The 114,786-nt window shown below is 44.2% G+C and overlaps 5 protein-coding genes and 1 long non-coding RNA gene across 9 annotated transcripts; 1 reads left to right on the top strand and 5 right to left on the bottom strand.

The window, feature by feature from the left end:
* Window positions 1-1,622: 1,622 nt before the first annotated feature.
* On the bottom strand, window positions 1,623-10,862 carry ergic2 (ERGIC and golgi 2). Its single transcript, XM_030366592.1, has 14 exons — window positions 10,718-10,862; window positions 10,410-10,522; window positions 10,216-10,324; window positions 10,059-10,105; window positions 9,902-9,969; window positions 9,553-9,593; window positions 9,223-9,324; window positions 6,708-6,803; window positions 6,508-6,563; window positions 6,190-6,288; window positions 5,207-5,304; window positions 4,952-5,114; window positions 2,091-2,170; window positions 1,623-1,957 (listed from the first exon to the last, which is right to left on the bottom strand). The coding sequence occupies exons 2-14, from the start codon at window positions 10,513-10,515 to the stop codon at window positions 1,838-1,840; spliced, it is 1,185 nt and encodes a 394-aa protein (XP_030222452.1). The 5' UTR covers window positions 10,516-10,522; window positions 10,718-10,862; the 3' UTR covers window positions 1,623-1,837.
* A 2,744-nt stretch (window positions 10,863-13,606) lies between these two features.
* kxd1 (KxDL motif containing 1) lies at window positions 13,607-16,861 on the bottom strand. Its single transcript, XM_030366676.1, has 5 exons — window positions 16,536-16,861; window positions 16,305-16,406; window positions 14,419-14,571; window positions 14,288-14,334; window positions 13,607-14,197 (listed from the first exon to the last, which is right to left on the bottom strand). Exons 2-5 carry the CDS (start codon window positions 16,400-16,402, stop codon window positions 13,929-13,931), a joined length of 567 nt encoding a protein of 188 aa, XP_030222536.1. The 5' UTR covers window positions 16,403-16,406; window positions 16,536-16,861; the 3' UTR covers window positions 13,607-13,928.
* A 5,125-nt stretch (window positions 16,862-21,986) lies between these two features.
* Window positions 21,987-26,347, bottom strand: LOC115550845 (SIN3-HDAC complex-associated factor-like). The gene is given in 9 exon segments (XM_030366180.1): window positions 21,987-23,407; window positions 23,409-23,502; window positions 25,378-25,514; window positions 25,516-25,529; window positions 25,713-25,734; window positions 25,736-25,837; window positions 25,994-26,093; window positions 26,189-26,250; window positions 26,252-26,347. Coding segments are annotated over 9 exon segments (891 nt in total). The 3' UTR covers window positions 21,987-23,143.
* A 260-nt stretch (window positions 26,348-26,607) lies between these two features.
* Window positions 26,608-27,842, top strand: LOC115550627 (uncharacterized). The gene is made up of 2 exons (XR_003977927.1): window positions 26,608-27,147; window positions 27,608-27,842. It is a non-coding gene; the product is annotated as an uncharacterized LOC115550627 (long non-coding RNA).
* A 1,389-nt stretch (window positions 27,843-29,231) lies between these two features.
* LOC115550626 (DENN domain-containing protein 5B) lies at window positions 29,232-75,173 on the bottom strand. Of its 3 annotated transcripts, none has more exons than XM_030365836.1 (21): window positions 74,596-75,173; window positions 71,802-71,911; window positions 70,913-71,630; window positions 69,371-69,558; window positions 60,289-60,768; window positions 59,787-60,003; window positions 56,220-56,367; window positions 50,533-50,623; window positions 49,978-50,097; window positions 45,448-45,597; window positions 44,904-44,982; window positions 44,570-44,648; window positions 44,030-44,158; window positions 42,265-42,386; window positions 41,033-41,178; window positions 40,192-40,310; window positions 38,333-38,520; window positions 37,954-38,036; window positions 36,770-36,896; window positions 31,351-31,522; window positions 29,232-30,267 (listed from the first exon to the last, which is right to left on the bottom strand). In XM_030365836.1, the coding sequence occupies exons 1-21, from the start codon at window positions 74,669-74,671 to the stop codon at window positions 30,084-30,086; spliced, it is 3,726 nt and encodes a 1,241-aa protein (XP_030221696.1). In that variant the 5' UTR covers window positions 74,672-75,173; the 3' UTR covers window positions 29,232-30,083. The 3 variants fall into 3 exon arrangements, 2 of the variants coding, with proteins under 2 accessions (XP_030221696.1, XP_030221697.1); XM_030365837.1 differs by having other exon boundaries at window positions 49,978-50,094; XR_003977926.1 differs by lacking the exon at window positions 29,232-30,267 and adding an exon at window positions 36,502-36,578 and having other exon boundaries at window positions 31,385-31,522.
* Window positions 75,174-95,956: 20,783 nt separating this feature from the next.
* On the bottom strand, window positions 95,957-110,602 carry armc10 (armadillo repeat containing 10). Of its 2 annotated transcripts, none has more exons than XM_030366309.1 (6): window positions 109,982-110,583; window positions 109,764-109,909; window positions 109,499-109,633; window positions 109,208-109,384; window positions 99,322-99,393; window positions 95,957-97,314 (listed from the first exon to the last, which is right to left on the bottom strand). In XM_030366309.1, the coding sequence occupies exons 1-6, from the start codon at window positions 110,247-110,249 to the stop codon at window positions 97,063-97,065; spliced, it is 1,050 nt and encodes a 349-aa protein (XP_030222169.1). In that variant the 5' UTR covers window positions 110,250-110,583; the 3' UTR covers window positions 95,957-97,062. The 2 variants fall into 2 exon arrangements, with proteins under 2 accessions (XP_030222169.1, XP_030222171.1); XM_030366311.1 differs by having other exon boundaries at window positions 97,038-97,314; window positions 109,764-109,906; window positions 109,982-110,602.
* Between the last annotated feature and the right edge of the window lie 4,184 nt (window positions 110,603-114,786).

Genomic DNA, 114,786 nt, shown 5'->3' with positions numbered 1-114,786 from the left:
AACAATGGAAAAGTTGAACGCGACACACCAAGAGCTACCATGGAAGTCGTCCAGCAACAGTTCCTGGCCTTTATGCTTTTCATATGGCAGTTAATACCTCGAGGCTACTGTTTATTTGTTTTTATCCCCACGTCGCCCAGAAGTGACGATTCTGTCGGCCAATAAACGGAGGAGGTGTGTAGCCCGAATTTTCCGGCACCCTTTCAGGCGTCTCAGTACCCCTACGGAGGAGTACTGAAGACGAGGGCAGAACGAGTACGGCTCAGTCCGGGTCACGCCCACTTTTGGCAGTGGAAACGCAATCCGTACCGCACCTTTGCGAACCGAACCGTACCGCACCCTGCAGTGGAAACGCGGCATATGGGATGGGACGTCCGAGCGGAGACGCTGGAGCGTCCCATAAATAGCAACCACAAGTCGAAATGATCTTTCCCCCTCCGATTACCTTTGATGCGTTTCAGGAATATCTCCGTAAAGGCGGGATCATTGCGGAAACGCAACGAGCTGTACAAACGCTGTAGTACCTACATATTCAAGGCGCTGGTTCTCCACAAAAAAAAGTGGAGCGCATCAAGCCTGCGCGCATCCAGCCTGCGCGCTGTATAAAAACATTCAAGCCGAGGAGATAGTAGTTGTTTAACCTTTTAGATCGAGTAGAAATACTTTTTTATGTAGTTAGTAATTAAATTGATTAAGGGGCTGTATTTAAAGCTACAAAAATACAAAAAAAAAACGGACTTTCAACGCAATTCTAACGTCGCTTTAGGCGTCCACACGAATCCTAACACAAAACCGCATAGGTCTGGTTTTATTTGAAACCAGTGGGACCATTAACCTATTAAAGAACATGGTTTATTATCTGCCTAATAACATGGTTATTAAAGACATGGTTTCACAAAAAAATCGTTTCCGGGTGGACGGGACCTGAAAGACATGTTAGATGCACTTTGCACCACATTTTCTTCAATAAATGAAGCTTTCGTTCTAGTCCAGAAATATCTCGCTGGGTTTGTTTATTATCCCCGTCGCATGGAAGTGACGGTCTGTCGACCAATCAACGGACGGCGCGTGTTGCTCGAACTTGTTGGCAGTGGCACCCTTTCAGACGTCTCAGGTCGTACCCTACGAGTACTGCGAGACTGCTCATCACAGCTAAGACTGGACCCCGCCCACTATTGTTGGTGAAAACGCGAACCGTGCCGCACCTTTGCATACCGAACCGCCGGTGCCATTAATGGCATTATTTGATTCTGAAAACCTCTCACCTACTAACTGGTAGTGGCTCAATTCATACACATACAAAAATAAATAATTAAAGTAATGTAAGGAATTTAAACAGATAAAAAAGCTCTAAAGCTCTCTCTTTCTTTCTCTCTCTCTCTCTTACTTAGATGCGACTGTGTCTCAGTGTGACAGTAGTGCAGAGATCGAGTTTAGCAACGAAAAAGTGAAATGCTACATAAAATGGACATTTGGTTGGTTCATCAGCAGTAGACATACATAGCTTATTGTCAAGCTATTTAAGCATTAAAAGGAAGCAATATAATGAGGCGACACTGTGCCAGAGATGTCCACATTCTAAATGCATTATTAGTTCCCAAAAGAATTGATGACAAAATGGAGATGGTCTAAAAATGAAACGATTGTAATTAATTTCTTTAAACATGACATCTGCTGCCGCTGCCCAGTGGTGAGCCAGGTGAGGTAACTGATGGTCTTTCCACACACTTTCAGGAATGGACATTTGTTGTGCTATCCAAATGTTTGTTTTAACCAAATAAAAAAGTATAAATATAAAAAAAGTGTAAACGATCACTGAATCAATCCATCCTTCATCTTAGGATACGCTTTCCTCCAGAACGAGAGGGCTGGAGGGAGCGTGTGTGTTAGGGAGGGGGGAGGGGCCAACTGCGGGAATCACATTGTCCTTTCCAGCATGCTGGTCCAGAAGTGGGTCCTGATGACAAAACAAAATGAAGAAAGTTATAGCTTCTGTGAAAACCTTTTCAGTTCGAAGGAAATTTACAACAAACAGCAAACCTGAAACAAACATCAGGCTTGTTCAACCTTTACTTTCATAAGATATTTACCTCCTTAAGTCTGTAAAGTCCTAGTTGAAAGTGACAACACAATACATCCAGCAGGAAGCCCATCATTCCATGAAGCATGCCTGAAAAACAGTCGGGGGGGGGGGGGGGGGGGGGGGGGGGCATGATGATTTTGTAGGTGAAATTAGTCTCATTACTGAAATAATTATGCAACTCTCCAATACATCCAGCAGGAAGCCCATCATTCCATGAAGCATGCCTGAAAAACAGTCGGGGGGGGGGGGGGGGGGGGGGCATGATGATTTTGTAGGTGAAATTAGTCTCATTACTGAAATAATTATGCAACTCTCCAGAGATCCATCTGGTCCTCTCCAGGTTTAGGGGCCGTCATAATGAGCCCGCCTACATGACGGCCTCTTCCTCCTCTCCTAGTGAGTCATAAAGAGCCCGCCTACATGACGGCCTATATTCCTCCTCTCCTAGTGAGTCATAAAGAGCCCGCCTACATGACGGCCTATATTCCTCCTCTCCAGGTGTCGTCATAAAGAGCCTGCCTAATGACGGCCTATATTCCTCCTCTCCGGGTGTAAGGGGCCGTCATAAAGAGCCCGCCTACATGATCACAGTTGACTTCAAATCAATTTGGTATTTTGTACGTCCTGGCACTTAGTGATGGCGGCGGGCCTAGACACGCGGCTTGGAGCTCCAGACCGCTGGCTCACCACGGCCAGTCATACCATGTGTCCATCCTTCTGATTCCGTGGTACACCCCCCCCATCAGGAAATGTGCTCCCATCACTACTAGGACAGTCAAAACCTGGCCAGCAGACTCCACGCCACTGCAGATCAGTCTCCAGACACCGGATTTGCGGAATACAAGCATGAGGACCTGGAAGGGTTCACATCAACGGTCCTCCAACACGTCAGGAACTGTGCAGACTCAGTCACCGTGGACAAGCGTGTCCGGGTTTACCCCGACGCAAAGCCATGGATGAACAGAAAGGTGCTGCAGCTGCTCAGGGAGAGAGACTCCGCCCTCAGGTCAAAGGACAAGGCCTTCTACAACATCGCCAGGGCCAGCCTGGACCGAGGCATCAAAGAGGCCAAGGCGGACTACAAGCCAACACGAGCCAACAGGCTCTCCGCCGACGGGGATAACCCACAGCTGGCGGAAGAGCTGAACTCCTACACACGGTTCGAGATGGGGCCGAGGGGGGAAGCCACATCACAACCCCCACACCCACCAGCCCCCAGCAGCCTCACCCTCACAGAACACGAGGTGAGACGCACGGTGAAGGCGAGGAAGCAGCGGGACCGAATGGGGTCCCGGGAAGGGTGCTGAGGGACTGTGCTGACCAGTTGACCGGGGTCCTCCCCCAGATCTTTAATCGGTCCCTGTCCCGGGCCATCGTCCCACCCTGCCTGAAAACCTCCACAACATCCAGGTCCCAAAGGAAAGCACGGTGAGCTGCCTCAACGACTACCGCCCGGTGGCACCCACACCCATCACCATGAAGTGCTTTGAGAGGCTAGTCCGTAGCCACATCATCTCATCCATGGCGCCCAGACCAGACCCACAGAGTCCTCAGGATCTACCACCTTAGGGAGGAGCTGCTCGTGACCTTCTACCGCTGTTCAGTTGAGAGCATAATCCCATACTGTATCTGCGTGTGGTTCTCCAGTTGCACAGCTGCTGAGAGGAAGGCACTACAGCGGGGATTTAGCTCGGCCCAGAAGATCACCGGCTGCCCTCTCCCCTCTCTGGAGGAACTGTACAACGACCGCTGCCTCAAGAAGGCTACCAAGATCTCCAAGGATCCATCCCACCCAGGTAACCAAGACTTTGTGCTGCTGCGCTCAGGGAAGCGTTTCAGGACTATGGCTGCACGGACAAACAGACTAAAACGTAGCTTCTAAACGTTGCCAACTCCTGACCCCTCGTACTACACGCACATAACATGTGGCAGCTACTAGGGAACTGTGCAATTCCCTACAGTGAACCATCTTTTTATCTATTCATCTACCTGCCTCACTCACTTTCTGAGGACTTATGCAATATTGGGTTATCATGTTCCCTTTAACTCAGTTTTAGTTATATTTATATTAGGTGTGTATTTATGTTTGCATTTTATCACACTGTATATATTTTTTATGTATGTTCCTTGTCCTCTCTTTTTTAAGCACCAGGGGGGCTCTCCCAAATTTCACTGTACCCGTACCTGTACTTTGAAAAATACAGATCATCCATTCATTCAATTTCCACAATCGAGCTGAGTTTGACCGTAATAATAATAATAATAGATTGAATTTATATGGTGCTTTTCTAGACACTCAAAGAGGCTTTGCAGTGAGGAGGGGGACTCACTCACCACCACCAGATAATAACAACCCTAACAGGAGGGTTAGGGCAGAGCTCCATGTGAGGAGTTCACGCACAGCGCTGCCAGTCCAGAGACACGTCACAAGACCAGACGTCTGGTTCTGGGTTAAAGATGACGTACAGAGTTGGTTTAAGCCAAGCTGGGCTGTACACTGGTGGAAGCCCTCTCACATGGAGATCACAGTGCAAAGTTGAAACTGATAAAAACTTATCCGGACGAGGGATGACGAGAAAAGGAAAATGAGCAATGCCTTATTCCCAGCCTGTTATTTTTTTGCAGATATTTTTGGTGAGGAAGATCCGCTGCACCAGCAGTAGAAAAAGAAAAACACCACCTATGCAATTAAATATTTGACAATTCATTTCAGGTGACCTCCTCTTTTCAGATGCCTGTGTACAGATGATAGTAGTGACGAATGACAGGCCGATACTAGGACCGATCTAGGAAGGCAGGGGTGCGACCGAAGGGGCCGCTTAATGGGGGGCCAGTGGCCCCAGTGGTCGGTCTGGAGCTCGTCTGTACCTGTGGTGGAGAAGATTCCTCCGACGATGCCACAAAGGCGCACCAGGAACTTCCAGAAGGGCATGTGCTGCTCTGTGACGCGGACCATCAGAGAGCTGATGTCATACTTCATGAAGATCCCAGACACACCGTGACTGCCTGCAGCGTGGTTGATCGGCCGCTCCTATGGCACAAGGGTGGGGCCCAACATCAACAGAAGGACGAATGGGAGGCAGACAGACAGACAGACAGGCAGACAGACAGACGGACACATACGCGCTCAGTGACGGAGTACTGGTGTGTATCAGCGGCGATCTGGTAGGTGTTGAGTTTGGTGGGGACTATGGTGATGAAGTACTGGAACATGTGGTTATCTGGACAGAGAAAGGCATCCATTAGTTAGTTAGGCAACATGAAACCAGCACAGGTGATACAAGGAGGAAAGAAATTCTTCTAATAATGAATATTGTTATGTATGCAATGGATAAGGGCATTGTTGTTACTTATGCCTTAGGGGGCGCTCTACGGCCCCTGTTAAGTGCAACCTGTAACATTCTTCCTCCCCGCGTAAATGATGAATTGATTGGTTAATTGGATAGCCATGTCTCGACCTGCTTTCTGTGACACTCCATTACTATAAGTTATCCTTATATTATCCTGAGAACATAGTACATATGGTGCCTCATGAGGGAAAAATATTGAAAAGTAAGGCTTGGTCCCAGGGCGGGACCCGGGGGGGGGGGGGACCTGGGGGGGGCAGGACCTAGGGAGCGGGACCTAGGGGGGGGCGGGACCTAAGGGGAGTCGGGACCTAGGGGGGGGGCGGGACCTAAGGGGAGGCGGGGACCTAGGGGGGGGGGCGGGACCTAAGGGGAGGCGGGACCTAGGGGGGGGCGGGACATAGGGAGCGGGCGGGACGTGGGGGGGCGGGACCTAGGGGAGGGCAGGACCTAGGGGGGGGCCGGGGGGGGCGGGACCAAGGGGGGGCGGGGACCGATGGGGGGGGGGGAGGGACCTAGGGGAGGGCAGGACCTAGGGGGGGGCCTGGGGGGGCGGGACCTAGGGGGGGCGGGACCGATGGGGGGGGGGGAGGGACCTAGGGGAGGGCAGGACCTAGGGGGCGGACCTGGGGGGGCGGGACCTAGGGGGCGGACGGGACCTGGGGGGGCGGGACCTAGGGAGGGCGGGACCGAGGGGGGACTGGACCGAGGGGGGGGGGGACCGAGGGGGGGACTGGACCGAGGGGGGGGGGGACCTACGGTCAGGGGAGATCTTCTCCGTCCCATCCAGGGGGTTGATGGTTCCATGCAGTTTTTCTCCAAAAGAAAGATGGTCGATACGGTGGGAAAAATTGTAGGCTGGAAAAAAAAAAAGTCAGATAGTATCTGTCTACATACAAGTATAGTTAGCAGACGTCTCAATCTGTTGCATAATTCCCAAAAAGAGGCAGAACATACTTGTACATGCTTGAATAACTAGATATATTCTCCATTTCAGCACCAGTCAAAATTACAACTTAAATATACATCATAAATAAGTAATGTCTGCTGTATGTAGAGCTCCATTAATGCACTTACAGTCGTGGCTAACGAGGGCCGCCAGGTGAGCATGTCCTCTGGGATGTGGGATAGCCCTGTGGGGTCAAAGGTCAGAGTCGTCAAAATGAAAACTATCACAGTATCCTCAGAGTGTGAACATTCACGCTGATGCAGCAGATGTATCCAGATACTGAGTTGGATTTGGATACATGTAGGTATATTTATAGGCATGTACGTACTTTCCCACAGTGATGTGGAAGTTTCCGGCCACCTTGTTGACGTACAGGTGCCCGTGTATCCTGCAGGCAGCTTGGGGCGCGCTAGGGTGGTCCTCCCTGGACCAAAGTCGACAAAACATCTTACAGAGCCATTACACAACCCAAGTAGAGAGACTACCACAACGTTCACCACCCCTCCCCCCAATCACAGGTGATTTAATCCCTGCTGCTGATGAGAGATTCAATCAACACTGTAAAGGCCGATTTAGGGTCGTTTTAGACGCAGAGACGTAAGCACGTAATTTACACAAGGGACTTGTTTTAGACAAGTTTTGATTTACGGTTCCTTTAAGGTTCCTTAAGGATTGCGCGTGTTGCAAGGGGATTCTCCGCCAGAACAGTAGGGGGAGCAACGAACGAATCTGTGGGCGTGGAAGTGGAAATCGCTGGCTTGTTTATATTTATAATCATAGCCGCGGGAACGTATTCTCAGCAGGGGGTGCTGGAAAAAAAAACTCCTAGACTAGACTCGCAACATTGATAAAAAAGATATATAGCAGCGCAGCTCAATTACACCAGTGCATGCGCGCACAGTCGAAAATCGATCGTTGTGTTCACACCATGGTTCACATCCAGCTGCTCACAGAACAAGTTTAGCGCGCCACCGCTCCCCTCCCACTTTTTCATATAACCTTTTTTCAGCACTAGGACATATGAGCATTAAATAAATGCTGCGTCTCAAAATGCCTTGGACAGCAGCGACGATGACCCGCTTTGCCACGGGCCGAAACAGTGCGGAGCGACCACAGCCAGAGCGAACACAGTGGGCAGAGGAGTGTCAGGAATAGTCTTTTGTGTACACATCAGTACGGCCTATTTGCACTACTGTTTAGTGGCAATGCAGTGTTTTATTCTATGCCTTTTAATTTTCGTATATTATTTCAATGAATACAATTTATTTATTTATAAAAACAAGATCTGGTCTTCAAATCTTTTTTCCAAACATAGGTCGGGTTTGTGTTTACATTCGGACCAATACGGTACAGCGGGCGCTCACATGACGTTAAGCATTTCCTGGTGCATAATGTGACGCTTCAGAACCTAAAATCCCGTTTCTCCCCGTTGACACGACAACACATAACCGGCGTTTTCAGAAATCTCCACTTTGGCCGGAGTTTTTAGAAATAATCGTTTTCTGTGATAAGACAGGGCCTCAGACAGGGGGTGCGGCAGCACCCCCAGCACCCCTACTTCCCGCGGTACTGTTTATAATTATCATAATTCGTTCTTGTGTTTTCTTCTTCTCCTTCTTCAAAATTCTTCATTCGCTTCTGTCACGGCCTTTTAAAAATGGCGCTATTATGCTGCAAAACCGGAAATGTGAGACTCCTGAAAGGATGTGGTTAGCTGGCCAATCACAGTCTTTGCGAGCTGCGTAGGGCCGTAGTGTTTTAGTCGCATAGTCAGGAATTTTGGCCGACGCACTTAAGCACGTAAGGGGGGATATTTTACCGCGCAAGGGTATGGCGAGTGGGGGTTATGTATCTTACGTGCTTACGCGTTACGTCTAAAACAGAGCATATATCGGCCTTAACCCATACCTACCTATTCCCCTCATCGTTGTGCGGCCAGCAGGGAATTTGCCGGGTAAGCTAATTTAACTTAGTTAAGTTAAGTTAGTTGCTTTAAGTTATCCGCTTAAAGCAACTAACCTAGAGATTAAATATCGAGCGTGCGTAAACGTCTCTGTGAGCAAACTACGTACTCGTTCTTCCGACCTGCGGCTAGTGTGCCAGCGTCAGAGTCCTGCACGGGTCTTATTTTGCAAACCCGCACCCGCGATACTTAAAAGCGCATCTGACCCGTGTTCCGATAGTAGCGCGAATGACATTCTGCACCCGACCCACTCCTCCAATCCTGAATAACATATCCAGCACCGGAGAAGTCTCTCTCACAATTGCAAAACCTGCGTCCGACCCGCGCTGTTCAGGCGTCCGACTCGACCCACACCCGTGTCCGACACAGTACATTATTTTTCACCCATTTCATCCAAATAGTGAGGGTCACCCATCGGGTCCCCGAACCCGGTCTGGACTTCATGTACCATAAAGTGCTTTTCCCACGGGAGGCGTTTGTCGTGCCTGCTGCGTTCTCAATGGAGCAGCGAGCGGGCAGAGAGGGGGCGCAGCGTCCTGTGAAGCGGCACGACAAGCCGGCGCACTCCCGTGAAACCCTTGCTTCCGTGCTCGACGAACGCATGCTCGCACACGTGGAAACGGTTGTTATAGATGAGAATCACAATAAAATGTGACACTGAATTTTAAACCGCACATTGTAATTTCTGCACCTATTATCAAAATAGGTATTAGTAATACAGTGGGAAAAAAAGGAGAAAACCACATTGGCATGTTGATTTACGGTATGGGCTCCTAAAATTTCTGGTTGTACCCCTAAAATGTTCAGTTAGGGGCCACAGTGCTCCTAGTGATAAAAGTGAGCCTGGAGCCCTGGCAGGTTAGGGGGATAGCTGGTGTACCTGGGGGGTAGAGAGCTGGGAGAGTCCTTCATCAGAGACTTGAAGAGAACGTGCTGGAGAGAATGCTCCTCTCGTAGCCTCTCCTGGATGTGCTGCAGCGTCCTACCCAGCACAAACAAACACACAAACCCTCAGTGTGGCCGCCCATATAAGGAGCATCCTGCCACCTGCTCATTACAACAGGCCTATGAAGAGGTGCACTTGATGCGTCTTCCACAAATAATGGATAAAGAATTGAAACAGGGAACAAATCAACAGGTGGGCTCTTGAGTGAGAACCAGCTGAAGAGGTGGTGTGAGGGTCTGACATGGGGTGTAAGGCGCGTCGTACATGTGCCAGAACCTCTGCTGAGGCGATAGTTCAAAGTTGACCTAAGCATAACGAAAACAAATCATACAAAAAAATTAATGTCACAAAGAAATATAATAAATAATAATAATAATCAAGTCATTATTGTGTTTGTCTACCGTATGACTTTCATACAAGTAAACAAGCAGCTTACAATGAGGGAAATTAGATTAAAATACATCTAGTAGAGAAAAAGGTAAAATGTGAATGCAACAAGCTCTAGAAATAGTTACTTATTGTGCTACCTAGTTTGTATGTAGAATAAGGTACAGTGAATAGTAGCTTGTTTGTATAGTTGATTCTGGTAAAGCCTGTATAACAGCCTACTCACCGGTTCATAATTTAAACCATCTGAGGCAACCATGGTCTCAGCCAAATCCAACACGTCTGCTCCTATATCTGTAAATATAATACAGAAAGAGTTAATGACACGCATGGAGTGGGGATTAATTGAGTAAAGTAAAGACTAAAGATAGATCTATACTTACATTGACATTTCATTGCCACTGTTATATCAACATTAAGTCTCAGTTTGCTGTAATGCAGAGGAAAATAAACCACAAAGCCATTAATTGAATGTGGCAAATTGTTTATGGATCAATTGTCAGACGTTAGATATTAAGAAAGTACGGCTCTACTTGCTACCTCTTAAAGTCTTTATCAACTTCATATTCATAATGCATCCAGGTTTCTCTGTAGACAAAGAACTCCAGGAAGGCGAGTATGAGCATAAAGGTGAAGGCCATCAGAGACACTGGACGGACATCGGGAGGATCAGACAGGCTAGGATAATAAAACCATGAGAGCGTAAAGGCATCACCAGATTGCATTGGTTTTACCTGTTCCACCGCTGGCTGTGGTTTCGACATAGCTATCTGGTACTTTGGGGAAAGCATCCAAACCCTTCACCAAATGCAAAGCCTTCTTCTTAGTGAGTCTCCTCATGTTCGACCTGTAGAGCAACGCAGAGCTTCAAACCACATCGTCTAGCAAGTTATGTTGTACTATAATAACTCAATGTTTTACTAAAATGACTCTATGTTGTACTATATTAACTCAATGTTGGACTACAATGACTAAATGTTGTACGGTAACAACTAAATGCTGCGGCTATGGATAAGCAATGGAGCAAGGTATAAACGTCTACCTTAATGATCCACCAACGTAATTCAGTTTTGTTCAGAAGCAACAACTAAATAGTGATAAAGCTCTCAGCTATCGTGTAGTCTTCTTTGAGTGTAGTGAGAGCGGACACCGAGCCGCTGTGTTCCGGATCAACTAGAGGCACGGAATTCACTTAGCGCCCTCTTTTGGTGACAATGAAGATTGTTTTATTTTATTACACGGCTCTCCTCAGGCCCCGTCCACACGGAGACGATTTTTTGGTGAAACCGCATAAGTGTGCGTTTCGGCCGACTGTCCAGACGGAGCCGGCGGATCCGGTGCCCGAAACCGCATATTTCTGAAACCATGTCCCAGGGTGGTTTCAAATATATCCGGACCTATGCGGTTTCGTGTTAGGATTCGTGAGGACGCCTGAAACGCAAACGATGACGTCATTGCCCCCCACCAGCTGTGCGATGTCAGAGATGCGTTGACATTTTTATAAAATTTTTTATTTGTATACTTTTTGTAGCTTTAAATACAGCCCCATTGATAAATTGAATTGCTAACTGTACATTCAAAATCATTTCTGCTCAATTTATAAGGTTGAATCTCCCCGTGACTCAGGAGCGTCGCTAGCAATTGAAGACATTCGGGGCTGTAGCCCAGAAGTTAGTCATTTTAAAATGGGGTTCAGGGGTTTCTCCCCCGAGAAATTTTGAAAAACGGGCTGATAAAATATGCAATTGTAACGTAGTTTGAGAAGGAAAGGAAAGACCAATCGTCATGTCTGACTCACGTCGGGGCAGGCCTACTGAGTAGGTTAATGTTTACGTTAAGGATAGGAAAGTGCACCACATACACCAGCAGACAAAATGAGGCATTAGAAAAGCCGGGGCCAAAATAAACACTGTCATGCGCCTACCCAATGAATTAAACCGGGTCGAATTCACTGCGGGTCTCCTGAATCTGTGCAAGCAGCACTGAACAGCAATATCGACCTGATGCGCTGCATACAATTTGCAACATTTTGCAACAAATGATTCTAAATCTGCCCATAAATGTACGCGTCAGAATTTTGCGGTTTTCACTGGCTTTCACTGTAGCCAGTGAAAACCGCAAAATCGGCCAGTTGTCAAATTTGCTGAACAAAATGTTAAACTTCAATAATTGTTAGTCAATAGTCAACTTATATAGTCCATTTATTGAAGCTCTCAACAGCATAACCATATGGGAAAACACGGCACACGCAAAGTACATCCATGTAATCAGCCGTTCAAAGCATGAATGTATGACAACTGGATGGCAGGGGTTGCGAACAAGGATTACACCGCAGGGGGCACATGAGAGTCCCAGCTCGCCGCATACTTATAGTTGCAGTGAGCTCTCCTAGAACCACAGGGCCATGGCGCTGACATACTGCCTGTGAGTGGACAGGGTGTGCTCGTCTGTCAGGTTGGCCACCAACGCCATGTCATCAGCGTATTTAAATAGTTTTAGCCCATTGATCTTGCAGGTAGGATCATAGGAAAGAGAATTGGTGACAAGACACATCCCTGTGGGACTCCTGTATTTAAAATGGTGTTGGTAGATGTCCCACCATGCACTCTCACATGCTGGGGTCTGTTCATTAAGAACTCCTTAATCGAAAGCATCAGTGTTGGGTTGACTTGTAGCTGCTGAAGGCGATGTAGAAGTGTGTTGATATTTACTGTGTTGAAGGCTGACGAAAGATCCATGAATAGAATCCTGACAAAGGAGTGTTGGGAGTCAAGGTGCCTTGTCACATTGTCCAGGAGAGCTAGACTGGCATCCTCCACACCCCGTCTTGGTTTATAGGGGTGATATATAGAGGTGAGTGCCACAGGTCGGGAATCGTTCAGGGCTTTGGCATTAGGCTTTTTAGGAACAGGAATGATGGTAGTCTCCTTCCATGCCTTGGGAACAAAGCTGGCATCCAGAAATAGATGAAAGAGTTGTGTCATCACACCACCTAGCTGGGTTCCACACTCCTTTAATATCCGTCCCCTCAGCCCGTCTGGTCCGGGTGCTTTTGTAGACTGGAGGAGGTTAAGATTGAAACAACCCTCTTCTCCTCTACACAGATGGATTCAGAGGGGTAGTTGTATGTGACCCCATCCTCCACAGAATCAGTGCTGTTAAATCTGGCATCGAAGGTGTTGCAAACTTGAAACGGATCCTAAGTTCTTTTTAGTTATGACTGGTTTTTATCGGATAAAAAAAACCGGGAACACGCATAAGCGTGAGCGTCATCACTGGTGAGCCGTCTCGTTATCAACAGGAGAGTGAACGTGCCCATATGCCCTGTCATGGGCCCCATTTGTAAGTAATTTCGTTGTTGTCATAGGCCCTGTGTAAGTAATTCCTTATAAACGAAATAAATGTGGAATTAAATCAATAAATGTGACATCATGAAACAAATGTAATTATTTCAGAATATCGACAATTTATGTATAATGCCTTATTTATTTCGTACCCATATATCTACAAAATTGTTATTCATTTAATTTAGACTCAAATGGCAATCAATACTCTTTGATGTAACAACCAAGGACTGGACGTGTATTGTGGGCAGAGAGGCTTCTAGAACAGAATAGAGGACATCTAGATAAGGCCATGGCGGGTCTGGTTGAGCGGATGTGTGGAGCTCCCTAGACAGCCGTCGATGTTGAATGCTAGCGTTCGAGAGAGGGTTTGGCTTCTCGAATACTTTAAGGGTTAAACGCCCGAGTGTCTGATGTGTCCCTCATTATAATGCTCAGACACAACGACGGTACTAGAGAAGTAACAGAATGACGCTGTGCAACCCAAAGGTTGCACAGCGAGCACTGGAGCGAGCACTGGAGAATTGGGACATATGTAGTTGAAATTCCAGGTGAAACAGTTGGTTCTCTTACACTTTGACCAGGTGTTAATATTATTAATATTATTTTTATTCATTAACAGTTCAACAATCGTACAGCTATCACCAAACATGACTCATCGGTATTGTTGTGTCCATTCCCAAAGGTCTTTTATCATTCAAGGGCAGGATGTTTTTCAGTCATCACTCTTACAATGTGTTCTGGTTAACTGAGCAATTTCCCACAAGGAGGTAAATGTTTAGAATTTGTTTCATATTTACAAAATATCTCCATTTCAAAGTTTTGGCAAGCAGCAAAAATTGGAGTAAACTTAGGAGGGTGAACTACCATGACCGATTGTTCAATAAACGGACCCGGGCCAGGGCGGGGTCACTCCACTGGGGCCGAGTCGGGCCCCTCATCCCTCAGGCCTGCGGTCTCCTGGATGTCAGAGGTGGGCGTGTCCACGGGCCCCTGGGAGAGGTCCTCAGAGCACCTGCTGGCGGCGGGCGACAGGACGTCGGGGCTTGTGTCACATGACTCTGAGCTGTGCTCAGAGGGTGCTGTCGACGTGGTGTTTATCGTCATGGCTACGCTGGGGTCCAGCATAGGATCAAACTCGTCATCGTCGTTGTCTAAAACAGGTGGCTCATGGATATCTGGGGAAGTACAAATATTTAAATGCATATTGAGATAAAATAGTCATCATCCATCTGGTGAAGATAAGCGTCATACAAATGCAAACTCACTGCTGAAAGCGTCAGGGTGCTGTTTACCAATCTTGCCCTTCAGCATCCTGGAAGGACAGAGAATCAACTCCATAAGAAATACACAGGGGAGTGAATCAGTGACATTATGTGTGTTTGGGTGAGCGTGTCACCTAATTCTCCTGAAGATGCTGTCCAGATCTTTCTTCATCTCCACCAGGGTGCGAGTATGCACCAAGAAATGCTCATTCATCTGCTGCAGCCGGACGTTGGACAGGCCGTTGAAATTGATCAGCATCTCATTGGTCTTCTCAAACCGGTCAAGCCTGTTTTGAAGAAGAACAAATGTTGGCACTAAACACCAAGTGTCCTATACACCAACACTTCTGCAAAGTCATATTTACTGTTATACTTATCACCTTTGTACTTTAAATAATTATCTTTTATTGATTATCCTTTCAAACCAATTAATGCAAATAAAGCCTGTTGAAGGGCGGTTTTGTTTGAGGTGTTCTATATTAATTATCTGAAAGGCACATTAAAAGGTAGGATAATCAATTTATTATAGAAGCGTCAAATTCTGCCTAAATAAATTGAGTGGATAAAAATGACTACCATTAGAATTGAGTAGCAAGAAGTGGTGAGGCTGCAGATTACAGCAAACAGCCACCCCACTCTTTTCAACAACTACGGTGGCCAGTACTGGCCTGTTTTTTGTACGATGCTTGTAGGTATTTCCGTTTTGAGAAAATGTTAACATTAATTTTGGAGGGCATGAGTTAGTTTAACCAATCACAATTGGCTATCTTAGTCATCATTGGTCACTGTACGTGTTGTAGGACAGGACAGAAGTAGGCGTCTTTGAGTGTCTAGAAAAGCGCTAAATAAATTCAATTAATTATTATTATTATTAGAAGTAAGCATATTTATTTTTCTCAACCACGGTCCTCTTTTTGCATCCGTAGTGGTAACCTACAATCATAGACCTGCTATAATTATCGCTATTGGTTATATGTATTGATAAATAATCTCGATAGCAGTCGGCGTTACGAGCCAGTGTTTACTTGCACTGCTGTTCATGAATATAGATTTCTCTTCATGTGCACTGCTTTCTCCCAGAGAGGGGTACCCTACTTTGAGTTGTCCAACAGCGAAACTACCTCAAAAACGATAATTTCCAAAACATGGATTTATTAAAGAATGCAACAATTAATCATCGTCATCGTCTTCTTGGCAGTGGTTGACTGCGGCGCCCGATAGAGGGTTAAGCTTGAACACTTGGTATGGTATAACGCCACAGTGTGTATGGATATGCGGAGGAAAACACAAAAATATACAAATAATATTATATATATAAATATAATGTGACCATGGGCATGGACGCTGGTTCTAAGTGCTGAAAAGGATCCTGGGAGGGGTCAAACTATTATTAGTTAAACCTTCTAGCGCCCTCCTGGGTCCTTTGCGGCAGTGACATTAGTGAGGGGCAATGGTTGTAGTAGGTATGGTTGGGTAGTTGGAAGAATCTGCCACCACCATCGAGACGTTTAGGTTGGTTGGTTAAAATGCATTTCTGTCTTCAGCCTGTGGGGTTAACAAAAAGTCAGTTCTCCTAGTCGAGCGGTGTATGGTTAACGGTTGAAGACCTGACTCCCATGCGGTTCCTTCTCCCGTGTGTGTGTGTGTGTGTGTGTGTGTGTGATTTGCAGATGTTTTAAAATTTTTTAGGATAAGTTTCAAAAGACTAGGTGTTTTTTTTGTTGTTATTTCCATTTATATCACACACACACACACACACACACACACACACACACACACACACACACACACACACACACACACACACACACACACACACACACACACACACACACACACACACACACACATATATATTAGCGTTCGAGCTGAAACAGGGGGTTTAAGTTACTCACACTTGAAGTGAGGGATGGAATTTCTTTGTTTGACTTTCGAAATCTAGATTGCTCCTGGTTTTTCCCAACTGCCAACCCTACCTTTACACCTTTTATTCAAACATGGACCAGAAGATGATACTAACATGTGTCTTTGAGCCTGGATGATGGCATTAACATCCTCGGAGTTGACCATGCTCAGCATCCTGTCGCAGAACACCCCGGAGGCCGTGGGCTCCGTCATGATCCTGACAACGACAATGTGGGGTCATCTTAATCCATGTGTGCTAAACATGTAGAACGTTAAGCGGATGACGCATAAATGCATTTATAAACAGGGAATAAAATCGCACCAATTTAAGCAAGATAATCCATACCTTTGAGTTGCATACGATGATAACTTAGTACAGGTTGGTTACGATTATCTTCAATATGATGTTTTAAAGAGACTTCTAACAGTCCAAGAGGTCTGTTGGCTAGCTCGTCATGCTACAGGGACGTGTTCTTTAGGTCAGTGCAGCTTACTGTACAAACAAGCACTGGCCATCTAAAATTGGTCTGTAGTATAAAATAAGAGTAATAATTGGGTTAACTTAATAAAACGCAAAAATACTTCCGTGTTTGCTGAATAATAAAAGGTCACATGATAACTTCCGGTAGGATGGATCTCAGCCAGCGTTAACGTCACCCACGTGACCCAACGTCGCCCACGTGACCCAACGTCAACCACATGACCCAACGTCAAGGCTGCGTTACAGGCGCGTTATTAGTTGATAACCATGGACCTATTAAAGAAAGGACAGCGGACTAAAAAATGGCCGCCCAATTATTCCTATAGATATATATAGAACACTCGTCCTCTATCTAAGGCTTAAAGGGCTTTACTCGATGTCTCGTCCGCGCTGCTGGTCAATGGGGTCGAACGTCTGCACTGGCGGCCATCTTGCCACAGTCAGCTGCTCACCCATAACATTGTGTTGGTTGTGGACGACGCTGAAGTTGGCATCCGATTCGCAGCATCCGATTCGGCTTGAAAACCACTTAGAATCTTCAAATCGGTCCTGATTGAAAACCACTACACCTAGACTCTTCAAATTTGGACTACATTATCACAGTGAGGCTATACATTATGTAAAACATAGTTTCAGATTTGTGAAACCTTTACCCTATTTGTGAAAATGCAATACAGGCTTATTTGAATGCTTTTTAGGGGTCCAGACCGCATTGCATTTTCACAAATGGGTTAAAGGTTTCACAAATCTGAAACTATGTTTTACATAATGTATAGCCTCACTGTGATAATTTAGTCCAGATTTGAAGAGTCTAGGTGTAGTGGTTTTTAATCAGGATCAGTTCTAATGCGGTCTGGACCCCTAAAAAGCATTAAAATGTGCCTTTATTGCATTTTCACAAATAGGGTAAAGGTTTCACAAATCTGAAACTATGTTTAACATAATGTATAGCCTCACTGTGATAATTTAGTCTAGATTCGAAGAGTCTAGGTGTAGTGGTTTTCAATCAGGACCCGTTCTAATGCAGTCTGGACCCCTAAAAAAGCATTAAAATGAGCCTGTATTGCATTTTCACAAATAGAAAAAAGGTTTCACAAATCTGTTACTATGTTTATTATAATGTATAGCCTCACTGTGATAATTTAGTCCAGATTTGAAGAGTCTAGTTGTAGTGGTTTTCAATCAGGACCGATTTAAAGTGGACCAGCTGCTGAATCGGACGCTGCGAATCGGATGCCAACTTCAGCGTCGTTGGTTACGGTACATCTACCTTTTAAATAACCATAACTTGCTCAATTTTCCACCGATTTTCAAACGGTTTGGTTTGACATGAACGTCAGAGATGTAGTTATGACACTGCTTATGAAGAATTATGTTAGGTTCTAAAAAAAATGATTAATGTTCTAAAATACACGGTTATAAACACGTCAATAACGTTTGTAAGAAACCAAACCGTTTGTAAATCCGTCAAGATTTCAGCGAGATAAGAGTATTAAGGTATGGCCACACCAAACGCATTACACGCGTGACATACGCAGCTAAATGAGCCCCCCCAAAACTTATTTTCCCCCGCTATTTTTCTTTTGCTCAACAAACATGGCTGAGATTCCCACAATTGCTGCACTGTATTTTTTGTGGGAGTCCGAGGAAAGTAGGTAGCCCAAACGCTGCCGTGTTTGGGTGCATGACATCCTCCGTAGGCAATCATAGCTGGGTGAGTTTCACCACCTCCTCCAGGAACTCCGCCTGGATGACGGCCGGTTCCAGCGGTATTTTAGGTTGACTGGGGCCATGTTCGATTACCTGTTCTTTCTGCTTCTGTGCGTCCTCCATTTCTCTGCCGGTGACGTCGGGTCAAGCTCAACGCTGATTGGCTATCCTGGCTAAGCGTCACTCGTAGGAGCGTAAGAAGTTAAACTTCGCGCGTAGGTGCGTTAGGTGCATAAAAACGCGGCTAACGCGCCTAGATCTAGGAGGACACGCCCACTAATGATGTCATATGGGGCAGATTTTCGAAACAGCTTGTAAGGCTAATCACACCTGGTGGTATAATGTCCCCTTTAAAAATGCTTGTTCGGCCTTCGGTTCGGTCTACGAAGGCCACACCTTCATAGACCGCGTTCTTCAAGGGATGCGTTCTTCGACACAGCCAATGAGACGGCTCGCCAGTGATGACGCTCACGCTTACGGGTGTTCCCGACAGCAACCGTTCATGTGCATTTGAGAGTCAGGACACAGTCGGTCGGGAACCTAAAAGTTCACAGCAGGGTTTTTTCTATCCAATAAATACCAGTCAGAACTAAACAGAACTTAGTAGGATCAGCTTCAAGTTTGCATGCCTTTATTTCCTTGATGCCTATCACCTACTATCCTTTTGCTTTTATTTAAGCACATACAGTATTGCACTGTATGGAAGGCAACTCGCCCGAGCTGGTTTACCAGTATACAACGTTTAAAACTGAGCAAAGTCGATGCCATCAGACGTTAACAACGTCAATCAATAGTAAAGTATGTGATGTGGTTGATTCTTTTATATTGACTAAAAACGTTTATGTCCGCAAATTCAATAGTAAACCATACGTCACCAACGGCAACTCTGGGGTCATGGTACCTTCAAAACAGTCTGAGATTCCGGGAATTTTGGAGGTTGGGACCTTAAGATCGGAGGAAATCGCCTTAAACACTGTTAAGTCTGAGATTTCCCTCAAAACTTTATGCGGAAGTAGAGAAACCTGAGCCGCCGAGTTGATGTCACAATAATGGCTGCCCATTTAATTGATAGACTAAAGTGAACTTGCAAGTGAGCAAGCACTAAGAGGCGAACTTAACACCCATTTTAATATTTGCATTACGATACATTATAGCTTACAATTAAAAACATCAACTGATAAATTCTCCCTCATGTTCAACCATCGCAAGCAGTCCTAATAAGTGATTCATGTGATTCAGCAAAGCAGCGCAAATAGGTCCCTGCGGGTATCCATACTTGTTGTTATGAAGTCTAGTCTCACTAACGATCTGTTTTTCCGGTTAAATGTCATAGCCTACGAACGTTTCCTGAACACTCTTATTTCGGAAGAAGGGAAGGTTTACGTGAAGACACGTAAGAGCTTCGGAACCTCCGAGCTGCTTTGAAAGCGGCCTCTATCCAGATGAGCCATTGTCAGCTAAACCAGTCTATAACGCATTACGCGTATTTCTTTCGCATGCAAACACTGACACATGTCCACAGATAGAAGTTGGACTGGGTGTACAACTGATTTAATGAGACAAAAATAAGAATGGATTGTTCAGAAACGGTATTAGCACCAGCATTCACCACTGTTGATGTGCGAGTCAGCCATCTTGGATGCTGAGGTCGGGGTTGTACAGACTTCAGGACATCAGGGAACGGACAGACCGACTTCCGAATTGTTTGAACCTGACCGGGGTTCTCACACTCGTCCAGAGCTATGTAGGGATATAATTATTACAAATATTATTACAAATATAATATTCTAACATTATCGAAAGGATCCCTACAGAGAAATAAAACAGAATTCTTCTATCTTTTGCTCTATTACGGTCTGTTTGATATTGTGCACAACCAAATATCGTTCAATGAGAAGTCTCGTGAGAGATTTTGCAAGAACAAGATGGAGTGAACGTGAGTGACAGCTGGAGAGGAGAGGTGTTTCAGACTACAGAAAACTGAGCTTAGTGTCAAATATTTTGGTGAAGGAGGGTCGAGATTGTTTGACAATGGAGAAATATTGTGCAACAACGCTACAAGAATTTACAGCGAGACTTGGTTTGAAAAAATATGAATCGACAATTCCCCTTTAGAGGACGTTAATCGACCAATCCCCTTTATAGGACACTAATTGACCAATCTCCTTTTCGAGGACCATAATTGGCCTGAAGGATTACATTGCACCGCTCTCCCTCAATATTGGACCAATATCAGGTGTTATATTCACGTGTAGTATATGCTACACGTGAACCTAAGATGGTGCAATTTGATTGGTTCGCTATCTCGGGCTTTGGGCAATATCCCATGATTGAGATCTCAAACTCGGGATATTGTTTTCATCGCAAAATGTCCCGCTTTGTTTGCTATTTAAAACAAATAAATCCTCGCAAAAAAGTGTTATCTTGTTTATTTTTGGAGTGTTCAGGTGTAGTATATACTAAAAAAATTATTCACCTCCTCAATGAATAACTTCGGCGAATAATTGTTAATTATTGTCCACATTGGTCCGTTAGACCCCAAAATGATAGACAAATAGGGTTCAGTTGGAAAAATCCAGACGTTTTCCTTCGATGGGATATCATACTTTCATCATACCTTTGCTTCTATCCAATTCATTGCTCCAGTCTTCCCTTTAGGAGCCTACAGTCATGCATTCCTTTTTTTCACTATTATGACTGACCCTTTTTATATTTAGCATTTATGATTTCATGCAATAAATCTGCTTTAAACTTGTTATTTCATACTGTAGGTCTATGTGGTTTATGGAGTCTAGTGTGGACATATAAATGCATTGATATATAGCCTATGATGTGTATGGCTAGTGGCTTATTTGAGTATTTTAGCATTTCTAATTAAATTCAGACCGTATTTTTTTCCAAATTCCAAATTCCTTTATTAAGGAATAAAGTAAAAAATTACATGATGTATAAAAAATACAAAAATGCTTTTTCTAACTAAGGTTTAGTAAATGCATAGCTGCAGTACATGCAAGTAGCGTGAATATCTCAGAATACAACTATTCTACCATTTATATCATTCAATAAAGTTATGACTAGGCTGAAAGAGTAGAGTAAAGCTGGTTGGAATCTGACTGTATCGACATCATACAGTAACAGGAAAGATCACAGAATAAGTTAGGTTGCACAAAACTCAACCGTCAAGATAATAAATACATGACCAACATTTCATACGTATTGAGAACTTGAGTAATTCAAGGTAGCAATGAAATACTACAGTACAATACTGAGTATTGTATAATGAGAATTACACGCAATCATTGGGAGATGCATAAAAACAAGGTATTGATAAAGAATGAGTTTATGAATCACCCTTCTACCTGGGGATGATGTCATATGAATAAATATAAATAAATAAATAACAGAAAATAAACAAACCGTACACCCCCCCCCCCCCCCCTCCTATGTACACAATGTGACCCTCTATTCCCAACCAAACACGGGTGGAATTCCACAGTAGTGTTAAAATACCATTATAGACAGAAAACCACCAGGATAAGCACAAAGTGTCCAAAACATCCTGTATTGATTTAACATTGAGTGAATTGAAATGTGCTTTGGCTTTAATTTGGGATATATATATATAAAAATATATATATCATCCCAACATTTGTGGTGTATTAGGCAATAGCATAGCATATGAATTGTATAAAGTCTTCTCTCCATGAATGTTCTATGATTGATGTAAACTGATATTGGTATTGCTGAATAAGAAAGGATTGGTTATTGGTATTCTCTGTCATTTTGAAGAATTGGGTTGTAAGTTAGGGTACAAAGAAGTTTTTTGGGCTTTAAAAAAAAAAATACATATAAAAATAATTTCGAACCTTAAATGATCCCACATACTTATTTTTTAAGTAATACAAAAATGTACTTCCTCTAAGGCCATGCACTTGAAACAGAATCCTCCTGCATTGGTTCAGCGGGTTTCGACAAGAAGAGGGCATCCACTGCTCATGCTGAATGCCCTGTGGGTTGCAGAGGCCACCAGCCCCTGGGCTGGTAATGGTCTCACCAACTCAGGGTCTGTGATGCGACATCAAGGCTTGTGTATTTGCGGCGGCACTGTGAACAGCCCTAATTCCAATGACATCAACATACAAAAATACTCTATTCTACAAACAAACAGGAAGAAAACTTGTGTGAATGGTGTTAGATACTAACTAAAAGGCTTTTTAAGGCATGCCATCTGAAAACATGCCTATTGAACAATAGGTATTAAACACAAGGAATAGGGACATCTGATATAAAATATGACGGACGCACCATACATCTGCCACAGAACCATTTAGATCTGTTTTTTTTTTTTTAAATCGCTTTTGCCCACCCTCTTCTTTCCTAAAGCATGGATTAATAGCATTTTTAACATTTCCATTGTACCAGCAAAGTAAAGTTTCAGCATTTGGTCGGAGGTAGCACCAGGATGACGATGCTCGACCAGGACGGGAAGAATAGTTCATATAAAGAATCAATGGTTGAGATAAGGAAAAATTCAATAACTTACACATCAACAATATAGATCAACAAACAAATGGTGAAAACATGACTAAGAAATAACGTTTTCAGCTGCCCAGCGACTAAAGGCCAACTGTGGTGACTTCTCTGTAAGTGCTGAACCAAAGAAGCATCCCAAGATGTCCTCAACAAAATGTGCACTAAGGGCTCCTAAATCAACCAACTCCTGCTCCTCCCTGCTCCTCCTCCGGTTGACTGAAGGGGGGAGGTTAAACGGCAGCAAGGAGCAGCTGCATGGTGCCGGTGTTCAGCTCATCCTCCTTCACCACCACCTCCTCCTTCACCACCACCACCTCCTCCTCCAACGCCCCATTCAACACCTCCTCCAAACCATTCTTGGGCGTGGATCTTTCTGCAGTAACCTCGCTCACTGACGCCTCCTCCACGTCCACCTCCTCCTCCTCCTCCTCCTCCTCCTCCTCGTCCTCCAGGTACCCTGCCCCCGCCCCCTGCGGTGCGGGGGGGCGTCGGCCGCTGCTGCTTACGGCAGCAGGGTTTGAAGAGGTGGGGGTCGATCAGCACCTCCCCAAAACGACCCTTGTAGATGATTCCGCAGCACACCTTTTGTCTAAAAGAGCCACAGCAGATTTTTGTTTTCACCTGCAGAAAGTCCCTTAAGAGTAGACGCCTAGCGAATTAAACAGCCTAGAATAAATGGGGACGAAATTGACGATGTAACTGCACAAAAGAGAAAACCTATATTAAAGTAACGCATGGCAAGTAAACATTGACATAACAGATAGGAATAATTATAGGTCTTTGAATGTATGATACTTAACCCCTATTGAGGCAATCATGGTGTACTATGACAAAGATTGTCCCTGCGTTCCGTCCCAATACTACCATACTATTTAGCATGTCTCAAATGCATAGTATGGAACATGCAGTATGCCAAATATACCAGGATGTTTTACTACATCTGGTCGCATTTTGGCAGGATGCAAGCCAGCATGCTTTGGGCTCTTCTGCCCCAAAATGCTCTGCAGCAGAAGATATGTGGGTGGCACTACAGGTGTGCTAATCAGTGACATCATCTGTAATTTGTCCCAAATGTATGCATATGCAACAACACATACTTTTGTCAGGGTAGCTGCAGTACGTACTACAAGTAGGAAGAAAAAGTATGCGATCTTGAACGTAGCCAGTGCCAGTCTGACTGTTAAGTTGTCATTCTTCCACCTGTCCACAAGATGTCTTTAGACGTTCCCCTTGCTTCACAGATCCTACCACTCCCATCTGCAATCCACTTCATTGCCCTCCACTGAGCATCCCTGTCCCATCTCCCCCCCCCAGCTCATTCCCTTGAACCCTCTCTCCCCAGATACAAAAGTTAACTTCCTTGAGTGTGCTTTATTAAATCTTTTTGCTATATTCCCCAAGTTCTCGTCTGCATTTTGGTCCTATCCCTGTCCCTATCCCTCCTGTCTCTCAGAGTCCTGTCTCTCAGAGTCCTGTCCCTCAGAGTCCTGTCCCTCAGAGTCCTGTCTCTCAGGGTCCTGTCTCTCAGGGTCCTGTCTCTCAGGGTCCTGTCTCTTTGGGTCCTGTCTCTCAGAGTCCTGTCTCTTTGGGTCCTGTCTCTTTGGGTCCTGTCTCTCAGAGTCCTGTCTCTCAGAGTCCTGTCTCTTTGGGTCCTATCCCTCAGAGTCCTGTCTCTCAGGGTCCTGTCTCTTAGAGTCCTGTCTCTTTGGGTCCTGTCTCTTTGGGTCCTGTCTCTCAGAGTCCTGTCTCTCAGAGTCCTGTCTCTTTGGGTCCTATCCCTCAGAGTCCTGTCTCTTTGGGTCCTATCCCTCAGAGTCCTGTCTCTTTGGGTCCTGTCTCTTAGAGTCCTGTCTCTTAGAGTCCTGTCCTCTTGGTCCTGTCTCTTTGGGTCCTGTCTCTTTGGGTCCGTGTCTTTCAGGGTCCTGTCTCTTTGGGTCCTGTCTCTCAGAGTCCTGTCTCTTTGGGTCCTGTCTCTCAGAGTCCTGTCTCTTTGGGTCCTATCCCTCAGAGTCCTGTCTCTCAGGGTCCTGTCTCTTTGGGTCCTGTCTCTTTTCTTGGGTCCTGTCTCTTTGGGTCCTGTCTCTTTGGGTCCTGTCTCTCAGAGTCCTGTCTCTCAGAGTCCTGTCTCTCAGAGTCCTGTCTCTCAGAGTCCTGTCTCTTTGGGTCCTGTCTCTCAGAGTCCTGTCTCTTTGGGTCCTGTCTCTCAGAGTCCTGTCTCTCAGAGTCCTGTCTCTTTGGTTCCTGTCCCTCAGAGTCCTGTCTCTTTGGTTCCTGTCTCTTTGGGTCCTGTCTCTTTGGGTCCTGTCCCCCTACTAGCACCAGTCGTGACAGATAGCTGATGCCACAAGAAAGCTGGGAGATTTCCCACTTTGCAACTCGTGCGGGTGGTGTACGAGGCATCTGGAACACACCATAAGCCAACATCTGGCCCCCAGTGAACCAAACATGGAGGCATGACACCCACCTCTTCCAGTAGGTCAGGTCCAGGAAGGAGAAGACCGGGGGCTGGCTGGACCCGGGGCCGATGTCCGTGTCTGAGCCCTCGTCAGACAGGTTGCTGTAGCTGGGGGACTGGGCGGGGGAGGTGCTGGAGGTGGTGCTTGTGGGCGTCCGAGTCTGGATAAAAATCGGTAGAGAGCAATGAGTAAGGACTGAGATTGATTATAATAACTGTTTTCCCATTAAAACAAGAAAAGGTCGTCCTAACTTTGCACTAACTGTTATATCATAAGTAAATATTAATTCACTTATGAATCATAATAATAATAATTCCTACAGTAATAGCGTGAGGGTGCTTACTGTTTCTCTTCAGCTCCTTCTGCGAGCCTGCTGATCTGTCTGGGCCGGTCCCTTCTTCAACAGGGACGTGGCTTCTTGGCCTGGAGGAGATCTTGAGGCTGGGCCTCCTCTTGGCGTCGGACCACCTGACCAGCACGGTTCACAGGAATTATTAGTTTTAATAAAAACAAATATAAAGGCAATATTATTAGACAGAAAATACAGACTACGTAATAGCACCCAAACTGATATTACCGATATCGTGTTGAGGAATGTTTTTTTGTTGTTAAAATAAGGCTTACATGGTTCCAGTTCTTCTTCGAACCAACAGGCAGCTTCTTCCACCGTTTCACCAGCAGCACGCAGGCGTTACAGATATCTCCCGTCCTACTCTCACTCAGCCTGCAGAGGGTGAGGGTGCATTCATGTAGTAAAGATGATCCTTGAGTTCTGTAGCGATATTCCCACGTCACATTTTTACGTCACATGCTTCTTACCCGAAGCAGCTCGTGAAGTCCTTCTCGTAGCGCCTGCTGTCAGTGAAGCGCGAGCTGGACGATCTTGGCGCGGCAGATGCAACATCCGTCCAGACTTCTGTACATCTTCGGCTTATGGAAAGCCCGAACATTCTGCCCACAAACAGACCACGAAGGCATTATCCAAATAAGTTATATTCAGCTTTCAGAATGAGTACGATTGTGGGATACATAAAAGTAGCCTCGCTGAAGTAAACATGAGAGGCTAACGATGGATTACTAAACCTGATATGAGCACTAAACTGAGGTAAGTATATGAGGTAAGTAGGTCAGCAGTCAGATAGGCCGACTCTAATACCTAAAACACAAGCATGAAACCCTGATAAAACGTTCATGTTTTAATGGTACATAAGAGGAGCATTGAGGCCGTGTTCAGAGAGCTGCAGGTCGGGAGCTGAGTGGTCGGACCGTCTCGATGTGTTGCTAGGCAAACTAACTCTTCTGAAGCACATGTGTTCCCGAACTGCGGCAAACGGCGAGCCGCGCCCCCCCGACGCCTCACCAAGGGGGGGGGCCCGGTCCCGACAAGCAAGGCGGCGGTATACAGTACGTGACGTCACTCAACATTGGCAACACACGGAGGTGTGGACAGTGATGCGATGTGTTTAAGATCCCAATTATTCAAAGTTACCCATGCAATTAATCGAAAAACCAAACCAAAAGTAGGGCGTGTTATCTATTCAAGACAATGAACACTGTAGTTTAAGAAATACCAGCTTTATGTCGAACGAAGTGTGAATATAACGCCCACCTCGCGAGGCAGCGTGTGCCCGCGAAGATGCTGCTGCGCGCCCATTTACGACCTGCCTCCACGAGCCTCCGAGAAGAGCCCTAATGAAACGGCATTACAATCACAAATGAACCACGAGCCTCCTTTACATTCAGATATAACATTACACAACGACTCATCTGATGTGGAGGTAAAACCTAAACCTATCGTCGTGTAACTTGATATTCACTCTTTGTTATTCCATACCGCGTCAACAGTGACAGACGACAACTAAGTGCGCACCAAGTTTTACTAAAATATTGTCCAGATGTTGACCGCGTAATATAGTTACTTGCATGCTCGGGATAACTAGTTTGAATTAATTCGGTCAAAAATGGTCTATCTTAATAATGAGTTGTGGGAAGCGCCTATCCCGCACTGGTGGCGTGAGAGACAACTTACTAACCCTAACCCAGCCTGTCTGGGGAGGGTTTAGTGATCTACAGCCCAGTTGAGCTTCCATGAAGGGTTCCACGATAATATAGGCTACTTTGGACCACAAAAGCCTGATATTGTTAGGTTGTTTAGAGGAAAGATAATTCAATACATGAACACATTACCTTTGCCCTTTGATCAGCGCCCAATAACAACAGTCCTGTTTACTACTTCAGACCCTCTGATGGATGCCCATCAGCCCGTCGCACCGACGAAACACGGAAAGTCTTCAAAATGTTGCACCTTGTGGATGTTGTGGTTCATAACTGGTTCACTTATCTCTAAATGGGCGATGGTTCCCAGCACCCTCGAATCTGCTTTTGAATAACAACCTAAATGTAAACAGTATACTCCAAAATCCCGCCATGGTTTAAACATTTAATTGCAAAATAAACCTTCTAACATTACTCACCTTGTTGCAAACGCCTGAAGTTATTCCGAATGTTTATTTTGTTAAGTCGTCGTTACAATGTCACTATTATGAAAACCAAGCCGCCTCACAAACCCGCTTCTTGTTGATGTCTCGTTTGTGTAGAGTTGTGGACATATTGCGCATGCGTCCCGTCCACGCCTCCATTTCAGATCGGGAGGTCGCGTTTCTTCAATCAAACCTATTTACATAAAGGGATGACGTTTCAGTGCGTCTTGACTCTACTGCCCATATAAGGATGGAAACATTGCGCGGGAACAGGGGGCTCGGCTCTGGTTGCCATGGCGCGTTGAAGAATGTAAGCAAGAGGGGCGGCCGCTTGTGTTTTACTATGGCGTCAGATGCTCCGTCGGTTTCATCTCGTTTACTACGTGGAGAGAGTGTCTAAGACCAGGGACCTTTAAAGAACCCACACTGGTCCACTCAGTTTCTTGTGCTGACTCTAGAAAAAACGGATTGTAGGCAACATGTTAGCTCAGCACAGCGTAAAAAGTACTAAATGTATCTTTCTCTCTCTAACTCTATATCTACACTACCGTTTCAAAAGTTTGGGGTCAACCAGACAATTTCAGGTCTTCCTCACAGGTTTTTTAGCTGTGCTAACATAATTGCATAAGGGTTTTCTAATCATCAATTAGCCTTTCACACAGATTAGCTTAAACTTACATTGTACCATTAGAACGCAGATGGTTGCAGGAAATGGGCCTCTGTACACCTATGTAGATATTCTATAAAAAATCTGCCGTTTCCAGCTAGAATAGTCATTGACCACATTAACAATGTCTAGACTGTATTCTGATTAATTTATTGAATGGAAAAAAACTGCCAATCTTTAAAAAAATAATGACATTTCTAGTTGATAAGTGCCATTGTAATAAAGAGACAGCATTCTTTCCCAGTCATTTTGTCCTCTGATTCTAACGGCCCACACATAATAGTATATTATTTACCAGTTTGTGCCAAATTGTATAAGTAGGCCTACATTTGGATAATGCTTCAAGCTATAGTTTCAATTTCACTAGTTGGTGAGTTTTTGTCTGTCTCTCTAGTCTTTGTCTGTAGAGATGTGACATATGTTGGGGCGATCTTAATTCCCCAGAAATGTAGATAGTTATTCAACCAGAGTAAACTTTATAGGGAAATCTGCCCATTAGAACATGAGTGATATTTCTCACTGGGATTAAGTATGTCCTATTATTTTAGGATCTGTGCCTCTCTAGATTAATTTTACGGCTCTGTAAGGGAGGACAGCTGGAAAAGATTACATTTTAGTCTCAAAAAAATATATATTTATTGCCTGCCCTTTAGCCATGTGACGGACTAGTCAACCAAAAACTGAGTCATAGAGTAAACAGCAAAGAACACCAGTATTACCAGTAGCCATATGTCACATCAATTTATTCGTGCATCTCAACAATGCCTTTCATTAATATAGAAATAACTTATTGCTTACACTCATCTATAATTTAACAATAATAGGTGATCATTGAGAGTTAATGGTTACAGGAGCAAGTGCAATGACTTCCCTCAATAGTTAAAACATTAAATAGTTCCCAAACAAGTAAATGCAACTGCAACATGGTATTTCTAGTTCTTGTTGGAACCTGTATGCAAAGTCTCTATCTCTTACAGACATAAACAATTAACACAAACACAAGCATTATTCATGTAACACATGTTGCTAAGAGCTATACACCCTCACTATAACATAAACCATACCCGATACATAAAGCCACAACTCCTTTAGAGGTGAAGCAGAGAAGATGGTTCACAGTGAGGTTATTTTTCGTACGTACCAGCTTAGTTCCCTAACTTAGTCGGGAATACATTTGAGCAGTTCAGTAACCCAGTATATAAACACCTAAACCGGTGCCACCCCTGAATGTGTCCAGTGCATTGCTTCAAGCCAGAGAAGATATAAAACAAAATAAAAACGTGGTATTGTTAGCGAACATGTCAAAGTAAAAAATAAATCAAAGCCCCAGAGATACCAATTTAGCCATGCAGGTACAAAAGTTGTGCAAACATTACAGTTATCTGAGGAGGAGAGCAGGGATGCTGCACTAGGCGCTGTGAAGCCAGAATCACCATCTCCTCCCATTATCTTCTCTCTAATGTGGAATGGTGTTTAATAATACAGTTGAATCAGTTAATCTGCAGTCTTGGTGCGTTGGTCGTGGAGTACTCTCCGCTCCATGAGGCTCTTCTGGAAGGAGGAGGGGTCAGAGGGTGACCCCCCTGACCAGGGAGGCCTCCAGCGTGACGGTGAACCCGTGCAGCGTGTGCACGACGCCGCGAGACGGAGTCCACAGCACTGCGGTCCCTGAGCAGGCGCTCTCTTCGAACGTCCGCGGCGTCAGGGGACTCTCTGCCAGCAGGGGGAGCCACCGAGAGATCAGCCCGTCCCTGTGGAGCAAGCCAGCTGCTATTGGGGGTGGCGTAGGGGCGACCTCCCTGACCTCTAGCACTAAGTCCAAGACCTTCAACTACCATTACCAAAACCTACACCTAAACTACCATCTCTAACCTAACACCTAAACTAACCATCTCTAACCTAACACCTAAACTAACCATCTCTAACCTAACACCTAAACTAACCATCTCTAACCTAACACCCCTAAACTAACCATCTCTAACCTAACACCTAAACTAACCATCTCTAACCTAATACCTAAACTAACCATCTCTAACCTAATACCTAAACTAACCATCTCTAACCTAACACCTAAACTAACCATCTCTAACATAACACCTAAACTAACCATCTCTAACATAAACCTAAACTAACCATGTCTAACATAATACCTAATCTAACCATCTCTAACCTAACACCTAAACTAACCATCTCTAACACAGTACCCTAAACTAACCATGTCTAACATAATACCTTAACTAACCATCTCTAACCTAACATCTAAACTAACCATCTCTAACCTAATACCTAAACTAACCATCTCTAACCTAACACCTAAACTAACCATCTCTAACCTAACACCTTAACTAACTATCTCTAACACAGTACCTAAACTAACCATGTCTAACATAATACCTAAACTAACCATCTCTAACCTAACACCTAAACTAACCATGTCTAACATAATACCTAAACTAACCATCTCTAACCTAACACCTAAACTAACCATGTCTAACATAATACCTAAACTAACCATCTCTAACCTAACACCTAAACAAACCATGTCTAACATAATACCTAAACTTCACCAAAACATATTTTGAGTCATTATTTAAAGTTGTTTCACTGGATTGTCTCGTTAGATAGCAGGCAGGCATAACATGGAAATGTCCAAATATAAGTTAACTAATTACCAACTGTTATTGATAAGGGGAATCCATACAGCTTTGTTAAATAAAGAAAACTTGACTTTGCATAATAATATGTAAAGTAAGAGCAAGTAAGAGCAGATTATTATACTGCGAAAATGATAACCTATATTGGGTTTATAGTTTTAGGGTTGTGTGGCCATGTACCTGACTCCCAGGCACAGGAACAGCTGGAACTTCCCTTCCTTGCCCATGTTTCTGGGGGAGTCATTAATGGCATGCACGTAGTGGCATAGTGAGTCAGCAGGCATCCGCTGAGACTCAGAGCCTGGCAGGTCATCAGTTTGATCCACCGTATCCATGGAAACCACTGCCTTCTCTGTAGGGGGACAGCGTGGGCATGGTACTTATGTACTATGACACTGATGAGGACCCATGATACATTTATAAATGGTATTTTTGGTAATGGTAAATGGTATTATAAGTTTTTGCATTGCCAACTGTTCAGCAGTTTGTCCATTCTGGGCTGCTGTAGAAAGATGGCAGCAAAACATGGAAGAGAATCTACTCCCTAAGTAGACACAATGGGCGTATGCTAACTCCCAATGCTACATCAAAGAAACAAAGAGCTGCTAAGATTGACACAACTGACAACGGCAGCACCATTGTAGAACAGACCTGAGCTCTGTATGGACTCGCGGCAACGCAGCCCACAAGATTCATGAATAACCCTGCACTGTGTGTCAAATAGATAAGAGGCGAGAGCTATAACATAAGCATGATCACAAAAACTATAATATTCGAAACATATCCATTGATAGTGCAAAAATCTGAATTATTATGAGAATGGTGTCGATTACCTCGGCACCATTCTCGATGGTCGATTAAGACGCAAACAAATTTAAAACAGTTAAGTATCAAGAGGGGAGATTTTCAAGTTAAATTGGTTGGCGCCTCTATTATATTGTTTATGGTAGCAGGTAATCGACTTGTGTGGACTTCCTGGAAACATAAAACTACCTGTAAGGCACAGACTTAGAAAACAGTCTTTCGTAATAAACTCTGGCACGCTAACTAAGTTGTTGATGCTTCGTTTTATGTGTAGGGACCCTATTCATGCTACTGCAGAGGTTTGGTGCAATTTTGAGCAGTATTAGTGGTTAAAAATGCAGATTGGAAGCGTTCGGGAGGGCTTATTTGATTGGTACACACCCAATGTGTATTTAATATTGGCCGGAATTACACTTTAAATACTGAGATCTGATACGCTTCTTTGAATGGATCAACTTAAATACAAACACAACCTATATGAACCATTTCTCCCCTAGATAAAGACATATACAGATGGAATAGTGCCCAGCATTGAATAAGCCTCCAGGTTCCCTCTCCTGTTGTGACCTCAGTGGTGGATGAGGCCCTCGGGCTGAGCTAACTACATGCCCGGTTCCAGAACAGAATGCCTTGGGGTGCATCTGAGATTACAGGGGGTGCACCAGTACTATAGGCCTACTAAAACCAGCTACCCAGCTTCAGTTCAGACTTCGCTTTTTTACACACGGGCCTTTCCTACCATAGACAAGTAGGGCCTACTTCTGCGTAGTTCTACTGACATGTTGGAACATTTCAGCTGCAACATTAGCTTATTTATATCTTAGATAACTTTGAATATGAGATAGGTTTTTGATATGTGTGATGTGTGAGGTGTAAAAAAGAACAGAATTCGACACTAAAAAAAAAAACATGTGACTGCAATTCAAAAATAACATTTATTTTTTATAAATTGTGGCAGGATATTTGACGTAACAAATAATTGTACATTGCCACTTAAAAATAAAACAGATTTTAGCTGAACAAGGAAAGAACACTTTCAGACTTTGAACTTTGAACAAAAGTAATCAGTATAATACTCTTAAAGTTAACACGATTGTAAATAAATACAATAAAAATAAATATGGGTTCTTATGAACATAATACATTTAATACATGTATTGGATATCCAACAGATATATAACTGTTGCTGCCGAAGAAGGTCAACGTCACTACCGTGCGCACCATAGATATACTATATGGGTGCGTGCATTTTGCACACAACGCCGGCATGACACACGATGCCAGACGGCGGCCAATCACAGCAGCGCTGATATAGAGCGACAAACCGACAACATTGCGACCTCGAGTGTGATATTGCTTTATACAACGGTTATACTAGTAAAATGTACTGTTAATAATAATAATTGACAATAGATTGTGATTTGTTTGTCTTTTTAATCATATAAACGAATGAAATTGCTTCCGGCAACAAAAATAGATCACCACTGAGCGGTCAGAGTGATGTTGGATGCTCATATCTCAACGGTATTTAATGGAAATTGTCAAAAGTTTCATTACAATTTGTTTTGTGAGCAAGTATTTTATTATTTTTATCATATTTATATAAAAAACCCTAACCCTTTTTTTTTTTATTGAGGGTGCAAACATTTTTTTGGGGGGTGCAATGCATGCTTATGCACCCCCGTAGAACCGGGCCTGACTACATGGCACACTCCCGCTCCGAAGTGAGCTCCACTTCTAACGAATATTGAGAAATTAAAGGTGACAACACTTTTTCTGGGATTTCTCTCTCTCCATCTCTGTTGCTGCCACATGCATACAAACCTTGAAATAAGTCTGTACATGCTTTTTTGAGTTAGATATGCATTTCTCAAGTACCCTGCCTACAGTTTCCAGATGAGCGAGTCCGTTTCGGCGCCTGCTCTGACGAAGGAATAGGGCCCATTTGAATATGCCCACCCACTTCCCCATCCCCCTCCCATCAGAGCATAAATACGACTTTGTGGACCAGCGGACGCGCGCTGGGCGTAGATGTTCGCGCATTTCAGAATTCAGAGATTCTGTACAAAAATAAATGTCTAATTTTGTCAGTTTGCCATGTGTCTGCCACCGGAGCTCCCGCCGGGCTCCCTGCTCTGCCACCGGAGCTCCCGCCGGGCTCCCTGCTCTGCCACCGGAGCTCCCGCCGGGCTCCCTGCTCTGCCACCGGAGCTCCCGCCGGGCTCCCTGCTCTGCCACCGGAGCTCCCGCCGGGCTCCCTGCTCTGCCACCGGAGCTCCCGCCGGGCTCCCTGCTCTGCCACCGGAGCTCCCGCCGGACTCCCTGCTCTGCCACCGGAGCTCCCGCCGGACTCCCTGCTCTGACACCGGAGCTCCCGCCGGACTCCCTGCTCTGCCACCGGAGCTCCCGCCGGGCTCCCTGCTCTGCCACCGGAGCTCCCGCCGGGCTCCCTGCTCTCCCGCCGGGCTCCCTGCTCTGCCACCGGAGCTCCCGCCGGGCTCCCTGCTCTGCCACCGGAGCTCCCGCCGGGCTCCCTGCTCTGCCACCGAGCTCCCGCCGGGCTCCCTGCTCTGCCACCGGAGCTCCCGCCGGGCTCCCTGCTCTGCCACCGGAGCTCCCGCCGGACTCCCTGCTCTGCCACCGGAGCTCCCGCCGGCATCCCTGCTCTGCCACCGGAGCTCCGGCCGGACCCCCGGAGCAGGGCGGCCAGACTCCCGCCGGACCCCCAGAGCGGAGCGGCCAGACTCCCGCCGGACTCTCGGAGCTGACCTGCCGGCAGCTCCGCTCCGGTGGTCCGGCGGGAGCTTCGGCAGTTCAGCTCCAGGAGTACTATCCCTTTTCCTTCATGTCACGGTTCAATCATGGCCGAGATAACGCCAACTACGAGTCTTTACTTGTTGTGGAAGTACCAGAGACGTCAGACACAGTCTTTCTGATTCATAATACCATCATACTATGTTTACTTGTTGGAAAAACATCATAATATGTCACCTTTAATAATAAAAATATATAGCCACCGGCGGGGATATAGACCTTTGGCGCAGCTCGTCAAGCTTCCATGCATAAATCATAAGGTCATCGTGCTTCACGCTGCTCAGCCAATCAAAGAAATGGTTTACAGAGTGGGGAAAGGAGCAGGTCATTGTGGAAAGGCTTGCTAGAGAGGGGGAGGATCAGAGAGGAGCGAAACAGGAGAGATGACAACATGTCGTGCTCCAAGATAAGAAAAGATGACTCCAAAAATCAAGCTTTCAGGGTGAATGGACCCGCTGCGAGGGGTGACCAAGCCCGTCTCATTTGCTCAGGGACCACGGTGACCTGAAGTGAAGCGCCACTATGACACAAAGCACGGGTATTTTGAGCAAACATACACAATGTAGTCAGAGGTGAGGAAACGAAAAGTAACCGACCTCAGACCCCAGTATGATCGGCCCGCCAGAATACGCTTCCATTCATTACGAGCAACGTGCAAACCATGTTCACTAAAGGTAGCATGGCTTTTGGGTCAACCGAAAAAGCCATTTACTGACGGGGTCGCTGTCAAGGAGTGAATGAATGCTGCGCTGAAACATTGCTTTACTGTGTGAGAAAATCAAGCAAGTCCCAATGTCTGCTCAAACAACGTCAAGAAAGCTGAAGGATGTCCTGCGCAGGGAAAAGATACAGTAAGTACCGGCAACATAGCGATGAGCAGCTACCTGAGGACAGCTTTACTCCCTTCCAGGAAGGGTTCAAGTAACTGGCAGGGCAAGCAAAGCCCATTTGTCTCACTCAAATATGTTAAGGGGGAGTGAGTGGGAAAGATTGTCTTTAGACCAGTGTTATAAGTTTTGTATTTGATTAAAATAATAAAAGCACTTTGTTTAAAGAACAACAAAAAAAAACCTTTAAATGTTATTTCTTTAGTAAACATTTGTAATACAGTACTGTTATTCATGATTAGGCTGCTTATTTATTTTACTTCATGCTTATTGCTTCATGTCTTCATTTGTAATGAAAATGTGCAATAAATATTGTTGAAATGCTATTGAAATGTTCTACCTTTTTATTGCATGCATACATAACTACATATACCCCTGAATCATAGCGAGAGTAACTACATATCCCCCTGAGTCATAGCGAGAGTAACTACACATCCCCTGAGTCATAGCAGAGTAACTACATATCCCCTGAGTCATAGCAGAGTGAGTCATAGCAGAGTAACTACATATCCCCTGAGTCATAGCAGAGTAACTATATATCCCCTGAGTCATAGCAGAGTTAGACATTGGAATGGTCACACCTTTGCTCGGCGAACATTGGATTGGCTGGACCTCTTTGAACGCTAATTGGGAAACCTGCTCTAGTGTTATACAATTATTACAATTATGCACTTGTTTTTTTATGATTAGTAATGATCACTTAGAATTTGACAGGAAACATGAGGTTCCCATTGTTGTTAACATGGGATTAGTATGACTTCACCTGTTCCAGGTCCTTGCTATTGTTATAGCTAGTTTAAAAAAGTATCAATTAAAATCCACCAACCAATGGCATCCCAGACACACTGTGGGAGTCCAGAGCAGCTTGGACCTTTGGTGTCATTTATAGTGTTGTATCGATATCTATGTAAATACAAAAAATGATTTTTATTTGAGTTACTTCAGTATTTATTATTTTGTGACTTGATCCATAATTTTCCATACTATATTATATCTTTTGTGTTGTTTTCTTTACTGAATTAAAATAACCTCAAATTGTCCGTAATTCTGTAAACCCATGCAAGAATAAATAAGAAACACATTCACACCCTTACCCACAAAGTCCCAAACGAACACATTCCTCTGGAAGAGGCGGTTGGAGCGGAGGCCATGGAGGAAGAACTTGTGCAACGCCTGCACCAGCCCCCCCTCCCCACACAGCAGCACCGTCAGGTTCTCCCTCTGGAAGAAGAACACACACTCTAGGGGACACATGCAGATGGCGGCGCAACAGGTTTTGATTCATTCAAAGGGTGTTTGATTGATGGCTTGTTTTGATGGCTGCACACCAGTGGTGCATTGAGAAATCCATATGCACAGGTTAGACTAGCCATCGCCACACACACAGTCAGGGCCAGAGTCCAGCCTCAAATACCCTGTGTCCGTGTTCTAACATCCCAGTGTGAGCAACGCACTGGCCAGTGTATCAATGTCCCACAATGGCCAGTGTATCAATGACACGCACTGGCCAGTGTATCAATGTCACGCACTGGCCAGTGCATCAATGTCACGCACTGGCCAGTGTATCAATGTCACGCACTGGCCAGTGTATCAATGTCAAGCAATAGCCAGTGCATCAATGTCACGCAATGGCCTTTTTGTGTCAGTTGCTACATAAATAAAGTTCTGCCAACCTTCAACACTACCACCAAAAATAAATGAATTAATGTTCAGCAATCGGTGTGATTTAATGTATAGTAACGTTTAATTTAATTACAAATTAACAGAATTTCTCTCTTAAGATAAGTCTAGTTTCATTCTTTCAATTGTTCTTTTCAAACTGCTTGTACATTAATCAGTAATGTAGGATTATGAACTGGTCTGCAGAAGGTCTGCCTGGGGGCTACTAAAGCCCACACTACAAGGAGAACATCAGGAGGAACGGCTTCAGCCCAAACCAGGGTCCAGCCGATCCACGGGGACACAGGAGGTCCAAGGCCCTCCGCTCCTCAAGCATCAGGAACTCATTCTTCCCTCACTACACTCTTCTTCTTATGTAGTATAACTGAGGTCCACATCTGCATTGCCACTGATCAAATAAAGGTTCAGATGGTGTTAAAGGGATCTGATTGACTGAGGGTTTTATTCCCATTGGAGGCCCCAATGGCCGGAGGAATGCAACATTCTCCCTCGGTCCTAAAAGGCGCTTCGGATAAAAGTTTCCACAGTAGGTCCTAACATATATCATACTTTACATGCTGACGTCTTAAGTGGACTCTGAATGTTCCTGCTTTAATACCTCCTGCTCCGGCTTGTGGAAGTGCTTCACCAGGTTGTTGGCCGCCTCTCTCATCTCCTCCTGGACCTCAGTGGACAGGATCTCTGTTCACCAATGGGAAGAGGGATGGAACAAAGGAGACACAGAGGGGAGTTAGATGGTATAAGTAGCGTCACATATCACGACAGTAAGATAACAAGAACTGGCTAAGATGCGCCACTTTCTGCAGAGGACCTGTAGGCATCCTGGAGTCAGAAGGATACCTGCTTATTGTTGAAACTCCTCTTTACAATTCATTGTAAGTCGCTGTGGGTTAAAGCTGCTGCTACAGAGCTAACAGCTAGCGGAGGTACTGCTAGCCAGTGTTCTCCAACGCGTGCTCTGCTCTCAGGGTACGTACTGCTGCGTCCTCCGAGGGATCCTAAGACCGCCTGCACAGCCTGAGGCGGAGAACCCAATTCAGCTGGAGTTGTCCCGGACAATTTCCCAGAATCCTCCTCTGCTCCCGGGGACACCAGCTGACCAATCAGAACCCTCTCCAAGCTTCCGTCCCCCACGCCCTTGCCCAGCCATCGGCCACAGGGGAACCTGGAGCGAAAATAAATACATTGATTTATCGTCTACCACTAAGCATTTAGCCTATAGTTTGTTGAGACCCGTGATACATTTTTGACATTGTCAACGTCGAGTTGTAAAACAGACATGATTTTGGTTTTAGGGTTAGGCCCCGGCCGCTCTATCCAATACAGCCCACAAAGGAACACATCCACAGAGGAAAATAGTGTCCGCGCTTTAGGCAGTGTAATAATTCCTAATTCTGAGTGTAGCGCAACAGTTCAATGAATTGAGAGGGTAAGTGCAGGAGAGGGTAGAGGTGTAGGACAGGGTAGGTGTAGGAGAGGGTAAGAGTAGTAGAGGGTAAGTGCAGGAGAGGGTAGGTGTAGGAGAGGGTAAGTGTAGGAGAGGGTAAGTGTAGGAGAGGGTAAGTGTAGGAGAGGGTAAGTGTAGGAGAGGGTGATCCAGCCGAAAGCAGCGTAAGCCTCAAGTCACTGGGATGCTCCAAGCTCACTGACCCTATTGTTCTGAGAGCCCTGTAATAACGTGGAGCTGTGCTGAACACGCCTGCACAGCAGGAGGGGGAGATGAACATATCGTGGATTCATATCTCGGAATAGACAATGTCAACAGGTCACCCGGGGTCTGAACAAACCAGCAAAATTATTTCAGAACATTTCCCAAGATCAAAAGATCAAAGCCAAGGGCAGGAGGAGCAGAAGGCTCTGAAATAGAATGGCAGAAATATCTTTAACAGATATAATATGAACGGTATTAAGAAAACAATGATCTTTTATTTGACATTGTCCGCTTGAAGCTTTAATTGCCAAGAAACACGCTGTACTGTAGAATTGATGAATGACTTCAAATGGAGAAACGACCAGAAGTAAAGTGAGTATCAGATCAGTGGGGATGAGGAGGAGTGGAGGAGGAACAAGATAATAAAGTGACAAATACTAGAACTTTGTGTGTGAATGCACCATTATCTTATTTCCCACAGATCAACAAGCTAAAATGAATATGGGCTTTATAAAAACACAGTTTGTACCGGAAAATTAGCCCATCAGGAAGCTTTATGTAGAATCAGTCAATGTTTGGTAACAACATTTGAACCAGATTCTAACAAAACTACATAACCTCCTTAAAAGACACAAGTTGAAGTATGCCTCTGTTTCTAGACCACTAGCACATAAAAAATGTTTAGGTTTACATAAAACATGTGCCCTAAATTACACAACTATTAGTTGGGCATCAATAGGCATTTTTACACTGCCAAGCTGGTTCGGTTTAATTGCATTTACATCAAAATGAAACCCCCAATATGTGTTGGGTCCGAGAGGGTAAATTGGGGTGTGAAATCCAGCCGGTTTATTACCTCGGCCAGTGTAAATGCGCGGACCATGCTGGGAAAAAGCTGGGCATAAGACGGGCCTATTTGTAAAACGTTTGATGATGAGGAGTTAAGAAGTAGGCCTACGGATTATGGAACTGTATGGACATCAAACATAAAAGGATGGGAAGCCCTGTAGTCCACCCAGTGGTCCGCCGTCCCAACTCCCCTCTGACTAACCCTTTACAGCTTGAACCGTTCCAACACGCGCACACACGCTCCCAACACAGCTCCCAACCGAGCCTGAATACCCAGGATGTGCTGCCTGATCAGCTAAACGGCCAGGGAAACAACATGAGCAGAGGACTACTTACTTGTAAGTGTGTCCAGTGACCTCGTTGTAGACGACCACACACTCGATGAAGCACTTGGCCAGCAGGCCGCCGCTGTCCTGCCCCAGCTGCAGGGTGCTGAGGCGGCCCAGATTCTGACACTGAGAGAGAGGCTGCTTTAGACCACTTTACTACTGCTACTACTGTCATTATCAGGTCATACCTGAAGCCTGGAGCTGAGCACCTTGATGGAACCACTTCATTAATATAGCATGAACATATTTATATTGATTCATTTGACACAAAATATCAAAAATAGGGATGTCCCGATACCACTGTTTCACTTCTGATACCGATACCGCAGCTTTGGCTAGCTGTCGATACCGATATCAGTCCGATACTTTGTTTTACTCCTGAACGAATAATAATAATAAAAAAATACATGGAAGCACTTTGCTCATGACTGCCAATAATCCAAAATACATTAAAACATCTCACTAAAGAAAAGTTGAATGGCTTAAATCAAATGAAAAGGTTTGAACAGAGTTCAAATGTAAGTAAACAAGGTAAACCTCACTGGGCTGCGCGGATCGGATCATATTTATTTCTCCCCTCCGATAACCGATCCAACGTAATGGGCCAATATCGGACCGATGCCGTGGATCGGATCGGGACATCCCTAATCAAAAATAAAGAAAGCCATAAGCAAAAAAATCATAGATAAATCCTAAAACAACCAGATCATAATAATGAATGTTTTGGGAAGTGAAAGTCTGAATTAATTATCAGCGTTAAAAGAGACCATCTGCATTGTTTACCAAGAAAGGCCCATGAGCATCGGGATGACGTGAGAGCCTCTGCATTGGAATGCTGATGTACTGACCTGGAAGAAGATCTCCTGGGTGTTTTTGGGGATCTGTCGGACCCCCGAGTTCCCGAGCTCTCCGGACACACACACCCAGGGGTTGACTGTTGTCATGGCGATGCTGAGCTTCTTCATGGGGATGATGACAACGCGATACGGAATACCTTGAAGAGAAGAAAATAGTCCAGCACTTAATGTCTGATAACATCTGATCATGTATACATATTTCTATAAATATGTTAGGGCTGTCAAACGATTACCTTTTTTAATTGCATAATATTGGTGAGTTAACTCACGATTAATCATATTTTTTAAATTATATTTTAAATCCACTCCAATTGTAGTTAAATTACATTATCAAATGGAATTACACATTACCGAATATGTTGAATATTAAACACCCCAGATTTGGGAATTGCAAACAGTTTCTTAGTATAATTGTAAACCAACAGTTACTACTAGTTAAATTCAAATAAGTAGCACCACAGATTTGGGAATCGTAAACAGGATGTCACTTACTCCAATTGTAATGAGGAAGTGAATTACGTGTTATTTTATGTAAAGTAAGTTGAACTAAAATCAAAAATGAATTCTGATGTGAATGTTGACATGCTGTTAGCAAAACCTTTCAAATCAGTAAAAAGAAGAAAAATATATATTTTTAAATAAGATTGCGTTAACAAACAATGCGTGTTTTAATCACGGTAATTTTAACAGCCCTAAAATAAATATAACGCCAGGAGATCACACACATAGCTAAAATAAACTCTGTAACCTGCTGTATGGGAAAGTACTCTTTCCTATACTTGGCAGCTGTCTTGTGGAAAAGCTCACCTTCCAACCTTAAATTGTTGAGCTCCTCCAACTTTAATTTGAAATCTTCAATAAGCAAACTTAGCAAACTCATAAACAAAATCAAAAGATCCTTGAAGTACTAGGTATATGGTACTTTCTGTTTTTGTGCTTGTCTATCCTTGATTTATTTATTTATTTCCCCTTTGTCCTCAATGTTTTATGTCCATGTGTTGCTTCTCCCCTTCCATCTTAAGAACCACAATGGAAACAAGCCTTTGGGCTTTATTTTGTTTTTATCCTTTTCAACGCATTTTTTTTATATCGGCCCACAGCAACAATATATATATTTTATCCAAACTAAACAAAACTAATAATATAGGCTGTTCTGTTCTGTTATTTTAGGGCTACTGACTGATGATGAGGCTCTAAGGAGACTAAAGAGCAGGGCTACTGACTGATGGCAGTGAAGACGCGCGTGAAGCAGAGGTAGTCCACCGCGTTCAGAGACAGGAGGTGGAACAGGAACTGCTCTCGCTCCTCCCCACACAGCAGGAAGGCATGGGGCCTGTACAGCTGCCTGCAGCAGAGAACAACCAGGAGGAGAACATATGAATAGTAGTACTGATGGCTGGTTTAGGCTGCCTCAACTGGCAGGTTACAGCAGCCATCCCCACCCACACTGATGACATCTCCTTCATGGCAGCATGGGGCAGCCTCATGTTCCAGGTCCTACAGGTCTGCCATCACCCCCCCCCCCCCCCCGGTCCTGGACGGGAGGAGTCCTAAAGGCCACTAGGTAGAGAGAAGCAGCCCTACAGGGGGCGCTGTAACACTAGTGGAATAACACCGTTAATTCTATTTATATTGCACTTCTAAAGTAAGAAGGTCTAGGAGATAGTTACTGATATTAAAGCGGCGGAATATTCAAAGTAAGAACGGGGTCAATGCAGAGCAGGAGCAAGGAGGTAAAAAAGTAATGACCTAAAATAAATAAGTAAGGGCCGTTCCCCATTTCTTTTAACCAACTTTCCTGTTCATCAAACATTGATATATATATATACAACATCAGTGGCGGCTGGTGATCAAAAATGTTGGTGGGGCACAGTAATAGACAGGGGGTCTGAGGCCCCCCCCCCCTACTAGTATTCTGGTGCAGTTTGGGGATGGCCACTTTTACCTACTATTCATTCAGATTCATAGCCTACATCCTGACTTGCAGGGCCTGGACAAGCTTACACTGCATATACAGACCTACTTCATGGCCATTCCACCAGCCATTGCTATTTGACCCATTGTTGTTTGTTATTCTGATATTGAGACAAATCATGATCACTGTCCTATAGCGTCCTTTTTTGTGAGCCTCAATGTCTACTTCAAATGCAGTTAGAAATATGGGACAGTTGCTTCATTTTGTTTATATGCTGCAGGCTGAAAGACTGAATTAATATGTAACTTACTTGCTCCTTTTACGCATAACATTGATTGGGGAGTCCAATTCCTCCACTAAAAAGGTTGGAAAGTGCTTACAACTCTCTGCTAGTTAGCGATCTATCTCTTCTCTACATGTTGTTGTGTTGCGTGAATGCTGCTGAGGGAGGTAGCCTATTTGATTGATTCGCTGAATTGTCCAATCATGTGGTGATAACAAAAAAGAAAAGCGATACCATTGGCCTGGGGCGCACACTGATGCGACCCGAGGACGAATTTTCTTGCGCCCATAAAAAGCTGTCTCTGCTTGATAGACAGCAAAAAGTTAGCGAGCTTACATTGACTTCAACGTGGCCGGCGCCCCTGACTTGGAGGAGGGCTTTATTTTGAATGACCAATGACTAGCCTAGACCAAATCATTGACGTTCAGACGCATTTAAATGGTTGCTGGCAGTGACAAGTATATCACACAATTAAACGAGGATAAACGCTATGTATTTTTGTTGATTTATTTCGTAATCATAATAGTTTATTAATAGTTGGCAGATATATTCCAGTGAATATTTCATGGAGGGGCGGCGCCCTAGCGCCCTCTATTGACCCACCGCCACTGATATACATATAAATAGATGTCTATTATGCAACATTTGTCTTGGTTCCACTCTTACAGCTCTATGCCCGGTGGTGGGGGGCTTCTACTGGATCTGTTTCTGCGTATTGTCATGTCGTTGTCATAGTGATACATGGTGTTTGAGATAGGGGTTAAGGGTTCAGAGGTTGGACGGCTCTTGCCTGAGCAGCTCCTGGTCGGAGAGCAGCTCCTTGAGATGTTTGGAGAGGAGCTTCTTCTCCAGCGCCAGGTGGATCCAGGCCCGGACCAGAGCCACCTCAGACAGACCTTCACTCATCCTCTGGACAAACCTGGAGGGGCAGGAGGCCGTCAGCAGCACCATGGGAGGTGCAGGGCATCAATCTGGCCCTAGAACACGGTTATACTCTCAAGAACACACAGGTGTTTAAAATGTGCTGAGAACATTTTGAGTTGACTGCGCCTGTCTCACTTTTAGACAATTTCGATTTTAGACTGCTGCCGGCTCAGTTCTGACCAATCACACTCTCTCCTGTAATTGGTTCAGGAATCTATGTTGCCAGTTCCACCTGCTGGGATGCAACACTGGATTCCACAGATACTCTGGGAATACCTCAAGGTCGAAATAAACCAACCGTGAACTGCAGAGCAGGCTGCTGTGGTTCCTAGCAGGAAGGGTCAGATCCCCCCCCTTCACTCACGGTGTCTCTAACGCCTCCACGTATGGGCCTGAGGAACCATACCTCATGTCCTGCAGCAGAGTCCCCTTCAGAGGGGCCAGCGAGTCCTCCTCAGACCTTCTAGGATCCTGCCCAGAGACCCCTAGACCACAACCACAACCACAACCAGACCTTACACAACAACATAACCTGTAGAAAAGTCCCCCTCTCCTTTGTAGCTCCTCTTATTAAAGACTTGAGTTATGAAATATACTGTGTCAAAGTGTCAAGAGTGACAGTACTAATATCAAAGCTGACATCTTATTTGGAGCAATCTCACCCACAAACATCCACACACATGCATATCCCCAGGATATTCAACACACTAGTACGGTGATCACATGACCTCCACACACACCTGAAGGCCGGGCCGGCGAGTCGCTCTTCCCCCGGACTGCCTGGTAGTGGAGCAGGTGGGACCACAGCGTGGAAGGGCCCTGAGAGGCGAGCAGAGGTCAGCCCTCACACTGTAAAGGCCTCTTCACGTTTACATTTTGTTCTTCACAGGTAGCCAAAGATTACAGTGCAGAAGCATCTGTGTTGGTAGACAAACTGCATTGTTGTGTTGTTATGGAAATCCTTTTGAATAAGGGACTATTCAGAGCTCAACAAAATACTTTGGAAAGTAATTGAAAGTGTATTTCCCTCACACTAAGCGGCGATAGGCTATTGTAGCTCGCCAAGTCATTGGTAGCGGTTAACGGAAAGCAGACACTAACCCAGAGACGGCCGCTTCTTTACGCACAGCGCTGGATTTAGAATTAAACTACACAATTAATAAAGAGAAACTTTGAGGCCCAGAGGATTCAGCAGTGCACCTCCTGAACTAGAGGAGAGTAGTGAGAGAGAGAGAGAGAGAGAGAGAGAGAGAGAGAGAGAGAGAGAGAGAGAGAGACCGAGACCTGTTTGAGTGTCAGTCCGTGGCCCCAGGTCCTCTCCAGCAGGTCACACAGACCCTGGATCAGCGTCCCCTCCTGCAGGCCGGAGAGGTCCCCCGGGCCCCCCGCCTCCAGGCTCTCCTTCCCTATCCTCTCCACCAGCAGGCGCTTGGTCTACACACACACACACACACACACACACACACACACACACACACACACACACACACACACACATAAGAGAGTGTATTTTTTTGCTTTATTTCACATATAACAAACACTGGGACAAATGTAGTTGATTTCTGTATATTTAACGGATGTTCAGCTAACTGTGGTCAATAATAATAATAATAAAAAAACATTTTCTAAATGCGCATTAAACTGTCAACTCATGTATTGTAATTGATTGTATGACGTGTACTTTTAGGGTTATGAAAGGACCTATCTTTCAGCGAACAAAAGAAAACAGGCTGATTATCATTTAGGGGGCCACTCAATGACATGCAGAAGCATCACTTAAGTGGTATGAGAAATACAGACTTTCTACTCCTCAATCACATATAAGGTAACTTACATTTCCTATGGAGAAAAGGGAGGGGTGTGAGGGCAAGATTGCGGGTTGTACATTGGCTACTTGACCTGAGAGTTTAAGATGAATTCTTTTTTTTTTTTTAACCAGAAGAATACCTTGATACCATATATACGGAATATGGAGTCGCGATGACTGTTATTTCCGGTCTTAACTGTATATAAGAACTTAACGATAAAATCACGCTATCTTTTACTGCTGGAAACGCCAGAAGCGGTCCAGTCTTGACTTAAATTAGTTTGAGTGAGTTCTAATCAGCTACAATTCTTTGGCTGAAGAACACATCATTGAGATTGAACATATCTTCAAGTCACCTGGCCAAGACAGGCAGCAGTAGCCTACTGTCACACATAGCCTACACACAAAACACTAGAAAATAAATAAATAAAACAACTAAAGAGTAAACTTATCGCAAGACATTTCAGGAGGCTCGAGGAGGAGAGTAATATTAAGTTTGAGCAACAAGCTCAAAATGTAAAGACATTTCCTGAAATGTAAAGACACTTCGGGAGGCTCAAGGAGGAGAGTGAAGGGGAGGGGCTGAAGGGGAGGGGCTGAGGGGGAGGGGCTGGAGGGGAGGGGTTGAAGGGGAGGGGCTGAAGGGGAGGGGCTGAAGGGGAGGGGCTGGAGGGGAGGGGCTGAGGGGGAGGGGCTGGAGGGGAGGGGCTGGAGGGGAGGGGTCCAACAGTCTGGAATAACACAGGTTCCTCCTCCTGAAAGAGCACTTCTGTAAAGCAGAGACGTGATCGGTAACGGGCATGGAGTCATACATAAGACTCACTCTGAACATCATGGAGTCATACATAAGACTCACTCTGAACATCATGGAGTCATACATAAGACTCACTCTGAACATCATGGAGTCATACATAAGACTCACTCTGAACATCATGGAGTCATACATAAGACTCAGTCTGAACATCATGGAGTCATACATAAGACTCACTCTGAACATCATGGAGTCATACATAAGACTCACTCTGAACATCATGGAGTCATACATAAGACTCACTCTGAACATCATGGAGTCATACATAAGACTCAGTCTGAACATCATGGAGTCATACATAAGACTCACTCTGAACATCATGGAGTCATACATAAGACTCACTCTGAACATCATGGAGTCATACATAAGACTCACTCTGAACATCATGGAGTCATACATAAGACTCAGTCTACACATCATGGAGTCATACATAAGACTCAGTCTGAACATCATGGAGTCATACATAAGACTCAGTCTGAACTTCATGGAGTCATACATAAGACTCAGTCTGAACATCATGGAGTCATACATAAGACTCAGTCTGAACATCATGGAGTCATACATAAGACTCACTCTGAACTCCATGGAGTCATACATAAGACTCAGTCTGAACATCATGGAGTCATACATAAGACTCACTCTGAACATCATGGAGTCATACATAAGACTCAGTCTGAACATCATGGAGTCATACATAAGACTCACTCTGAACATCATGGAGTCATACATAAGACTCACTCTGAACATCATGGAGTCATACATAAGACTCAGTCTGAACATCATGGAGTCATACATAAGACTCAGTCTGAACATCATGGAGTCATACATAAGACTCAGTCTGAACATCATGGAGTCATACATAAGACTCACTCTGAACATCATGGAGTCATACATAAGACTCAGTCTGAACATCATGGAGTCATACATAAGACTCACTCTGAACATCATGGAGTCATACATAAGACTCACTCTGAACATCATGGAGTCATACATAAGACTCACTCTGAACATCATGGAGTCATACATAAGACTCAGTCTGAACATCATGGAGTCATACATAAGACTCAGTCTGAACTTCATGGAGTCATACATAAGACTCAGTCTGAACATCATGGAGTCATACATAAGACTCAGTCTGAACTTCATGGAGTCATACATAAGACTCACTCTGAACTTCATGGAGTCATACATAAGACTCACTCTGAACATCATGGAGTCATACATAAGACTCACTCTGAACATCATGGAGTCATACATAAGACTCACTCTGAACATCATGGAGTCATACATAAGACTCAGTCTGAACATCATGGAGTCATACATAAGACTCACTCTGAACATCATGGAGTCATACATAAGACTCACTCTGAACATCATGGAGTCATACATAAGACTCAGTCTGAACATCATGGAGTCATACATAAGACTCAGTCTGAACATCATGGAGTCATACATAAGACTCACTCTGAACATCATGGAGTCATACATAAGACTCACTCTGAACTTCATGGAGTCATACATAAGACTCAGTCTGAACATCATGGAGTCATACATAAGACTCAGTCTGAACATCATGGAGTCATACATAAGACTCAGTCTGAACATCATGGAGTCATACATAAGACTCAGTCTGAACATCATGGAGTCATACATAAGACTCAGTCTGAACATCATGGAGTCATACATAAGACTCAGTCTGAACATCATGGAGTCATGCATAAGACTCAGTCTGAACATCATGGAGTCATACATAAGACTCAGTCTGAACATCATGGAGTCAAACATAAGACTCACTCTGAACATCATGGAGTCATACATAAGACTCAGTCTGAACATCATGGAGTCATACATAAGAATCGGAGCAGCGGGGGCGGTATTGCGTTCGCTTTACCGCACCGTTGTTACGAAAAGAGAGCTGAGCCGCAAGGCAAAGCTCTCGATCTACCGGTCGATCTTCGTTCCTATCCTCACCTATGGTCATGAGGGCTGGGTGATGACCGAAAGGACGAGATCGCGGGTACAAGCGGCCGAGATGAGTTTTCTCAGAAGGGTGGCTGGCGTCTCCCTTAGGGATAGGGTGAGAAGCTCAGCCATCCGTGAGGAACTCGGATTAGAGCCGCTGCTCCTTTACTTAGAAAGGAGTCAGCTGAGGTGGTTCGGGCATCTGGTAACGATGCCCACTGGGCGCCTTCCTTGGGAGGTGTTTGAGGCACGTCCAGTGGGGAGGAGACCTCGGGGAAGACCCAGGACTAGGTGGAGAGATTATATCTCAACACTGGCCTGGGAACGCCTCGGGATCCCCCCGTCAGAGCTGGTCAATGTGGCCCGGGAAAGGGAAGTCTGGGGCCCCCTGCTTGAGCTGCTCCCCCCGCGACCCGACCCCGGATAAGCGGATGAAGATGAGATGATGATGAGAGTGTTTAGTTTGCGTGTGTTTAAACAGAGCACACACGCACGCCCGCATTCATTCATTCTTTTTAACACTCACTCGCGGTAAAACAATGTTTTTCACGATCCAATAGGCCTACCCATCAATCCTAAAAGTTATGGGCATGTAGGCCTACACGATGTCTGTGTCAAGAAAATATGTGTTTGCTGTACGGTGTTTGCAGATGCATTGATTTAAAAGTACAACTTATTACCGCTGCATCAGCTGTACTTTCCCAAATAATTTACCAAGAATGTGCGGCTAGGTAGATGAGAGAAACAAAGTGTATGCGCGAGGTGCACAAGCAATCCATGCATCGCATGCGCATGTATACATGCGCCCTTAAAATAGCATCTGAACAACGCGCCACTGACTTTAAACCAGGTATTTCCTGGTCAGTAGCGCAATGATATTCAGAGACGGCAAAATTCCGTTTGCGCCAGAACACGCCTCCTCCTTCCCCCGAACCGCGCCTTGGGGCGCATGATCAATCCCTAATTTACCGGCGAGTGGCGCTGGTGGGAAAAGAACGCTCTGCGCCAGTTGTAAACTAGCAACGACACATGCGCCAGTGACTAAGTCACTTGCGCCGGATGCAAGATAGGGCCCTCAGTCTGAACATCATCAGGTGATGGGACCCTGATACATGAACTGACCTTCAGGGACCCTGATACATGAACCGACCTTCAGGGACCCTGATACATGAACTGACCTTCAGGGACCCTGATACATGAACTGACCTACAGGGACTCTGATACATGAACTGACCTTCAGGCGACACTCGTTCAGAAGCCCGTAGACAAACTCCCTGTGGGTTTGAGTGACAGCTGAAGGGGAGGGGTCCAACAGTCTGGAATAACACAGGTTCCTCCTCCTGAACGAGCACTTCTGTAAAGCAGAGACGTGATCGGTAACGGGCATGGAGTCATACATAAGACTCACTCTGAACATCATGGAGTCATACATAAGACTCACTCTGAACATCATGGAGTCATACATAAGACCCACTCTGAACATCGTGGAGTTATACATAAGACTCACTCTGAACATCATGGAGTAATACATAAGACTCACTCTGAACATCGTGGAGTCATACATAAGACTCAGTCTGAACATCGTGGAGTTATACATAAGACTCACTCTTAACGTCATGGAGTCATACATAAGACTGACTCTGAACTTCATGGAGTCATACATAAGACTCAGTCTGAACTTCATGGAGTCATACACAAGACTCACATTCTTAAATGTTATAGGTCTAAACCCCCAATAAACCTTATCCACATGCAATGTGAGTGTGTGCATGTGTGTGTGTGATATTACGTGATTCTGGTCATTGTCGGTTCCTGAGGGTTCCCTGTTTGTGGTTCTCTTGGGTTCGGTCCATCGTGACCCCGTGACCCGACCCGACCTCCTGTAGATCCAGGACAACAGCCAATCAGATTCATTTACTCATTCATTCATCTGTTCGTCCATTTCCTTTTTTACAAGATTTTGTTCCATTATTTAAACTACAGTTTCCGCGTGCGTGTTGCGCACGCTCAACCTCTAGTTCTAATTAAACCCATAGTTATAATGTGGAAACCCCAGTCGATAATGTAACACATTTCTGAGTGCATAATATAATAACATTTTGCCTATAATGTTACAACGTATAACATTTTGGTTCACCTATTACGTAATGAAGCAATCATAATAATTTTCTCCTTACGTTATGATGCAAGCATAATAATTTTCTCATATAAGCCGTTGTCCTCCGCATTTTGCCGCAATTGTATATCAGGAGATTCAACCCTGAGGGTGATTCACACCTGATGGTGATTCATGCTTTATATGCGGACATCGATGTCGTTTAGACATCAGTAGACTCCGTTACTGGAGAAAGAGAGCGTATTTTTTTAGCTTAATTTCACATATAACAAACACTGGGACAAATGTAGTTGATTTCTGTATTTAAAGGATGTTCAGCTATCTGTTGTCAATAATAATAATAAAATATAACCGCAAGCGGTGATTAACGGGGTCCGAGCAAAATGAAAAGTCAAGAACACACTAATGGAAGATATATAAAGATGTCATATAATTATGAAGGAAAGATGTTGATGTTCCCCTTAATGCCATACTGTGCCTTGGCTTTCAGGTGACTGGGCTGCAGAGCAATGGCCGAATATCATGTTCAGCATAGTAATGCGTGATATAAACGATATACGATATAAACGATAAAAATTGGCCTACGATGGAGGTTTTAATTCTATCGCTCTATCGCGATAATGCATGTTGATGACGCAAAATACAAAGTTTCATTTTTGGTTTGGTGGGGTTCCATTTTACATTGCAATTTTCGCAACAGTCCCAGAATTTGTCAACAAACTCACATGTGTGCAAAGAACGTTAAATCATTGGACAAAAGTGTCTGAGGCGGGGGAAAGCGTTAAAGGTAAAACAAAAGGGGAAGTAAGAGCCAGTGAAATTAAACAATCATGGGTAGGCCGGTCCAACTCCGGCGGACCTGTCCAACTCCTTCTCTCTCATCCTGACTCAGAATGTGTTAAATGCATCGTTCAATCATTGGACAAGACGGTCGGGGGCCGGGTAACGCATAAAAAAAAAAAGTAAACAAACTATGGAGATTATAGAGATTCAGCATGCTGCCCACTTTGTGCTTATACTGATTGGTTTCATAGTAACAAACATTTGCAGTACTTTTGGGGCATCAGAGGCGTTTGGCACAACGTCGATTTTATGATGTTATGCTATCCGCGGACCGCTCGAACGCCTTCTCACCCATCCTTGTATTCAATGCACCGGAATTTTTATAAGTGTTTTCCAACATACTTTATATGTTGGCGTCTGCCCAAATATCCAAAACATATTTAGTCTCCTCTTTGCTCCATGTTGAGCCACGACTCATTTTTAACGGGTCTGATAACGTGATGTCGGTCTGATAACGTGACGTTGATCTTTGAATTAACCGCGCTATTCAAACAATATAAATGAATAAACAAGCAGCAATGGGAGTCTGTTGCGTCCAATAAGGCATATTATTTCAACTGGGTCGAACCGAGCGCTGTCGCAATCACATCTCAAGTGAACCGCACCAGGGTTCGATGGGAAGCGAACCGAGACCACCTCTCCAGCTGGGTCTCGGACCGGCTGTTTGGTCCGCCCCAGAGTTCGATGGTTTGTATTCACACCAGCCCAAAAGGTATAGGCTTGTAATCGTTCTGCAGCAGATCATGTCCCTTGTTGGGTTGCTTAGCCATTATTTATTGAGACTGTTGACTGACTGTTTGTTTGTGTTGTTAGTGGTTCGGGGGGCAGCCTTTATGCGCATGCTCGACTCTTCTTCTTATTTAATTTTCCTCTTGTTTTCTGTAGCAGAAGTAGCGCCCCTTATGGGCCTGGTGTGTGTACTACAGCGTTTCTACAGATCTACAAGGTTTCGCTTGACTCCGTCTTTACGGAGATACTCCGAAACCGGATAGATCGAAACCGGAACGGTTTCGCCCGTTTCGGCTTTGTGTGGACGGGGCCTAAGTGTCGTGCCTTTTAGAATGGTTTGCACTAAAGAAAAGAAACCCAATACTTGACGCTTTTTCTTTGTTAAAGTCTCTGCAGCTAATGTACTTGAATCGTATTTATCTGCAACATTATGTTGAATGATTACAGTGTTGCACAATAAATGTTCTCAAAATGACATACTATGTTTCTCTTTTTTTTTAAAATACATTTAGCAGTTTGGCTTTCCTTAGGGTCTATGTCACCTGTTCTGAAATGGTTATTTTATGATTTTTATATCATGATATATATCAACCCGGTCTCACGAAAAGTCGTGACACTGTCACGTTATTCAATTGAAACGTGATCAGGATCACGTATTTTCAAAATTTTCGTGTTTTAAAGCACAAATTTCCGGCCGTGGTGCAAACAATATTATTCAAGAGTTATAATCAAGCCCAACACATCAATATTAGTGACAACCCATTAAATACGATATGATTTCTAGATGTCAGGGCAACGTCCGCTCGCGACACTAGACTTGCGAGGCGTCGACGCGGACTTTCATTCACATAACCAAAAACAAGACAGTAGATGGCTAGATAAAATAAACATCAAGACATACAGCGCACCTGCATTTAATATATCCGTGAATTGTCACAATTTCTCAGAATCAAAGGTGAAAGTAGAAACGGGTGGCCTAAAGCTGTCATATTGTTCACAGACAAGTTTAAGTAGAAATGGGTGGCCAAAAGCTGTCATATTGTTAGTTATCATTGACTTGAAATACATGGGTTTGAAATTTGTGCTGTAAAACACGAAAATTTTGAAAATACGTGATCCTGATCACGTCTCAATAGATTAAATAACGTGACAGTGTCACGACTTTTCGTGAGACCGGGTTGTATATATCGTTATCACAAGAGGCTGCAATGTATATCGCAATATGGATTTTAGGCCATATCACCCATCCCTTGTTCAGCATTGTCTAATCAGGATTCAAATTCTAAAACAAGGATCACCAGTACAAGGCTATTATTATTATCCCATTGAGCCACTCACAAACCTGAATGTAGCCTCATTCACATGGTGGAAATGTCTATTGATAAGAACACAACATCCAGAAAACTACAAGCAAACATTTCTCAAATGAATTAAGGGCTTTAAAAGCAAATACCTGAGAAATCTTTGAAATTCTGGGGAAATTAAACATTTGTTGTCAAGAACACTAACGGAAGAAATGTTAATATGACAGAGTTCATTATGGAGGAAAAATGGTTAGCTAAGAAGTTCCCCTTAATGTTGATTGCCTAATTATTTTCAGGTGCTGTTCAATATTGTGTTTCTTAAATGAGTGGCAATGACAGAATGTCATGTTCAGCTTGTTCATAATGCTCTAAACGGGATTCGAACACTCAACCTAAGGATCACCAGTACATTATCCCATTGAGCCCCTGACATTCCTGAACTGCATAAAGTCTCATTCATGTTGTGAAAATGTCTATTGATAAGCACATAACATCAAGAAAACTCCAAGCACACTTTTCACAAGAGAATTAAGGGCTTTCTTAAGAGGGTATAGATAAAAATGTGCACTGTTAATGGTATCCACCTAATTATAGCCGTATGGTAGTTATATAATAACAAAATGGTCATATAGACAAAATTGGTTGAGACTGTGGATGTTTGGCTTTTCTATGAAATTGTGGGTTTTATAGATGCATCTGATTCTAGAGATTAATATTATGAAAGAATTTCGAGTATAGGTCAATCTGGTGAGGAGAAATAAGCCTTATTAATGTTTTCTATACAATAGCGCCACCTTTGGGTGCAGTACCAGTACCAAAAATTCACGAGTTTTCGACTTATGGAATAGGCTGCAGTATGACTTTTACAGAATTTGTGTATGCGGTGTGTGTGTGTTTGCATACGGTGTGTGCGTGCGTGCATGTGTGCTGTGTAATTTCTTAAATATTTTCTTTGGACTAGCCTACTTCAGGCCATACTTTAGATGTGGTAGTGTGTATGTGGCTTTATCTAGTTGGAATCTTTGTAATATATGTCAATAGTTTAGCCTAACCCAGCCATTTAACGGGGAAAGCCAGCTCAACTAGGTGCCGGTCTAAGCCTGGATTAATGGGGGGGTTGGCATCAGGAAGTAAACCGTAGTAATGACAATAGTCTATGTGTTTCTTTAAGTCAGAAAGAATACTGATGATGAGTTTAATTTAGGCCTTCAGTGTTGCACTCCACTCTTCTGACTGGCATAGGCCGCAGACGGGCAGTGTGTTTGCGTGTGCGCGTGTGTGGGTATGTGTATGCGTGCAGTGTTGGGAAGTAACGGAATACATGTACCGGTGATACGTATTCAGAATACAAATTATAAGTAACTGTATTCCGTTACAGTTACAATTTAAATTGTGGTATTCAGAATACAATTACATTGTTGAATTCAATGGATTACATGACGATACTTCTGTTTCAGCAGTTTATTCGTGCTTTCACACCAACAGCATTTAGTGCGCACTAAACGAGGTTGGTCCCTTGGTTCGGTACGTTTGCGTTGGTGTGAATGCAACCATGAGACCTTCCTGAAGAGATGGTTTCGGTTAGCTTCCAAACAAACCCTGGTACGGTTCGCTTGAGATGTGAAAGCGAACGCAGCTCGGTCCGATCCAGTTCTAAAAAGCATATGCCTCTTTGGACGTAACAGGCATCCGCTCAGCTGCACACATTATGGGAATTATTGTTTGATTAGCGGTAACTCCAAGACTAGCAGCACCGTGTCGGACCGTCAGGTGAAAATGAGTCGTGGCTCAACATGTCAAGAGGAGTCGGAATGTCTATTGGATATTTGGACAGACACCCACATAAAACGTATGCTGGAAAACATTCTCTCTCTCTCTCTCTCTCTCTCTCTCTCTCTCTCTCTCTCTCTCTCTCTCTCTCTCTCTCTCTCTCTCTCTCTCTCTCTCTCTCTCTCTCTCTCTCTCTCTCTCTCTCTCTCTCTCTCTCTCAGCAAATATCTTCTGCATGAACATACCCTTATAGTCTTTGTTCCTCTACAGCCAATTATGTAATATAGTGCACTTTCAGGGAGACTGAACAGAAGAACACACCAGAATAGGCCTGTTTAGTAAGCAGGATTTGATGCAGTATTCCTACACTTATAAAACAGAATTCAATGTGGAAGCAATCCAAGTATTCAGAATAAAATACTCAGATTGAGTGATGTAACGGAATACGTTACATATTACATTTTCGGGCATGTATTCTGTATTCTTCATTTCTGCCCCAGAGCCCTTCGTAAAGTTGTTCCGCCACTGCATACATACATACATACATACATACATACATACATACATACATACATACATACATACATACATACATACATAGACACATATCATATACATATATAAATATATGCACATACATACATACATACATACATGTGGCTGCTTACCTGTTGGGGTTGGGGTCAATTACTTGTTTGGGACGTGGCTGCTTACTTGTTGGGGGCGTGGCGGCTGAGCACGTCGGCCTGCAGGGTGGGGAAGAAGCCTGGCTGGTGCAGGCCCTGTCCGATCCTCATGTCCAGCAGGTGGGGGTGGATGGCCGTGTGGTCCGTCTTTAGGAGCCGCTGCTCCCCCGTCTGGACTGGAAACACAGAACCAGAACCATCAGGTGACCAGGTCAACACAGAACCAGAACCATCAGGTGACCAGGTCAACACAGAACCAGAACCATCAGGTGACCAGGTCAACACAGAACCAGAACCATCAGGTGACCAGGTCAACAGAGAACCAGAACCATCACCAGGTCAACACAGAACCAGAACCATCAAGTGACCAGGTCAGGTTATGGGATCTTTGGAAGAGGAGGAAGTTTCAGTGTTCCCTGACACTGCTCCTCTTTTTATGTCCCTCAAGCATGTCTGTCAGCGGCGCTGGAATGAATGTCAAATTGTTGGTGCAAATCCAACTGATCAGGGGTCCCATTTATAAAACTGTGCATGGGATCGTTACTAAAAGTGTACGTACGCCCAAAAGCCAAGTTTTGCGTGCGCCAAAGAATATTCCAATTTATAAAACCCTGCGTACGCACACCGTACGCAATCTTTGCTTTATAAATCACAGAGTACCTACAAGTGCGCGCAGCTGAATCAGCTACACGTTCCGCCCTGTACACCCCCATTTTTAACCATAAATGGTCAATGCAAATGACCTCATGAATGCGATCTGCATATAAAACAGACTCAGATGCAAGTATTAGGCCTATGTCTTGTTGGAAACAATGGCAGAAGTACTGAGAAAAGCAAAAAAGCGAAACTTCACAGAGGTTGAAGTGGAGACACTTCAAGGCCCGAAAAGTAGTTTTGTTCGGCGGTCACGGGATTGGGATCGCCAACAACAAAAAGCAGAGTGAGTGGCAACTTGTTGCTGCAGCAGTGAACTCTGTCAGTAGCACGGAGCGCACAGTCCCAGAATTAAAAAAGAAGTGGTCTGACATAAAGGTAGGTATGTAGCCTACCAATAAGTCGTTATGGTCCCTAAAGACCCTCTCCCTCTCCCTCCGCTAGAAGTGCCATATGGTGCAGCATTACCACGGCGCTCATCTCTGCATTTATAGGGTTACGCTAATAAGACTGACGAGAACACCTTGGATAATCAGTTTGTAATCACCCACGTAAAATGTTCTTGAACATAACCCCTTTTGAATGCCTGATTTGTCATGAAAAGCATCAAGAGTAACGGACAACGATTGTGATGAGGAGTGTGGCTTGGTTTTCCACACTTATTTAATTGACATTTGATTATGTGTTTACAGTGTCACATAAAAATATTATGTTATTGACACATGTTGGACAGATGCTTTATTCCATGTAGTTGCGCCGTCAGTGGACAGTATGAAGTGACGGGATTAAATAGAGAGAGAAGGAGATGTTTCTGGAGTTATAACTGAGAAATAACGCAGTTGACTTAAATTATTCTGATTACATAGATTTAACTCATGATAGGGGTTGAAATTAAATTTATGAAGGGCGATGATAAAACATAATCGTTCTTCTCACTCTACAATTCTTCTGTCTGACTTCAGTTCACCACCACACCATCTGTGTCGCCAATTCTCCTTTTCCTCCAAACCATGCGTATGCATGAGTCAGAGTTTGCTTAGGGCTGCGCACATTCTCCCGTCAAGTTAGTTTTTTATAGATCACAACCTTGGCGTGGAAAGTCACGTACGCCAATTTCAGCCCCGTTTTGTGCGTACGCAACGGTTTTAAATGAGACCCAAGGTGATTTCTCCCTAAAGTTCTAATTTTTACGGTGCATCTAAATGCCCTTTTTCCGAGTTTTGAGACCAAAACAGATCAGCAGATTTCTTTGCACACAACATTCCGCTTTTTAATATCCTCGACGCTCAACCCAAACACAAAATCCAAAATATAAATCATACACGTTTTAAGAACAAATTAAGATGAAGTTATAGCAACATTGCACAAGGATTTTCAAGGTTAATGTGGTGCTGGGTCAGAGAGCTTGCGTAGTCTCTATTTTTTCTGGTTTGTAGCCTACCCTGCTGTCTCAGGGTAGCATCCGATTGGCAAGGTGGACGTGACTGCATGACCAATAGGCAAGAGCAGACGTAATTTAAAGTTACAACGCTGTGAATAGGCCATGACGTGGAAAAATATAATGAATTGCTTTTTTTGTTTGCCCTCACAAACAGGCAACTAGGGTGTGGCTTGGCCGTCAAATGTCTGATCCCAGTGGGGTATACTACGAATCTCGAAGTATACCCTTTGCGCTCAAAGCCTGGGTTTGCTATGACACGAAAGTCGCTCTCTTATAGCATCTCTGTATCACCATGGTGACTTATGCTGCCAACCAAACCTGGTCGGGAGGAGGTTATCAGCTAAGAATTTCGGGTTAGATCGCAGCTTCCTAGCCCCTCCTTTGACATTGTCGCCACCATTTGTGGCTTTTTCCGTGGACCTCGGAGCCCGTATCGTACAGGGATCTCTCCGGAGACAGAGGGTCTTTCGGGACAGATCTTGCCTGAGAACATTCTTTATGAGAGATTCAGGTTCTCATCAGAGGGTATTCACTATTTGATCGTCCTTGATGGACCTTATGTAGGCAATGCTACATAAAGAAGTCGTGGACTTACTATTGCGGAAAAAATACAGTGTGCCGTGCTTTTCGCAAGGTTGTAGCTGCGCTCAATAAAATAAATTATGCGTTTGTGTTGTTTCCTAGCTCTTTGCCCACTCAAACTGTCAAGGAAGGATTTTATACACTTTCAGGAAAAGAAAACCTCTGCCTCCGTGAGAGATTGGTCAGTCTTGAATTTCTGCATGCGGGGTTCGTCTCCCAAATGATGTGCATTTATGTGTACTTATTCACTAAAGGTAAATTAAGTATATTTTGTGCTTATTTCGATCTTGAACCCATGTTTTCAAGGCCGTGCTGGCACCACATCTAGATGGGGGTAAAAAGAATGGACAGGATGGACAGGCGAGATTTGAACCCCGGTCGCTGGCACTCAGGGTTATATAGACGGGTGGCCCGACATCATCCCCGGTCACGTTTGACTCTGTTGCTATTAAATACTCAACCTGCGCATGCGCGATGGATAACATCCAGTGTTAGTCACTGCCTCTGGCGGTCATCCAGAATTCTTAGAACCAGTTACATACGTAACTCTCGTTTTTATGTTGACTGCATACATAAGGAACTTATGAATTATAAAAAACGCTAATTAAATCGCAATCTCAGTATTGGTCCAAATAATCGCAATTCGATTATTTCCTCAAATCGTTCAGCCCTAAGGGACACCTCCACCCCCTTGGGATGGGAAGCTCCAGCCTGATCTCCTGAGGCAGCTCCAACCCCCTGAGGAGGGGAGCTACACCCTGTTCTACACCCTGCCTCCTGAGAGGCGCTACACCCTCTTCTCCTGAGGTACTGAGGTTAGGGTTCACACCATGGGTAAATTCTGAGACGCAGCCGTTTGCCTGCGTCTGATCTTGTAGGAGAGGAAAAGGCCACGCCCTCTCTGATGGGGAAACTCACCTGGCTCAAAGAGCGCCGGCCCCTTCTGACAGCCGGGCGGCCCCTGGGGTACCCCCCGCCCCCGCTCCAGGCGCTGGTCAAACAGACGCTGTAGCGGCTCACTGTCCACCCAGCGCGAGATCAACTTCCTGTCCACGAACGCTAAAAACATGGACGTCTCCAGGAAGCGGGACAGGAAGTGAAGGTGACTCACAGGCTGGATGGACAGGAAGGAACCCTGGGAGAAAAACAAGAGCGGTTACCCTCTCATGGGCCAGCAGTCCTTTCCTAACCCCGTCTTATTAGCCCTATTGTATCACAACATTGGAGCACAATCATGTCCTACAATATAAATTCCCTAATAGCAATTTCATCATATTTTAAGATTTTAAGATTTTAAGATAATCCTATCTTAATATTGAGGGTTTTTTCCAGCCTATGCAGATGAAATGCGACTGTATAGTAAATATGATAATACAGTAAAAATACTATTATTTTAATATAAGTTAAGGTTATTGCGTACTTTGTGGAAGCTGCAGGTCCCCTCTGGGTTGCTGAGCCAGGAGTCCAGGTCCGAGGCGCTGTGAGAGACGAACTCCTCGTAGCGGCCGAACACGGCGGCCAGCCGCCCGGCGACCACCTCCCTCAGCTCCACGTTCATCTTGGCCGACCGCAGCTCCTTCTGCTCCCGGTCCTCCAGCGGACCCGTCAGACAGCGCCCTCTGCAGGCCAGGGCCTGCAGCCTCTCCAACACCGCCAGCTCCTCGCCGCCCAGGTTCCCGTTCTGCCTGTCCTCTATCAGGTCCTCCAGCACCAGGGAGGCGGGGGGGCGGGGGGAGGGGGAGGCAGGGGGAGGGGGGGAGGAGGCGGGCTGGGAGGTCACTCCGTAGCGCAGGAGCACCTCCCTCAGCTCCTGGGCCAGCTGGTCCTGGTCCGGGAAGGAAGGCAGGCCCTCTGGGACCTCCAGGCTCCGGTTATCAATGTCCACGAAACACAGGGTGGCCTGGGGGACAGACAGGCAGAGAGACACACACAGACAGACAGGCAGGCAGAGAGACAGGCAGAAAGGAGGAGAGACAGAGGGAGAACATAAGAAATTAAATACATTTCTCTAATGGGCGTTGACCTGGGCAAAATGATGAATATTTTTCCACCTTGGAATATTGCTCTAAAACATATCTCATGTCGTCCCGCTGACTCACATTCTACTGGGATGAGATTCATTGAGCAGTGCAGCAACAGTGCACACAAAACAACAACAACAACAACAACAACAACAACAACAACAACAGGAAAAGTCATAGCAGCTTACTGGTCCCCACTGATGGAACCCTAATTCTAACCACATCATATAAATGAGGAACTTTCAAATAGTGGGTATTAATAATGATTATTTTGATATTTTTAGTGCCTTTTAAGATACCTAAGGTTGTTTAACAAAAAAAAGGGAAGAGAGGAAGGGGGGGTTAGGGGTCAAAGGTTTTTTTTAAAACATGGGCAGGGATGGGGCAGAGCGGATGTGGAGTGGTAGGCTGTTCCATAGTGCGGGAGCATTGACAGAGAATGCCCTGTCTCCCATGGTCCTTAATCTAGTGCAGGTGATGGCCAGCAGGTCCTTGTCAGAGGCCCGCAGAGAGCTTGACTGAGTGTAGGGGTGGAGTTTGTGTGGGTTAGAAAGCTGGTATCTGAGTTCTGGAAATATTGGAGTCTGCTTGGTGGGCAGTCCAGATAGGACACCGTTGCAGTAGTCCAGATGGGAGCAGAATATGAAGGTGTGGATGAGTGTCTCAGTTACTGAATGTGTGAGTGTGTGAGTGAAGGCTGGAGTCGTGGCATGTTTCTGAGCTGGTAGAAGGCAGATCTGTTGATGTTCTTGATGTGGGACCGGAAGGAGAGAGTGGAGTCTAGGATGAAGCCTAGGTTGCGCACCACAGGAGGTGGGCAAATGGAGCAGCCATCCACAACCAGAGCCAGGTCTCCAACCTTCCTGTGCAGTACTGCAGGGGCCACCACCATTTCTGTCTTGTTGCTGTTTAGTTTGAGTAAGTTTGTGGTCGTGATTTTTGTTCCTATAGGCAGTTGACAACTTGTGAGCTGGGAGGAGGGGTTTGTGCTCTATAGAGTTGTGTGTCATCGGCATAGCAGTGGAAGTTGAGTCCATGTTTCCGGATTATATGACCTAGGGGCAGCATGTAGATGGTGACCAGCAGGGGACCAAACACCAAACCCTGGGGCACGCCATGGTCGACAGGTGCCAGATCAGAAGTGGAGCCATTGAGGGTGATGAATTGTTTCCGGTCTGTGAGGTAGGACCGGTACCAGGACAGTGCTGTGCCACTGAGGCCGATGAGCTCAAAGTGTCGGTGGAGAAGGATGGTGTGGGAGAAAACCAGATTGTAGGGTTTCAAAGAGCTCATGGTGGGACATGTGGTGTTTGAGCTGGGCAGCCACTGCTCTTTCCAGTATTTTGCTGCGCAAAGGGAGGATAGAGATTGGACGATAGTTGTTGGGGTCGTCTGGGTATGAGCCTGGCTTCTTGAGAGTGGGGATGACTGCCGCCATTTTAAAGCTGGATGGTACTACACCAGAGGCCAGAGATGCATTTATGATGTTTTCCACTGGTTGGCAGAGGATGGGAAGACAGGCCTTATTCAGGGAGGTGGGCATTAGGTCCAGACTGCTGTTTGAAGTGCTGGCTGAGGTGACTAGTTTTTCTACCTGTTGGTATCCAGTGGAGAGAAGGCAGATAGGCAGCACTGAGGTGACTGGGCAGCTGAGAATGAGAATCCAGTTGGGGCAGTGTGGGGCAAGGGGAGAACCCAGGAGACTGGACCTGCCGATTGAGTGTGTCCAATTTCTGCTGGAAGAAATCCAGGAACGTGGAGCAGAGGTCAGCAGCATCCGAGGGTTTAGCGGCATCAGGAGGGTGAAGAAGACGGTTTATGGTGGAGAAGAGAATTTTGGGGTATTTTTATTGGTTACTGATAAGTGTGGAGTAATACCTTGTTTTTGCCTGGGAAAGGGCTTCTATGTAGTTTGCGACATGTTCTTTGAATGCTGAATTCTGCTGTATCGTTTCTCGAGCCTACGTCCTGTGGTCTTCATTCTGCGGAGTGCAGGGTGAACCAGGGGGAGGGGCGAGGGAACGACATGCAGCGCGTGGTGAGAGGAGCTACAAAGTCGAGGCTGAGGGTGAGGGCATGGCTTTAGTGTTCCACCATGCCATCAACGGTTTGGTAGGGGGGGGGGGGGGGGTCGCCAGGGAGTCGGATAGAGTGGAAATACACACCCGTTTCTGAACGTGATGGGCCGTTTGGTGCACTGCTTTGGGAGAGGCACAGGGACCAAGAACAAGATGGAATGGCGGTCAGAGACAGCCAGTTCAGTGCACTGCAGGTGGGAGAGGGTTATGCCAGCACAGCACACAAGGTTCAGCGTGTGCCCCTTTGTCATGTGTGGGGCCCTTTATGTGTTGTGTAAAATGTAAGCAGTCAAGCAGTAATAAAAAAAAATCTGTAGCAAGTCAACAACTTCTGGAATCCAGATCAATATTAAAATCACCCAGCATGAATGAATGAATGAATCCATGCATTTAATTGGTTGTAACCAAAAGGGTAGGGGCAGAAGCTTCAGCCTTATATCAAGCCCCCCCTTTTCACATTTCTAAGATTAACAAACAAATGTCATACATACAGTGTGTTTGCTTTAACATGCATATACATACCTACATATATACTGTACATACATACACGCCTACATATACCCATAAGGGTCAATATTTATATCCAAACATGGATGTTAGGAAGAAGTAGGTTATTACGAGCTTTATACATAACTAAGGCAGTTTTCTGGTTCACCAGGTCAATGGTTTCAGCAGGATGGCAGACATGGTGTCGGGGAGATTGTGGGTGGCAGTTTGGTGGGCTCTGGTAGGAAGCAGGAAGAGGCTTTGGGGGGCAGTAGACTACAGCTACAGGAGAAACTGTAGCTGTTTGGACCCAGTCAACAGTACATTTACATTTAGGGTATTAAGCAGACTATTTTATCCAAAGCGACTTACAATAAGTACATTTGTCACAAGAAGTGAAACAATATATCGCTTTCGATACAGTAAAGATGTTCATAGAGCCAAGTGCAAGTACTAACAATCGCTAGGCTAACCCATTCCCCGTGTACAGCAATGATAGCAGCTACTGCATATGCTACACAATTAAGTACTATGAATAAATACAACGTACATTAAGTGTGGACATCAAGTGCGTACATTAAGTTCCAGGACGTACAACATACAATGGTGGGGGCGAGGGATAGGATGGCTATGCCGAGTCTAGGTGAACTTCGAGCAGGTGAGTTTTGAGTCTTTTGTGGAAGTTTGTGAGCGACTCCGTGATTCATTCACTGGGATCCCTTTGACAAGGATGTCAGCACGATAGATAACAGTAAGCCCGCCGCCACGGCCAAGGCTGAAATGCTTTTGGATATATCCATAGTGGCTTGGTTGAGAGTTATGTACTCTTGCCGGTTCTGCCATGTCTCAGTAAATCATAAAAAAATCCAGTGGTTTTTCTTAGATAAGGTCAAGGATAAGGAGGTTTTTGTTATTTAAAGAGCGAATGTTAAGCAGCGTGAATAATGTTGTCCTGGTTAGTGCAGTGTCAGGGGTGACAGTGTTGACACAGACCAACAATCAGTTTTTTTTGTAGCAGTTAGATAGCAGTTACAGGAACCAGCAGAGATGACACAGAAACTTGGTTTGCCAACTTTCTTCTTTCTTTCCAAAGTAGTCAACATTGGGAGCCGTCTAGATATAGATAGATAGATAGATAGATACATAGACAGACAGACAGACAGACAGACAGACAGACAGACAGACAGACAGACAGGCAGGCAGGCAGGCAGGCAGGCAGGCAGGCAGGCAGGCAGGCAGGCAGACAGACAGACAGACAGACAGACAGACAGACAGACAGACAGACAGACAGACAGACAGACAGACAGACAGATAGATGTACAGTATATACTTTATTAATCCCGGGGGAAATTCAAGTATCCAGTAGCAGCCTAACACATACATGAAAACAGTGCAGATGGATGTGCAAAAATACAGATATAAATAAATAAATAAATAAATAAATAAAATGTCCATTGTTGTTATCTATTGTCCTCCCTGCCTTTATTGGGAGCTGTTGTACAGTCTGATGGCCAGGGGGACGAAAGAGTTTTTTAGTCTATTAGTGGAGCTGGACTGGGACAGCAGTCGGCCACTGAAAACACTCCTCTGCCTGGTGAAGGTGTCATGCAGAGGGTGGTGGGTGTTGTCCAGGATGGACAGCAGTTTGTCAAGGGTCCTTCTCTCTGCCACTGTCACCAGAGAGTCCAGCTCTGTGCCCACTACTGAGCCAGCACTCCTCACCAGTCTGTCCATTCGACCAGCGTCTCTCCTCCTGCTGCTTCCTCCCCAGCAAACCACTGCATAAAAGAGCACGCTGGCCACCACAGACTGGTAAAACATCTGCAGTAGTTTTTTGCAGATGTTGAAAGACCCCAGCCTTCTTAGGAAGTACAGACGGCTCTGCCCTTTCCTGTATAAAGCTTCCATATTTGCTGTCCAGTCCAGCTTGTCGTCCAGCTGCAGTCCCAGATATTTATAGGTCCTGACCACCTCCACATCAACCCCCTCGATGGACACGGGTTGGAGATGTGATTTCTTCCTTCTGAAGTCCACCACCATCTCCTTGGTCTTGGAGGAGTTCAGCTGCAGATGGTTGGACCTGCACCACCTCACGAAGTCCTCGACCAGGCTCCTGTACTCCCCCTCCCTTCCATCCTTGATACAGCCAACTATCGCAGTGTTGTCTGAGTACTTCTGCACATGGCAGAGCCCAGAGTTATGCCGGAAGTCGGCTGAATACAAGGTGAAGAGGACGGGAGGGAGCACGGTCCCTTGTGGTGCTCCGGTGCTGCTGACCACAGTGTCTGACGTGCAGCCCTTCAGTCTAACGTACTGTTGTCTCTCTGTGAGGTAGCCCGTAATCCATGTAACCAGGAGTGGGTCCACTCTCATCTCTGTCAGCTTGTCTCTCAGCAGGAACGGTTGGATGCTGTTGAAGGCGCTGGAGAAATCAAAAAACGCGATCCTCACAGCGCCGCTCTCCCTGTCCAGATGAGAGTGGGCCCTATGGAGCAGATAGAGGATGGCATCCTCCACGCCCACCTTCTCCTGGTATCCAAACTGCAGTGGATCTTGTGCGTGGAGGACCTGGGGTCTGAGGACATGGAGCAACAGCCGTTCAAATGTCTTCATAATGTGTGATGTCAGTGCTACTGGTCTGAAGTCACACGGCTCCCTGGGTTGTTTTTTCTAAGGAACCGGGATGAGACATGAAGTCTTCCAGAGCACTGGGGAGGGTCCCAGTGCTCTGGAGTGCTGGAGTGGCTCCCCCAGTTCAGCAGAACAGGCTTTAAGCATCCTTGGACACACTCTGTCCGGGCCTGCTGCTTTCCTTGGATGAAGCCTCCTCAGCTCTCTGCTCATCTGATCCTTGGTGATGGTGGTGTGGAGGGGGGTTGAACTGTCCATGGGTGTGGAGGGTGGGGGTGGTCTGCAGTCTGAGGTGGTGGAATTGGGGGAGGTAATGGACATGGTGGGGGTGTGAAGTGGGCCATCACTGGTTGTGGGAGCAGGAGTGTCAAACCTGTTAAAAAACAGGTTTAGCTGGTTTGCTCTTCCAGCATCCCCCTCTCCTGTGATGCTGCCCTTCTTCTTGCAGCCTGTGATGGTTTTCATGCCATCCCAGACCTCCCTCATGTTGTTATGCTGCAGCTTCTGTTCTACCTTCCTTCTGTATTCCTCCTTCGCCTCTCTCAGGTGGACCTTGAGTTCCCTCTGTACGCGCTTCAGCTCGTCTCTGTCACCATCCTTGAATGCCCTCTTCTTCCTGTTCAGGATGTCCTTGACATTACTGGTGATCCAGGGCTTGTTGTTGGGGAAGCAGCATACCGTTTTGATAGGGACCACAACGTCCATACAGAAGTTCAGGTAGTCAGTACTGCAGTGTGTGACCCCCTCTATATCCTCACCATATGCTTCCTGCAGCACGCTCCAGTCAGTACATTCAAAGCAGTCCCTCAGAGCCTCTGCTGCTTCAGGAGACCATTTCCTGAAGGAGCGTTTGGTCGTAGACTGTCTCTGGATCTGTGTTTTGTACTGTGGAAAGAAACACAGGCGCTGTTTTCCCTCAGCGGGAGAGCCTCTGCATTGAAGAAAATCGCTCCTTCTGCAGCAGAAAACGAAATCCAATCCCGGCGGCAGGAAATGCAAGGGTTTTACATCCAGCACAATCCACCACCATGGCATTGCCTCTGCAGTTCCTTACAGTTAACAACAACAACTAGGTTGTAGGGGGGTTCCACAGCTTTCACCAGGATGCCTCCATGTCCCATGACTCTGCACAAAGGAGGGGGAGGTACGGTCTGACGCGGACAGGGCTGTGCAGTTTAAGGTGGAACTGACACACTGTGAGGACTGCGGACGGTAAAGCTGAGGGTGGGAGGGATAAAGGGGCTTGGACTTTAACTGATTAGAGTAAGACTGCCTTTAAAACTCCAGCAGTGAACATAAAGATGGACATAAGGAGTCCCAGTCACTCAATCTCTGCCCCAGTTCATCCTCATAGTCTTCAGACAGGAAGAATATCAATGCTGGAACGTTCCCTGACATTCTGACCATGTGAGTATGGATAAACGAGACATCCCACCAGCATCTCTCGTTCCATAGAGGACTTTCTTTAAGGTGGTCATCGACTCCTCCTCAATCAGGGCATTTCTAGTCATGTCATTCTTACATTCCTCCAGATATATCAGGGGAGCTGACCGGTTAGACCTCAGTCAGGCTGGGGCAGAGTCCTGAACGGGTTCAGGTACCCGCGGATTTGATTGAAACGGGTGATGCAACGGTTGAAAAATAAGTATGCGTCGGACACGGGATGGATTGCCGTTTTCAAGGCGTCACGTGCAAATATAAAAATCATTATTAGTGAAACATCTACCAAATATGCCTGCATTTCAAAATGCAGGAATATTTTGACCCCCACCCAAGAAGCATGCTCGAGTGTCAGCGGACGCTGACACTCGAGCATGCTTCTCGGGTGGGGGATACAATGGGATACAAGTCGGGCAACGACTATCGGACGTAGAGGATTCCAGTGATGAGGCCCTGCAGTATCGGGACGAAGTTGCTACTTACATTGATTACAAAACATCTGAAGATGACTCTTTTGATGTTTTATCATGGTTGGGAGAGCACGTCATTCATTTCCCAATATTGCTCAGATTGATCATTGCCATCCCTGAATCCAGCGCAGCGAATGAGGATGAGCGGAGGAGTCAACTAAAACCGTCAACAGCTGTTTTTGCACAGCAATCTAAAGCACCACGCCAAACACCAGATAGTGTAATTCCCCGTCATTCCATCCAATGTGTCAAATTTTGTGCCGACCCGGCTCGGGAATGTAATTCGTGCTACTGTCGGAAAACGGGTCAGATGCAGTTTTAGGTATGGGGGTGAGGGCGGGTGAGGGCAGGTGAGGGCTGGTGAGGGCAGGTAAGGGCGGGTGTGGGTTTGCAAAATAAGACCCGTGAAAGACTCTGGTCTTTGGAGGATTGGACCGTTTAAACTTCCCCATCGGGGCGCCCCGTTGGCTCACCGGGTAGAGGGCGTACCATTATGGCCCAGTCCTGACCGCAGAGACCCGGGCTCAGTTCCTCCCCTCTCTCTCCCCTACCTCCCCTCTCTCTCCCCTACCTCCCCTCTCTCTCCCCTCTCTCTCCCCTACCTCCCCTCTCTCTCCCCTACCTCCCCTCTATCTCCCATACCTCCCCTCAATCGCCCCTACCTCCCCTCCATCTCCCCTACCTCCCCTCTCTCTCCCCTACCTCCCATCTCTCTCCCCTACCTCCCCTCTATGTCCCCTACCTCCCCTCTCTCTCCCCTCTATCTCACCCACCTCCCCTCTCTCTCCCCTACCTCCCCTCTCTCTCCCCTACCTCCCCTCTGTCTCCCCTACCTTCCTCTCTATCTAACTCTATAAAAAAATAAAATAAAAAAATAAACCTTTGAACTGAGCCAATGGTACCCTCGACAAGCCTTTCTCCAAGTTAAAGTCGTTACGAAGGGCCAAACATCGGCTCCTGTTCTGTGGATATTCAAAACTTAGATGAGGGGGCCCAGGGAGAGAATATCCAACTTGAATTTACTGAAGAAAAACTTCACATCACTAAGAGCTACGAGCGCTACTCGTTTTTCAGTTCAACCCAAATTTGTTTAACATGATCTCCCAGTAGCGACCAAAGTTAAATTCTGGAAGAAAGTGTACCATGGGAGCTTTACAGGCTGGCGTCTCAGTAGCATCCTAAACATGCTTACTGACTGAATAACAAGTTGAACATCAAGCTAAACATTTAGCTACCTGCAAGCAAACAACAAACTAAACAACAGTTTTCAGTATTAGCATCTGAAAAACATGGTCTTGTTGACAACACAATATTTATCAGAATGAAGCTGGGGGGATTATAAGGGCGAATTATGTTTTATCCCTCCGTCATCATACCTCATGGGGCAGGTTAAGGGACGACCTTTGAACCCCGTCCCTGCGCTGGAGCCCCATCAGGAAGGGGACGGGGGCGTCCAGCAGGTGCAGCAGAGGGCCAGGCAGGATGGGGAGGTAGATGTGCTGCCACTGGAAGGGAAACAGCAGGCAGGTGATGCCCTCCGCCACGGTCATCAAACACTGCAGGTCTGGTGGGAGGAACAGAGAGGCTGTATATTAAGGGGCAGTAGGACTGAGGACGGTAAAGAGGGAGAGCAGCAAAGCTGGGAAATAAACAACCGAATAATGCCCTCCCCATCTCAGCTCCCTCCCTCCGTTTCTGAGACGCCATGAAGATCCAGAGATGGACCAGGAGGGGTCTGAACTCTAAACTCTCAAACAAAGATGCAGGCAGATGCAGATATCTAAAAGAAAAGATCATCTCACAGAGCATTAAATTACACTCAAAGTAAACTTCTTGCAGGGACAATCCCGGTCTGGGTGATAAAACCATCTTAACCGTCTGTCGTGGCTTCACTAAAACAACATTTGCCAATATAATTTTTCTAAATGACTTTCTTGTAACGATTCTACTGCTTGCATTTAGTGTGAGCGCACCTGCAACGACTGTAGACAATGGCACATTGCCATTTAGCCATGTGCTTTTGGTGAACGACGACTTAAAGGGGTAGTTCGGAATTTTGGACATAGGGCCTGATTCCCAAGTTAGCCTTGGTGTTCTTTATCATTGGAGACAGTTTCATTCAGTCCTTCTAGTTGCAGAGTTCGCTCATGCTAGGCTAGCGCACGGCAACGGGCAATACTAGCCTGTTAATAAAACAGTCTTACCCACTCCACAGTACACCCGAGGCAAATCAATTATAGCGCCAGACGGTCGATGTAAATGTCTGTGTTGATAGAATAATGTTAGAAAAATAACCAACCTTGCATTGCATTGCATTTTGAGGGATTTGCTGTATCTCAGCAACAGTGTTATATTCCTGGTAGTAGGCTACGGCAGCGGTGGAATGATACCTAGGTTAAATTCCACTGCTGCAGAGAAAGTAATCCCTCAAAATGCGATAATTCATGCGATGCAAGGTTAGTTTTATTTCTAACATTATTCTATCAACAGACATTTACATCTATAGTCTGGCGCTATAATTGATTTGCCTCGGGTGTACTGTTGAGTGGGTAAGACTGTGTTAATAGCAGGCTAGTATTGCCCGTTGCCGTGCGCTAGCCTAGCACGAGCGAACTCTGCAACTAGAAGGACTGAATGAAATGTGTTGAAAACTGAACACCCAGGCTAACTTGGGGATCAGGCCCTATGTCAAAAATTCTGAACTACTCCTTTAAGAACACTACAAAATGCCTTTTCGCTAAGTCTAAAGTGCTGTTCCCACTATCCAACTCCCACCATAACTCGTACAGTCATAGTTGATTTATTGCACTACTGGGATGTTTCTCCTCATCTGACCGTGAACGCTTAACGGATGCCAGGTCCCGGCCGCCTAAAGCACAAAGACAGTCCAGTGGAGCTTCAGTGACGGAGGGGATTACCTCGAGAGTACAGCAGGACCTGCATCTCCAGCAGCACACAGGTGAGCAGACGGACCACGTTGTCCACCCCCAGTAGGGCGAAGGCGTCCCCCAGGGGGTATTCTCCCAGGGGCAGGTCGGTTGCGTCGGGTTGCTGGCACACGATGGGCCCCTGGACCCCGTGGAACCGGAGGGACCGCCCAGGGGGGGGCAACGGCACCTCATACAGGACGTTGTGGATGTAGCTCTCCAAGGGCAGCGGGGGGGCCGCCGGGGACATCACAGCCTGGTACAACTGGGACAGGAAGTTGCGGGCGGCCTGCAGGAAGGGGAGGGGCATGAGGAGACAGAGGGCCTTGGAGCCGTACAAGGTGTCGCTGGCCGGGTCAAAGGACGCCGTGCAGCCCGGACAGGGAGAGCCCCCCCCCCCGCCCGCCAGGGAGTCGGCGTCGGAGCCGTCCAGACTGCTGAGAAGGGACTCCATGCTGCAGGCGGAGGGAGAGGACCCATAGGAGGAGGAGGGGGAGGAGGCCGAGCTCGACGCCTGGTGCTCCACGCGATGCATCTGGAACAAGGTCTGCATGGCGGTGGTGATACGGGGGTTGGTCACCCGCTCGTAGAAGGTGTGGACGAAGCCGTAGGTGCGTGTGCCGTCGTCGGCGGTGATGGTGAAGGAGTGGAAGAGGGGTTCCCGGGCGTCTGACTGCGTCCGGAACACCAGCCCCCGGGGCATGCACAGCTGAGGGGGAGAGGCAGACGAGAGAACAGGGAGACAAGAACAGAGGTGGGGGTGGTCTTCAGAACAATCATTTATAAAAATAAAAGAAAAGCTATTCTGTAAAAGACAAAAGCAGAAGATGAAATCTCTCCTTAGATCAAAACAGCATTTTGAGCAATTTGTCAATCTCACCAGGTTGACAGCATCTTTATTAAAGGGACAGCGGTCTGTGCTCTCTGGGTAATGGACTAGAACCTTCGACTTAAACGACCTTCGGATCGGGCTCTGGTCAAATCCTTCTCCTGACAGAGAGAGAGAGACAGGCAGCAGAGAGAGAGAGATGGTTAAACAAGCACTTCTTTTGCAAGGAGGATAAAGCCTTTATTTGCTTGGAAACAGAGGTCGCGAGGTCAGGATTCGGGATGAACGATTTGGGTTAGTAGTATAGTATTTTGACCAATATTGCGATTGCGATTTAATAATGCAATTTTTTTAAATTATTAAGTTCCTTATGTTCTGTATTATTCACTAAAATAGGCCACACAGGCCGATGTGTTAAGATTAATAGATATTATAACCTCTTTATTTAACTATTTTTGCTTCCACAGCCTTTGAAATATGCATATCACGATTTTGATTTAAATTCGATTCATCGTTCAGTCCTAGTCAGGAGGAGACATTGGGGTCTGGGGTCAATATGCTTTTAGTTTATAAAGAAGTAGAGAGAGCAGAAACACTTGCTTAAAGTGATGTAACTCATTATGAGGAAGATGAAAAGATGCAGTGAAGAGTAGACATTGTAATGTCACGAAGTGGAAGACGGCTCAGCTTAGTATCCGCCTCAACGGCAGAAAATGATATTTTTCTAGACTAATTTTATACATTTCAGGAAAAGATCAAGCTGGTCAAAGATGAGCTTGGTAATGCAGGAACTGCAGTACCAACCATCAATGTCCGGTTGACAAACTGAACTGACCCCGCAGTCATGCGTGGTGTTTGTGGGAGCACCAAGATATGATGGGTCAGGACGCAGTGGGGATATGAGGGGGAGAGGGAGGCCCAGAGGACAGCTAGATGACCAAACAACTAAGAGATAAAACAATAGATCAAAAAAATAATTCGACGGACGGACAGACGGACAGACAGACAGACATGTGCTAGTTGCTATGGCAGCCCTTGATGCTGATGGGTGGAGGAGGGTGAACATGTAAACAAGCGGTCAGCAGCTTCCCTTTTCCAAACACCAGCTAACAAGGTAACCAAGGTAACCATGTACACAGAGCCACCCAGCCCGAGGCTGGTCTGACCCACTGGTGGATTCAGCTGGAAGGCGAATGGCGACAGACGTCGGTCCTTATGGAGTGATTAGAGGAATGTGTTGCACTCCTCTCACAGCCACAACTATATTTGCATTTTCTCTTTCGAGGAATTTTATTTTTGGTTTCTGTCAGGATGAACAGAGTGCTAGATGCTTGTCACCAACCAAGTGACTGACAGTGAACACTGATACATTCAGGCTGGGTTAGGCATCTCGCTCTAAGATATCCACAAGTACATCGTGGACACTGGGCATCGAACATAGAACCTTTTGGCTTAAAGTGGAGCGCTCTAGTCACTAGACCTTCCTGCACCTCTGACCTGATACGATAGAGAAGAACGTTGACCAACAGATTCATACTGTTTAATATTATTCTCTGAAACCAACCATCCTCATGGTCTCCCCTCCTTAAATCAGGACGGATTACAGTGTGTGTGTGTGTGTGTGTGTGTGTGTGTGTGTGTGTGTGTGTGTGTGTGTGTGTGTGTGTGTGTGTGTGTGTGTGTGTGTGTGTGTGGTTAGCTTTGATGATGCTAGTATTACACATGATGAAGGAATAGAGGAGACTTTTGCCTCCATGCATCAACGCCCTGATTCCACGAGACTCTGCGTCCAGATATGAACCATGGAGGGAGAGATGTGGTTAGGCAGGACTCTATTGAGAGCCTAACAAGAGCAGACTCTCTGTACACACACACACACACACACACACACACACACACACACACACACACACACACACACACACACACACACACACACACACACACACACACACACACACACTGCTAAGGCAAAAGTACTGTGTGTGTCAATCACAATCCTTTACAGGTGATGAAAAAGTGCTGAGTGCTCACACACACGCAGGATATATTTCAGATTGTTTGATCAGATACACAGATCCTTCCCCAAAGGAAGAGCACTGTACTGCACTGTACTCCTGTTACATAAGAGCTCTGCTGCGCTTTGTTGTCTACCAGAATTGAATTGCTGTCCTCATTCATTGATGTGACACTAGTGATGCATTAGAACAGACATGATACACAGCATCATGCAGTGATGAGTTCTCTTGTAGACAGCATCATGTAGTGATGAGTTCTCTTGTACACAGCATCATGCAGTGATGAGTTATATTGTAGACAGCATCATGCAGTGATGAGTTCTCTTGTACACAGCATCACGCAGTGATGAGTTATCTTGTACACAGCAGCATGCAGAGTAGCAGTGCCTTGATGATTGCTATGCTAACTGGATGTGTAGGCCAGCCCACATCAGCTGTGTAGTAATGAAGGTCGATATGTCCATCTTTAAGCCAGGAGGACCGATGCACTATCTTACCGTTGTATTTATTTGTGTAAATCGAGTTTTTAAAATACCATTAACGCTTGGTTTGTAATGAAACAGTGGGAAAAGCCCGTTTAGATTCCATTAATTGCATGGCCATGATATTGGTCTTTCCTAAAAGGATCAGGTTAAAGGTATACGGTCTGTGTTCCCCGGTAATGAGGGATGGATTGATGTTGGTCAACATCTCAAATGGTTTCCATCGTTTTATTGTCATATAAGCTGACACAGAAGAAAGCTTCCATCAACACACAGACTCCACGGTGTTTATCGTTATAGGCTTCAGTCAGAAGAAGCTCCTATCTAATGTCGTTAATAACGCACCTGTTAGATGTTGGGGTTCGAGGCCGGAATCCGGGTCCACTCCGACCACCGCGAAGTACTGGGCGAGTCCGGTCATCTTCTAACCTTTATTCTACTTCATATCCAATAAACCACGTCTGACTATCCAAGGCTGTGTTGTTTTGCTGCCTTCTGGTCCAGTGGTTCGGCTCTGACGCGAGTATCAGTAGGGTGTTGTTCCGACTGGGAGGAGACTAGCGGTCCCAGTATCAGTACCAGTACGGTGTTGTTCCAACTGGGAGGAGACTGGCGGTCCAAGTATCAGTACCAGTAGGGTGTTGCTCCGACTGGGAGGAGACTGTCCGTCGGTCGGACGGACATTGTTTGCGTGTTCGTCTTTTTAAAAATGCATTATGGACAATTGAATGGCATCTAGCGGATCGGACTTCTCAGGATTTTTTTTTTCTGTATTATCCCATGAAAAGAAGATGTTTGTGTTTCCGTTCCGTTAGATGAGCTCTTTATGTTCCCGTTCCAGACCAAGATCAATCGTAGATTGCAAGTTGGTCTGGGGAGTCTGCTGTCATTTTCTTCAGCACAAGAGGCGTGATCAACGGGCCTAGTTCAATCGACTGTGTACGCAATTGGCTGCTTGCCGTCTCTTCATTGTCGACCCTGTGTAAAACCAGCCAATAGGGCTCGTTAGGTCGCCCCTTCCGGTAGACCCCTCATGGGACAATTAGAATGGGAGTATATTAAAGGGACACTGTGTAAAACATTAAAATACAATGCAATATTGTCACCCTCATTCACATCACACAGAGCAACCATTTTCCCAGGACCCTTTTTAATAATGGTAGACGCCAAACTTGTAGGCCAAGTCATTTGATGTTTGTTTGCTAGAGTCTTAGTTACATTTTTAAAACTTTTCAGTTGTTTTTTGAAGTAATAATGCTTAGACTCATAACGCATTGATCAGATGTGAAGAACAGGCCCCAGAAGTCTTATCTAACGTGGATAATAAGCCTTTTAGAGGGAAATAAATGTTTGAATAGCCTGTGATGACATGTTTTTAAAAAATGGTCAAACCTTCTGTTAAAATAGGTGAAAACGCAATGTTGACTATTTGCACAAGTAGTAGGAGAAGCTGCCAGCACTTGTCGCCCCTCTGCAAAACATCCCCAAATATAAGGGGCATATTGCTGACAGAACACCATGTCTGGATAGCATTAAGCCCTAAATCATTTCCTTCTTCTAGTCTGACTCCAGAGCCCTGTTTCAGGTAGCTGGTTTTGCGGCAACCCCGAGTTTGTTCGCTCTGAGTTAGTGGAAACTCTGGGTTTTCCGTTTCAGGTAGCAGGTTCAGCGCAACCGAGAGTTAGTTGCTGCGGCAACATACGCCGTGGACCTAACCTGCTCGGGAGGTGGTTAGACCTACTCTGAGTTTGTTGTCTATAAGGCTGAAGGCAGCTCTCCGACAGAAGGAAGTGTTAGAAATGGCATGTCCTTTTCTACGAGAGCCTGTGGACGTAGAGGCTGCGATCCTCAGAAGGAATCTCCGTGAGGAACGATTATTAAGACCCCGGTTGGATATACTTTATTTTCCTGATAATTTTCTTCACGAGCGCTATCGTTTTTCAGCGCAATCTATCATTTATTTAGACCACCTTCTCAGCCCCCATGTTAACTGTCAAACGCACCGGGGGCATGCTTTTAAGTTTTTTTTATTTTTTTTATCGCAATTAACGCATGTGCAGAATGATCCGCCCCGTGCATCCCACCTGCTCTGTACTACAGTCACTTCAACGTTGTGGCTTTCCCATGATCAGAGTAGCTGACTAACCACGGACCTATAACTGCTGCAAGTCAAGAAACTCATTTTAAGAATGCAAGGCAGAAAAGACCCTGGTACTGCTTTTAACCAGATGCTGTTCTTCTCTACATGCACATGCTCAGCATAATCGTCTGCATTGTTCACTGAAGTAAAACCCTTTGAGTAAACTGTTCAACAAAATAACTTGTCTCACCACAGCCCGTGTTCTAATAAAGACAATCTACTTATTATGAGGATTTTTATATTTCCTGAAAGCACAAAAAAAGAAAAAGTCATTTATATTGGGTATGTTTTTAGAGCAGGGAACAGTAGCCTATCCCAGTTTGCACCTCACCCACCTATAACATATGTTCCAAAATTTGGATCTCCAAAGCATCCTTTTGCATCTTTTGAATTGTTACAATTGCATGGAGGTTGGTGAGGGCATCTGGTTCAAGTAGGGCGATGACGCCATCAGTAACTGGAAGAAGATGATTAGACAGTGCAATTATTACTTGAGCCAGAATATTGCCCCATCTAATTTGCAACGCGCTGGGTTGCGTGTACATATTTAATTATTTTGAATAACCAACCTCTTATACTGTAAAGGCACTTCTATCCTGGGGGGTGGGGGGATCAGAGGAGCTCCCCCCAGGGATGCCCTCAGCCACAGGACGCATACTCTGTTGGCTGAGGGCCATCTCCTCAGCCTCTGTGAGGGCTGCAGGTGGTGGACCCCCTCCAGTCTGCCGGGCCTCTGCATTTTTTCGATTTGCTAACATGGAGGAAAATGTTACCCTAATATTCAGTAAGCGCTATTTTGAAGACACATATATATTTATAATGCATTTTGCCTAGGTGTAGCCTTCTAATATATCTAAATCCTATTAAATATTGGCAGTGTTGGGGTGGCTGGGAAATGTAGGCCTACTACTTACATTTACTGCTTAAATATAGTATACAAATATATAGCCTAATACATGTTGAACATAGCTGTTAAATTAGGTAGAGCAGGCAAAACAGCACAATTGATTTGATTTCAATTAAATATTAGTTTACCTGTTTTAACTATATTTTTGTACTTCATTTGCTGCCAAGTCCTCGTGGGGCAACTCGGGGTTGCGTAAATTGACACACACACACACACACACACACACACACACACACACACACACACACACACACACACACACACACACACACACACACACACACACACACACACAATTTACATATTGAATAAGTGGAAGATATTAAACTTTCCTCTTATTTTATTTTACTGATGACTCACGCATTGACTTGTTCAGCTATTTCCTGCCAAGCTCTCTCTCGCGCTCTCGCTGCCGCGGCGGTATTGCTTTTTTTTGTTAAAATCGGTAACTGCTCGGCATACACGTTCATTAGAATTTCCAATTCCGTGGGGGAAAAGTAAGTGGATCTACGCTTTTGGTCCATGTTTGATCATGTTATCAGAGATCCATTGATGATGGCTCTTCATAGTCAACAGGCACGCCCTCAACCCAGAATGAACATACTCAGAGTTGATTAACCCAACGCTGATCACCTGTTCTGAAACCGAAAACCCAGAGTTGCTTTTCAACCCTGAACTCTGAGTCAACCAACTCAGAGCTCAGGATTAAACTCAGAGTATGTTAAACCAGCTACCTGAAACAGGCCTCAGGTGGCTTGTTCTTACTCTCTTTGTAACCATAATTGAATGAGTCTATCCGAGCTTGTAGTTCTCTGTGTGAAATGAAGTCGGACTTCAAATATTCTAATACTAGTTTCATCTCGTATTGGGCAACTCCTTCCAATATATTGCATTATGTGAACAGAAAAATTCTCTGATACACTGAAGAACTTAAGCTCATCAAGTAAACAAGAACGCCTAACACCATACACATGATTTAGTGTTGGGTTTACCTGCATAAATTCACAATGTTGCAGGTGTATACCTTTTGATCGTAAAGTCACGCTGGGGTCATCCTCACAAAAGACAGTTAGAAACTTTTCTTTCTCAGTCAGGCAAAATCGACAGCAGTGACGCATATAACCCATCCGACAAATCAACATACAAGTCATCTGGGGAACTCGTCTTTGGATGCTTCTTCATCATTTCAGCTACTAGAATGTTCACCATTTTCCGCCGTGTGCTGTCTGACAACATTTTTGTTCTGTCATACTCCCTAATGACATTATCACCACCAGGTTTCTTGCGAAGTGTTTCGTCACCCAACTAGGAAAACAACTTCATCGCACATGACTACCGCATACACATGAATTTATTTAGCTTAAACGTCTTTTCAGCAAAACTCAAGACAGCAGGATGGAGGACTTGCTGATAAATGCTTACTTGAGAACATGACACTAAACTTGAAGTGAATGGATCCAGGAGACTTTTGCGCATTAATTAAGAGCTTCTGCCGGTTGCCATCAGATTACTGTGTTGGGAAAATAGAACTTTGCAGGGAGCAGGTAGAGTTGCATGGGCCTCAGACCTATTTGGTCTTGACCGTTTCCGCTGGGGACTTTCATCGCTCAGAATGAGAGTAGAGTCAGTATCAGAGTCCTCTTGACTTACAGCTGGTGTCGACTGGCCAACAGCTGGTGCCTCAGAAACAAAACCGGCATAGCAATATTTTACGTAAAGTTCATATTTTACGTAAAGACAACCATTTTCATCCAATCAGGTAAAAGAGCACCTCCAAGGTCTCCTAAAAACAAGAGAGAGAGAGAGAAAGAGAAAGAGAACCCTAGGACATACAGGTTGCGTCATCTGTTCTACCCATGTCCTATTTAGATAATTGACATTATTAATACAGAATATAATCCTGTGTCCTCACTGCCAAATTATCAACATGGAAAAATAATTCAATAGCATCTCTATCAGCCTGAAAAAACCACAACAACATCACATTGATTAGACAATACAAACCTTCAGAGACACCATCAATGGATAGCTCATAAACACCAGTATTTGCACCAATCACTTCTCCAAACACCTCCTGGTCAACCTCAGTTTTAGAGTCATTAAAGAGCTTTGCATTAGGCAATTGGCTGAGGGAGATGTCTTGACAGTCTTGACAAACAAAACTTCTGGAATGCTATGGGGAATACAAACATAATGGGCACATTTTCTCCAAAGCATGAATCATTTAGGTCATTGACTTAAGGCAACAGCATTAATTATGAGTTAGTGTGTTTCTCTGCAATGTGAAAAGCTGTTAAAAGCTGTATATCTTTGAATAATATTAATGTTAATAAACAGACCAACTTCAAATATGATTTTTGGGCAAAAGTCACTACTACACTGGCCATAATGCATTAAGGAATACTGAATATCAGTTCATTAAGTTGATTTACAGACCAGACAAAATCATTTCAATTAAAGTTAGACTTACCACACTCAAGCAGTTCACTGATCTTGGCTTCAGAAATGCTGATGAATTTCTGGATGCCTCTGAACTTGACTTTGACCAACATGATCCGTTTGCCTGGAAAGAGGGATTACAGACAAAACCAACTTAAGAAAAACGACCAAACTTGATTTCCAGTCGGCCTACAGCACTAGATAAACACAATTCCATGCATAACCTTCTCTAGGCTTTGAAATCAGGCACGTGCCGTCCATATGGGCAGGTGGGGCGGCGAACTCCCTGCAAAAGCATGCTCCCAAAAAAAATAGTTCCTCAGTAAATCATTGCTCCAAGTTTATTTTTAATAATGTGATTGTCACATTAACTATCTATAGTTTCTGTAGGCTCTCCGACTATTTTTGGTCTGTTGATATGATATCCAATTGATGGTGGCGATTCTAGTTTAGTTTAACGTGTCATGCAATGTGGGGCAGGGGAGCTCAACGGCAGCGTCCCTCCGTATGTTTCTCGCATAACCCTGCAGGCTGCAATAAGAATTGCAATCCGCGCTATAAGACGCCCATATGGTCGTAAAGTATTCTGCCCCATGGTCATATTCTAGGAGTGTTGTTGTTTAAAATCGAATTACTCCGCCTGTATCTTTCGGCATTGAAGCCTATTTATTTATTTATTTCAGCAGGTATTAAAATTGTATAGGATTTCATACCTGATTTAAACAGCTGTTATTGAGAAATATCTGATTTCAAAAGTGTTGTTATTGAGAGATTTGCACACATCGTCGGGCCAAGTTCCAAATCGAAGGTCTGCTTGATTGATGACTTGTATTTCTACTTTTCATGTATTTGCAATGCACTCGCTAAGCCTGTTGTTAAATTGTTGTTCGATTGTTCAAATAAAATATGGAAGAAATAACTTCCCTATAATGTCGAATTTGTCCTTTTTGACTTTGCAGAGTTGGTGTTTCCATTGCACATAGGCTATTCTAATTAGCCCGACATCAAATGACGAGTGTTGCGGATGGCACTTCAAAAGCGTGCAGTAACATTAGGCTATTAGTTTATTTTTAATTCTTACTCACAATTAGTTTAGTTAACATGTTTTAATGTAGCTCAAAATATACATGTTAAAAATATTGTGGGTGTGGTCATACGCCAGTAGTTTCTGCCCCACCGAAATTAAGGGGCACCGCACGCTACTGTTTGAAATGCATTTGCGCTGAGCTGACAGAATCTAGCCTACTGAGCACGTGGCGGTTAGTTACCTTCATTTTTAACAACTTCATCAGCAATACAGTCAACCATCTTTCACCCTGCAGAATTACACAAAGTCGCCATTGTCGCCAAAATAACTAAGCACAGGGAATTTAATGTCAAATTTCCACAATGGTAAGCATAAAACTAGCTAATAGTGATAGCTGTGCTCAAGAAAACGTAGGCTTAGTGGCGACGGTGCTATGATGACTGCTAACTAACCTAGCGCTAGCTGTTAGATAGCTAATCAACTTCACAAGGTCACTAAGAGAGATCATGGGACAACAGACAACAGAGCCACAATGCAATGGTTCGCTGACAATCAATTGTCTGACATAACGTGATTAAAATATCAAGCAGTCATTCATTATTTTCACATTTCGTGGCATGTTCTTATCAATAAATGATCATACTGTAGCTGCTATTTGAACTTTCCTTACCTTGCTAGCGTTAGCGATTAGCTAACGTAGCTAGCTAACGTTGTCACTACAAATGTGATGTATTATGCAGTTTAGACCTCTCACGCTAAATCACACAGCACCACTATATTTCCATGAGGCTAAATAAGCAACAGATGGAAAACAATGACATTATTTTAAATTATTATGGACAATCACCTTTCTATTGGAGCCTCTTCAAAATGGCGCTGATTCTTGAGGTCTGGCTGCGTTGTTCCAAAAAATAGGGGTGGAGCATTCTTTCCACTAATGTTTTTAGCTCTGGATTTCAAATGTAACTTCTGTAGAGGAATCGACTCTACCTGTAGAGGAATCTACACTATAAGTGCAAGTTGAAGTTTACAATGTGATTTCAACACTGCAAATTTTACTGTGTACCCTGAATAGCTTTTCAAATGCAGGTGTAGTAATAAGGGGAGATTTCAACATGATATTAGATCACATCATTGACTGTTGGCCTCCACGTGTTTCCACTGCAGTAAATGTAAACTTAAAATTATTTATGTGAAATTTAACTTGATTGATGTATGGAGGTTTAAGAATTCTAACATAAATGTGTTTACTTGGAGTAATAGAAGTGCCACCAGACGTTCACGATTGGACTATTGGTTCATTTCTGATCATTTGAATATTGATAAAATATCAGTTAATAGCATCACAACTCCATTAACGGATCATAATGCAGTCTCCATTTTTATCCCCTTGCACTCTGCCCCCTCTACAGAATGTAGAAATGCTTACTGGAAACTAAACAGTTCACTTTTACACAAGGTGGTAAAATCAGACATAAAAAAACTAACGAAATTTGAAACAAAGTAAAGTCCGAGGATGCTTTTGGTAGAAATTGGGAACTTCTGAAATTTAAAACTGGCCAATATTTGAGGAATTATGGTAGTATCTTATCCAAAAATGTTAAATTGGAGGAAGAAAGGGTAGTCTCTAAAATAATTTCTTTGTACCAGAAGGACCCTGCAGATATATCAGAAGAGGAAAGACTAACTTTAATTTCGGAACAATTTAAACTAAATGAGATTTACTCCAACAAAGCAAAAGGTGCCTTTATAAGATCAAGAAAAAGGTGGATTGAAGAAGGGGAAAAGAACTCTGCCTATTTTTTCGGTTTAGTAAGATATCATGGGTAATTCAATTTAATCCAGCAATTTAATATTAACGATACTGTCATTGATAATCCGAAGAGCCTAGCTGTTTTCTGTTCAGACTTCTATAGAAATGTATACAAATCGAAATATTGCCATCAATCAGCCACTACTTTCTTGAACCCTCTTATCGTCACACCAATCTCTCAAGATGATAGGAAATTATGCGATGACCCTATAACCTTGCAGGAAAACACATTTGCAATTGAACATTGTAAAACGAACAAATCTCCTGGAGTTGATGGCCTTTCTGCAGAGTTTTTTCAGGCTTTTACACAAGATTTAGCTCCCTTTCTACTTGAAGTAATATTAGAAAGTGTTGAAAAAGGTTCTTTACCTCCTTCACTGACCCAAGGCTTAATTATGCTCAACCCAAAAAGGATCCACTGTTTATTGATAATTGGCAACCTATTTCATTACTAAACACTGACTACAAAATTTTTGCCTCAATAATTGCAAAACAATTAAAAAATGTTTTAGACCCTATTATTGATGAAGTCCAATTTAAGTCCTATTCATGAGAAAAATACATATTTCAAACAATATTTGGCTTGTCTCAGTTATAATTGATTATTCATTTGTATGTCCTGATGATAGCTTTATCTTTTCCTTGGACTACTATAAAGCCTTTGACACAGTAGAACATAACTTTATATTTCAAACTATTGAGAAATTTTGTTTTGGTGATTTTTTCTGTAAAGCTATTAGAACAATGTACTCCAAAGGCAATAGCTCTATCAGATTAAAAAATGGGACTTCGCCAAGATTTGAGCTGCCAAGAGGCATCCGGCAGGGCTGCGCTGCCTCTCCCTACCTATTCATTTTATGTACACAACGTCTTTCCACCCATATTAAAAATAGTGCTTTAAAAGGAATTTCAATTGCAGAAAGAGAAGTGATCCTCACCCAACTAGCAGATGATACTACATTATTTAAAAAAAAATGCCAATTGCTATCAAAACAATAGATTGTGTGAACTTTTCTCCCTTAAATAAAGCGACACCTGGTTACCAGGTTTGTAACATACCAATCAAAGATAATATTACTTATCTAGGGATTAATATAATGAAAATAAGGAGGAGAGATGCTCTGTAAACTTTTAATTTGTGTTACCGATAAGACAAAGAAAAAGCTTAATCAATGGCTGCAGAGAGATTTATCCTTGAAAGGACGAGTATTGTTGACAAAGGCAGAAGGTTTTTCTTGTCTTACATATGCAGCTATCCCATTGTTTGTCAACAAAAAACTCTGTAACTCCATTGATAAATTACTTTTCCATTTTTTTGGGAAAAACAAGACGCATTATGTGAAAAACATCGGTTATTATGAACACCTTTGAACGGTGGTCTAAATTTTTTTGATTTTACAACCTTTAATAATACTTTTAAAATAAATTGGATAAAGCTTCTACATGAAATTTTAGACATAACTATATTTTCTCTAAGGTTGGAGGTCTAGAACTTTTACTTTTGTGTGATTATAAAATAGAAAAAATTCCCTTAATTGTATCCAAATTCCACAAACAAATGCTCTTAGCATGGTCGTTAATCTACAAACATAATTTCTCCCCACATAGGCGCTTCATCTGGAATAATCAGTTTATTAAGTTCAAGAATAAATCTTTGTTTTATAAAACTTGGTGCATAATTCTAGAATCCCAATTACTGATGATGATGGAACTTTGCTGAAATATTCTGAATTCCTTCACACTTTTGGCATTCCAATCACCCCAAAAGAGTTTGCTATTGTTATGGATGCCATCCCATCTGGTATTTTAACTCTCTTGAGAGGGACTGGAAAACCAAACTGTTTACCAGCTTTGGATCCTAAGTTGACCTCAGTTGGTAATGTGTGTTTCGCTACCACAATGAGAAATAATAATCATAACATTCACTCTATATTCCAGAGAGATGTCACCAGTCCCCCAAATGTTGTTCCCTATTGGTCTAATTTTGTTGACAACTTGAATTGGGGAAATATCTGGAACCTTCCTTACAAATACCTCCTTACGAATAAAGTAAGAAAATTCTCTTTCAAAATCATGCATAGGTATTAACCTGCTAAGCAATATCTCCTCAGGTTTAAGCATGACATATGTGTTAACTGTTCTATATGTGGAATATGCACAGAAACAATGGTGCACCTGTTCTGGCAACGTCCCTACACCACCACTTTCTGGAAAGATATATCCCGATACATTACTGATAAACTTGTCTCTGATTTTTCTTTGTTGTGGAAAGATGTACTGTTTGGTTTCCATGACAACAAAAGTAAAAAACAGAAAGAAATATACCTGATTAATTTGTTGATCATTTTAGGGAAATATCATATTCACAAATCCAAATTTAGTAACTCTAAACCTTCTTTTATTGCTTTTGGTAGGGAAGCAGAGCAGTACATCAAAACCATCTATGACTCAAAAAATAAGAAAGCTGCTAAATCCATTCAGTTTTGCTCTATTTTTAATGTGTTTATTTGAAACTCCCCCTGGCTCTGCTCTTGATCAATGCATTTTCTGTATTAATGACTGTTTGCTTGGTCTTGTTTGTATCATGAAGATCTAATAAAGATTAAAAAAAAAAAAAAGAATAGCGTTGATAGCATTGTAGCATCATCAGCGAGAGGTCTGAGCGAGTACAGTCGCATTGTTTACCGACAATGGAAGTATAAGTTAATAACCCCCCGATGATTCTCTATATGTGATCTTTAAATTACACTCCTGCCATCTGAACAACAATTAGTATTTAACAATTATTATGCCGGGCCGATACAACATTTGTTTCACTACGACTCCTTTCAGCTGCACAAAAAATATATAAATAAAATAAAATGCTTGAGGTGGCGTTTTGAAAAGAGAAAACTTACATTTTATTAGTACATGGTATAAAGATAATTATGAGCCTTTGATCCAGACATTTTTTAGGAATGTCTTATGCACCAAGTTTTTTAATGTCCTTAAGAAAGGAGCCTCGATGCTTCCTTTAACCCTCCTTTAGCACAGGTTATGCCTGAGCAACCTTTACGAAAGGAAAGGAGATAGTGGTATCCCATAATCCATTACGGCGGCAATATTTAAAGCAACAGGCCACCGGCGAAGAGTACCGACTCTACGCGAAGATGCATGGGAGACGCGGGAAAGCAGAAGAAGAGAAGAGAAGAAAATACAATTGAAGGGATACCAATTCCAGAAACATATTATTTGAAAATGCCGACATCACATTTAAGAAAGACTACCGGGGGCAGCTAATTCCAACATCAACATAAATTGAGCCTCTTTTTTTCAACATGTGAATGGGGATTCAAGTGGCCTAAAATGTTCTTGTTGGCCAAGGACTACCTAAGTGATTCTCACTGATGGCGACATCCTGATTGAAATCAATACGACAATAACGCATGGATCGAAAGAGCACTTGTTGTAGTTCACCTTCGCAAAACTTTAGTTCCACGCTAGATACGCTCGAGGTCAGCAATACTCCCCGTCATAGGCGTCGATTCCGCTGGGGACGCATGGGACGTGTCCCCACCAGTTTTCGTCAAGATTCATTTTGTACCCAAAAAATAAAAACTTGAGTTGAATTATTATGGATTATAACATGGCTCTTCTCAAGGCTGTAGACTGCTCCATTCACTTGCATGGGCCTTCACAACATTCAACTGTCAATTATTTTTGTTTATATGTATGCCGTCTTTCAGATCCTTTCATTACCTGCACTAAAGAGAGAAAAAAATAGGAAATCCTCATTGTACCGAACACTTCACAAAATGTACTTCCGAATGCATCTCTGTCCCCAGCACATTTCAAACCAAACTGACGCCCATGCTCCCCGTAACGCAATGACGTTGTTTAGGAAAAGTCTAGTCTGCGGTTCACCCCGGACTGCACTGCAGGGAACGGTTGGCCAGTTGAACGCTGATTGGCACACGTCATTCAGTGGCCACGCTGTTGAACGCTGATTGGCCGTCTTCACGCCAATATCGCGGAAAAGTTTAAATATTTAAACTCGAGCAAATTTGTCGCGCTACAAATCCTCGTGAACGCGCTCGCCTGTGCAGGGCTTGGCACGTCAAATCAAAATTTGTGTATCGGATGTGCCCGATTCGCGTCTCTATGTTCACTTTGTATGGGATCGTTGCCCCTTCGCGTTTGGTGTGAACGCACCTTACCGTGCTGCTTTAGCGGGCGTAACGCATCTACGTGCCTATGCGTCCCTATGCAAAAGGGGAATGTCGCATGGTAAAAACTAAATCGTTATTTTAAAGCACTTACAAGGCTAGAAGTGCCCGAAACTTCTTTCGTAGTATAATAAGGGTCTTAACATATAAAAATAGGCATTGATAACTTTGTAAGTGTACAGATTGTTTATTATGTGGAGGGGGACACCATAATCCAGTGGGTCTGGGGGTACTCCCCCTGAAAATAAATTGCGATTTGAATACCATTTCCTGCATTTCTACATACATTTCTGGACTACGGTAACCAATACAAAATCCGGGAAATAATTAAGTTGGTCATCATGCTAAATTCTGCCAGAATAAATATGCATAATCAAAATGAATCAAACTTTTAATATAAAGAAAAATAAATATTCATTCATCGCATGGACAGAGGTCAGTGAATAAAAGCTGCTGATACAATCATTTTCCTCCTTTAAAGGTGATTATCCTAGGACATTATCAGGACTTGAACCGAGAGACACAATTGGCAGAGTATCTAAAAAAAAAAACATCTAAAAGAAAAACAAATGTTAACAAAATACCGATCAGCGACCATGAACTGGAAATAGAAAGACTAGAAAGACCACTTTTTAAAAGTGTGGAAACCAAGAGAGGAACGTGTCTGTGTACACTGCCACCTGGGCATTGAAACAGAAATACATTTCCTGTTCCAAATATAAACACATTCAACAAATTCATGGCTTTAATAACAAAAAGCTTCCTTCTTTGTTGGGGAAGAAAAAAGTGTTAATGACTGCTCCTGCCACAATGACAATGGCAAAAAGGACGAGAGAAAAAGAAAGAGAGACAGAAAAACAGAGACATTGGGGAAAGACAGAGGCACACACACACACACACACACACACACACACACACACACACACACACACACACACACACACACACACACACACACACACACACACACACACACACACACACACACACACACAGCGAGAGAGACAGGGAGAGATAGAGAGGCAGAGAGAGAGATGTATGTTATGTCCATACATATGTCCATACATCGTATGTCCTTCAATTCTCCCTTTAACCCCATCTCTCTATTTATACTATCTCCCTTGATCCATCCTTCTATACTCTCCTTTCTCTTCTCCTCACTTGAAAGAACCAAACACATGCTTCCTGTACTCATTCGCAATTAGCTGTGGCCTCTGAAGTGGTTGTGTGCAGCTTAAACATGTTCAGCTGCACCTCCAGTGATCTCTGGTCTAAATCAAGAGACTGGTCCAGCACTGCAGTGACCATCTCCCCAGTAAGGAGGACTTCCTCCAGCTCCACCCTGATCAAACCTCTCCTTCAGCTGCATGTCCACAGTATCCAGCGCCTTGAAGAAGTCAGCTCTGTGGTATTCTTCTGGGGTTGTGGGTGAGTATGCAGTAGGGGCATTGCCAATGAAGCTTTTGGTGGACGGCGGAGGTGGGGCATGGTTATGGGCTGAATATTTAGCTTGGTGTTCCTCTCCATTGTGTTGATATACCTCTCCTGGAACTTCTCCTCAGTTCTCTTTGCCCTCAGGGTGGTCCTCTCACACAATCTGCTGAAGAGAGCATTCCAGACACGGTTTCTGTTCGTTTCTGCAGTGTGCAATTAAGGCACTCCAACTCCTCGATTACTTCAGTGGCCAGCATGAGTCCTAGCACTGTGGTGCCTCTTCCAAATCTCTCCAACAGCCCTCTTGCCGTCACACCAGTGTTTGAGGCCTCTGTTTGGGCCATGTCCTCAACTGTAAGCTGAGTAGCACAGATTCATACTGACGCAGCACATACCGGATTGCTGGAGTCCTGACAGTCCATCTTGTTTTACACAAGGGCTGCAGGTTGCTAACCAACCCTGGTGCTGTGGTTGCAATGTTCACAAATTGAGTTTTGTACTTGCCCGAGCTTGGCTCCACACAGCCAAGCTTGTGGAGCCAATCCCGGGCATCAGATGTCAGTGATGACGCTGTACAAGCAGCCTAGGCGACCAGATTTACACAGTGGGGGCAACAGTGTACATACAAAACCAGTGGCTGCTTTTCCCTTATCCTGGCCTGTGCCCCCTTGCTGTTGCCTGACATGTTCGCTGCTCCATCGTATGTCTGTCCACGCAGACCAGACAGCAGAAGATTCAAGCGCAGCAACACATCTTTGGCAGCTTTTGCTAGGTTTTCCTCAGTTGTGCTTGAGACTTCGTAAAATCCCAAGAAGGCCTCGTGGGGGACCAAATCATTGTCTACATACCGGACACATATGGCTTCCTGTTCAGTGCCTTCTATTTCCTGCGTTCCATCAATAATAATTTGAATACTGGAGGAGAGGCAGCTTGTGAATTGAGATAATGATTTCCCTAATTATGCTGTTTGCAAATAGATTTAAAACTTCATTCTTGAGTGTCAAAATGGTTTATTACATTCAAGAGTCTCCCTCTGCTGACAACATAAGGAAACTCTTGAATGTAACCATAAACCAATAAACCATTTTGACACTGGTCGGAACCCCTCTCTGCTCCTTGCACTGGACGCGGAGAAGGTATACGACCGTGTCGAATGGAGCTTTCTTTTCGCTATTCTTGAAAAACTCAATATGGGACAGAATTTTATAGCATGGATTAAATCAATTTATAATAACCCCAAAGCCGCTGTTATTACAAATGGGACTTCGTCAGACTTCTTTGTATTAAGAAGAGGAACAAGACAAGGGTGTCCTTTGTCAAGTTCGTTGTTTGTGATCGTAGTTGAATTGTTGGCATCATGTATACGAGACAATAATGATATTAAAGGACTGAAAATCAATAACGAGGAACATAAAATATCCTTATTTGCAGATTATATAATTTTATACATAAAAGAACCAGAACAGTCGTTAACATACTTATATAATGAAATTCAACAATTGGGAAAATACTCAGGATATAAAATACATTTCAACAAATCTAACGCCTGTCTCTTGCAGATGATGCCAACACAAACAATGCTCGACTCATATCCTTTTAACTGGACTCCCGAAGGGTTTAAATATGTAGAATGTTGGTGTTTACAACGACCACCGGGTCCACTATAGATTATTCAACCTAAGTCTGTATCTCGCTGTATTACATCTGGAATAAACCATCTATTCAACCCTCTGATCCAACCTGTCAAGCTGCTTTGATTTCGACTTCAAGAATTACTACTACGACTGAAAATACACAACGCAGAGTCTGTCCGAACAGTTTAGAAATAAGCTGAAATCTAACATTTGGTGCCGTGACACCGTCTTGAAGAGAGAGGAGTGAGAAGACGATTGCCTCTGAAGATTGCCCTGTGACCGAGAAGACCGCGCGCCCTGCCTGGGAAGACGTATCAACGCCTGCCCCTGCTGAGGGACCCGCATCCACAACGCGGCTGAACCAGCGCATCTCTATGCACCACGTGGGAATCAAACAGAGAAACCAGTTAAACAGAGAAACCATTAATTGAAGTGTTAAAAAACAACAACTGTATGCTCTGTTCTATAATTGACCTGCCAACAAAGTATAGGTAATGCTGTGGTTATTGTTATGATATATAGTCTGCTTTTGTGTGTTTTTTTATTTATTTTTGTTTGTCTTTGTTATTATTGTATTGTCATTTTTGCTATGTTTGTCAAATTGGGAGGAGGGTTGTGGTGCGCTGTGGGACATGTCTGTATCTTACCTGTCTCACAAATAAAAAGAAGTATAAAAAAAATAAAAATAATTCATTCTTGATTTTGGGGGATGTGTAATCATGTTTTCTTGTTGACAGCCATTTCCCTAGGCCAGGGTCATCTTCTCTTCTTACTTCTAGTAACTGGCAGAAGTTTCCCTCTTCAGCTGCACGGCCCCTGAGAGCAGCTCCCTGGCGAGCCAAGCTGTACCAAGCTGTACTGAAGCCCACAATCTTCGAGAGCCACCGTCTTGATTCTTGCTGCTGTGCAGCTTTGGCCGAGGATGACTGGACCTCTACTGGTTCTGCTTTGTGGCAGTGGCTAGTGACAGGAACTTTGTGTGCATTGCTTTGGACATGTTTTCCAGTTTGGAAACCAGTTTTAGAAAATGTTGGATCCGTGTTCTTGCCATTTAATTTGTCACATCCAAAAGCTTGAGCACAGAAAAAAACATAGGATTCCATTGACTCCTGGACTATAGTGGAGTAAAGGAAATTCGCGGTACCACTTTTCTTTGAATCGTAGCGTTTTGTTGGTGAGCTGCTGCACTACAATGAGCATGGTTGGGTTTAACTTTCTGCCTATCTTCCCGCACTTCTCTGCTTGTGCCTGTCCCCTCAGGTCTCTCCCATGAAATATGAAAACAACACTGTCCACTTATCATGTTCCCTCCTTCCTCTCATTAAGATCTCAACAAACAAAAATCACCTAACCCTTTATACAGCACATATCACCTACCTGCAACTCAGTGCTGCTTCTCCCTGCCTCGCCCTCCCTGTCTTCCATAGGCACCTCAAGCTCATCTGATCTCTGATATGAGGCCGTACTATTGAGCCCATGGTGTGTGAGTCTAACGTTAAAGTAAACTAGCAGCGAGAGACTCTGCTTTTCATACATTGTTGACGGATACTTGCTGCGGTTTAAAGTGGACTCGCCACTCTATTAGTTTTTCTCAGTCACTTTGGTACATTTCTCAGATCAGAATTGAAATCCTCAAAAACTACCTGTTCAATCTTCACATCATTGTGTCACTTGTGCACATCAAAAAATCAGTTTCTCATTTCTTTGAACAGGTTGCAAATGCTGTGATACATTCATGCAAATGATTATGTACAATTCTCTGCTCTTCCCTACATTATCAATTGCTTATGTCATGTTGATCAAAATGTATTGTAATGGGTCTCTATTGAATAGTCTCACCCCCACAACATTTAGGCATTAGTTCATTGCATAAATCTTACCATGCAAAATGGTTGAACAAGTTGTCATAATATGTCAAGCATATTTCTTTACATTTCCATTAGACTTTTTTTCTAAATCTGTCCTGAATTGGTAAATTGCTCCCAGGTGAATCTTGACTTTCTCTAATGGAGGGAAATGTATGAAGCGTTAGAGAAAGTACTGGTTGATCAACCAATGATCAACCAGTACTGAAGTAGCTCAAAGGTGCATCTCATGAACCATCAAGTATATACAGGTGCTGGTCAAATTATTAGAATATCATGAAAAAGTTGATTTATTTCAGTAATTATATTCAGAACGTGAAACTTACATATTATATCAATTCATTACACACAGAGTGATATATTTGAAATGTTTATTTCTTTTAATTTGGATGATTAGTACTGACAATTACTGAAAATCCCAAATTCAGTATCTCAGAAAATTAGAATATTAGTTACGACTAGTACAAAAAATGATTTTTTAGAAATGTGGGCCAACTGAAAAGTATGAACATGGAAAGTTTCAGCATGTATGGCAATCAATACTTAGTTGCAGCTCCTTTTGCCTGAATTGCTGCAGCAATACGGCGTGGCATGGAGTCGACCAGTCTGTTGCACTCCTCAGGTGTTATGAGAGCCCAGGTTGCTTTAATAGTGGCCTTCAGCTCTTCAGCATTGTTGGGTTTGGCATCTCGCATCTTCCGCTTCACAATACCCCATAGGTTTTCTATGGGGTTAAGGTCAGGTGAGTTTGCAGGCCAATCAAGAAGAGGGATACCATGGTCCTTAAACCAGGTACTGGTAGATTTGGCACTGTGTGCAGGTGCCAAGTCATGTTGGAAAATGAAATCGTCACCTCCATAAAGTTGGTCCGTGGCAGGCAGCATAAAGTGTTCTAAAACTTCCTGGTAGACTGCTGCATTGACCCTGGACCTCAGGAAACACAGTGGACCAACAGCAGCAGATGACATGGCACCCCAGACCATTACTGACTGTGGAAATTTTACACTGGACTTCAGGCAACGTGGATTCTGTGCCTCTCCTGTCTTCCTCCAGACTCTGGGACCTTGATTTCCAAAGGAGATACAAAATTTACTTTCATCTGAAAACATAACTTTGGACCACTCAGCAGCAGTCCAGTCCTTTTTGTCTTGAGCCCAGGCGAGACGCTTTTGACGTTGTCTCTTATTCAAGAGTGGCTTTACACGAGGAATGCGACAGCTGAAGCCCATATCTTGCATACGTCGGTGTGTGGTGCTTCTTGAAGCACTGACTCCAGCTACAGTCCACTCTTTGTGGATCTCCCCCACATTTTTGAATCGGTTTTGTTTGACAATCCTCTCCAGGGCGCGTTTATCCCTCTTGCTTGTACACTCTTTTCTACCACATCTTTTTCTTCCCTTCGCCTCTCTATTAATGTGCTTGGACACAGAGCTCTGGGAACATCCAACCTCTTTGGCAATGACCTTTTGTGTCTTGCCCTCCTTCTTTAAAGTATCAATGGTCATCTTTTGGACAGTTGTCAAGCCAGCAGTCTTCCCCATGATTGTGTGTCATACAGAATCAAAACGAGAGACCATTTAAAGGCTTTTCCAGGTGTTTTGAGTTAGTTAGCTAATTAGAGTGTGGCACCAGGTTTCTTCAATATCTGACCTTTTCACCATATTCTAATTTTCTGAGATGTTGAATTTAGGGTTTTCATTGGTTGTCAGCTATAATCATCTTCTTTTTGGCAAAAAACACTTATAATGTATCAGTCTGTTTGGAATGAATGTATACATTCTACAGGTTTGACTTTCTGAATGGAATTAATGAAATAAATCAACTTTTTCATGATATTCTAATAATATGACCAGCACCTGTATATATAGCTGGAGCACAACACAATGTTACAATGTTTGACAATGGAAGGACAAGGAATTGGACGGGGTCAACAGCCAGAGAGAAGAGGAAGAGGAGTGAGGCTGTGTGGCGGAGGAGCTGGGAGGCACAACAGAGGAAGAGGCAGAATGCACGTTCCTGATGAGATAAGAGCCAGACTTGTAGACCATGTTCTCAATCAGGGGCTTACAATGGCCGAAGCTGGTCGAAGGGTGCAGCCAAATGTTGGGAGGACAACTAACACAACAACTGTGTCCTCAATCATTCAGACTTTGTGCGACAGAACAGGTAATACCTGTTCTGTCGACGAAAAGTCTGAATGTCCAAACATACATACCGTATGTATTCTAACGATAGGCAATGTACTGCATACTTTCTGTAATGCTTCATACAATATTACAGTGTTCCACTTGCATTTTACAATATACAGTAAGTATACTTTGACTGTACTGTATTTTTTTCCACATAGGATTGCAAGGCAACCTCTCAGGGGTGGCAGAGGTGCCCTGTCGACACCTGAACAGGGCAGGCTATCTGCACCATGGTTGTAGAAAACATGCAGTAAGGCTAAGGGAGATAAAGAGTGCCATTATAGAGGACAACAACATCTTTGAAAACATCCAAACAGTCAGCATCTCAACCATTGACAGGGTGCTGAAGACACCAAATTAGTATGAAGCAGCTGTACAATGTTCCATTTGAAAGAAATGTGGAAAGAGTGAAGGAGCTGCGCTACCACAGGTGAAGCATGTATGAGCATGCAGTAACTTTACCTCACAGTAAAAAGTACAACATCGTATAGCGATAGACAGTACTGTAAGTGTGACCCTTACACATTTGCTATGGCTGTAGAAAAGAAGATGCAATATGTGCTGTATACATCTGATCTAACTGTATCTTGTCCAAAATGAAAATGCATGTAATTCATAAAACTCATTTTGTGTCTTCTGGATATAGCATAGAATGGAACTGGAAGCAAGTGAACCAACGCACAACTTCATCTACGTAGATGAGGCTGGATTCAACCTAACGAAACACAGAAGGCGTGGTCGAAATATCATTGGCCACAGGGCTACAGTTGATGTGCCAGGCCAATGGGCGGGAACATAACTATAGGTGCTGCTATCTCTGAGAATGGTGTGCTAACGCCTATTCCCATTATTGGGCCATACAATACAGAGCGACTTTAGTCACCTTTTTAGACACTCTCTACAGGGATCTCATCCCTGAACCAGAGAGGGATCAGATTGGAGATGACTTGCCATACGTGATAGTTTGGGACAATGTCAGTTTCCATTGCTCCAACATCATCAGGCAATGGTTTGACCCACAACAGGATGCTGATGGAGTTCCTCACACCCTACTCCCCATTCCTTAACCCTATTGAGGAATTTTTCTCAGCATGGAGAAGATGGAAAGTATGTGATACATAGCCACATACAGATGACCCTTCTGGCTGCCATAGAAGCAGCGTGTGATGACATCACAGCAGATGCCTGCAGAGGCTGGATTAGACACTCTAAAAGATTCCAGTATCTTGCAATCAATCTCCCACATACACTAAGGTGTAATTTACAATAATTGTCTTCAAAACTTTAGCCAGTTTACATCAGAACATCCCTCCAGAGTACGCTGTTATATTGATAACACGACTAAGCAATTTGACTGTCATATCCGCACACAATGACTCAGAATGTCATTCTGTTGGCACTGACATGTTCATTGACTCATATTTACTTTTGAGAAACAAACTAAGGATTTTGAGCAAGAGACTGGCTTTTGCATGAAATCCATGGTGTTTTGCTATTTGTACGAATTGTTTTGAGAAATGCACTTACTGTTTTGCAAATTTAAATTCTGATCTAAGAAATGTACCAAAGCGAATCAGAAATTGTAAATAAGAGGCCCCCGGTCCCCTCCCACAGAACCACCATGTTCGACCATGTTTCGTCTGTGGCCCACAACAGACTAACGGCTCGAGTCGTTGTTTTATATTCAAATCAACTTTCAATTAAAGTGTAAATGAAGCCGGTTTCAGGTCAAATTCAAACACTGAAAAAAAGTTTTGGGCCAAAAGGTGGGAAGGAGGGCGGGGCATATTATTCCCATGGTTTACGACCCACAGCAACGTTTTGATGCTTTGTTAGTAGGCTACTGCCGTTGTGTGCGAACATTATCTGTTGTATGAAATGTATGTTATAGGTTCTATGAAATGCGCCACACACCATGGGGTTATTCAATGTGCCCGAAACGCTTACCCTGTCTTGGACGCGGACATCAGTAAGCGCTGCCTATACAGAGCTCAACACATCTACACCGCCTGCCTTCACACACTGGTTGGCAGAGGCAATCAAAAACATAGGATTTTACTGTGTTTAGTTTAATTGGTTTCAATCTGTAAACTCACCGCTAGGTTCCACATCATTAATTCTCCTTGAATTGTGTCGTCTTGTTTAAATGTCCCATAAATCGTCAGTTAATGCACGTCAAATGAAGACTGATTATAATTCGGGTCAAACTCCAAACATTTTACATCAGTAATGTATTGAGACATTCAAGCAGACAAAACAGGCATTTCTGTTAAGAGTTGGCCATCATAAAAAGTGTCACACTAAATAGCTCACTGGTTGATAGCTTTAGCCACATACATACATACTGTACATATACAGTACATACTGGGCTCTTATAGAATTACACATATTTCTCAGTGCGTCTGGTAAACCCTACGACGAATCTATAACTTGTTTGTAAAAACAAGGTTGAAAGGCTTATTATAGCAGTAATAAATGATTACATTACATTAGACAATTGCAGACCCAAGCTGCATCCATTTTGGTAAATACCCAAGACGTAACTTTCAGTAATATCAAGGCCATATGTTAGTAAATAATAGACGGATCAGTTTAGCTCCCTGGCCCTTTGTCGGGCTCTGTCTCTCTGGTTGTTATTTAGCCAATACACTAATTCATTAGAAATGGGCTTTGTTTTTTCTTTTAATATTATAGATAGCCAAAGTCATTGTATTCCAACAGCTGTAGCAGGTGTTGCAGCAGGACCTCGGCTTTACCGCTCACATTATTCATGTTTTGGGAGAACTCCAGACAACAATCGGAGTCACCGATTTGGCAGTGGCTTTGGATATTCTCATTAAATAATAAAAAAGAAACCTGCTGTTTAACAACATGTTGCAGACAGGAAGCACTTAGAAAAGAGGACTTGATGTGTGCAGATCAAGAGGTCTCTTTCACCGGTTCTCAACATGAGCAGAACAGGGAACTTTTAAATGGATGAGTTCTTCAAAATGGCCGCCCCGTTTTCCGTGGTTCTGCCAACTTCTGTGTCGGATGGAGACGAGTTACAGCCACACCAGGACTAAAGCCAAAAGGGGTTCCACGGTGGCCCCTGGCCTTCAGATGGCGGTGTTGGTCCCCTTGAGGCAGACTGTCACCAGCGAGTCTTCACACCGGGCCTCACAGGAGCACATGAGCCACATGTGCGCGGACATCCTGGTCGGGGTGGGAGAGCAGTTGGACCAGCCTGCTGTGCAGCGTGGAGGACGGGTCCAGCAGCACCCGGTACAGGCAGTCCTGCCGGCTGCGCAGCTCGGCCGCCACTGGGGAGGACGGCGTCCACGCCTTCAGGTTCCCTGCGAAGGCCAGAAGGCGCTGGAGCACCGCAGGGGCCGTCTGCAGGTCAAACAGCAGCACAACAGACGCGGGCACCTACAACCAAGAACCACCATCAGAATCACCTACAACCAAGAACCACCATCAACACCACCTACAACCAAGAACCACCATCAACACCACCTACAACCAAGAACCACCATCAGAATCACCTACAACCAAGAACCACCATCAACACCACCTACAACCAAGAACCAACATCAACACCACCTACAACCACCATCACCTGTAACCAAGAACCACCATCAACACCACCTACAACCAAGAACCACCATCACCTATAACCAAGAAACACCATCACCTACAACCAAGAACCACCATCACCTACAACCAAGAACCACCATCACAATCACCTACAACCAAGAACCACCATCAACACCACCTACAACCAAGAACCAACATCAACACCACCTACAACCAAGAGCCAACATCAACACCACCTACAACCAAGAACCACCATCAACACCACCTACAACCAAGAACCACCATCAACACCAGCTACAACCAAGAACCACAATCACCTGTAACCAAGAACCACCATCAACACCACCTACATCCAAGAACCACCATCACCTATAACCAAGAAACACCATCACCTACAACCAAGAACCACCATCAACACCACCTACAACCAAGAACCACCATCAACAACACCTCCAACCAAGAACCACCATCACCTACAACCAAGAACCACCATCAACACCTCCAATCAAGAACCACCATCAACAACACCTCCAACCAAGAACCACCATCAACAACACCTACAACCAAGAACCACCATCACCTACAACCAAGAACCACCATCAGAATCACCTACAACCAAGAACCACCAACACCACCTACAACCAAGAACCAACATCAACACCACCTACAACCAAGAACCACCATCACCTGTAACCAAGAACCACCACCACCTACAACCAAGAACCACCATCAACACCACCTACAACCAAGAACCACCATCACCTGTAACCAAGAACCACCATCAACACCACCTACAACCAAGAACCACCATCAACAATACCTACAACCAAGAACCACCATCACCTACAACCAAGAACCACCATCAACACCACCTACAACCAAGAACCAACATCAACACCACCTACAACCAAGAACCAACATCACCAATAACCAAGAAACACCATCACCTACAACCAAGAACCACCATCAACAACACCTACAACCAAGAACCAACATCAACACCACCTACAACCAAGAACCAACATCACCAATAACCAAGAAACACCATCACCTACAACCAAAAGCCACCATCAACAACACCTACAACCAAGAACCACCATCATCAACACCTACAACCAAGAACCACCATCAACAACCAAGAACTACCATCACCTACAACCAAGAACCACCATCATCAACACCTACAACCAAGAACCACCATCAACAACCAAGAACTACCATCACCTACAACCAAGAACCACCATCAACAACCAAGAACAACCATCAACAACCAAGAACCACCATCAACAACACCTACAACCAAGAACCACCATCACCTACAACCAAGAACCACCATCACCTACAACCAAGAACCACCATCAGAATCACCTACAACCAAGAACCACCATCACCTACTACCAAGAACCACAATCATCTACAACCAAGAACCACCATCAACAGCACCTACAACCAAGAAGCACCATCAACACCACCTACAACCAAGAACCACCATCAACACCACCTACAGCCAAGAACCACCATCAACAACCAAGAACCACCATCGCATCACCTACAACCAAGAACCACCATCAACACCACCTGCAACCAAGAACCACCATCAACAACACCTCTAACCAAGAACCACCAAAACCCCAGCCTCATAAACAACCTCCACCACATGGCATGATTAGTATTTAGTGATGATGGTAATAGAATAACTTGTAACATGTATTTTATGTACGATACAGGTGGCATCTAGAACATACATCAACACTGACCATAACAGTCTGGACAGGTCAGTACTGACCTTTATAGAGTTCAGAGTTTAACTAACAACAACCAGGAGAGTTTAATCCTTACCGTGGCCTGTACTATGTCGTCCATCATATCGGGATTTGACGACAAATTCACCAGGACCTTCAAAGTTTGAATCTGAAGAAAGGATATTTTCAGATGTTAACTTTGGGTCCCTATAAACGATAAAGGAATGCCTTATACCAGGGAGGGGGGCCACATGCCGCCCGCACCCTCACTTAGTGCGGCCCGCAGATCATTTTCCACGTAGTCATTGTAATTATACTGTTCATGGATAGAGGGCTCGGTTTTTCCATTGGTTCCAAACTAAGGGGAATGAGAGGGGAATTTCCTACGAGACTGCCAATTAATGTTAGCCTGGGTATATCCGTGCTGCCTTGCACGCGATTTCATTACGCGCTGCTAGGCAGCCTGGATTCCATGGATCCAATTTTCGCCTGAGATAAGGATGTCTTTGCCCTGCTACCAACAGGCTTTGAATGGCTATGAGCTACGTACAGACTCATATGATAGACCTTCGTAGCGCCCAATAAACGGCTCTGAGCAATCGTAAACCACGCCTCAAATACGAGAAAATGAATGAGTGGTTCCCAGACCTCATCAAAATGTAGATTGAGATGAGGTCTGGCGTTAGCCAGGCTAAATCAATATGTGTTGGTTCAATAAACATACAGACATACACTGTATATACAAATAGTTTGTTCTTTTTTACAACTGTTTTGTAGCTCCTCTCTAGAGATGACTCTCTAGCAGCAAGAGAGAGAGCAGACTTCTATCCAAATCGACAGCGTATACAGGCACTTAGTAACGCAGCAGGAGGAGGAGCTAGGTGTTTAGTAACGTAGGAGGAGCTAGGTGTTTAGTAATGTAGGAGGAGGAGGAGCTAGGTGTTTAGTACCAACAAGAAACAATGCAAAGGCGATCCTAGGCGATCGCCTAGAGCGGCAAATGCGTTGGGGGCGATTAATGAAATTTAATTACTGTAAACAAGCGAAATAAAACATGTTTTTCCAAACATGTTTCCAAATGGAACCGACAGGGGGGGGGGGGGGGGGGGGGGGGGGGGAACGAGGGATTATCTGTTAGTGCGGACTGAAACCCCCACTGAAGGTTGCAGGGCGACACCCCACCCCACCCCCTTGTCCACTCATTTGGAAACACGCCTAGGGCGCAAGTTCACGTAGAACCGGGCCTGCCCACATTGTCCCGAATTGTGCCGCACCAACGCAGTCTTTGTCCCACCTCTGGTAAATCAGGATCTGGTCACCCTAGTAGGAGGGGTAAGGGGTTTATCAATGTAGTAGGAGGGGTTAGGGGTTTATCAATGTAGTAGGAGGGGTTAGGGGTTTATCAATGTAGTAGGAGGTTAGGGGTTTATCAATGTAGTAGGAGGGGTTAGGGGTTTATCAATGTAGTAGGAGGGGTTAGGGGTTTATCAATGTAGTAGGAGGGGTTAGATGTTTAGTAATGTAGTAGGAGGGGTAAGGGGTTTATCAATGTAGGAGGAGGTTAGGGGTTTATCAATGTAGTAGGAGGGGTTAGGGGTTTATCAATGTAGTAGGAGGTTAGGGGTTTATCAATGTAGTAGGAGGGGTTAGGGGTTTATCAATGTAGTAGGAGGTTAGGGGTTTATCAATGTAGTAGGAGGGGTTAGGGGTTTATCAATGTAGTAGGAGGTTAGGGGTTTATCAATGTAGTAGGAGGGGTTAGGGGTTTATCAATGTAGTAGGAGGTTAGGGGTTTATCAATGTAGTAGGAGGTTAGGGGTTTATCAATGTAGTAGGAGGGGTTAGGGGTTTATCAATGTAGTAGGAGGGGAGGGGTTTATCAATGTAGTAGGAGGGGTTAGGGGTTTATCAATGTAGTAGGAGGGGTTAGGGGTTTATCAATGTAGTAGGAGGTTAGGGGTTTATCAATGTAGGAGGAGGGGTTAGGGGTTTATCAATGTAGTAGGAGGTTAGGGGTTTATCAATGTAGTAGGAGGTTAGGGGTTTATCAATGTAGTAGGAGGGGTTAGGGGTTTATCAATGTAGTAGGAGGTTAGGGGTTTATTAATGTAGTAGGAGGTTAGGGGTTTATCAATGTAGTAGGAGGTTAGGGGTTTATCAATGTAGTAGGAGGGGTTCGATGTTTAGTAATGTAGTAGGAGGGGTTAGGGGTTTATCAATGTAGTAGGAGGGGTTAGATGTTTAGTAATGTAGTAGGAGGGGTTAGGGGTTTATCAATGTAGTAGGAGGGGTTAGATGTTTAGTAATGTAGTAGGAGGGGTTAGGGGTTTAGCAATGTATCTATATCATCTACATTGATATAGATGATCTAGATGTTTAGTAATGTAGTAGGAGGGGTTAGGGGTTTATCAATGTAGTAGGAGGGGTTAGATGTTTAGTAATGTAGTAAGAGGGGTTAGGGGTTTATCAATGTAGGAGGGGTTAGATGTTTAGTAATGTAGTAGGAGGGGTTAGGGGTTTATCAATGTAGTAGGAGGGGTTAGGGGTTTATCAATGTAGTAGGAGGGGTTAGATGTTTAGTAATGTAGTAGGAGGGGTTAGGGGTTTATCAATGTAGTAGGAGGGGTTAGGGGTTTATCAATGTAGTAGGAGGGGTTAATCAATGTAGCAGGAGGGGTTAGGGGTTTAGTAATGTAGGAGGAGGGGTCAGCCTAGGTGTTTTGTGATGTAGGAGGAGAGGTTCTTTTAGATTAGATTCTAACTAATTAGCATATATTTTGCAAAGTATATTAGGGGTGTGCCAAATATCGATACTGCGACATATCGCGATATTTCGTCTTGCGGGACGTTATCGATATGCTGACGCCAAATATCGATATTTAAAGGTCCCACGACATGAAAATCTCACTTTATGAGGTTTTCTAACATAATTATGAGTTCCCCTAGCCTGCCTATGGTCCCCCAATTGCTAAAACTTGCGTTTGGTGTAAAACGAGCACTAGCTGTTCTGCTCGCCTTTGAAAAAACGGAGGCTCAAGTGCGCTGATTTGGAATGTCTGTATTCTTGACGTCATCAGGAATCTCAGCTCCTCCCCTTACTCTGCCTGGCCCGCCCAGAGACGTTGGCCCGCCAATGAGACTCGACCGTGCGAGCGCCACACGTGTGTGGGTTTGTGTGAATACACACACTGTAACGCAAGTGTTTCTTGTCGGTTCTTTGACGTGTCTTGTATTTCCACAACGAGACTGTTGTGGGGTTATGTTATCTCAGCCATGGTTGAGAAGGAATTGGGAGAAAGGAACTTTGGCTTTGACTGGCTGAAGTACATGAACTGCGTCATGCCGCCGGTTGCCGCGAGGCACCATCGCCCGGCAGCGGGCAGCCGGCAGCGCGCGGTTCAGTCGACTTCAGGTTGATGTGAAAGTGGAAGAACCAGAGACGTCGCAGAACCCGACAAAGTCGTTTGTGATTCATTATATCGTCTGGAGGCGCACACCGCTTTTGGCCGTGATAATATGTATTAAATGATATAGATTTCTATGCATTATATGATATTATTTAGATATAGAGCTCCAGGACTGTATCGCAAGTGTTGTATACTTCCTTGTTATTTGGATAACCGTTCTGTCGGACTCTCGTCTCTGGTATTTCTACAACGAGACTCGTATTGGGGGTTATCTCAGCCAAGGTTGAGAATGAATTGGGGGGAAGGAACTTTGGCTTTGACTCCCTCAAGAACATGAACCACGACATGGAGGAGAAAGGGATTGTTGGCGGCGAATGTCTCCAGCTTGAGACCCGCTGAGAGGGACCACCGCTGGAGGCGGAGGTGCCTAAGCGCTGCCCGGGAACAATCCCTTTCTCCTCCTTGTCGTGGTTCAGTCTACTTCACATTGATGAGGACGTTGAAGAACCAGGAACGTCGGAGAACCCAACGCGGTCGTTTGAGATTCATAATATCGGATCACACATCTTTTGGCGGTTATAATATATATTATATAGATATCTATGTAGGCTATATGATAATATTTTGATATAGAGCTCCAGGACTCCCGTGTGTTCTAGAATATTTACAGAACATGGCTAAAGGCTGTGTGCGCCTCGCCATTGCGATACATCCACTGTAAACAGAGCGAATGAAACTAAGCAATGAAATGTTTTCTGCATTTATTTTGTTTTCTAATTTTCTGTTACTTTGCATAAAATGTTTTTGTAATAAATTCTGAATTTCTTCAGTGACACAGATATCGTGATGTATCGTGGGTGAAATTTCTTGCAATATATAGATAATCGCAGAATCGCTGTATCGTGATCAGAGCCGGACAGTAACGGAGTACATTTACTTGAGTACAGTACTTAAGTACAATTTTGAGGGATCTGTACTTTACTCGAGTATCATTTTTTGGGAGTACTCATGACTTTACTAAAGTACATTCGAGAGGCAAATATTGTACTCTTTACTCCGTTACATTTCTATCCATAACCGTGAGTACCCGTTACTCCTTCTGAAAAATAAAAGGAGAAAAGAAAAATCACGGAAACCCTCAATTTGTTGTTTCCCTCTCAAACGTGATTCCCTCTCTAACTGATTAGGACAGCCTTCAGCCTATCAGCAATCACCTTCGCTTTCCGCCAAAGCCAACTCCATGGTCAGAATTAGATGAGAGACGATTGTTGATTTGATTGATAAAAAAACGGAGAAACTCACACATACATAGAATTGTTAGCTGAATAGCTGAAAAAGTAAGCTGAGCAATTGTTTTTATGTTCTTGCTTGAGTATACTGTTATACTGTATGCTATTGTGCTATTGCCATGGTAAAAAGATGAAAATTACTTGATTTTACTTTCAATTCCTTTTACATTCTCCAAGGTGTTAACATTTTTCATAACTCCATGTAGGACGTTTCTATACATAAATGTAAGCACTGTGGCAGTAGTAATGCAATATTTAGAAAACATACTCTTGTACTCTTCATACTCAAGTACTTTTAAAAACAAGTACTTTAGTACTTTTACTTAAGTAGACATCTGACTGTAGTACTTTTACTTGTACTTGAGTAAAATTTAGCAAGGGGTATCTGTACTTTTACTCAAGTAAGGAAGCTGTGTACTCTGTCCGCCTCTGATCGTGATATTATCGTTATCGTGGGTAAAATATCGTGATAGTATCGTATGGTACCTAGTGATACCCAGCCCTAAAGTATATATTATTTATTTTTCTTCAAGTTTGCTACCATTAATTAATTTATATTTTCAAAAGGTCCGTTTTTCCACATCCATCAACTCATTAAACTCACAATATGTATGTCCTGGTTTCCAATCCACTCATCTTCAGAACTTTGTCTACTTTAACCAAGTTAAATTTGCTCCTGTCCGGTTCCCGAGGATATTCCTAACATTTTATCTCTTGTGCCTAGAATCTCAAACCCTGTCAGTATTGTTTCCCGTCTGTTTTTGGAGACCCTGATATAGTTTGGAAATTACTTTTTATGCCCTCTTTATATGCTTTAATGAAAACATCAATAACTTCATTGCCTTCCTCAGATAATTCCGGTTTGATCTCCTTATCATAATAATCTCTCATTTGTAAAAATCTTTATTACCTAATTCAAAGGAGGCATCTCCCTCCATGTTGTACTTCTTAACAATTTTACACCACATATTCAATGTTTTTTAATGATTTATATTTTAATAATTTATATATTATATATAATATTTTCTATATCTTTCCATTTTCGCATGGTATAGAGGGCAGGATGCACACACTAAGAACCTCAATTGCGCTGCAAAAAAGTATTCCCTTAAATCAGGAGCCGATAATCCTCCCTCAACCTTGCTTAACTGCAGTGTTTTATATTTTACTCTTGGCCTCTTACCACCCAATATAAATCTGGATATCCATTTTTCCAAGGTTTTAAACTGTGTTTCTATTGTATGTGGAATAGATTGAAAGAGATATAACAAACTTGGCAACATATTCATTTTAATAACCTCAATTTGTGAGCCAAAGTCTATTGGGAAGGCTGATCATCTTCTGAAATCCTCTTGAACATTGGCATTAATTTGGTTGTAATGAATTTCAAATACTTTATCAAGTTTCTTTTCAATTACCACACCCAAATATTTAATTGTTTTGCCTTCCAATTAATCTTGTATTTTTCTCTTATTTTCGGAGCAGGGAAGAAGTGTGACGAAAGAATTTGAGTCTTCGCTACGTTCAATTTATATCCCGAGTACTGGCCAAATTCCTCTAAGATCGACATTAAAAGGCCCGATTTGCATCCGGCACAATTGACTTATCACTGGCGCATGTGTCGTTGCTAGTTTGCAACTGGCGCAGAGCGTTCTTTTCCCTCCTGCGCCACACGTCGGTAAATTAGGGAATGATCTTGCGCCCAAGGGGGCGTGTCGGTGAAAGGAGGAGGCGTGTTCTGGCGCAAACGTTCCCCGTTGCTATTTTGCAGTTTCAGAAACCACTTGCGCCACAAATCAGGAAATACCTGGTTTAAAGTCAGTGGCGCGTTGTTCAGATGCCATCTTAAGGGCAAATGCATAATGTTGCATGTGCACCTCACACATGCGCATACACTTTGCTTTTCTCATCTACCTAGCCACACATTCTTGGTAAATTATTTGGGAAAGAACAGCTGATACAGCGGTAATAAGTTGTACTTTTAAATCAATGCATCTGCAAACACCGTACAGCAAACACACATTTTCTTGACACAGACATCGTGTACATGCCCATAACTTTTAGGATTGATGAGTATTTGATCGTGAGAAAACATTGTCTTACCGCAAGTGAGTGTTAAAAAGAATGAATGAAGTGTGTGTATGTGTAAAATAATTAATGAATGCGGGTGCGCGTGTGCGCGTCCATCTGTTTAAACACACGCAAACTAACCACGTAACGCATAATACAGTCCATGGCAATGTATATTAACGGGGGGACACATGCATATTAGGAACACAAGTCGATAACGATAATGCATACAATACTAATAAGAAACAATGTTTATAATGTATTGCGTATATCATTAAATAGAACCACAGAGTCCTCAAATAAATTTTGGCAAAGGAAACTTAACACACATGATATGCGGTAAGCATATCATATGTGTGTTACGTTTTCTTAACACACATATGATATGCGGTAAGGATATCATATCATATGTGTGTTAAGTTTTCTTTGCCAAAATGTATTTGAGGACTCAGTATTTCTTAAGTTGTGGAAGAAAACCTTATTCCATGTGTGAATTAGGCCATAATATTTGGCCATAAACCAAGCCATTTAAAGTTTGAAATTCATGTGCATCTGTCTCATCGGAGACTGCAGACGAGTAATTTTTGCGCCGGTAAAACTAGCGACATCGCCATAGAACCGCCCACAAAGCTACTTGTGCCTGGCGCTTCTCACTTGCGTTTCAGACCATTAAAATAGGGCCCCAAGTTGGGAAATGATCTATCTGGGTCTGGAAGGAACACAATGACATCATCAGCGAATAATCCAATTATACGGACCTGCCCTCCTATTTGAATACCTTTCAAACCATTGCGCTGTCTGATCAATTATGACAGGGGCTCAACATAAAATGCGAACAGAGTGGGGCTAAGACAGCAACCTTGGCAAGTCCCTCGTTGTAGAGTAAACCTATCAGTTAAATTACCATTAATTGTAATCCTTGCTGTAGGCTCTTGGTATCGAGTCTTAGTGCACTGTATTGCCTGTACATACCTGGTACAAAAAAAAAATCAAATTAACATGGTCATAAGCCTTTTCTGCGTCAAGGCTGGCCAGCATTAATCTTTATCATGACGAGTGGCTTCAAAGATAACTATTAGCATACAGAAAATTCCTTGAATTATTTTCTGTCTGTGAACTATAAATAAAATGTCCTTCGATGCTGCTTTTCTGCTCGGTATAGTGATGTACTTATCGCAGTATAGATAGATACAATTGATAGGCAATATATTGACCTGTGTGATGGAGGAGCTGTTTGATGGAATGGTTTATGTTGGAAAATATACTTTTGCACAATTTAATGGCTTAAAAAAGAGGAAGCAATTAAGACATATATATCTATTTTTTTAATTATTGAAATTTAACAAGAAAAATGTATGTTGAAAAACACGATTTGGACAGCTAGGGGCCAACTGTGACGTAAATTTTAGAAAAGACGATTTTCAGCCTTCAAAAATAACCATTTATATGTACTGAGCACAGAATGGGTCCGGGTAAAGACGTTTTAAGGAATAAATGTATTTAATGCAAAAAATCACTAGAAAGATCAGATTCTCTGCCACTTCAATTTATTATCGTTAACCTTTGTTCAAACGTTTAACCAATCATCACACTTACATCACAATCACAATAATCTGAAAACAGAATTTCGATATCATTTATACTTTTTCCATTGCGGCCATCACAGAGCCTAAACAGCGTCAATATTGAACCTAGAAATACGATGTCAAGCTTAAACGATTTCTTGTTACACTTGCGCTAAAATGATTAATCGATTGGAAATATGATGGTTATATATCAGGCGTTTGTCTGTGAGGACCCCTGTTTAAACGGCTGGACGCTAGGGGCTTGCTACCTTTCCGGGTGTACTCCGGTAGAAGCTAAATACTAAAAACAATGCTTGCCTGTCCAATAGTAATTAGGGGCAAGGGAGCATCAGACCGTCACTCAAAGCTCTGCGCAAGTGGAGATTTGATTCATGATGTATTATGGTAAGTGGTGCAAAGGATCACGGGTAACCCGTACGGATCAACCTTCACGGTTCGGGACGCAAGTGATCCGCGGATCATGACACACCGAAAGGTTGACCATTGGTCCTGTCTCGGGTATTTGGCTCATTTCGAATCGCCCCTGCCTGCTTCAGAATGGCTGGCTTTGGGCTTTCACAATCCTTATAACAACCCTAAACATCCGTTTTCAGAAATGTGCAACTCACCGAGTGGTTAGCGGTGTTTGTCGATGTTCCTAATCAAGTATCGTAGCGAAAAACAGTATCTGTCGTGTTTTATTTGGCATTTTGTAAATCCCATTGAAACGACAACCGGACCGTAACCGGACATTGGCTGTTTATGTTTGGTTGTAGTCTTTACGCTCAGTTCTCTGTAACAACAGTAGGGCTAGAACCGAGCGAAAAGACTACAACCTGTCCCCCTTTCGTTTCCGGTCAACGAGCAATGATTCTTCAAACAGAAATCAATGGATTTACAAATTGCCAAATTATACACAACAGAAAATGTATTTCGCTACCATAATTGATGAAAAAAAAAAAAGACGAGGATGTCTGCATTGCCTGGGGAGAGCGTAGACTCTAAACGCTCCCCAGGCAATGCAGACATCCTGAATTTAAAGTTGTAAATCCAGGTCTGCTGTGCTTCCTTAGGACACAGGTTTTATTTTATTTGTATTTACTATCCATGTTAAAAAGAAGGAATAATGCCTCAGATTGCACTTTATTTAGTTTTTTATTTCATGTGGACAGAAGCAATTTTTTTAAATATTTACTATGCTTAAAGAAAGCAGGATTATTACCAAATTGTTCACTTTATTTGGCTTTTACCCATTTGAAGATTTTATTTAAAGTCACATTTGTTTTGTTATCTTTTGTGTTGTTGTTGATCCGAAAATGAACCAACCAGTGACTCAAAAACCGTGACACGATCCAAACCGTGAGTTTTGTGATCCGTTGTATGGTAAGCCGGTACGTCCGGCTTGCTCTAGTGAGAACGTGACGTTATTTCCTGGCTTGCAGCACTTAAAGCGTTCCCGATTCTCATTGGCTCGACAATTATTGTTAGCTACATTAGCCTCTTTAGAAAACCAGCTTCGAAAACAAATGCAACTTTACATTGTATTGCACGCACAGCAAGAACATGCAATACATGAATTGGTGACCGGAATAAAGTAGCAATGTAATCAAGGGTGTAAGTGTGGGATTATATATAATGAAGACGACACCAACCTGCAGGACCTGGCTGCTCACTACCAGCAGGGAGAGCAGCAGTCTGATGGAGTCCCTCAGCAGATGGTGGCAGACGTCCGCAGCAGAGAGGTTGGTGAGCAGCCTCAGGGCGGCCAGCTGAAGGTTAGAGTTCACCGGAGAAGTCTCTATCAGCTCCAGGACCTGGGGGATGTAGACCTGAATCAAAGAAACAAAATGGGTTACTGTTTGAACTTTGTATCAATGATCCCTAAAAGCGCGGTATCATGGCCAAAGCAAGGATAAATAGACCAAGTACCCAGAATGACATACCTTCAAAACGTCTTGGTTTTTGAGGTTCATGCTCAAATTATTCAAGGCATTCAGAGTCTGTACCCTGACGTCCGCTGCAGGGTCCGAGAGGTAGCGCGCTATGAGGGTGAGACCACCCAGCTCTCTCACAGCGTCCTGTGAAGGAGGGGGCGTGGTAGACATGCATCTTCAACAAGAATAGTGTAGACGTATGGTTTGGATTGCGTTAAAACCACAGAGTACAGAATGAGCCGACAGTGTTTAGGAAGGGATGTGCCGGCTGTACCTGGTTGGCGCTGAACGCAGCAGCGTTTCCTAAAGTCACTAAAACCCGACACCTGTCGGTCTGCTCGCTGCTTGTTTGAAGGCACCAAAGCAGCATTTTGATGTTTTCCGGTTTCAGGTTTCCAGGAGATTTCGAGTCGATCACTTCTGTTAAAAAAACAATGGAATGTGAGCTGTGGTGAAAACAGTTTATTTGCTTTTGAAGGATAGTCCTCTTACCTTGTACATCCCGGACCACTGCGCCTTTGGTCTGGACCACATCTAGTCCTGATAGTTTGGCCAACAGGCTCCCGGGCTGCACGGTCTCCTGGACCTGGCCCTGGACGCTGCACCCAGGGGGACGTCCACTTCCTCCACCTTTCTGCTTCCTCTGGAAAACTTCCCCAGTGACAAGTTTATAAATCCCGTACGAAGCTCCGGCTCCTGCGAGGACCCCGAGCAGCGCCTTCATGTGTCCGAGCCTCGAGACCCCGCCGCTGTCCACCATGTTGTCTTATGTTTGAACACCGCCGCTGTCCACCATGTTGTCGTATGTTTGAACCCCGCCGCTGTCCACCATGTTGTCTTATGTTTGAAGCCCGCATCTGTCTACCATGTTGTCTTATGTTTGAACCCCGCTGATGTGAACCATCTTGTCTTATGCTCGAACCCCGCTAGCCACTAGTAGCTATTTATGGCACCATGATGGTACAAATCAGCAATTATTAATTCGACCTCATATAACGATCATGTCATACGTGAATTAATAATATAAACCTACGGAAGCTCATGACTTTCGACATTTCAATTCACTCATGCTTCTGACGTCATCTGACGTGACTGTTCACGTGTTCTGATTCGTTGTTCAAGATTGCTGGCAGCGGCCGACCAAAGGTATCAAGGAGTTCCACCTAGGTTTCGGCCACACGGTGGCGCCCTTTCCCCTGTGACATATTCATAATGCCACTGGACATCAGACTGAAGCCTCGTCTCTTAACACTTGTTTATGAGCTATTCCCCACACAGAAAAGTCACTTTAAATTGGATTCCGTTTGAAAACAAAATTTCGAAGAACCTAAGACCCATTCTGACAACCATTGTGAGTAATATGCCTATGCCTATGATTAAAGGGGTCATATAGTTCAAGTTTAAAAGCTTTATGCTATTTCGTTTTTTCCCGACGAGAGACTCTTCGACAATGAGTCTCTCGTCATCCATGTTGCCGACCCTCTGAGACCCTTTGATTGATTGACTGCTGACCTGGTGCCACCTGTCATGACGTAATAATGTTGATGTGAAGTTACATGAGCTGAGTATTGTGTTTTATTTTGAAAATTGACCGGATGCTCTATGGCTTTTACTTTTCACTTCCTGCCCGGCTCGACCTGCTCTGTCGAAATTGACGCGGTTTAATAATTCATTGAATTTATTTAGCGCTTTTCTAGACACTCAAAGACGCCTACAGTGAAGGGGGGGGGGACCTCACTAACCACCACCAGTATGTAGCACCCATTTGGGTGATGCACGGCAGCCAATCGGCGCCAGAATGCTCACCACACACCAGCTTGAGTGTTTAGCAGTGGCTCGCGGCAAAAATAGAATTGGACGGAAAGATAGCGCCGCGGCGCGGCACGCCGCTCCTGGGACGCTTCTGAAACGTTCCTCATTCCTGTAACAAACAAACTGTAAACATTGGGCGCTCATATGACGTTAAGCATTTCCTGGCGCATAATGTGACGTTTCAGAACATAATACCCCGTTTCTCCCCGTTGACACGACAACACATAACCGGCGTTTTCAGGAATCTCCACTTTGGCCGGAGTTTTTAGAAATTATCGTTTTCTGTGACAAAAACAGCGTTTTCGTGTAAATGAGAGGCCAAACCGCGTGAAAATATCTGCGTTTTCCCTTTGTGTAAACGGGGCCTAAAACAGCCGACCACTTCAGTGAAAAAAACACAAAAGACCTCGCCACAGCACCAGCAAATCTTAAGCAATAAATATCGCGTCTTACCTTTATTTATGTGGCAGTGGTCTGCAGATGCATCCCGTGGTGTAGCTTACCAAATCCGATTTAGTTCAACAGGTTATCGTTCTGATACTGTCCATGGTACTAGCAACCTGCTCTGGTGCTTCTTACCTATGTATTCAGGCTAAAATTACTTGATTGTCTGATGCCTCATCATCCCAGCCAAAGAGTATTGGTATTATTAGTAATGGCTATTTGCCAAATCGAAAAAATAACTTTATTTGTTATCATTCGTAGCGTTGATCAGCAGAGAAATAAATCGCCACAGTAGTTGACGTCGCTTAGCAACCGAATATGAATGTAGTCTACAGCTTTGAGAAGAGCCGTGTAATAACTAAGGGATAATGTATAGAATGCCGGTCATTATCGGGAAAATAAGCCCCGACAGGGCGAACAGGACACCGACGCGCAGCGAGGGTAATTGCTTCCCACTGAAGGGGCTTAAATTCGAACGGCGACGTTCTATACATTATCCCGCTTATTACACGGCTACGTGCCAAAACGAAAAAATGACTTCACATGGTGTGGCTTGTTACAATTTATTTGTTACCAGCATTCGTAGTGTTCATCAGCAGAGAAATAGTCCGCCAAAGACGTTGACGTCGCTTAGCAACCAAAGTCGCTGGGGACTACTTCACCAGACTACTTGAGGAGTGATACCAAAGACGTCATTATAGGCAAAAAGTAATTTGCTTTCCTTGACAGCGGTCAACTAGCATTCACTGCGAAGTTGTGAAGAGGCCATGCAAGTGAACGGAGCATTCCACGGCATTGAGAAGACCTGTGTAATAATAATCCATAATAATTCAACTCGATTTTATTTATCTATTTTTTTTTTTTTATCAAAAAGTGGTGGGAACAAAATGATTCTTGACAAAATCTGGTGGGGACACGTCTCCGGCGTAATCGACGCCTATGGCTGCATTGCAACGTTTGAACACAGCGGTAAGCAAATAAAAGCAATGCTGTTGATTGTTGATATGAGTGTCAAGCCAATATTGGGATTACAAGCATGCCAACGACCAAACCTTGTAAAGAGAGTCTTTGTAGTCTCATCTCAACCTGCTAATCAGTGGCGGACTCAGGGGGGGGGGGCAGGGGGCGACCGCCCCCCCTCGTGGCTCAATGGTTGAAAAAGCGCGCTAAAGTGCCCTTCAAGAGTGTCGAAAACGAGAGGAAATGCCTTATTGGCTGCCCTTTTCACGTGCAAAACATGATTAGGTGCCCGCTAGGGTGCTCCTTCATACAATAAATTATGATGATGTGCCCTCTAGAACAAGAAAATTCAATGACGTGCCTTAATGAGTGCCCTTATAGTCCCCTTCTGCCCGTTTGGTGCCCTTTTAGTGCCCCCTTTAGTACCCTGATAGTGCCCTTCTGCCCGTCTGGTGCCCATCTAGTGCCCTGATAGTCCCCTTCTGCCCGTCTGGTCTTTCAAGTGCCCGTCTGCCCATCTGGTGCCCTTCTAGTACCCTGATAGTGCCCTTCTGCCTGTCTGGTCCTTCTAGTGCCCTTCCAGTGCCCTTCTAGTACCCTGATAGTGCCCTTCTGCTCGTCTGGTCCTTCTAGTGCCCTTCCAGTGCCCTTCTAGTGCCCTGATAGTGCCCTTCTGCTCGTCTGGTCCTTATAGTGCCCTTCTAGTGCTCTTCTGCCCGTCTGGTGCCCTTCTAGTGCCCTTCTGCCCGTCTGGTGCCCCCATGGTTGAAAAAGTGTGCTTAAGTGCCCTCTATGGTGGTGAAAATGAGAGAAAGTGCCTTATTGGCTGCCCTTTACACCTGAACAAAAATTAATCAGTGCCCTAGGTTGCCCCTGATGATGATGATTTGCCCTCTGGAGCAAGAATATGGCAAACCGAAAAAAACATGTTGTGGTTAGCTATTGAGGTGCAGACGTTCCTCTCTTTGGTAGCTGACGAACGGGGAATGTGAGGCGTTGCTTTCATGTGGCGTCGCCATGACAAACAGCTACATCGAGTGGTACTTAAATCTCCACTGGATAACGAAGCAAAAAGCGGATTAAGAGTATGTCAGTACCCATAGTGGAAAAGCTAGAAAAGTTAGAAAAACTTAATATTTTCAGTTTGTATAATCCGTTTAAAATGTATATACATTTTTTGAGCGTTCAAGATCATTCAAGTGTAGGTAATTGCAAGGGAGACGATAATGGTCAGCTATCACCTCAACATGAAGGAAAACTTCCTTAAATGTTTCCGTAGCTGGCTGTCAGCGGTCAAAGACTGTATGGTAGCGGCACATTGAATTTTCTCCAGTCTAATTTTACTTAAATGTTAGTATAGATGAAAGCAGTAAGGCATCCTCCTTTCTTTGGCTAAAATGTGAAAGTGCACAATGCCGTGAACAACTCATTTTGGTGTTTATAAAGTCGCTAGAATAAGGGGAAACAGTGTCTTTGAAGCAAATTTTTTCTGGGGGAGGACCCCCCGCTTAAATTATGAGCCCAACTATTCTTTTAAGTGCTACATGGAGATGTAACAAGTGCCCCGAATGGGACCTTCAAGGCAGCGCTTGCTAAGGTTAGGGGATAGGACCTTCCAGGCAGCGCTGCCTTTTAGGCTCCGTTAGGGGAACAAAACACCATCAAGTTAGAAAAGCCACTGTGTCCGCTGGTGGGGCCCCATGTTGTCCAGAATGTGCCCTTTTTATTTCTTCGCCCCTGCCCTTCAAACAGTCTGAGTCCGCCACTACTGCTAATGATCATGACTCAATCATGGAGGAATACAGTGACTGTTTTGAGTGACTTGGATGTTTACCAGGGGAAGAAAAAATGTATCAAATAATCAAATAAGTTGATGTGCCTCCAGTAGTTCATCCATGCAGAAAAATACCATTCAAGCTGAGAGGAAAACTCACAGAAGAGTTAACTAGAATGGAGAAACTAGGAGTGATAAAGAAAATTGATTAACATGAGTCAGCTCACTGGTTGCTGTGGAAAAGCCCAACAGAAAGCTGAGAACATGTTTGGATCCAAGGGATCTTAACAAACCATTAAACGTCAAC

This window comes from Gadus morhua, chromosome 9, assembly GCF_902167405.1.
Source record: "Gadus morhua chromosome 9, gadMor3.0, whole genome shotgun sequence".
Classification (NCBI taxonomy): Eukaryota; Metazoa; Chordata; class Actinopteri; order Gadiformes; family Gadidae; genus Gadus; species Gadus morhua.
This window is presented reverse-complemented; position numbering and strand designations above follow the sequence as displayed.

Excerpts from the sequence above, each read along its gene's own strand:
- kxd1 (XM_030366676.1), bottom strand. The coding sequence starts at position 16,402 with ATGACGGAGCCCACGGCCTCCGGGGTGTTCTGCGACAGGATGCTGAGC. Across the intron at positions 14,572-16,304 it reads ATCCAGGCTCAAAGACACAT|GCTTGACCGGTTTGAGAAGA; the intron begins GTTAGTATCATC and ends TCTTCAAAACAG. Across the intron at positions 14,335-14,418 it reads AGCATCTTCAGGAGAATTAG|GATGCTGAAGGGCAAGATTG; the intron begins GTGACACGCTCA and ends CTGTCCTTCCAG.
- armc10 (XM_030366309.1), bottom strand. The coding sequence starts at position 110,249 with ATGGTGGACAGCGGCGGGGTCTCGAGGCTCGGACACATGAAGGCGCTG. Across the intron at positions 109,634-109,763 it reads CTGCGTTCAGCGCCAACCAG|GACGCTGTGAGAGAGCTGGG; the intron begins GTACAGCCGGCA and ends CCTCCTTCACAG. Across the intron at positions 109,385-109,498 it reads AAAACCAAGACGTTTTGAAG|GTCTACATCCCCCAGGTCCT; the intron begins GTATGTCATTCT and ends TCTTTGATTCAG.
- LOC115550626 (XM_030365836.1), bottom strand. The coding sequence starts at position 74,671 with ATGACCGGACTCGCCCAGTACTTCGCGGTGGTCGGAGTGGACCCGGAT. Across the intron at positions 60,004-60,288 it reads GGACCTGCAGCTTCCACAAA|GGTTCCTTCCTGTCCATCCA; the intron begins GTACGCAATAAC and ends TTTTTCTCCCAG. Across the intron at positions 36,897-37,953 it reads TCCACAAGCCGGAGCAGGAG|AGGGAGAACCTGACGGTGCT; the intron begins GTATTAAAGCAG and ends TTCTTCTTCCAG.
- ergic2 (XM_030366592.1), bottom strand. The coding sequence starts at position 10,515 with ATGAGGAGACTCACTAAGAAGAAGGCTTTGCATTTGGTGAAGGGTTTG. Across the intron at positions 9,594-9,901 it reads ATGGTTTAAATTATGAACCG|GTCAACTTTGAACTATCGCC; the intron begins GTGAGTAGGCTG and ends CGTTATGCTTAG. Across the intron at positions 5,305-6,189 it reads GGAGAAGATCTCCCCTGACC|ATAACCACATGTTCCAGTAC; the intron begins GTAGGTCCCCCC and ends TTCTCTGTCCAG.